The sequence below is a fragment of the Canis lupus genome, chromosome 10 (assembly GCF_011100685.1).
Source record: "Canis lupus familiaris isolate Mischka breed German Shepherd chromosome 10, alternate assembly UU_Cfam_GSD_1.0, whole genome shotgun sequence".
NCBI lineage: Eukaryota > Metazoa > Chordata > Mammalia > Carnivora > Canidae > Canis > Canis lupus.
In genome coordinates this window covers 10,372,706-10,516,884 of record NC_049231.1, presented here as the reverse complement: position 1 = coordinate 10,516,884, position 144,179 = coordinate 10,372,706, and the positions used below count along the sequence as shown (strand labels likewise).

The window sequence follows — 144,179 nt, the reverse complement described above, 5'->3', positions numbered from 1 at the left end:
TTAATCAAAATTATTCTTACCTGCAGGACTTCTCAGAGCCTTTAATACATTAGTGTGCATTGAAAGGATATAGTATGAAGAACTTATTTCACACTACAATTCTGTGTGTGTGTGAACAAAATTCCTTGAAGTACATTTTGAGAAATGCTACCCTAGTGATTTGAAGACCTTCTAGGCAAAATATGTGATCCAGGAAATGCTTCTGTTTCATTATCATCTTTAGGGCAAAGGCCAGGGCATACAGAATGGGAGATTCAATCTATTTGAGCTTGGATTTTTATTATTAGGACTGGGTCAGGATCATAAATCCCATTTAGTGCAAGGGTAGCCCGAGGTGAAAGAGTACTTTAAGGCCGACAAATGTATTAAACTCTGTATTTCATTTGTAGCTCACGTTGTGCCCTTAACATCTCTTCTCCACCGTTGTTAACTATTTGTGTGTATATGTGTGTGTGATTCTACGTGACAACTGCCCATGGAGGTTTCAAACTACTGCGTGGCTTGAATTACGTCCTGTTTTTACTTTGCCAGTTTGTTGACTATATTGCTTCTCTGCCCAGAAGAAGCATGCGTGTATTTAATTGCCTAATTTGAGCCAGACATTTCTTAAATTTTTAAAATAAATGATCCAGTAGAATTATAAAGCTGCTTCAACTGACAACCTATTAGGGTTTTATGGTGATCGAATAAGATAACGCATGCAAATACTTATTATTATTATCCCATAAAAATGGTAATGTGAATTCTTGTTACTTCAAACTTGTAAGAGTTTCTACCATCAACCAGAAGTCAGAAGTTGGATTTAAAAATTGCCCCATTCCTTGACAGCTCTTTGGCCTTCAAGCCCTGTTGGCATGCTCAACAACAACGAGCAACGGGTCCGATATTTGAAAGTGGCTTCTCCATACCAGTTTGAAAACCTGAGTCCATCTATTCCCATATTTAGCTCATTGCTAGCCTTTTTGGTCTGCCTCTTACCTTCCCCTCTTTTGTTCTCCTTATATTTGTATTTGGTCTTCCTGCCTGGATTTCCAGCTCCTGGAAGCCCAGGGACCGTGAACTATCATCTTTGTATCTCTCTGTTCCAGTGTCTATTCCTGTGTAGCCATTTCATCCCCACACTTAGTGGCTTAAGACAACCATTTCATTATGCTTCGTGCTCTCTGTGAGTCTGGAATTTGGGGAGCGCTCAGTGGGGCAACTCTTACTCTGGGTGTGGCACGCAGCTATAGTCAGATGGCAGCTACCAAGACAGAGAACTTGCATACTACAGCAGCTGGGGGTGGGGGGGCTGGCTGGGCTTCACATCGTGGTCTCCCCACATGACTAGTGGAGTTTCCTCCCAGCATGACAACCCCAGGCCAGAAGCCAGGGCAGCTAAGAGTTTTAAGAGAGAGAATTCCGGTGAGAAAGGTAGAAGTCATCTCCTCTGTTACCACCTAGTTTTAGAAGGTTGATTGTGTTACTTCCACCATTGTCTGTTGGTCACAAAGGCCCACGTGATATTGTGGTGGAGGAAATAGAGACCACATTTCCCAATAGGAGTGTTAAAGTCATTTTAAGAAGGGCGTGTGGGATGGAAGTTAATTTTGTGGTCAAGTTGGAAAACACATCTCCCACACCATCAGAATTTTTGACATGGTGCTGTGCAAAAGGTGAGTGCTCAGCAAATGCTGGAAAAAATTGATAACATAAAAGCATCCTGCCTAAAAATGTGGTTTAAGTGGAAGACCAACCCAACAATTTTAGTTTAAAAGGCTCTACTACATACCCCGCCCGCTCTGTGAGACAGGTACTCATGCAATTTCAAGAGCTTTAAGATAGCACTAGCTCCGATCGGCCATGTTCACAACTGTCTCTGCAGGCTGGCTCTGGGTAGTAGTGTTTACATTATTTGTGGAAGAGTCTGTGTCCTTTTCTGCTTGATCTGTTTATAATAGAAGTTGAGAATTAGCTGATCTCCACTCTTCAGCCTGCCCCATGTCTCGAGATATTTTTCAGAGTCCTACAGACCATGTTAATAAAGAGTTCACATGTGTTAATTGTAACTCTCATTGGTTCTGGACAAAAGGAGAGTCAAATAGCTCTGCAGAGATGGTGAGATGATTTATTACTCCAGTGCATTCCCCCTTTGGGATAGAGATAGGCGAGAGTGGTGTTTGTCCAACTAATTGGAAGATGGCACTCAAAAAGATATCATTAAATAGACAAAACACCTCTACTTAGAAGAGAGTCACAGGACTTTCTGCAATGGAAGGAGTCTTGGAAATTCTCAGTGAACAATCTCACTTAAAGAAGAGGAAATGGAGTTATTTGATGTGACTGAATTTGCAAAGTGGTCAGTGCTGCTCTAATGTCGTCTGTAAGTTCTCCTGATGGTGAGCAAAACAACTTAAGGCTAAAAAATCTTTTAAAAAATCAAAAAAGAAGACTTGAATTGTGGAAACTGTGATTCCAATGGTATTTCAAAATGATTTACAAAAGTGAGCATTATGCAAGAAAGGGGGCACTATGAGCTTATGTAGAGACAAAAAATGTCGCAGGTATCTTCATGAGACCTTTGAGTGCCTTTAATAAAATATTCATTTACTGTAAATATTTTAGGGATCGTCAAGGAGGTATCTCCCAACTGCACCCTTTGTTCAAAAGAATTTCTCAGGTCTTGTACATTATAGAAAAATCTTTGAGAAACACTGAAATATCTTCCCCAAAAGGCTAGGATAGATGAAGATTTCAGTATCTGGGGGTGCAACAGCCAATATACAGGCTAAGAGCTGTGCGAAGGTCTCCCAAAGTTCAAAAGAACACCTGAGCAGCTACCTTAGTTGACATCCCTTTCAAATAATATTTTGCCCATTTTTTCCCTTATGAATATAATGAATAGGATACTCAACTAAACCCATAGAAGCACACCATCTATCCTGAATTAGATGAGCTATTTGGTAAAAATACATGTGTTCTAGAGCTTAGTGTTAAGAAACCACTTAGAGAAATTCTGACCCTGCAGTTAAATTCCTCCTGTGTTTGCTGAGTTGTAGAACATACTACAACTACTCAAGTAAAATCAGACTCTTTCCAGCAGAGGACTGAACATTCAAAAGTGACCACAAAGATGAACCACGTGAAGAAATTCACCATTTTGCTGTAACACAAATTTGAACCTCATGTGCTATCAGGCTGCAGATATGAGCAGATGATTTAAGTAGAGGACGAGCCCCATAACCACCAGACCCCTGCAACTCAACACACACTTTTTACGGTTAATAACTTTACATATAGTTGATTATGTATTTTATAGGGGTAGATCAATCAGCTAGGAGCATGTTCAATTGTGAGCAGCAGGAAACCTTTATAATTATGGATTAAATAAAATAATTACTTTTGCTGACATAACAAGAAGTCCAGAGGCAGCATCCTGGTGCCAATAGAGTAGCGTAAAGATTTTATCGGGAATCTGGTTTCTTCTCTTGACTTGTCTCATTACCCTTTGCAAGTAGATTCTTCCTATGGTCACAAAATGGCCCCTGCATCTGCAGTCACTGTACCTGCATTACAGGTGAGCAAAAAGAGAAAGGGGAGAAGGTGAAGAAGCCAATGCCATTTAAGTTTATTCCTGATTCAATTATATTTTTCTGAAAAGCTCTACCATCGATTTCATCTTCCGTGTCATTGGTCATCACTTTGTCATGTAGCCATCAATGTCTGGAGAGTGACCTAAAAGAAGTAGATAAAATCAAGGTTTTCTTGTTTTGTTTTCAACTGGAAATATGACTGCCACCAAACCATGTTGGTGCTTGGTAGAGAGTCCCTTTCTGGTGTTGACAGAAGGTTGTGGCTGTTCAGACCCTTCTTTGATGGTCACAGTAGGTCTCTGGTGCCCATTAGACCAGTGAGATGCCTGAGCTCTGCTGAGTGCCTCCGCCAGCATCTCTCACTCGGTCCTAACGGGACAGTCCTGGTGGCCTATGGGTTTTCAGCTCTCTGACCACTTAGGCCCCTTCTAGCAATGCGTGTTCCCATAGGGTTGAGAGCCAGAGCTCACAGAGATGCAACTTTGGTTGTGTCTCCCTGGTAATTCTAGTCCTTCCGAGTGCTTCTAGGAGCCTGAGTGATTAGCTCTTCATCGTTTACGAGGTGCCTAGCTCGAGGTGCTGTGCTAAGGACTATATTGATGCAGAAATAGAAATAAAAGACAGCACTTCTGTTCTTCTGCCCTCACCTCACCCCTCCCGGCGCCTCCTCTGCCCTCCCTCCACGTCTGCTTCTGCAGCTGTCTCTGCACAGATGACAACCCCCGGGGAGAATGTCAGAGGTGTGACATGGAGAAAGAAGGGGGGAGCAGTGGGGAAAATTTGTGCTCTCTTCTTCAATCAGCACTGAAAATCTCTAAAGCTATTGCAGATCTTTCTCGATCCTGAAGTTGCAGCAAGATGGCCATCACTGTTGAATGGGACCCACGCGTTCTCTTTAATGGCCTTGTAAAAGGGAGAGAGGGTAAGAGAGCATCCGTTCCAATGGTTCTTTCCTACTTTTGCTGCTTTGCTTCTTTCTCCATTCCCTTCACCAGGGAGATAACTGTGTGGGAAATCGTGGAAGTAAGCAATGTGAATTCTAGATACAGCTCATCACCACCTTCCCGTAAGCTCGGGGCAGTTGCGCACGAACTCTCTGGGTCTCTGTATTGGTTAGCCACTGCTGATTAACAAAATGAGCCCCAATCTTAGAGGCCAGACACGACAAATACTTACTGTCTCATAGTCTCGGTGGCTCAAGAATGAGGGTGAGGCCTAACTGGGTGGCTCTGGCTTAAGATCTGTAGTGAGGTTCCATCTGGTTATGGGGCAGAGCTGTACTCTCACTGGAGGAGGCTTGACTGGGGACTTCTCTGCTTCCAAACTCACTCACGTGGTTGATGGCAGGCTTCAGATCTTTGGGCTGGTAGACTGAGGGTCCAAGTCACCCCGCCACCCACCCCGGCTTCACTCCCTCAGGTCCTTGCCTGGTGGCCCTCTCTATGGGGCAGTTCACAACGTGGCAGCTTGCTTCCCCTCAGAGCAAAGGCTCTGAGAGAGACAGCGAGTGAAAGAGAGTGAGCAAGAGAGAAGTCACGGTCTTTCTGTAGCCTAATCTTGGAAGCGACATCCCATCGTTCCTATCGTGTTCTATTGTTAGAAGCCAGTCACTGGGTCAAGCTCCTACTCAACAGCAGGGAATTTCACAGGAACATGAATAGAAGGGGCAGGGATCATGGGGACCATCTTAGAAGTTGCTTCCCTCTGTCTCTCTCCCCTTTGTGGAGCGTCCTACAAGCTATGCAAGCCCGTAATTTCGTGGTTCTAAGAATACTTTGAGGCTTTGAGTCAGCCCCTGGACTGAGTGTTGTGCAATCCGGGAGTGTTTCTTTTACCCTGACATCTTCGGGCCCATCACGGGGCCTGGCCCAGAGTGGGTGTTCAGTTGACAAATATTTATCAGCCATCTACTATGTGCCATGCCCAGTAGCAGGTGCGAGGAATAGAGCAACGACCAAGATCAATGAAGGCTTTCCTTTCATCATGGAACCTACATTCCAGTGGGAGAAGACAGACAAGTCAACCAATAAATGAGTAAGATACCATCACACAGATAGAGATTACTAATGCATCAAACTGGAAAAAAAAAAGTCTTTGCTGTCTATACTACAGACATCATTTAAATGACCTTTAATTACTCTATGAGGAGCTATATACAAGTCTGTAAGAAGGAGCTGAACATTCCAGAAAAACTGTTTTCAATAAAAAGTGGAGAGGAAAAAAATAGATTCATTATTGCTCGTTGTCTAAGATCCAGAGATTGAAACAAAACCACAATTTATTAGCGACTCTCTTCAAATTGCTGTTGTTGTTACCATTTTTAATAATAATAGCCAGTGTGGTTGACCTTTTGGGGGAACCGGGCCCTCTCACAGATTCTTGGAGGAAGTGAGTATTGGTTTTATTTTCCTGGAGGGCTTTGTGGCGGGATGTGTCCAAATCCTACATGAATGCGTAGCTTTTTTGAGTTGGTAAAATGAGAACAAAAGGCTGCGAGCGCGGCCTGCGGAATCAGCTTGTGCGGGTGGGGTGGGGGTGGGGGCTGCAGCATGGCTTGGTAGGGGGATGATTTCTGAACGGAGTAGGAGCTGACATAACCATACGGGGTCCGGCAGGAACCGGTGGGAGGGGGGGTGGTGGTGAAGAAGTGGTCTCCTCCGGGACAAGAAGGCAGTGTGCCTATGAGGGAATATGAGGAAGGCTGGCATCAGAAAGGAGATTGTGGGATTCCCAGGCTTCTCTCTCGGGCAGCTGGTTGATGACAGTTGTCATGAAGACAACAAAACAGGAAAAAATTCTGTAGGATAATCAGGGGTTCCCGAGCCCCTTTGCTTATGGCTCACTTAGGTGAGTAAAATACCTGGAGCCCATCTCCTCCAGCCACTAGGCCCTGGTTTTCTCCTTTATTATGTTTTTTTTTTTTTTTTTAAGCTCTATTTAAAAAATGACTTAATGCCAAAATCGGGCCATGAAAATGTTAGTACTTCTTATATGTTAACATTTTGCAAATTAGCACTTTCGGCACACAAATGCCCACACAAGTATCCGCACTCATTTGGACAGAACACCCAAAGTCTAAACCTGAGGTCATTTGTGACCGGGAGACCCCAGCCAATGGCTCTCCTGCCTGCCTCCTGGGGGGGGGGGGGGCACCCACCCACCACCTCCAGGCCAGGATCTGCCCTCAAACACAGGGGTTCTTTCATTTTCCATTCCACAAAGGTGTTCCTCTGATAGAGTCAAGTCCAAAGCAGCAAGTTCCCTCTTTGCCCCCAACCGCCCCCTACCCCCCTACCCCCTTACCCCCCACCCCCCACACTCCCCAAGGGACTGGGCTCTCAGGGGGCATATGAGGAAACCTGATGACGTCTTTTCAAGGCATAAACTTAGAGCAGCCACCTGGTGGCTAGAGTCCCTTATCTTGACTGTCTTAGCCCTTGGACAGTTTTGGGACCTTTCAGAGCACGGTTTACGTTCCTCGAAGCTGCCTAGCCGACGGTCTTGATCACAGTGCTTCTGTTCATTGGTTGGTTTGGTTTTAATTGGTAAAGTTAACTAGCCCTGGGAGTTATCTTCATGGGGAGTTTTCGAATTGCTGACTATTTAATAGTAACAGGAGTATTGGGGTGTTCTAATTATTCTTGTGCTAGTTTGGGTAAGTTGTGCCTTTCAAGAAAGATGTCCAAGTTTTATCCAAATTGTCAACTTTTTGGCATTGTATTATTTACAATACCCTTGTTACCTTTTCAACGACTGCAGGTTCTGGAGCAATATTCAATGTGTCATTCTTGATATCAGTTACTCATTCTTTTAGTCTTTTTCCTTGGATTGATTTTGCCGAAAAGCCAGCTTCTTGCCTTCTTGCTTCTATTATATGTTTATTTTCTATTTATTTCATTTACTCCCGTCTTACCTGCTTTGGATTTATTTTGTTGTTCTTTTTTCTGACTGCCTGAGAAGGATGGTTAGCCCCTTTCTTGCTGGGCTTTGTTTTTTATTCCCATTTTAGGCCATTTACTTTTGTGAATTACTGTTTTAACTGCAGTGTGCATGGCGTAGTGTGTAATGTTTCGTTATCACTTGGTCCCAAATATTTTTTGATTTTATTATAATTTATTCTCTGACTCATAGACTGTTTATAAATGCATTTTTAAATCTCCAAATAATATGAAACTTTTATATTTATCTTTTGTTACTGCTTTTTCAGTATAACTTTATAGAGGTCCTAGCACTAACTACAATTTCAATCTTCCGGTGCCAAGTATATAATCAATTTTGCATGATGCTCTATGAAGAAAGTGTTCTACACGGTTTTGAGACCAGTGTTTTAAATATGTCCAGTAGGTTGACTTTTTGTCGGTCATGTTTTGGAATTCTGAATATTTTACCGATTTTGTCTGCTTATTCTAGGTATTATGGAGAAAATGTGTTTAAAAAATTCTCCCTGTGGTTGTGAATTGGCCCATTTTTTTCTATCGTTGTGTTCATTTTAGACGTGTTATAAATGTATACAAATAGAAATCCTCGTATCTTTCTGGCAAGTTAAACTTTTAATCATTTTAAAGTGACTACCTTTTATTAAGTAATCTGTTCTTTCTTTTTAAATGTGGCTATACCAGCTTTCTTTTACCTAATGCTTCCATGGTAGGTCTTTTTCCTCTGTTACTTTCAGCTCTTCAATATCCTCATGTTTTCAGTGTGTTTTTATAGGCTGCCTCTATTTGAGTATGATGTTGTTCATAATTCCTTCTGAGAATCCATTTCTTTTGACTGGAGCATTTGCTCTGTTTATGCTTAATGCAATTATTGGATTTGAAGTTACGCACTTTTTAATTCAATCAATTTTATCATTTTTCTTCTGCCTCCCAAAATAACTTTAAAATGTGCTTTAGTTTAGATGGGTGTGTGGTACATTCTCTGAGTTTCTGCTTGCCTGAAAATAACTTTCTTTTACCTTCTTCCTTTTTTTTTTTTTTTTTTAGATTTTATTTATTGATAAATAAATAAAAGTCCCAGAGAGAGAGGCAGAGACACAGGCAGAGGGAGAAGCAGGCTCCATGTGGGGAGCCCCATGTGGGGCTCGATCCTGGGACTCCAGGATCAGACCCTGGGCCAAAGGCAGATGCTCAAATGCTGAGCCCCCCAGGCGCCCCTATTTTATCTTCTTTTCGTAGGATATTTTCAAGGGACAGAAGTTCTGAGTTGGTAACTGTGTTCTGCAATACTGCACTTATTTTTCTTCCTTCTGGCTTCCATGTTTGCTGTTTGGACACCAGCTGTTAATCTGGTTGTTGCTCCTCTGAAGAGGATCTCCCTTTCTCTCGCTGACTGTTGTTTAGCTTTGGCTTTCTGCAATTTCACTGTCTAGATTTGGGTTTCTTTTTATTTTTCCTACTTGGCATTCATTAGACTCCTTATTGTGAATTGGTATCTTTCATCAGTCGTGGGCTATTCTAACTCATTATCCCTAAATTGCCTCTGCCAGGTTTCTGTCTTTTCTCTTCCAATTAAAAATATGTTAAAAACACCATCTCATGTGTCCTTTGTCTCTCACTTTCCTTTCTATATTTTCCTTTTTTTTTTTTTTTTTTTTGTCACTCATGGGTAATTTCTTCTTACCTGTCATCTCTTCAGCTGTTTAATTTGCTTCTAAACCTGTCCACTAAGTTTAAAATTTTTATGGTTGTATTTTTTTAATTCTAGAATTTCTTTTTCTGTCTTGTCAAAATTTATAGTTTCTGTTCCCCCCCCCCCAAGTTTTATGCCCATCCTTCATCTCTTTGAATATACCGAACATTGGTTTATAGTCTATGTCTGGTAATTTCAATATCTGGGGTCCCTGAGTCTGTTTCTGTTTTTTGTTATTTTTGCCTGGCTCTTGCTTGTGCTAGCTTTTCTACCATTATTTCTTCCCATGTATGTGAGAAATTACTTGTAGAAAAAATTGGGGCCATAGAGTGGACTAATAGGATGGTGTATATCAATTACACTCAGATGAAAATATAAATTTTTATATATATAACAAAATAAAATGATTGTTAAGATTAAGCAAGCTTCCTTCCAAACAACTCAGCAACATAATCCACTAATTTGCTGATTGTCGATTAATGTAGACCAACTGCTGTATTACTGGCAACACAAATACTGTGCCTATTACTCATTAACAATCTTTTAAGATGCCATGTTCTTGGCTTGCTTAATGCCAGCCAGAAATAAATTTCCAGAAATAGCATTTTAATCCATGATATTCTTTCACTCTCAGCCAGGAGGATGTAACACGGAAAGAAAGTATAGCCTGAGATAAAATACAAGCCTATAAGGGCACTGATGTGATACAATAGGTATATCCCAGTTCTTTTCCCCACTAATCGTATTTGAACACAACCATTTAAACACTTGCTGAGCATAAGAATCAAGAAAGACCCATCTTCCATCTAGGTTGCAGCTATGAATAAAGCAACGCCAAATCCTAAGGACTCTAAAGTTACCCTTGTCGGGCTGGGAACTTCCACAATGAAAACTGGGAAAATAAAAGCAGTTGTTAAAGCTATATAAAAAAGTATGAGGGTGCAACAGCAAAGGCGGCAGGAAGAAGGGAGACCTCTGAGGGAATCGGACGTGCTGAGTCGGCCAGCAGCTGAAGCTGTGACTTGGGTGTCCTAACACAGAAGCATGAGTGTCCTAACACAGTGGCTTCTCAGCTCTGTGGCTCTGCAAGACAAGGAACCACAGGCCAGGCAACTCAGATGGATCCAGGGAGAATATGAAGAGAGAAATAAAGTGAAGGGAAGCATGTGAAAAAGGCAAGGAAGGCCAACAGACCTGTAAAAAGAAAAACAACCAAATAAGGTTCTCACCCACATATTCACCTATGAAAGCACTTGAAGCATCATTAGTCTCTCACATGCTGTTATTGTGTGGCCATTTTAATACACTTTATAGTACAATGTTTAATATGCCAGTACACACAGAAGTGAGTTTACATTGCCGCCGGAACTTTGGTTTGGATGTTTCCTATTTTGAGAATGTAGCTTCTCTCTAATTGAGGCCCTGAGGATATTTATGCATCTTATTTTGTGAGAAAATGATATGACTTCTTTGCCTGGGCTTTTGTGTCACTTTGGATTTTCTTTTGAAGTGTAGAGGAACTGCCAAGTGGAGTCACCACCGCATGACCTTGGAAGGAAAGGATGTTTTTGAGAACAGAATTCGCCATGTAACCGTCTTTGGCCAAAGAAATCCCCTTAAATGTATATTGTGCAAGAACTTTTCTGGGCTCTGCTTCAAACTAAATTGGCTTGGATTTTCATGGGGTGCACTGACAAGTGTTTAAGGCTAGACAATAAATCAGACCCTTGTGTCACTAGAGGAGCTATCCAGCACCACGAAAATAGTCTCTCCTACCCCACCCCGGAGGGAGCTGTTTTTCCAAACACATGGTGCTCACTGTTAAAAGAGGTCACTTGGGGCGCCCGGGTGGCTCAGTGGTTGAGCGTCTGCCTTCAGCTCAGGTCGTGACCCTGGGGTCCTGAGATTGAGTCCTACATCGGGCTCCCCACAGGGAGCCTGCTTCTCCCTCTGTGTCTCTGCCTCTCTCTCTCTGTTTCTCATGAATAAATAATTAAAATCTTTTAAAAAATTAAAAAATAAGTACAAGATGTCACATATTGAAACGGGAAGTCAATAATATGAAAACTGACCCATTCCCTTTGGCATTAACTTTTCCCGCATCCCAACCTGTACAACATTGTAAAACACAACCATACCACAATCAAATGTAACGTTTCTTCCTTTTGAATGAGTCTCCCTTTGTTCTTTGCTTCCATAGCACAAGTTCCTTCTTAAGACATTATGCCTCATGTACCCCAAACGTTTGCAGGCTATGCCAAAAAGTGAATACAAATCAGGTCATTTTAGTATTTATGAAATAAGTTTCCTGGTCCTGCCCACAGCTACTGGTATATGCTCATCAACTTCCTCTCTGCCTTTTCCCCTCCCATCGCCACACATTCTTTGAGTTCCCAACTTTCTCATATGCTCCCTGAGCAAGTTGGCCCTTCTGATCCCTACGTGGCATGGTTTTCTTTCCTTCCCCCCATCCCAATCCCTCTTGTCCTCTCCCCTTAAAGCCTTTTAAGAACTTTTTATTTATTATTATTATTATTTATATTATTTTTACCAATGTTAATGGAGCCTATTGTGACCAGCAACATCCAGGCCAAGGGCATGAGTTCCTGCAGCTCCTGAAAGGCAACAATCCAAATATTCCAGGGTTGGCTTGTTCACCAGGTATTTGCCAAGCACCCACGGTTTTCCAGACACCATGCAGGCTCTCTGGCACCCTCCACATATCTATGCCCTACACAGCCACCCAGACCTCTAAGTGTCATTACGTGGGCCAAGACTTCTGGAAAGGTCTTTACAAAACCAGTTTATTTCATTTTTACTTACCTCACTAAGAAGAGATTCAAAACCAGCTCAGTAGCCAAGGCAGAGAAGAAAAGCATTCTACTCAACTGGTCTTATCCCTTTCTTCTTTATCAGGAGCTCTTTTATGCAGGCTAATAAGGAAACACAAACATTTTTCTTTCTCTTTCCTAGAAATTGTAAGTCCATGCACATTCACTCATGCTGTCAGAGAGGTCATAAACCCACCAGTTTCATGAATAGCTGAGCTCTCAAGCCTCCTGAGTTAGCTATGACATTCTACTCTGATACTCTGTTAACATACTTAAATGTATTTCTTAGGTTCCCTAGTACGTTAACAATAGCTTAAGAACTTGTCAACATTATAGTCTTTTTCACACGTTACCTAAAATAGTGATACCTTAGATAGCTAACAATGATACTTGTTAGAATTGAATTGATAATTTTTAAAAAATATCTTATTTATTTATTCTTGAGAGACACAGAGAGAGAAAGAGAGAGAGAGGCAGAGACACGGGCAGAGGGAGAAGCAGGCTCCATGCAGGGAGCCTGATGTGGGACTCGATCCCAGGACCCCAGGATCACACCCGGCTGAAGGAGGTGCTCAACTGCTGAGCCACCTGGGCTGCCCTAGAATTGATTTGACAATGACCTTTCATGCATGATCCTAGTAAATCCCAAGGGATATGACGGTCACATTTACAAAGTCACATTTAAAGAAGACACAAGTCAGTCTGCATAACTCGAGAAAATGTATATCTTCACTATTGGTAAAATATTAGAGTTTTGTATCACGTATTCACTGCCCAGAAATTTCTCAGAAGTGCTATCTTGGTGATCATTCCTTCTCATCAAAGTTGCACAGCCATAACAATTACAAAAACTCAACAAGCAAACAGAACAAAACCTCCCCTACTCTCTTTGTGTATTTCTTTTCCCATCTAGCCCTTGGGTACCACATTCCTGACTTGTGATACTTCACTCTTTGCAATCACTTTTCCCATCTTTCACTGGGACTATATAGTGGAAGTATGATTCAAATGAGAATCACTTTTTAAATGAGACTCATCAACCCAGAAAAAAAAAAAGGATAGTTCAAGAGCTGACTTGGAAATAAGTCAATGTTAATGATACAGTAATAATTTTTCCATGTTAAACATACAACTTCCTTGTTTTTATCTATTTATTATTTTTAAAACTTAATAGCAAATTTGGAACCAAAAGATCTATTTTTAGATATCGTTAACAATTTTCTCCAAAGAAGAAAATTTCTGACACAAAATACGAATGGTCGGAAAATATTTTTCTGCAGTATTCTGATAAGTTATTTTTGTGATATTTTTGCCTTTTTAAGCTCTTGTGAATTCAATCAGCGGAGAATTAACAGAGGGAAACTAAGAACAAATTTCAAACACCACATTCAACTAGTGTTTAGAAAAACAAAATGAAATGAGGGGCATTCCACTTGCTCTGATCATCTATTACTGTGTAAAAAACCACTGCAAAATTTACTGGCTTCGAATAGTAACCATTTTATTCTCCCTCATGATTTTGTGGTTTGCCTGGGCTCAGCTTGGCAGTTCTTTTGCTCCAGGTGATTTAGGTTGTGGTTACAGTCATTGGGGGCCTCAATTATCTGCAGTGTCCAAGCTTGCTCACACACGTCTGGTGCCTCAGCAGGCCTGGGGTAAAGGATGATGCTTTCCATCTATCTTTTCCTCTGAGTTGGGATGTAACATTTGGTGCCATGGGTTAAACATGTTATCCTGTGGGACAAGGAGTTTGGAGGAAATGCTTTGGTTAAACAAATTTAAGGAGATTTGTTAAAAGCCAAACCTCATTAGACCTTTAACATGCAAAGTGGGATTGAATGTGTTTTGTTTCCTTAACTTATTTGAACATCAAACTTTTTGTCTTAAAACCACCCCCAGGGCCTAAAGTTCCACCAAACACTCAATGGGAAAATGATTTTCTAAAGAATAGTGTGCTGTGAAGATCATATGACTACCCAGCGCCTTTATGCTCCATGATTTTGAAAAATATTTATGAGTGTAAAATAGACCCTTAAAGCATAGTCGTTACAGGAATCATGATCATGGCCAATAGCATTTATTGAGCATTTACTACATGCTGGATATTGTGCTAGTACTTTATATTCATTTGCTTATGCTCTGAGTGGTTTGCACCCCATCTAATCCTACTAATAATCACACAAAATAGATATTATTATGATCTCCATTTTACAGATGAGGAAACTGAGTCAGGGTTAGACACACAATTTGGAGGTACAACTCTGACTTGAGCCTCTTTGTATGACTCTGTAGTCTGGGTGCTTAACGACTGTTCTAGTCTGCCTTCTCTTCTGCATCTCAAGTCAAGTTTTCAGTTTTGAAAATTAGTGATTCACTTTAGTCTGAGATTCTGTACCTCTAGAGAAAACTAATGTTTATCAAGCACTTACAACTAGCCTTTGTGCTTTTAAATATATTTATTAGGTGATTTATACTGACCATAACCATAGGAAAGAAGTATTGAACATTTTGTGAGAAAACAGAAAAAGAAGCCCTCTTTTTGCTCTGATAGTAAATATTTTGCCAACAGAGGATAAGCATCTCATAAACCACTTCAAATGATTTCTCAGGAACCCACTCAGTTCTGAAATACAAACTATCATCCTTCATCTCCCTCTAAAGAGTTGCTTCCCTGAATCACCCAGAGCATTCAGAAACGATTTTAGCTTAAATAAATCCTTTCTCCAACCTATCGAATATCTACTTGAGTCCTAGGGAAAATTATATGGAATAACATGTTTGGAATCCACACTTGTTAAATTCTATATCCAAGTGATAATGTATATCTTTATAATGTAAATATAAATTATATATAGATGTGGAGATTAATAGTACAGCTTGAATCTCTACTTTTTCACACAATGTCATTTCAATAGAGCAAAATTGCAAAAATACCCGCAGAAACCTACTTTTGAAGTCGTTTCAAGATGGCAGCCTGAGCACAAATTTACAACCCAGGCCTGTGAGAGTCCACTGAAATAGAAATACAGACACACAAAGAAGGAGAAAGAGCAACAGCAAAGTACTCTGGATGAGGATGTGGAGAACAGTGGTCATTAGTGAATGAGAAATCTAAACAAATGTCGGGCTGACGTTAAGCAGATGGAAGCCTCTAAGCAAATGAAAGAGCACAGAGCTCCCTACAGAAGCCCCAGCAGTGAGGTGAGGCAGGAGCTCTTCCACCGGCAGCAAAGTTGGAACAACCTCAAGGTGGGAGCTGGTAGGGATGAGGCAAATACGGGGCTGATGACAAGGCCTGTGGTCTTTCCATGGTAAGGTCTCTGTAGGAAAAACTATTTTACCTCCCCCCTCAGTCTCCACCCAGAGAGGGCAATCAGCCCAGAAACAGAACCTAGAAATTTTTTTAAAAAATGGACTGTGAACTAAGGTCACCTTGGTTCAACGTCTGCTTCTGCCGCTGACTGACTGGGTGACGTTAAGCAGGTTGTGTGAGCTCTCTGTGCCTCCATTTCCTTGTACGAATGGGGCATAGTCGCGGTGCCTAACTTAGAGGAGACGGTGAGTGAGTAGTAAAGGAAATTGCTCTACGTGATGTTCTTGAAACAGGGCTGGCCCATGACCAATTAGCTATCATCGTTATCATCATTACCTCAGAACAGATCTCTTGAATAAACCATGGGAGAACATCTGGGGCTTATGGTTTGGGAATTAGAGTCCTAAAGTAGAGCCCTCCTGCATCCGGAATTTGGGGGGACCAGCCCCGGCTTCTGGCTCCAGAACAGTGCTGTTAGTGAACCGCTCTACCCCCACTACACAGGGCTTCTAGCTGGACTTGCCACATGGGAGAGGGAAAGCCTTTCAGGAAACAGACCTATTGATATAATAAAGATTAAAGCAAACCTACCCCAACTACCCCATCCTTTGTTTTACATAGAGGTAGAAAACCAAGGATCACTACACAGACTGTACCAGCATCTTTATTTTTATTCATTCATTCTTCTATTCATTTGCCCATTGATTGACTGATAGGAATCAAAATAATTTATTTTATTTTTATTTTTTCCAGCCCTAGTGGCATATAATTGACATATAACATCATGTACATTTAAGGTGTACAACACGGTGGCTTGGTATATGCGTGTATTATGAAATCATTATCACAATAAGGTTAGTTAACACATCCATCACCTCACATACACATAGCAGAAACTGATTCCAGAGGAATTAGAGAGAATTCAGGGAGCAGAAGAGAAGTCAAAAATGGCAAGAACATACTCCCATTAGAGTTCTCAGAGAGACTTGAGATGATTTTGCACTACTGAATGTGTGTGTGTGTGTCTGTATGTGTGTTTGTATGCCACTTAAAAAAAGAAATCAGAGCAACAATTAAAAAAAAAGCTCTTTGGTATTAAAAACATAATTTCTAAAAAAAAAATACAGGGACAAAAACCATAATTTCTGAAAATAAATTCCAAAGAATTTTGGAATTCTTGGAAAAAAAATTTCCAAAGAAAGTGCTAAGGTAAAATCATGGAGACTTCCCAGGATTTAAAGCATCATGACAACATGGAAAACTAAAAGGGGAACAAACGAAAAGCCTTAGAGAGCGAATTCATGAGGGTTCCCCATAAAACTAATGGATTCTCAGAAAAAAGAAGTCAAAATGGTTGGTACATGCGTTACCAAGGATTATATTGGACACTATGTCCCATGGCTAAGGAAGGATTTAATGATTCGGATTGAAATGCTGTGTGAACGCCAAACAAGGGGAATGAAGTCCACGCTGTTCACATCATTAGGGAATTTCGGGATACTAAGGCCTAAGAGAAGATCCTAAAATAAAAACCCATCGAGAATAATTATGTTAACAGCAAGGAGTGACGCTGGATGCTAAAAGACAATGAGGCCAGGGACCATCGGTCACTTTCTTGTAATAGGTAGGGATGCTGATTGCATGGCCTTTGTTCCCAAGCCACACCAGCCCAGGCACAAAAGTAAGATCATAAGGGTAACAACAAAATTATAATTTTCTTCTAGTTTGGCCCTCTTAAGTAAGGACTAGCAGGCCTCCAAGTCCCTCTCTAAGATCTTAGGATTTCCTCAGTGGGGCATACAAACCAGTCACATTGGCTCCAAGAGGCAGCCACGCGTTCCTCACCACCACCACCCCCTCCATGCACCCCTTTGGTGAGGTGTCCTGTTAATGCCAACACCGATGTCTGCCGCAAGTCTGTCGCTGAGAAGTGACTCAGTGAGGCAAGCTGTCGTGGCACTTTGCTCACAGTCTGCATCAACAGTCTCCCTGGACTTGAATCCCAACTCACCCCGGACCGAAAGGATAACCTTGACCTCACTAGGCCTCAGGTTTAACATCTGTAAATTGGGAATAATAACAGTATTTATCCCACAGTGCTTTTGATGATGCAATGAGACAATCCCATTTGGGAACTTAGCACAGTGCCTGGCCCATAGTTGGCATTTGATGAAGCTTCAGGAGAGAGCAAAAACCAAGAAATCACACTCATTGTGCCACTGAGGCCTGCCAGTGTGCCTCCCCAAAGTGCTGGCTGCCTGCGCATGGCACCATCTCCTATTTGAACAGAAGCTGCTGTTGCCTTGGGTAACATCTGACTCAGGAGAGCAGTCAACATAATTCCCTTGATTTGTGACTTTCGCCTCCTTTCTACTTTAGGCACCCATTCTGAGCAGTAATAGAAATTCAGTGAATTTAGAGCCCCACTCTCACTCCCCAGGTGGTGTGTATGTTTCCAGGGGATTACGTGTCACCTCTGTGTTGTCTGGGGGTAAGAGGAGTTAGCACCCAGTCCTTGCTTCTTCTGCTGTAATGTACTTTGGCTCCTCTGGAATCCTCCTCAACGTCAATGACATTAGCTGCTTTGTCTCCCCTGACTCAAATCCTAAGGCCTTTCCGACCTAGCTCTCTGACAGCTTCTTGTGTGCCGCGCTAAAGCCTCAGAGATCTTCTGGGGTTGTCTCTGGCCCTTCATCATCACTGGCTTCACCCACCATGAGTTCAGAGGAAATCGGTCTACGGATGGCCTGGCCACCCAGGCAGGTCTCGTGACTCAAGCTCTGAGAATGGGCACAGAGGCCTGGGCTTGGTTCCAGATTCCCTTGACTTGTCTGGATTGTTCTGTCTACTTTCTCCTCTTTTGAGGACTCTGCCTGGGAGTTAAGAGGAAAAAGATGCAGTCCCCTTTGAGTAACAACCAACATCTGCTTCCACTGCTTCCTTCCAGGTATCCTCCTCACCCAAGCTGGGAGGATGGTCATCTTGTTGGAGAGAAAGAAGAGACAGGAAAAGCCAAGGTCATGCATTATGCACTCTTTGCTCAGAGGCCCTTGAGGGCCCACTGCTTTCAGCTCTTCAGCTATGACAATCCCTGATGACAGTGCAGACAAGGGCAAGGAAATGCAAAGATACAGAGAGATATTTAGGAGAGCCAAAACGTTATCTGCCATCATCCTGATAACTCCTAGAAGAGCCCCAGGGAACATCTATTGAGAACCTGCTAGATGCCAGTCATTCTCTAAGCACTCCATACATACTAACTCGCTTAATCCTCATAACTGAGGAGGCAGGTATGGTTTTATTCCCACTTTCCAGATGGAAAAAAAATGAAGGATGGGTGAATTAAATAATTTTCCCAAGGTCAGTGAGGCTGCCCATGAAAAAAGTGGAATTCCAACCCCAGATACTGTGGTTCCAGGGCTGCAGCCTCCACCCACTTCCATCTTCCTCTCCTAGACTGTGAACCAAACAGCCCCTGTGGTTGTCTCGGTTCCTTATTGCAGCATAGGGATGACTCCAGGCCTCTGGGCGATGATAGTGGGGAGATGATAGTGGGGGCAGCATCATACAGAGTTGCTCCCCATGCAAGTTCACTGTCTCCGAAGCCAGGGGGCCTCCTGCGCCCCTCTCGCTTTGGCTGGAGTTACTACCTGAATCCCTCTTAAATGGCAAGTCACTGTTCCCCTGTGGGTCACCACAGTCCTCTAGACTTCTTCATCAGGGTAGGTGGAGATGTCTATTTAGAAAAGCAAAACAGGGCCTGACTGAAAATACAAGCTCAGCTTAAACCACCACTCCACTGTTACAGCTGTGAGACTTGGAGAAATCTCTTCATCGCCTCTGAGCCTTAGTGACTTCATGTCTAAAATGGAGATAATACTTACGGTACAGTCATTAAATACATGAAGAGCTTAGCACGATGTCTAGCATGTAGAAGCCACAAAGTAGATATTTATTTGGTTCCTTCGATTTGCAATAAGCATGTAGATGCATTCTTTAAGTTTTTATTTAAATTCAATTAGTTTATATACAGTGTAATGTTGGTTGCAGGTGTACAATATAGTGATTCAACATTTGCACACAACACCCAGTGCTCATCACAGGTGCACTTCTTAAATCTCATCACCTATTAACCCTTCCCCCCCCCCCCCCCCCGCCGCCTCCCCTCTGGTGACCATTGGTTTGTTCTCTGTAATTAAGAAACTGTTTCGTGGTTTGCCTCTCCGTTTTTTCCCTTTTGCTCGTTTGTTTTGTTTCTTAAATCTTACATATGAGTGAAATCATATGGTGTTTGTCTTTCTGTGATTTGTTCCAATTTGCATTATACTCTTTAAATCCATCCACGTTGTTACAAATGGTGAGATTTCATCCTTTTGTATGGCGCAGTAATATTCCGTTATATATACCACATCTTCTTTATCCATTCTAACCTATGGAGGCATAAACCTACTTCAGTTGCTCTGTGTGAAACTCTCCTTGAGGTCCTCTATCCTAGGGTCAAAACCATCATCTGATTTTGTGCATCACAATCAGTGTACTGAAGGATCCACTCTTACCAAAGGTTTTCTTCCTCAACAAATGACCACTCTATATGACCGCTCTATATCTCTTGGATTATAACCAGTGTTAAGTCAATTAATTTTTTTCCCTGAAGGTACTAAACATATAATCTTAAGCAAATGTGCTTAATACTAATGTTAATTGCCACCATTTGAAAATTACTCACTAGGTGCCAAGTACTGTGCTAAAGTTGATCTAATCTTTATGGTCTTTTGAGGAAGGGATACTTGTCCCCATCTAATAGAACAGATGGTTGAGATTTGGAGAGGTTAAGTAACTTGTCCAAGGTCACAGAGCACATGGCGGGGCTGACCTCTAAACAGTGTTATCTCTGTCTGAATCCAAAGCCCATGCTCTTCACTACTATTTTAAAATGATAATAGTAATAACCATAGAACATAATGAGAAACTGAGCTCCTATATTCCTTTTGCTTTCCAACAAATTGTATATTCATCTAAGTCACATGTTCCATTAAGCCTTGTAACATAATGGCAATGGCAATAAAATAGAGCTTGTCTTCGTAGAACTGCTAATAAGAGCAAGGAAAAGAAAGCCCCATGAGAATATTCTATTATCTAAACATGTACAAAATCTTCTGGAGGACATTGAAGGCAAATTATTAAAGTCTGGTGTGCTGGTTTTATTTAAATCTTCCACGAGTACATTCACAGGGCCTCTCTCCTGTAGTTAAAAGGGATAGTCCCCGGGTGACATCTAAGTTAAAAAGTCAAATTTTTCAATTTGAGTATTAGGTGCCGATTTATTTCTCCATCCGTGTTTGCTGTAATCCTTTTGGCCAATTTCCCTTGGGACTTCGGTTAGCAAACTTACTGGAGGCGGGGTGTCCTTTGGAAATTAAAAAAATAACAAACAAACTAGATTCAACAGATAAGTGACACATCACTGTTCAGAAACCTTTATGGCTCTGACAGAGAATCCAACACCCACATCCTTTCATAGACCTGATTAACGAGAAATTTTCTCCAAGCAGATGGAGCATGAAAATTGCTGCCCCTTGGAATCAGTTGTCTAACCGAGTTTAATATTTTCATTTGGTTTTCCACTGTTATTATTATTATTGCCATTTTAACTTCTGCATTATAGCCACAGCATATGCCTCTGGGTACAAGAGGAAGGAAAAATTCAATTTTAGTGTTTGTCTTATTTGTGCTTTACTTGAAGCAATTTGGTTTGCCACATGGAGTGAATAAAGCTGTCATGTTATTTTTTTTCAAAAAGAACACAATAACTATAATGGACTATGCATTCATTACTGAGTAGATTAATTTTTTTCTTCCAGTGAATGGCATTTAAAAAAAAGGGGGGGATAATTTCCAATTGAATTGTGTCTGGTGAATCACGATGCACATTTCAAACCTAGGCACATACCAGGTCCCAGCTTTTCTGCTAGTGTTTTCCCAACACACAATCTTTTTTTGAAGAGTATTCCACAGAATGTAATAAAAACATATTTTCTGGCTTCCGTGTAGTAATTTTCTGCAGGAAAATGTAGATTAAAATATAACCTTCGGCTCCCAGAAAGTACTGTCTCTGTTGAATATCTGGCTTTCTTTTTTTGGGAGGGGGGACTTGAATTCTCTCTTCCTTTCTTCTCTTTTTACGTTGTCTCCTTTACATGCTCAGCTAGCATCCAAACATTGCCAAAGCCCTCCTTGCGTGTGAGAGATGCTAGCTGGGTGCATAGGCCTTCAGACATGCCCGGCCCTGGCCGGAGGCTCACAGTGGTGGGCCCTGCGGAGCCCTGTTGCACGATGGGTGGAAGATCTCCCTAGGAAGCAGTTCTTTGCCAGGCAGCAGAGTTGAGGGGGATGTAGGCTTGTTTCAAGACAATGAGAAGGGGTCGGAGGAGAGGGTCACATGGGCAAGACATGACGATTGAGTTCATTCCCTCCCCATTGAGTCCCCTTGGGAGTGAGAACTATGAACAAAGACTTTAAGAGCTATTTACCAGAAATATCTTTAGACATCGGAAGCCCAAAGAACCACTCTTGGTAACCTAGGTAACAGATGCGGATGCTAATAATTAGCATTTATTGAGCTCTTCCTAATTATGACACACCTAACGTGCATCCTCTCAACCACACGTTGTCGTCATCCTCACAGTGGCCCTCTGATACGGCCTTAATTGTCTCCATTTTACAGATGAGGAAGCTGAGGCCAAGGGGGGGGGGACATGTAACTGGCCTGTGGCCATGGGGCTATAAAGTGACACCTTCAGGATTTGAAACCCAAGCTCTCTAATCTCACCATCTCCCGTCTGGACCATATGGCCAGTGCTGTTTGCCACCAAGTGCAACTGGAGGACACTAGGGCATGGAACAGAAGCTGTGGGCCTCCATGTGCCCCGGAAGGTGGGAGGTCGCTGGGCACTAAGTCACCCTCACTCAAGGTGGGAGGCCGGTGCCTTGCTACTCCCACCAGAAGCTTCTTGTTGGCTTTCTGACAACCTCTTAGCTGCTGAGTAAGGGGAGGAGACCGGTTCCCTGCAGACGCTGCCCTTGATGACCGCTTGGGGGACACGCATGAAATAACTGCTGGGTTTCCCAGAATAATTAGGGGGAGAGGCAGAGGCGCTGGAAGTTCCTGTAGAGTGAACTGGTGACAGGCTACAATGTTTGATGCCCCTTGGGCTGGTGAGGACTAGGGAAACGGCTCATGCAAAGAACCCCCCAAATCAGGATTGGGCTGGTAATGAAACAAGGGACACGGCCTCTTGTTTTTGTCTTTGGATGCCCTTTCATTCCAGTTTGCGGCTTCTGGGAGAGTGAGAACAAGTCTGGAGGGCTGTTCTCCTCCCTCTGAGCTTGCTCAGGAATGGACTCCTTCTGCCTCTCCCCCCAACCCCCACCAAACCTCAATTATTATCCAGAAAGTATTGCCGAGCACAGGCCCTTTAGCGAATGAGAAAGCACTTGGTCACCAGTCGTATTTGTCATATCTGGAACACCTGCTCTCTACAAGAGGCACCGCACAGGGACTGGGGATCCAGAGATGACTAAGCTGGGATTCCCTGCTCTCAGTCAGTTTCACTGTCCTAGAGACAGAGGACCGGCCTATAACTGGTCACGCAGGGGACACAAGAAAACAGCATGAAATGGAGACGAAGTAGCAAACGTTGAGGAGGCTTTAGGCATGGAACACCATTCTTGTGGGGGTGGGGGCTTTGCCCATCTCGTCAATCCCGTCAAGGTTAAGTGCATGTTTTGGGTAGGTGCTATTTTACATGATTCTTCCTGGCTTCCCCACTCTGTTCCTCCACTTATTCATCTTTCTTGGGCTCTCTACAGTCGCTTCCTCTCTCCCCTTCCAAATCCCTTCTCAGACACCCACTGAAATTGCTGAGCTCCTACTCAGAACCACCTTCACATCAAGCTACTAACGACATGTTCTTGCCAATCATTACTCTTTAGTCCATCTGTCTTCTTGTCTGCTCAGAAGAGTCCAAAAGTATTTCTAGATCCTTAACAGTCTCTAAGCCACATGGGGGAAATGCATTTAAACTGGTTAATAAGACCACAGACTAAGGGCAAAGCGCTAAGATTGACTTTTATGTACCCAATTACCGCCTTAGATGTCAACTGTACACCAGGGGGTTTTTAATGAGTTATGTAAGGGAGAACGTCTTTGAAATGGTTTGGCCTTTCCTCTTTCCTTTATAACCCGGCATCTATCCTACTCTGCTGGATGGAACAGCTGAAAAATGCAGAAGAGAGCAACAGCAACAAGGAAAAACTTCACGAGAGTGGGGAATTGGCTGTGTTGCTCACTGCTCCATTTCCACCACCTATCACGCAGTGGTACTAGATAAATATTTGCTGAGAGGGGAAGGAGAGGGGGATATTGAGATAAACATTGGACTTGGCTTCTCCTAGATGAACTCTAAGATCCCTCCTGAACTGAGATTTTATGACCCAATAAGAGTGAGAACTTAAATCTGAAAACCTATGTAAACTCATTATGTTGCATTGTTTCCTACCCCACCCTCTCTGTATTTGCAAGTCATTACAGTGGTATGGCCCAATATTGAGATCAAGGAAGGGAGAAGAGAGTCAAGGCAATGGAAAGAATTTCAAAAGCCTATTTATTTTATCCCCAGTTGGCAACTAAATCATCCCATAAAAGGACGTACAATGACATAATGGAAAGTATGCAGGCTTTGGAGTCAAACAGAGCTGGGTTTGAATTCCTGTTCTGCTGCTCACAGACTGCGTGACCTTGGACGACGTAACATCTTTGGGCCTGGTTCTTCTTTTATAAAAGACACACCGTAAGAAAATATTTTAGGGGGTTTTGCCCCTTGCACAGACTGACACATAGAAGGACCTCAAAAATGCTAGTTTTCTCTTCAGGAATCTATATGCACGTGATTATTTTTTAAAATATATGACTTAGGGCGCCTGAGTGGCTCAGTCAGTGAAGCATCTGCCTTCAGCTCAGGTCATGATCCTGGAGTCCAGGGATCAACCCTACATTGGGCTCTTCACTCAGTGGGAAGCCTGCTTCTCCCTCTGCTGCTGCCCCTCCTCACTCATGCTCTCTTGCTCTCAAATAAGTAAAATCTTAAAAAAAAGATGCATCTCAATTTCCTTTAGGATACCAGCATCTTACAGGCTTCCTAGCCACTTAAGTCTACAGATTTTGTAACTGTGCTGACATGAAAGGCCTTTTACTCACTTAAAAAAAAAATGTTTAACCTATGGTTGGACTATCAGTTGAAAAATATCACTACTGCCAAGTCCCCGTTTATACAGTAACTCTTCATAACCCTAAAGACCATTGTCAAGTCCTTTGTGTGTCTATTATAAGACCCAACCCGTGCATTGCCTCTTTGTCAGGAGTTTTCAAAGAAGAATTCTTTTAAACACTTAGTATATGACTAGGTCTTAACCTGCGTTAAGACAGGACTTGTTTTCACTCTGACAAGGTAAAACCCACAACATTAATGACAATTCTAACTCTGGAAGATGTAGATCAAAGCTAGAGGAAAAGAAAACCTATATTATCTCCTTCCACTAAATGAAGGTTAATCTCTCTTCAAAGACCTTTAAATTTAAAACAGTTGCTATACAGCCAATGGGCTTGCAAGGTGACTGAAGACAAACGAAACTTGACCTCTGATAGGAAGTGTTTAAAAATGAAAAGAAGGTTCTGGAGCAAACTCTCTTAGGCCAGAGACTGAGTCTTAATCCTTCATGATTCTCAGGGATCGGGATCATGTGTGGTACCAGGTTATGACTTGAAGTAATCTCAAGCTGAATTGAAGTAAGAGTTGTTACCTCCATAAAAATGGTAACAGAAATACTTTAAGTAGAAAAACAGAAAATATAAAAATTGAAACCTAATAATATTAATATTATAATAATTATTTTTAAAGTGGCCCTATTTCCTTAAGATGCCTGTTGTCCTTGTAAGGCAAAGAATAGCATTTTATATATTTTTTAAGCGACTGAAAAATATTTCAAAGGCCATTAGTTCTTGGTCATAAATTACTATCTTTTCCTGGGATCCAATTAAAAATATTCAGTAAGGAGACGTCTGGGGGGCTCAATCCATTAAGCGTCATTCTTGGTTCCCACTCAGGTCATATCTCAGGGTTGTGAGGTCGAGCCCCACATCGGGCTCCATGCTCAGTGTGGAGTCTGCTGAGATTTTCTCTTTCTCTCTCCCTCCCCCTGCTCACGCACGTGCTCTCTCTCACAAATGAATGAATGAATGAATGAATGAATGAATAAATGAATAAAATCTTTACAAAAATACTCAGTAAGGAGATTTATATAAACATTGATTTATCTACATGGGACAGATTCATTCCCGGACCCTACTGCCACCAGCCAACAGGGCCATTCCACCACATTGACTCCAGGCTGCCATTTGCCTTCATGGCTGACAGTCATTCCTACACATGCAGCAATGCACAGGTTTCCTGAATGTGTGAAGGAAACTTATCTAAGGCATGCGATAATCCAAATACATCAAAGTCTTCTGTCTTGCAACTTAAGAATGCTAAGAACTGCTGCATGGGGCTGTGGTATAGAGTAAATAAAATAATGAATGTGTCCCTCAACATATGCTTGGGACTATGACATTGGGCACCAAATTAATATTCTTAGTGGCTATAGGAACAATAGTTGTAAGTGGAATAGGTTCATCAATCAGGCCAGCCTGAGTTCAAATCCCAGCTCAGCCACTTGACAGCTATGTAATTTGGTGCAAGTTGCTAAATGTCTCTGAGCTTCAGCTTTTCCATTGACAAAACCTGGACACGTATGGCATCTACCTCAAAGCACTTTGAGAGGATTGAACTTAATAATCCACTTAAAGAATTTGGCACAATGTATGTTTCTTCTCACGTGTTCAACAAATGTCTATTATCATTGCCATCATTATTATTAATGATAATTCATCAATTAATTTTCTCTGTACTTTTATCTAGGGAAAAATGGTAAATTAATTAAATACCTAGAAAATGAATCTCAAGCCTTGAATCCAAAGAAATATTGAATATAGCAACTGCAAATGGAGAAAGGGGTTTGTATATTGGGGACCAGTAGGAGCTTTCTTAGGATACTGATCCTTCTTTTTTCCTAAGACCTTGATATATCTTAGAGAGGTGGTGGAAATAAACCTAAGAACTTAAAAAAAATACCCACTTTTGGTCAGGATATGCTCTCTTTTTCATTTTGAGGATCACTTACCTAGTTATAAGAATAATAATTAGTTTATTTTTAGGAATTTCACTTATTATTTATTTTAATTTTTTGTTTTTAAGAATTTTAACTAAGCACAAAAAATTGGAAAAGTTGTTTAAAATGCTAATTAAAATAGACCAAAACAAAAACATTTGGTTTTAGAGGAAATATATTTACTGTGTCATTTTGAAGATGAGGGCACTGAAATGAAGACGTGCCTGGGGTTGTCCAGGTGAGTAGGCATGGGGCTCAGGCTAGGTTTCATTATTACTCTTCAAAGCACTCTGTTACAACTCGACAAAAATAAGTCAAGGTGCTGATTAACCAAGCCTGGGCTCTCTATCAGCCAGGGAAATTGAAGTATTTTGCTGCAATCCACCACTGACTTCTTCAGTATGTGAAAATCTTATCATGTTCTGCTTGGAATGATCCATCTTTGGCGTATGTCATAGCCATGCATTGATTTTGTCAACTTAATGTGAAGAAAATTAGTTTAATTAATTATTGAATGAACCAGAGTTTCCTTGTAACCCCATGAAACCTGCCCTAGAACATGCATCTACTTTTCCTTCTACTGTAACTCATTTGTATGACTAGTGATGAGACTTGGCTCCACAGCCCTCAAGAGTTCTTTAGGTTTTCCCATCATATATTTCATCTCTAGAGCTGTCAGACATTTTACAAAATCATTCATATTACTCCTCAGAGATTGAGAACTGATTAATATAGGGCATTAATGACATTTTAGGGTCCCAGGCTCCACTTTATCCTATGGTTGTGAAAGGCTACTATTTAATTGCACTTGTGCCATTCTCAGAGAGATTTCCTCTTTGTGGGGGCAAGATGGCTGCAACAACCCCAGAACACACATTTCCTCTTAAAAATGCAGACCAAAATAGCATGCCAATCTCTTCCAAAAGTCATGAGAAATATTTCAATAGTAAATTAATGGCATTGGTTTGGTCACATGTCTATCTCTAAGCCAGTCACTATGGACAGAGAAATATGAGCCTTTGTGTGGCCAAGCTTAGCTCAGACACCATTCCTGGGGTGAGGTCAAAAGCAACTTCACCAGGACCATATATAGTGAGAGTGGCTGGATCCTCAGGTAACCACTGGGGATAAACTGGATTCTGATCTAACAAATGTCTGCTATTCAGGGGAAATTCTCTGAGCTATGGGATGATAGGATAGTAAGACTGGAACCCTTTAGTTGGGAAAGATGGAACCTAATGGAACTTCTTAAAACTGTCATGCATTTATGCAAATGGACAACAAACCCTTAATTATTGTAATAAGAATACCACCTTTGAAATTCTGAAAGTTATTTTAGTAGTGCAAAGTGCTACTTTATGTCATAGGCAGTATCTTTGTGGGATTCTTTATCACCAAGAGGCTGTACTTATTAAAATATTAACTCAAAAGATTCGGGGTTGGGGGTGGGGTAGTCTAAGTTAGTAATGTAGAAAAGGGCTAAGACATCCCCAATTTCTATAACTCCTTTTGAAAACTGACCTTAATGATCCTCTAGAGCAATCCATATATTCTCCTGAGGCCTAGATAGTTGACCAAGCTCAATAATCTAGTTCAACTCAACAAGCAAAATGGAAATGGTTTCACACGCAGTTTGAAGTCCCGGAAAAAGTTTAAGGAGTAAGCAAAGCAGAAAGCTGCAACCAGGCTATGAAGAAAAAGAACATGTGTTCCACTGCTTCATTTCTGTATCCAACAGAGAGAAGAAAACGCAGCTGTAATCCACATAAGTGAATCCAGAGAGTAAGAAAAAACAGGTTTTAAAATTCAAAGATATTTTGCTTGAGACCAAAAGCAAACCAAGTAAACACATGATAGTAGGTTAGAGCTAAAAACATTTGACTTCAAATGTTTTGTTTTCTATTTCTAAATGTGTTCTCAATTTATAACTCACATATAAAATATATTATTAAATTATATTATTACATATAAAATATTATATATCTTCGCACATAGTCTCATAGTTGATCATTGAGTACTCGGCAAGCAAGGGCACTTTTGCTTTCTTCTCCTCTTGCTTCCTGAAAACAAAGGTCTGAGAAGTTGCTGATTCTTACGATGAAGCTTATTTCATCAAAAAAAGGTCGAAATTCTTAAGAATGTAAATGTGTCCTTTGAGCAGGCTTTCATTCCCTTTTCTTTTTTTTCCTGGGGTATTATTGTGCTTTCCTGGTGATTTAGCCACTGAGGAATGATGAAAAGAATTATCTGTTTCAGTGATTTGTGGCTTATTATAGGCACTGGGGACAAAGTTGAAATAAAGGATCACGATGAGATTTGATTGTTCTTCATGTTTTGTCACAGATAGGAATAAAGGCATGCCTTGGGAAAGAAACTGTGTAGAAACAGAACGTCTTGCTGTAGGTTATGCAAAACCATAGACAATGTGCTTTATAGAAAAGAAACGTCTTTAGAGATATCAGGTATGCTTCCTAATTATGGCAATATAATTTGAAATAAAATCTTTTAAAAAAACGTGAACCTTACATTTCTAGAAGTTTGGGATCTGTGAACCCAAGATAATTTTTTTTTTTTAATGGGCTTGGGGTCAGAGTGGGCAGTTGCCTAATTTATTCCTTAGCTATGCCCATTGATAAGATCAAAGGCGTGACCATATGAGTAAAATCTTATAATATTTGCTCAGTCACTGAATAACTCATTCTATGGGACTCATTCTATGTGTCAGAAATACAACACTGAATAGGACAAAGACTTTGTCTGGTGGGAAGACTCCTGGGAAGACAGAAATTACATAAAGATATTTAAATTATGATTGTAGTAAGTGACACAGAAGGAACGCATGATGGAAATGCCCAATACCAAAGTGGTCCAGGACCCAAGGAGTGATATCTGGTCACATCTTGAAGGGAGAGTGGAGGCAGTAGGTGGAGGCAGTCAGGGATAGGACTAGTGGCAAGAAGAGACAGAGGACACTACATCTCTGGAGTTTCTGAGATGGGAAGAAATATGAGGTGTTCAGTGAGCTAAAAGAAGACCCACAGGAAGAAGGCAGGTGTGGATGAGGGTTCAAACTGGAGAAGAAAATGGAGTCAGAGACCATAGAGTCATGAAGGCCTATCTGGAACTTTATAAACAATGGAAATTCATGGGAGAAGGTTTGTTTGTATTGTTTGTTTTGTTTGTTTTTTTTTAATTCATGTCCCTGTCCTATTTTTAAAAATTTTGAACGATCTCCTTTTCCACAGTTTAGGGAACCAAGCAGAGAGGTACAACCACAGAGATAGGGAGACTACTCGCATCTGTTGTTGTGATCCAGAAAGCCGGTGATAGTGACTTTGCCCACCAGGGATGGCAAAGCTGGTAGAGAGAAATAGAAGGATTTGAAAAGTATGTAGGAGCCAGAACCAATAATATAATGGGTAAAGTGAGTGAACACGACTCTCGCGTTTCTGGACTGCTTAGAAGTAGGGAGGATGGACCTTGATATGGGTACCTCCCAAGGCAGAGAATGTTTTAGGAGAGATTAACTTCAGTTCTGGAAATGTCTGTGTCACATCCAAGCAGAGACATGGAGTTGACAGTTAGGTACTTGGGCCTGAAATATAGCAGAAATGTCTAAACTAGATCTATTTGCAAGTTTCTGTAATAAATACTTTCAGATGTTTCCTAGTTACCGGTCACTATCTAAGCACTTTATAGACACTAAACTGTCTTACACTTCCTTACAACTCTCCAAGGTGAGTGCCACTGTTAAACCTCTTTTACCAGGATTATTCAAGCCACCCAGCTTGAAGATGCAGAGTCAGGATTTGAACCCAGGGTATCTGGCTCCAGAGTCCACACATCTAACCATGAGGCTGAGGGGCTGAGCCCAGAAATCGAATGGGCGAGTGAGACTGTAGAGTACTAAGAGGGGAGAAGGGAGCCCTGTGGAGCTCACACCATTAAAGGTCAGAGGAGGAGAGTGAATTGGCAAAGGTGACAGGTGACTTGTACAAATCCATTAGACCCATTTGTCCCAAAGTGTTCTCCCAGCAAGGCCTCACACGCTGTCAGCAGAACCGAGATGACACTTATCTCCATTAGCCCGGACACCCTCACCACCGGATACAAGGTCTCAGGGATTTATCCTCCTCGAAAATCCAGGCCAGAACTACCACGCCGGGCTCTGCACAACTGGTGTTCCTCCAAGGCGGACTCTTTTGCCAATAACTTGACTTGTATTATTTTTAGTGAAATATCATGTAGCAAGCTGCTCCTAAAATATTTCCAGTCTGGAGTGCTGGCAAGGAAAAAAAAAATCAAAAAAGAAGAAAGCCGGGAGCGGAGGGCAAGAGTGGGAAAAGAATCGGAATAATGAAAGGTGGAGTGTGGATCACACACCCAAAACTATAGCAGACAGGACGTAATCTTGTAAGTGAGAAGGCTGGAAAGTCCTCACTGGTTGATCTTAATCAATGAACTGCCACCCACTCCTGCCTGCGTCTTCCCGAACTAAGCAATTAGCCAGTTCCTCCTTAGTGATCCTGTTAGGTGGTTTTCACCGGTTGTACGATTACACACGGCCTCGGCACCAGGAAGCCTTGGAAAGTCCTATCTGAAGGCACAGGCTTTGGATTTGAACCAGTTCAGGGGGTGTGAGCTCAGGCTCTGGTAAATACAGGACTTGAGGGAGTGAACTAAGCTGTGGTCTCAGTTTCCTCATCTGAGAAAGGGGGGTGATGCGAAAGCCTACTTCACAGAGTTCTTAGGACACATGTGAAATGGTCCCTGACCAGTAGGATAGGAAATACTCGAGAAGCGTCCATTAATCTTATTTTAATTACTATTAGAGGGGTTGGTGCTCTTCAGATACTTTCAGTAACAGAAAACTATGGTCTTTCCAAGGGCGCCCATGCACCTTATTAACAGTAAGTCATGGTCATAGCCAGTCAAGGAGGATTTTTAGCTGAATTTGAGGATTACTGATGGAAGGACTCTCAACTACTGTTTGCATGTAGCAGCATTCAGAGAAGCAGATATGGTGTGTGTGTGTGTGTGTGTGTGTGTGTGTGTGTGTAGAGAGAGAGAGAGAGAGCCATGTGTCATAGAGATTAGACTTCACACAATTGCGAGATGTGGTTCAGCAGTCTGTGGGCATCCATTGCCCCCCTGTCTGGCCCTGGAGCTTGAAGCCACAGTCAGGTGAGTGAGCAAGAGAAGACAGACATAGAACCAGGGAGAATCAGGACAGGTGGAAACCCAACAGTAGGACCTGGAGGCCGCAGGGAGGGACTGAGACTCCCTCTAGTTTCCGTTATCTCTGGCCTTAATGATTTGGCCATCCTGCAGAAATGGGGATCCTTAGTCCAGGAAGGAAACACACAATGGCTCAGGGAAGCTGAAGAAGGTTCTGGAAGAAGGAGGGAAGTAGTGGGCTCATCCGCTATCTCATGCCAACAAGATGAGCGACTCAACAACAATGTGTGTGAACGACAGGATGGTAGCTGCTTCATTTTGCCCACTAAGTAATAGCCCGCTGGACTCTCCTTTGTAGGCCACCCCAGGGGGAAGTGCCCAGGAAAGGGAATTCTGGGGAATGCATTTCAGCCCCGCCAAGTGCTGACCACATTACAAAACCTCTCACCTCTCGCCATGGATATTTTACTAACCAGATACGTGCTCAGCACTCTGCTGACTACTTTCTTTTCCTTCATTCATCTCTTTTTACCCCAAACCCTGCAAGTCTAGCTATCATGGTTGAGGAAACGGAGGAAAAAATTCTTTTTGAGTAGTTTGGCCACAGTCAAATGAGATTTATTTATAAGTGAGGAAACATACAGTTAAGTTTGGGAGTTGGTGTCTGCACTAACCAGATTTTCTGTATCATTAGAATTCCTCTCCAAAACAGCTTAGCTAATGACTGCGACAGATAATCATCATGCAGTTCCTGTCCTGGCTCTTGTTAAAAATAAGAAAGCAAGACAGGCCCAAGGCACTGATGTACCTAGTGATCAGATGACACTCTTGGAATCTCAATGAAAGCGAAATAATTTTCAGGTACTGTTTATATATAAATATTATTCTCTTTAAAATTAAGTGGGTATCAACACCAAATGGAATTATTCCTTAGGCTCAATTTATTTCCTTTCAAAAGCTTTACCTTAATTTTAGTTACATTCTAAATGTAAGTCATAGCTAGTCTACCATTTCTTGTATGCGGCATGCAGTCTGCATCAATTTGCACTGAATTTAATAAGAATTAAAATGGAAATCTTCATTGTCATTTAGCTAAGAGTAATCAGTATCTGAAGTTGAAATTCTTGCAGGCAATCATGGGATCACATCCACATAGGCAAAATCCCAATTTACCAGTTACAAGCTGGTTATAGAGAAAACATAGGGTAACTGCTGAGTAAGCACAGATCCTCCTATAGAGAGCTATAAACTCTGGGCACAGGTAAAAAAGTAGCTGGCTGAAATCACTAGGGACTGCAACGAGGCCAACAGATTCTTTTTTTTTTTAAGATTTATTTGAGAAGGAGCTGGGGGAGGGGCAGAGGGAGAAGGAAAGAGAGACTCTCCAGCAGACTCTCCGCTGAACGAGGAGCCCATGCAGGGCCAGATCTCATGACCCTGAGCTCATGACCTGAGCCAAAATCAAGAGTCAGATGCTTAACCGAGTCACTCAAGTGCCCCAAGGCAACTGGATTCTTACAGGAACTCCATGCTCAAAGGAATGGAGTAAATAGAGTGGTTTCCATTATTGTCTTCAGCCTGGGACCAGGTATAGTCAGCAGCGATTTAGCGACAGTAGGGGCATGGGTGGAAAAACCACAGTCTTTTTGTCCTGGAGACTCAAGAGAACAAATATGAGGAAACTCACCACCAAAGGGCCCGGGGAAGCCCTGTAAGGAAAATGGTCAGAGAGGGCTCACCAAATTCTGTCTGCTGTTACCTCAGTCACTCTTGAACCATTCATGTACAGAACAGACTCAAAACAGCTCTGCTAAGACAAAAGGTATGAACTGGATTTAGACCTGCTAGCCTGAGTTTTAAGATCTAGTACAACCCAAGATACTGTGTGGCTAAAATAATATGAACATTATTTATTGATACATATTGTAGGGCTAGATAACTCTAGTAGCTTAGCTCAAGATAGAGAATGACCAGCGACTTCCATATGACAAACTATGGTAGAGGAAATCAAGTGCGAGGAAGATGGAAGAAACACTCTTGAGTTGGCCTTGAAGCCAAGCTTTGGAAATGTCATCTAAATGTGGAATTCAAAGAAATCCTGCATCTCATGGGCTCCCTCATGTGCTTCCTCCTGCAAAAAGTCTTTTTCTGATTACTGCATACAGATTAATACATCACCTCTGAAATCCATGCTATTTCTTTTTTTTTAAGATTTATTTATTTATATTAGAGAGAGAGAGAGAGAGAGAGAGCTGAGGGAGAGGGTGAGGAAGAGAATCTCAAGCACACTCCTCACTGAGCAAGAGCTGGATGTGGGGTTCAGTGTCATGACCAGAAGATCACGACCTGAGTAGAAACCAAGAGTCAGATGTTTAACCAGCTGGGCCACCCAGGCGCCCCAAATCCTTGCTATTCCTGATCATTCATGAGGCATGACTCTGATACTGTCCTATAACAAAATTACTTTCATGTAAGTATCACCCCAAGTTGTGTGTGGGCTCAGCGGGAAATTGTGCCATGAGCGATTAGTGGTGTCTGCCACAGGCAAGGAGATCATGTCACGTATACTCCACGTCCCCCCTTTTGAGCCCTCTGAAGTGTTTTACAGATATTATCGAACACTCACAGTAACACTCTGAAGTAGATATTATTTTCCCCATTAGAGAAAACTGGAAAATAATAACTCAGATGAGTTTCTGAGAGGTTGCCTAAGGTTACTCAGAGTCCCTCCCGCCCTGTGATAAATGATGGAATTAGGCTTCAGCACCTGAACTTTTCCCACCATAGTGCTACGATTCTCTTTGTAACACTATCTCCCACCTACTCAGTTCCTGGCAAGTGCTTAGCACAAAATAGGTTCTTGGTAAGCATTTTTACAGACTTAATAAATGGATGACATGTCAACTTGGCACGCAGCAGCCTAAAATAAGGAGGTTATTTTTTAGACAGCTGTGAAACTGAGGGCAAGTCTGAATCACAATAACAGAATGTTTTAACTGGAAGCCATATTTGAAAATAAAGTGTTATCATGTCTGCAGTGCACAGAGGGTTGTGGCCAGATAAGCACGTCCTCGAGCGATTAACAGAAGTATCCTTTCCAGTAAACACAGGACAACGACATTAAAATCCATATGATAATTCATCTATAATCTTTTCATGGCAAAAGTTGTCATCAAATGAAATTTTAACCATATCACTTTGTGCTTAAAACTCTTAATTAGGCTGCCATGCATATCAAAGACCACAGCTGAGCCCTAAATGTTCTTCATGATCCATCAATCTTTATCTTTAGCCCCATCTCTACATTTGCTCACCTGACTAGCCTCACCTCAGTCGTACCAGGTTACTTAAACCATTCATATGACATGTACTTTTACATCTTCTCTCTCTTCTTATACAACATTCTTTCGGGATCCCTGGGTGGCGCAGCAGTTTGGCGCCTGCCTTTGGCCCAGGGCGCGATCCTGGAGACCCGGGATCGAATCCCACGTCGGGCTCCCGGTGCATGGAGCCTGCTTCTCCCTCTGCCTGTGTCTCTGCTGCTTCTCTCTGTGTCTCTCATGAATAAATAAATAAAATCTTAAAAAAAACAAAAAAAACAAAAAACAAAACATTCTTTCTCCCTGAACTGCCCATTACTCTTCTTTGTTCTGAAAGAACAAATTCCATTAATTCCATTAATTTAAAGTGTTACCTCTTTTTGCAACTCCTCTCTGATCCTCGGAACCTAAAGATCCCTTGTTCTTGCTCAGAATGGAAGCCTGGATTCATCACAGCATCTTCTTCACTTTAATTGTTGATTGAACTTTCATTCTCTTCGACCTAACCAAAAGCCTTTGAAGACACAGATCACATCTTATTTTACAACTGTATCATCCAGGATCGTGTCTGGCACACACACAGCAGGAGCTTAATAATTATTTTTTGAAAGAATGGATGTCAGTTCTATTCCTAGATGACATATGGGTATAAAGGAGAAGAGGAAGGAAAAGGTCAACTATTTGTTATGTGAGGGCAGGGAAGGCCAGTTTTTCCAGGAGATACAGTAGTTTATCTCCCAGTTTTTATCAGTCAGTCTGGTAGGGACTGCAGCTAGTAGTCACCTAATTTCATTTCCCAGTCCTACTCACAGTTTAGTTGGTCATGAGATGAATGATGGTGAATGGAATCTATGCAGAAATGACATAAGCCACCTTTCAGCATGGCTGACAAAAATCTCCCATGTGCAGTAATACATTCTCATTGTCTTCCTCCTGTCTCCTGTTGGACGGTGCTGGGGTGACTTTGAAACTTCAATACAGTGGAGTCACAAGATGGAAATGGCCCGGGTCACTGAGTCACCACTTGGGTGAGAGCTAACGCATAGCCATTCAATTAGAAACAGCCACACTGGAAGTGCAATCACTGAGATTTGGCAGTTATTTATTATAGGAGCTTATGCCATTTATCATGACTAATAAAGTCAAATATGAATTCTATTTGTGCCAGCGTTGCTCTTATACAAAATACTACAAACATCTGAAAATGGAGCTTTTAAGGCCTTGAGGGAGACTCATTTAATTAAGTAGCACTTATTAAATCTTCTCACTGCAAAGAGAAACTGGAAGTTGCAGAGGAAAACATTTCAGAATCAAGCAGACCGGATGAACCCCCACAGGGGACCTGAGATGTGGTGTGTGTGGTATCAGAGATGCACCTACAGAGTAGTTTTGAGCTAGCCCCTGTACCTTACTTTTAGGGTCTGTGTATGTATAGAATCTGCAGAAAGGCAGCTGGCTTGGCTCTTTTAGTGACTAGCTAGGGAAAAAGCAAAGTTAAGACTGTAATTAGATGAGTCTTGAGGCTTTTGTAGGCCAAGATAAAGTATGTATGCAAGGGGCTGGGGCCCAGGGGGGCCTTTACTTTCCATCAACATGCCCCTTTCCTGATTCCTCCTTCTCCCAACTCCATCTCTTTCCTGACAAGTGATGATGTTTCTGCCACCAAAGTCATGCTCTGCCTGTTGAAGCGGTAGCCAAAGTGTAACTCTAGAGATGTGGTTGCCTGTAAACAAGAAAGTGGAGCAAACCGGTGCTAAGTGGTAAGTGCACTTATATAAGCAAAACAACCAAGACCGTTCAGGTATCATTACCCAAGGGATGACTTTCCTGTGACACTGTAGAGGACATTCGATTCAACTCTATTTTACTGGCGTAGAACCTTAAAATAGAATGCGACAAAACAGGGTAATGCAAAGCTGAATGGATATAGTAGGAACTGAGGAATTACTGGGTTCGGTGAGATCCATGGCTTGATACCAATAGAGCCCCAACTAGAGGCATCACTAAATTCTCAAGAGTTGATCTCAAAAGGTTAATGCAGAGGACGTCTCTTGGGGTGACCTCCCAGTTCTCTGTGATTCTATTTTATTGAGGAACAGTTCTGTGTCAGCCGTGGAGAGACACAATTCTGATCCCCTGCTGTGAAGGAAGTAACTGATTGGGTGGCCCCAGCTGCTGCTGAGTCACACACAAGACCACTCTTCCTGTGGGCTGCTCCCAGCCAATGACTGAGTACGTCAGGGATAGTAAGTCAGCTGCTTCTTTTTTATATTTTTTGAGATTTTATTTATTTATTTTTGAGAAAGGCAGAGACATAGGCAGAGGGAGAAGTGGGCTCCCTGAGGAGACTTGATCCCAGGACCGGGGGGAACCATGACCAGAACCAAAGGCAGATGCTCAACCCCTGAGCCACCCAGGAGCCCCTAAGTCAGCTGCTTCTTGCAACGTTGCAAGAATTTCCTGATTCTGGACTTTGGCTCAAGGATTCCCATCAGCTTGGCCAAAACTTTCCTAATGTTGTAGTCTTAGATTTTGCAGTTTAACCTTGCTTCCTTCTCTCCTTCACAGGGATTAGACCTGCATTATGATGTCCTCTGCTCCTCCCCTTTATGCTCCACAGGTTTTTCCACAGTAAGTCCCTTGCATCCACTTCTCAGAGGGCCCAAGCCAGTGCAAGATCACTTCTACGGGGGGCTTTCCAAGAACCAAAGCTGTGTTCTAGGATCCTGCCAGAATTGCCATGGGACCAGACAACTGACCAAACTTGGGGCCATGGGATACTCAGCCCCAGGAATTTGGGGGTTAGAGAAAGCTGGGGTACCTCGAACTCAAGCATACTGAAGAGCTTCTTGGAGAAAAGGCTCATGAGCTTAAGTGTTGAGATCCTGAAGATGCCTTCATGCCTTCCTCTCTTATATTTTTATTTTTAATCATTCCTTTATGTCTTTGTGATTTTCCAATTTCATTCCACTGAACTCTTTCTTTTTCCTTTTGCTTGTCTAAGTCAATTTCTGTTACTTTCAAGTGGGCAATGGCTATAGTAAGGCACAGACCAGATTTTTCATGTCTTTTATGGCACTGCAGAGTTCATCCAGAGCCTTTCCTAACCCATTTATGGATTTTTTTGATGTGTTGAAATAGCCATTTTTATTTAATTAATCACTCATTTCTGTCAAACATCTGGTCAATTTAGTGAAGGGGAAAATAGACAAGTAGTTGTTTGCTTTAACTAATTACCAAACCAGTTTAAATGGCTGATTCCTTCATTCTACATAGATCCACTTCCCAGCCATACCATCCTCCCCCACCAAAAAATGAGAAAACAAGGATTCAATTTCATAACAATTTGTTTCTATGTAATGTACTAGTTCAGGTCTACCACAGTGAGAATGGGGATGTGTGGCATCTGCCCATTTTTCAGGACCAGCAGGATAAAATAGAGAAAGGATAATCAAAAAGGAAGGATTTCCAGGGGAAAAAAAGTGCTGCAAGCACAAAGGTCCTAACCCATTTATGCCTCTGATGGCATCTCTATGGTGTTGAGTTTTGTCCTCTGCATGAAGTTGGCTTTATTTTTAAATTGTAAAAATCTTTATTTCTCAGGATGCTAAACATAAATCTAAAACCCCCGAAGTAAAGTTAAAAAAAAAAAAAACTGAAAAAACAAAACATGACTCACAAAAAGGACATTTTGATAGTTAGAAGTTATGGGAAAAGATTTGTCAGGCATCATTTGCTAAATCGCACACATAAAGAGAAGGTGCTCAGAAACTATAAAAAGAAGGAATCTTGTCCTACATTAGGCACATAGGAAGGAAGTTCAAAGAGTAAGATTACCTAAAGCAACATACGATTTTCTGTCTAGATCTTAGAGAGATTTTTACTTTCGGATGTTGAATAGCTATTAAAATGGGAAAGATCTTAGATGAGGGAGGAAACACTGCAAGAAGTCACAAAGTGAAGCAAAAACAGAAGATGCCTACAGATTGCATTCTTCGAAAACACTTTACACCTACCCTCGGCTCTCTGTCTGGCAACATCAGCGTGTTTCTAAATGCCCCCGAGACACACCTAGGAGGACTGCATCAAACCGCAAGTCACAAAATGGCACTAAATCAGATCACTTGTTCATTGTCAACCTAGGAATCCAAATTAGAGCTGAGACTGGAAGCTCAGATTTCTACAAACTCTTTGAGGCCCGTGTGATAAAAACAGGCCACACCACCTCTGAAAGTACAGCTGCTTGATATGTGTTCAGTTTTATGAGAAACGTTTGCATTTCTTTGCTTGACTTTCTGAGTAATTCAGAAACAAATGGCAGAAGTTTTAAGGATTGTTTTTATTTTTTATTTTTTTAGATTTTATTTATTTATTCATGAGAGACAGAGAGGCAGAGGGAGAAGCAGGCTCCATGCAGGGAGCCTGATGTGGGACTCGATCCTGGGACTCCAGGATCATGCCCTGAGCTGAAGGCAGGCGCTAAACAGCTGAGCCACCCAGGGATCCCAGGATTGTTTTTAAAGGCTCCAGAAATCTATCCATCTCCCTCCCTCCCTCCTTCCCTTCCTCCCTCTCTTCCTTCCTGTCAAATACCAGTCCACTGACTGCACTTAATGAGGAAAAGTAAAAAAAAAGTCCTATGTATGATACACATCCAGAGACATGGACGCTTTGTCAAATAAAAGGATGTGGTCTAGATTTTCAATCAAAACAATTAGGCAATAAGCTGAGAATCTGTCTGGCTTCAAGAGTTCCCCCAGGAGTTTACAAATGTGTTTTCAAACACCAGACAAGCTGTTCGTTTCTAGTTTGAGCGGCAAAGTGTAGATATACACATCATCACTTGCGATGGCGGCCCAAGGCTCTTCTAGGTAATCTCAAAAGCTTTTCATTTGGTTCGGAAACAGAGAGGAAGAGATAATTAGTCATCATCTGCTTAATCTCCAGTGACAGAGATTGGCCTGATGTCCCCATTTACTTCTGTCTTAATCCAATTGTGCTGTAGAACATCGAAGCAGAGATCAAAGCCTATCTTCCCCTTGGAGACCCAGGGACACGTTTTCCTCCACAGAGATTTGGAGCAAGGTGAGCTGTGTCCGTGGCATCTACAGGTAGCCAGGAGCCGGCCCTGACTCTGCCGGGACTCTACTCCATAGGGATGGATAAGGTCTGAATCACAAAGCCTCCCTTCCCAACCTGCTGAATACTGGGAAGTCCGAACTGCTCGGTGAACCCTGGTGATTTCCGGGGGATGCTTCTGTGTTCTAAAAATTCAGCGTGGTTTGTATTTGCCACTCACTCACTTTGAGTTCTTTTCTCCTTATAGGGCCTCATCTCCTCCTGCCGGTGGGCCCCAAGGTCTCTGCTCCCAATATTCCTTTACCAATTTCCTGACAAAGACAAAACCAGAAATCTTCCTGGGGATAATCAATAATTTATAATACATTTAGAGGCAGTCTGAGCCAACTTTTAGAGTGCCTATGATCCACGCTCTATGTGATTTAACCTACGTCTTGCTACCACTTTATGAGTCCTGGACTCTTATTAACAAAAGCCTATAGATGAACTAACTGAGGCACAGAGAAGGTTAAAACTTTTTTTTGTTAAAGTCACATTTAGTAAATCCAGAGCTGGGATTTGAGTCCAGGCCATCTGGTTGAAAAAGCTGGGCTCTTCACCACCGTACTGAATATCCTTTCTACCTCCTAACGAAGTAAACAAAATCTACAAAGATGCACCTTTATCCATGTTAAAACAACATGCTGCATTATCTTCTCAAAACCTTGGCCTTATTGGAGCTCAAATTTCTCCATTCCAAAGTCTTTACTCTCCGCTTGCACAACTGACAGAAAACCACAGGGTTGATCTGCCCCAAAGATAACGTCTCCAGCTCTTTGTGAAATGTAAATTATTCTGCTTGAGAATCCTTGCTCTGGTCTAGTTATACTGGTTTTTTAGCTTCTGTCCTCTCCGACTAAAGATCAGTGACCTCTCCCTGCACAAAAGAAAGCTATCGTGTCATAAGGCAACTGTCCCACTCCATTCGAGTGGATTTGGTTTCAGGTTTTTAAGCCCCTTCTTGAGCATCCTTCTTTGGTGGGGATGCTCAAGGTCAGTGCAAGCAGCCACTGATAAGATACATGCTTTCCCTGACTCGGGGAACCCCATCTATTTGAACTCTGACTGGTTTTACCTTCTGTCCCAGGAGTGCATTCTTGCTCTGCCCCTCCTCCCATTCTGACCACTCCCATCCCTTCAGATGGAAACAGTATGCAAATGATTCCCAAGCCTAGGTCTTGAGTTAAACCTCTTCTGTGAATTCCTCTTCTATATATTAATCTGCCTTTTGGATGTCTCTACATAGATGCCCCATGGTCACCTTGAATTTAGCACAACCACCACCTCAGGTCATTGCACTAGCTCTCTGCCCGGAGTGATCTTCTACTAGACATCTCAGGCTCTCTCCCTCACAGCCTTCCCTGACCATCCTCTTTAAAATAGTGGCATCCTTCCACCCACACTCTCTCAGTCTGTATCTGTCCCTCTCCACTAGAATGTAAGTTCCAGCAGAGCATTGCCTTTTGTCTGCTCTGGTCAGTGTTGGAACATTGCTTGGCATGCTGTGGTCACTTGATACATCCTGGAAGGAAGAAGGGAAGGAAGGAAGGAAGGAAGGAAGGTAGGAAGGAAGGAAGGAAGGAAGGGAGAACAAATCATCTCCTTTGTTCCTATCAAAGTTCCTCCCAGTCCCAGCCACTCTGTTTCCAACGTAACAATCTCAAATGCACATCTTGTCATGTGGGTCATCATTTTAAAGGAATCCTTCAAATCTCTCCTATATCCACAAATAGTTAGCATGGTACTGGCTTTACACTTTACCATTCACCATCCTCACCAGGCTCATTTCTGACCACTCTCCCATAAGCATCCTGTGCTCTACCCAGCATTTCCCAAGTAGATGTGCCGTGAACAAATGGCCCTGTGGACAGTGCAATCTGGACAGCTTGTCACACTGTTGAAAGATAAACTGAGGCATAATAAATTTTTTAGGAGTTTATTTGTGCAAAAATCAATTTGATTCAATGCCAAATTAGTAGTTAGGAGTGCTCTACCAACAGGAGCCAGGGGCAAAGTTTTTATCAATAAGATGTGAAACAAAGCAAGGAAGTTATTTGATTGGCTCTGGCTTACATTACTTGGGAAAGCCAAGGTGGTTGGTTGCAATTGATTGTTCTTCTTACCCTAGAGGCATTTATATGGAATTGCCTGAGGCTTTGGATAGGCTACTAGGGCATCAGAGCCACCCCAGGCCACTGCCTCCTTGTTTGATTCCCCTGACAGTGCTATATCTTGACAGTAACAAGGCACAAAGCACACTGGCATATGAAGGAAGTCATGTCATTAATAAACAGATCAATGGAATATTACTCAGCCATTAGAAATGACAAATACCCACCATTTGCTTCAACGTGGATGAAACTGGAGGATATTATGCTGAGTGAAGTAAGTCAATCGTAGAAGGACACACATTATATGGTCTCATTCATTTGGGGAATATAAATAATAGTGAAAGGGAATAGAAGGGAAGAGAGAAGAAATGTTTGGGAAATACCAGAATGGGAGACAGAACATAAAGACTCCCAACTCTGGGAAACGAACTAGGGGTGATGGAAGGGGAGGAGGGTGGGGGGGGTGGGGGTGAATGGGTGACAGGCACTGTGTGGAGCACTTGACGGGATGAGCACTGGGTGTTATTCTGTATGTTGGCAAATTGAACACCAATAATAAATAAATTTTATTATTAAAAAATAAACACATCAAGAATTTATTTATTTATGTATTTATTTATTTAGAAAGATTTTATTTATTTATTCATGAGAGACACACAGAGAGAGGCAGAGACAGAAGCAGAGGGAGCAAGCTCCCTGCAGGGAGCCCAATGTGGGACTTGATCCGGGGACTCCAGGATCACACCCTGGGCCCAAGGTAGACCCTCAACCTCTGAGCCACCTGGGTGTCCCACGAGCATGCACTTAAAAAGGGAAAGCTGTTTAGGAACCCCAAGTTTGTTCAGTCCAAGCTCCTCAAACTTTTTTTGTGCAAGGAACAACGAGGAACCAGGTTCCCTGGAACACAGTTTGGGAAACACTGCAGTCTACACCTGCTTCCAGTTTCCTGTGCAGCCCAGGCTCCCTCATCTTCCCATGCTTTACTTTTATAGTTCCTGTGTCTACGAGGCCCATCCCTCTTCTGATGCTTCCAGAATTCCTATAAGCCCTTCCTCTAAAGCTCAGTGTAGGGTCACTTCCTCTGAAAAGCCCCCGCCGGGAGAATTCATCCTCCTCTTCTGCTTTCCAGCTCTACGGATCACTCCCCTCTGTCCCAGCACTCACCTTATTATTCCGGCTTATATTCTGACTCCTCCATTGGACTGCGATCACCAGGGATCTGGGGTCATTCACCTACGTCCCCTCCGTCCCCAGGGCACAGGACACTGTCAGTGTGATGAAGGAAAAGTCTGTTCAGGGGACGCAACATTGATATCTACGTCCCTGGTATCAAACACGAGGAAGAGGGAAGATGATGAGGAGTGTGCAAAGAAATACCGACTCTGATTCAATAATGTGAAGAGTGCTTTATGTCTTTTTGCGGGAAAGCATCCAGGGAAGAAAAGGCGTAGCCCATCGGGAGGTGGTCTGGTCTGGACCTCCGCACCCTGCCTAAAATGCATTCACCACTCTGAAAGAGACTTAATGGGTCTCAAATTCCTAGAATCAATAACTTTCTTTGTTGCCACTGCCTGCCTCTGCAGATGGGAAATAAACAGCCCATCTCCAGCCCACTTAAAACACAGATGCCTCCCAAACCACAGGTTTGCCCTGGAAACTTGTCACAGTCATGCCAGCTGCCTGGGTTTTTACTTTCCAGATTCCATCCACAGACAGGGTGTAGCTTTCTTGTTGTAGAAAAAAAAAAATAGCCTAAGGACACAAGCAATAAATAAATAAATAAATAAATAAATAAATAAATAAATAAACATGTGATCCTTTCCAATTTAATGATGAAAAATGTGACATTTATTTCTCAGTTCATATAAAAAGAGAAGTCAAGGAGTTTGGGTCATCCGACTTCATGGCATCCAGCATCTGTTACGGTGCATGAAACATAGCAAGTGCTCAGAAATGTATGATAAATTAATTTCTGTAAAATGTGTCAGATTCAAAGATTTCAACAGATGCATAAAGCAAGGATACCAACCAGTGACCTTGCGAGGCTGTCTAAACGAGAACTCGTCCTGGCCCTCAGTCAATGAAGACTGAGTAGATCAGTGCTTCCAACTTTGTGAGTCTCCTATCGGACCGGGAGGACCAAGAAAGGGGTGGAAGCCACGTGGAGGGGGGTGAGGGGTGGGGATCACTAAATCAAGTGTCTTGCCCTTCAGCTGATGGATCAACCAGCTTACCAAACTATCGGCCCGGAAACTATGTGTTTCCACGCACAATGCTTAGCGGGGCCTCCTGCTTCTCTTAGCGATGCCTCTTCCAGGGTTCTCTGCAAGGTGCACACAAAGAGAGTAATTATTTCTAGGTCTTCCAAAGCAGCTTTGTCACTGTGTCATCTAAAGAACGAGCTGGGAGGCAGTGATATCTCATCAGTGGGTTTCTTTTGAAAATTTTTCAATCAATTTCAAATGACTGAGGCTAACTCTGCTCTTCCCTTCCTGGTGTTGCCCAGGAAACAATTCTCTCCTATAATTGTACCCAGATCAATTTTCTGCTCTTCTCTTCCCTGATCTGTGCCCAGGAGGACCCACTCCTATGACTGCATCACCTAGGCTCCTCTGCCTTCTGACTGCCAGTTTTGTTTAGCAGGCGACAGGCACCAGAGGGACATCAAAAAGTGGGAGAGGAAAGCAGTCACACGTTTCTTCCTGCCCCTCCCAGCTGGGGGGCTGTGAGTGTGGCAGTGGTCACAGGCTGTTATGACTGCAACTCTTTGCACAGCTCCAGTGTGTGGCCGGCCCACCATTCCTTGTTGATCCCCTTAAATCTACCCCCCCCCACACACACCTATGCAATAGTTTCTTCCGTAAATTATTTTCAGCTAAACACTGAGTGTGCCTTCTGACTGATACACCATGTTAAAGAGTTCCATTTTTATCCTAAAGTATATCAGGAAACCATTGAAATGTTTTAAGCATTGGGGGAAGAATGTGGGAAAAAAAAGTCATAATTACATTTGAATTTCAAAAAAATCTAACTCTGGCTATGGTTTGGGATGTAGATTGGAAAAAGATGAGAGTGCATATGGGTAGGTCAGTAAGGAGATTATCGTACGGTCCAGAGGAGGAATAGCACTGGGATGGGATGTTGGACTGGGACGTTGGTGAAGGTAAAGAGGGAGAAATCAAGAGATGTTTGAATGCAAAATAATAGAAGCTAGTGGTGGATTCGATAAGGAGAGAGGGAAGGAGGTGAGATATTGAAATGTCAAAAGTAATTCCTTGCTTGGCTGTTGATCATGCTACGTGATAAGAAATGTAAATGGGAGGCCAGGTTTCTAGGATAATGCTCATGATTTTGATCTAAGGCCCGTTCGTTTTGAGTTGTCGTTATGATATCTCAGTAGACAAATAAATGCACAAGTCTAATAACTCAGAGCAGAGATCTAGACTTGAGATTGTATTTGAGAGTTGTCTCTACATAGCTGTGGATTAACCCTGTGAATTATGACCCCTGGGAATGAAAAATGGCTCCATGTTCCGGACAGAAATATTACGGATACTTCTTAAGAGACCCTACAAATGAAGACAAATGAACAGATATGTGAAGTGAAACTACCAGTTGGGTTTTTTTTTTTTTATTGTTCAGATCAGATGCATGCATTTAAATACAAATATTAAAAATTTAAAATAATAAAAAGGGCTATTTTTTTATTAAGTACGTCTTATGTCATTTTTTTATTTCCCGAGTCTGATGCAAAACGTCTTAATGCCTCATGAGAGGATGCATGCTAAGTGAACAAACTGATATACTTATGCTCTCAAAAAACATTTTTTTTTACCCTGAAGTGCTAGTGCTAGTGAAGTGAAGTGCTTATATGGCAGACATTTAAGTTAGGTTGTCATGGTAACTAACTGCAGAGAATTGTGGTCATATTTGCTCTATTATCTGTGCCATGTCCTAGCAGGATGGCCGAGGTTCCTATCTGCCTCACCCATGCTCAGTTCAAGACAGCGTTTTCTTGATCCAGAATCCTTTCTTCAGCAATTCCCAGAGAAACTTTCCTAGATTCTGTGGCCTCTAAGAATATTTACTGAAAAATGATCATACCGTAGGATCTCATCTTCATCCATCTTATAATTAAAAGGCTCAAATGCTCTATCTGTCCATGTAGAACAAAAATATCCATTTTTTTGTCAATGTAAACAAATGGGGCTACCTCTGGCCCAACACAAGACATCGTCTTGTTATAAAGGTACACGCGCTACATACAGAGACATACGTGTACTGAATGAAACCTCACGTAAGACAATGCTGACTTTTGCCACTTGCAGTCTGCCCTAAGGTTTTCTGTTCTATCCTACTTAAGTTCTTAGAATGCTGATTAAGGCCCACCCGCTTGACCTCATAATTCAGTCTGGGGTTGAGCCTCCAGGTTGCAAAGTGTCCTCTCAATCCTGGTCCCTCCATCAATTTTATGGTTCTCCGCCTCACCATTAATGCATCCTTGGCCTCTCACAATGAAAGGAGAATGACTGGCGGCATAAGCAGCTCTACGAGCATGGACTCAGGTATGTGTGTGTGCGTGTGCACACATACGCAGGTCTCTGTCACAGGCCCACGGAACTTGTCGTGCTGTCTGTTTTTTGGCAGTTGGTTTTGTTGTATCAGTCAGGCTCTTTTAAGAGGAATTCTTGCCTGGGCTTAATTACAAGAGAAGCTGTGTTTCTGCTGAGCCAGGGGTGTACGTTTAACTTTAAGGACAGGGGGACACCTGGTTGGCTCAGCGATTGTGCACCTGCCTTCAGCCCAGGGTGTGATCCTGGAGTCCCGGGATCGAGTCCCGCATCGGGCTCCCTGCATGGAGCCTGCTTGTCTGTCTGCCTATGTCTCTGCCTCTTTCTCTCACTGTGTGTCTCTCATGAATTAACAAAAAAAAAAAAAAAAAAAAATTTAACCTTAAGGACAAAGCACATTGTGAGGATGACCAGGTTCCCAGGTTCTTGCTAGCTGCCAGAAACTTTGAAGGTAAACACAAATGTGCAATTCTCTTCCTTCTGGAGCCAAGTTCCATCCTTATCCTCATTTCCCTTCATCCCTACCCCCATGCTATTTTGTATTTTATATATCTTTGAAAGCCACCCAGATTTCTTTTCCCTCGGAAACATCGCCGCAGATCAAGGGACAGGGGGTGCAAAGAAGAACAGGAAGTGAAGCAATGAGGTGGTTGAAAACAAGCTCTGGAGTCAGGTGGCCCGAGGTTAATTCCTGCCTCCTTCCCTCACTAGCAGGGACCTGAAAGAGCACATCACTTGACCCCTCTGTGGGTTGGTTTTCTCATCAACTCAACAAAGGAAATAAGGACATCTCTCTCAGGTGCTTATTGTGAAGATTACAATTATAATGCGTGTGGAACACTTAGCAGAGCTTGTGTACAGTGAGTGTTCAAGTACGTACATAAGGGTAGCGATTGCAAAAACTCAACGTTTCTGGGTCTGTTCATGACTGTTTCTGGACACACACATGTGATCGCGTGCACACATCCCAGTTCCTTTATAGGAACACTGACAGCCTTCTAGGGATCCGAAGCTGGTGGAATGTGGAGGCAGAGTGGTGTTTTCGTGACAACCTAGTTCCCTCAGAAGGTTCACACAAAACTTTTGCTAACTAGCTACATGAGCCTGCTCCGCCCACCTTTGCAGAGTATCACAGGCCGCACAGCTCAAACCACAGACATTTATTTTGTCATCGTTGCAGAGGTTAGAAGTCCCAGATCAAGGTGGCAGCAAAGTGCCCCCCCTGGTGAGACCTCTTTTCCTGCCTGGTAGACAGTGGCCCTCTCACTGTGTCTTCACACGGCCTCTTCACACTGTGGGTGCACAGAGCCAGATCTCTGGAGTCCCTTTCTTTTCTTCTAAGGACACTAGGTCTCTGGAACCTTATGACCTCATTGAACCTGAATGACCTCCTTAAAGGCCCTGTGTCCAAATACAGTCACTTTAGGTCAACACAGGAACCTGGGGGTGGGCAGGGGAGGGGGGGACCCAATTCAGTCCATGGTAGTAGTGTTGGTAAAAGGGAATATGGGACCTCGAGAGCAGAGAGAAAGAAATAACAAATCAAACAAACAACCAGAGAATGAGATTTTTTTTTTTCCAAGCATGGAAAGGGGAGGAGAAAGGAGAGGGGAGTCACCTGGGGGAGGTCCTCCTCCACCAGAAAGAACAATCCTCCACTGTTGACACTGCTGCAGAGGCTCCGGTGGGAAAGCCCTGGCTCTGCTCCACTTGAGAGTCACGGCTTCTGACCATGTGAACAAGGCCAGGCGTCTCATGAGGGGAGGCATTTTCTCAGGCCTTATGTAACTGCTCCGAGGCAGGCCAGAAACACTGGGCAGGACACCTACTTAACGGCGCTGTTGCTTTGGGATCATTGAGGTGTTTGGAACATTCTCGAATGGCCCCTCACCACCTTGTCATCTTCTCTTGATCCCTCAGTCAACAGCACAGGCATTGTTCTCGGATTTCATTTGCAAAGCTCTCTAGGGAATGTCCCTTAGATGAAATGACATTGGGAAAGAGGTGAGGACTCTGAGCTGATCTCTTGCCCACCCTGACACAACTACGGAAGGGGGTGTGAGGGTGTGTGCACAAGTAACAGGGCTTGAAAACCAGTCGTGTTTTATGATAAGACCCTCATACTACTCCGCGTACTTAAAATGAGTCAGGACGAGAGCCGAGATGAAAACTCTGACCTCAAAAGAGTCTTACATCCAAACCCCGGCCAAAGCTAAGATGACCTGGGAGTGACATGGGACAATGGCTGGATCTTTGTTTCCTTCGACCTCACATGGCAATTGAGCTAGTTGTTTCTACCTTCACCAACAATGAAAAACATAGAAAAGATGAAGCTGGAGGAGAACCGACAAGGGGAGGGGGATGAGGAAGGGCAGGAGAGGAAGGAGGAGGAGAGGGTGGAGTGGAAAAGGAGTAACAAAAGGAGGAGTAGGCCGGGGAGGGGCGAGGAGGGGACAAGAAAGGGGGAGGGAGGCGGGCGGGGAGGGCTGGTAAAAGGGCTGTGGACCGGAATCAGGTGTCTGAGCTCTGGGTTCCATTGTCACCCTGAACTTACAGTCTTTGAACTGAAGTGTGAATGTCTGATCCCCAGGGGGCCTGGGTTTCTTTCCCTGCGTACTTAGGGGATCATCCATATCGGTGGTTTTGAAAGTTTTGTTGTTGCTTTTTTTTTTTTTAAGATTTTATTTATTCATGAGAGACACAGAGAGAGAGAGAGAGAGGCAGAGACACAGGCAGAGGGAGAAGCAGGTTCCCTGCAGGGAGCCCAATGGGGGACTCGATTCTGGGTCTCCAGGATCATGCCCTGGGCGGAAGGCAGATGCTCAACGGCTGAGCCCAACTCAGGCACCTGTTGTCGCTGTTTTTGTAGTCATTCTCTTAATCTTTTTTTTTTTTTTTTTTCCCAATGAAGTTCTTTTTACTAAACAAAAGGTTATGGATCCCCGACACGGAGTTTGGACAAAGGCAGAACCGGTGCACCCATGGAAGAGGGTGCAGAGGTCTCTGCTCAGGTGGCTCCTGCTCTGGGCACCCCAGAGAGCACTGGCGGAAATCGGGGAGCAAGGACCTGAGCCCTCTCCAGCTTGACGCTTCCACCCTTGTCCCGCTCCCTTCCCAATTCCATGACCCTGTCGCTGCGATGCCCCCTAGGGCCCCTGGGGATGGCTGAATGAATGAAGTCCTCCTGGTGCTTCGAGGAAGGAGAGCCCTTGACAGGAATTGTCAGCCCACGCTGGACTGACTTTTACTCTCTACACAACGGAAAGTTGTAAATGTTGCCCAAAATTTTCACAGATAAAGATTTGCGTCCTACATGTACGGTGCCCCCAGAAAAGGAGCTGCCTCTGTGTCATCACACTTGGTGGCAGGACGCCCATTTCCGCTCAGGCTCAGGCTGCTCCACGCCAATGTGCTCACCTGGCTCACCACCGTGGAAAAGACTCACATGGAAACATCTGGCCTCGAATTATTGCTGGAACGAACCTGGGAACCATCCCACCACCAGCATCACCGCCACCAGCACCACCACTACCACCGGCCATCGCCAGCACAACTGCCACCAGCACCATCAGCACCACCGCCGCCACCACCACCACTGCCACCAGCACCAGCACCACCACCACCATCTCCACTGCCACCAGTACCACTGCCACCAGCACCACCACCACCACTTTCACCAGCACCAGCACCACCAGCACCACCACCGCCACTGCCACCAGCACCACCACCATGCACATGCACAGCCTCTGCAAAGTCTAATCTGAACTCAGAATGTTGCAAGAGCCCACCTGAGAGTTGTGTGACCAAACCTCAGTCCAAGAGCCAAAGCATTTAACCCGCTGGCATCCAACAGTTCAGAAAATGAACTGAATTTAGAACGCCAAGGAAGCACTGAAGTTCTTTCCTTTCTGTTTGAGGCCCTTCTGGACATCACAGCATTCAACAAAGCAACATAACTGACAAGCAGCAATGGCCAAAGTGAATTCAGTTTTGCAAATGAGCGAGGCTCTTTGCTTCTCCATGGATTTGCCCTGCAGCTGCCACTCACTGACAAGCGACAGAACCAGGCTGTGTCACACATTTGAGGGATGACTTCAGGACTCCCCACATTTGGCTGCTCCTGGTCTCAGACCATCAGAAATAGTCGACTTTGGCCACTTTTTTTTTTTTCTATAAACTACCCCAGATTAAAACCTCTTTTGCCCCCAACAGTTTGTTCCCAGAACAAGGTATTTCCAAGTAAAAGGCAATTATGTGAAATCTACCATCAGGCCACAGAAAACAGAGTAAACATTTAATAAATTTAAACAATCATGCCTGTATTTCTGCTTTGTTAGCTTAAAGCAACTCACGGACTCCAAGTATGTATCCCTTCGGTGCCAACATCAGGCAGCTGCAAATGTGCAGAAAGAGCACCTAGAAGCCAATTCCAAGATTTCAGGAAAGCTCACAGAAAGAGCATGCTTCTCCATGATAAGACTGCAGAGGCTAACTAGCACATCTGGGGTCTGTACTTCAGGCTGGAGTTATATCATCCACACGGAGTAGATATTCTTTTTAAAAATCTTATGCTGATCCACAGTTTTGATTAGCAGTTATCTAAATCTCCAATTAAAAAAAAGATATAACATTTTTTTTTCACACCAAATGTCATTTGGTAGATTTTATATTTCCCAACATGGGATCCAGGAGATGACAATAGCTAAAGGAGTCCTTGAGGGTGAAAATATTGGAAACTACTTAGAAGTTATTCTCAGGAAATAATTGAGAAAAATGTAGCCACAAAACAATTTATCACAGCCCCACCTGTGAGATGGGAAATTCAAAGCCACAGGAAAGACCAGTAACAGAAGATTTATCAATAAATGATGACACACGTACATAGTGCAAATACCAAGCACTCCTTAAAGGTTGCCGCACATGCGAATTTATCAAAATGGGAAAAAATGTTCATAATGTATCACTAAGTGAGAGATAACAGGTTGCAAAGCAGTTTAATGATGAGTGTAAACCGAAGGAAGGGGTTGTCTCTAGATGGTAGGATTGTGTGGGTTTTATAATTTTCATTTGATTATCTATAATTTCTAAGTTTTCTCTGTGCCTTTGTAATAAAAAATGAAGTGAAAGATAAATAAATATATAAATGTTTATATATTTTATATCTTGATATAATATATCATGACCAGGAGAGATGGGGCAAATCATGATGCTAACCAACAGAAAGATACATGGTTATCAAAAATGTAAATAAAATAGAATAAAAGACTGTTGAAATAAATACATAGTGAGCTTGAGAAAATCCAAAGCATGGAATCTGGCTAACCTGTGTCTTTGCTCCTCTCGTCTAGAATTTTCTCCTCACTGCCCACTCCTACTCCCAAGTGCAGGAAGCTTTCTTTGACTTCCCTATGGCCCTGCTTTTGAAAATTCCTTTGCACTAATTTTCAGAATTACATTAACCATTTTGTCACACCTTTCCTAAGGTGGCCACGTTTAGTTTTGTACTAATGTTAGCCTTTTTTCCCTAGTTCTTTCCTTTTTTCCCTCTTATTCTCCAACTGGCTTGAAGACCCTTTAAGTATCCTTATAGTTTTGTTTTGTTTTTCTAGTGTGCCCTATCTCCCTACTTGGATCTCATCACAATATGGACCATAATCAATATGGATGTGCCCTGCACGTCATCAGCATTCGATAAACACCTACATGACCTTTTCCTTTTTTTACCAGACCGTAAATGTCTTGTGGGATGGGCCATGCCCTGTTTATCTTTGCACCTCCTTTAGTGTCTTATGATAACTTATACAAATAATAGAGCTCAATAAATGTTGATGAACAAAATGAATGACCAAATTATGAGGTCTGACTCTGGCTTCTTTTATGTTCACTAGACAATTCCAAGCCATTTCTGTCTCCCTTTGGCTCAGAATTTCTCAAAGGAGGGGCAACTTTGCTCCCCAAGAGACATCTGGCCATGGCTGGAGACTTTTCTGAATGTTCTGACTGCGGGGAGGGGAGATGTTACTGGCATCTCACCACTGACGGCCAAACACGATGCTGAACACTCTACAATGCTGGGGACAAACTCCCTCAACAAAGAGTTATCCAACCCAAAATGTCAATAGTGCCAAGGCTGAGAAGCCTCCCTTTTGCTGTGTGTGTCCCTCTGAAAGTCATCGTTACACCACACTCATTTCCCCCTCCTCTTTCCCTGCCCAAACGCACACATGCATAGCTTTGAGGGAGTCTCCAAGATTAAAACTAGAAATCTGCAAGCCTGGTTTTGTCATCTGTTTACTGAAGGATAAGACCTGCCCCACCTACCTTTCAGCATTATTGTGTGGGTAATAGAATAAATCTTTAAATGCTTTTAGAGGCAGATGGAATATATTAAGAGGCTCTGCCAAGATACATACTGAGGGGGAAATGGGATATTTAGTAGAACATGAAACTCATTCCCTCACCAATAGACACATGTACTTTCTATTCCAAGTCATCCAATAAGTATTAATTAAGCACTATTTATATAGAATAAAAAATGCTACTAGTTTTTTGATAGAAAGAAATCATGTGATTTTATAACATGAAAGTAAAATTGAAATCGTTTCTGGGCTCTAGGCAACTAGAAATATTTTTGTTAAGCTGGAAAATGCTTTTTTTATTTCTCTATATGGGCATGAAGCAGGGTTGCAGAGAGTGTGGCTGAGTTAAACCCAGAACTTCTTACCATGCCCATTTAATCAGACAGTGGTCATTTTTGTTGAAGGTTTTGCTGGTCATATTTATGTGAACTTTGCCTCTTTTGGTTTGGCTACCAATATCTAAAGCTCTTGGATTCTTAATCTTATAGATCATAATGTGTTGAGAGATCAATTCCAAGGAACTGACCAAAGAAAACATCAGAATCTCCTGAATGAAGGGAGTTCTCAGAACTTAAGAACTTAAATCTCAAACAGAATATAGTAACGTTGAAAGGCCTGAGAAATTGTTTTAAAATAAACTACATGCTCTTTGGTCAGTCTCCAAAGTGTTGATTTGCTCTGTCACGATGGTCTAAAACATGCATGATTGTGTCTCAAGAAGCCTACTGCTCACTTGATCCTATAACTACAGAACCGTGATTTAATGCACATGCTTAAGAGATGTGTTAGGCTTTCCAATTTTTCCTATATTTACGGCCACAGGGTTTTACAAATTGGGCCCCTGTGAGAACATGAGCCAGTTGGGAGGTTCTGGAGGAAGAATAGATGTTTTAAAATGACTATGAAAAGATAAAATGCCAAACACACTTAAGATAATTTTGAGTCAAAAAGTGTAGTTGCGTGAATTGATAACTTTGTCATCTGCTCAATGAATATTTATAGAATGACTTTTATGTAAATAGAGAACAAGTAAGGTGTTGTGTTGGAGACAAAGAAGTAAAGAGCTTGGAATCTGTCTCGGAACATACATGCATGAAATTATGTCATCCAAGATATGTCATCAGACAATGAATGGGATATGTCGAGTAAGCAACAAAGTCAATAATTTCTATAGGTAAGAAGAGAGATATCATGAGATATAGAGTGACAAGAAAGGATTCATGAGGAATAAGGGACTTGGCCTTGAGTGACAGGTAGACTGGTCAGGTGAATAGGAAAGAAAGAAAAAACATTTTTGGGAAGAGCACTAAGAGAGGAAAGATACAGAGGTGGAAATTCACTGATGCATTCAAAATAAGCATCATTAATGTCATTTCTATATCCAAGATGCTATGCTAACTTCCATGGATACAAAACTGAGTTAACCACACACTAGACCTTCATAGAGTACCCAGTCTAAGTTGAGGACAACAAATATCACTACTATAATACAGAGATCTCTGAGGTGAGATACAAACCCTCCAGGGAATGTGCAAGATGATCTGTGGGGAGGAAAACAACATATTTTCTAATTATGTTTATTCTTAATGTAATCTTTTTAATTTGCATATATTCTAGATGTATAAAAATGTACCTCTACAGTAGTGTGTTTACATAATTTATAAATAACTACGTATGTATTAGGGATGGGTGCTTAAAAACATTTCCTGATAATAGTGCAAGATCAAAAACTAGTGGAGTCCTGCTGTGGTGGTGTACTTGTCACACCAGAAGTGCAAACAAATCCCATGGGAATCCAAACCCTGGAGGTTGGACAATATCCACAGGGGACTGGAGGTGGTGGTGGGGGGAACGAAGGCAGGGAGACTGGCACAAGATAGGCTAGAGGGGGGCAGATCTGGGACAACATTTGGAAGTCCTGAGTAACCTGATCTCAGAAGAACAGATGGATGTTGTAGATGGGCTGTGGGGGCTAAAATCGGCTATGCAAGGGCAAATTCTCATCTGCAGAAGAGTAATATGTCACCCAAGGACTCTACAGAAATTCTAGCTGGAGAAGAGTTAGTCTATAAAAAGACCAACATCGTCTGTTTTTCACAGGTTTGCTGATCCTGAACCAGGTATAGAAGCCTCAGTCTTTATAGTAAGTGAAACACTCATGGTTCATACCCTTCAGAGGCTTATAATCCACAAACTAATATGTTCTGTTCAAGAGACAAGACTTTCTTTAAGAAACTACATAGGGTTGGGATCCCTGGGTGGCTCAGCAGTTTGGCTCCTGCCTTTGGCCCAGAGTGCAATCCTGGAGTCCCGGGATCGAGTCTCGCGTGGTCCTCCCAGGATGGAGCCTGCTTCTCCCTCTGCCTGTGTCTCTGCCTCTCTCTCTCTCTCTCTCTCTCTCTCTGTGTGTGTGTCTATCATAAATAAATAAATAAATCTTAAAAAAAATAAAAAAGAAACTACATAGGGCTGAACTCTTAGCCTGTTACTTTCCAATTAGCCAGGGTCTGAACAGAAGACACTTCCAAGGTGAAATCATCTCTGCTGTTTACTAATGTCCCCTTGACTTTCCAGAGCAAAGACTACAGACACATCAATCCCCATTCCTTATACTTGAGTTAGGTAAGCTCTCTAATGGAATTTGACATCCCCCCCATATCTGTGGATTAGCCCTAAAGTGTATGTGGATGAAAATCAATTTACAAAATATTGCATGCAAGCCCAGAGGAGACACTGATAAATACCTTTATTCTGTTAGCGTAGAATATGGGAAGTGCTAGCAATTAACCCTGGAGACAGAGACAGAGCCTGCAGTTTGAGATGCCATTGCATGCAGAGTACCACGGTGTTAGAGTAATTAGCTATACTAATATACTTCTGGGTGTTAAGACACAGAAAGAAATCAGTGTCACTTGCATCTGCTGGTTTGCACGGCTACTAATGTATTAAGTGCGCTGTACTCATTATCATTTAATTCCAACCAGAACCTCCAAACCTCATAAGCACAATGAGAATACAGATTATCATCAAGGAGAGAGTTGTTTTACCTGCTACTCTGCAATGAAATTCTTTTGGCTGTTAGTAAGGAAAAGAAATCCCTATTTGGAGAGCTTTCAGCTGGTAAGTACCTGTGGCCTCAGTAAGCAAAAAGTTAACAGAGAGGAAACTCCAAATTCTTCTAGAATGAATCCTTGAATTTCCATGGCCTACGATGTAAAGAAACTATTCCCTAGGAAAAAGGAAATGTTAATAAATCCTTGGTCATCACCATAACATAGGTGAAACTCTTCCACGGGGAAATACAAGAATTCTACTAAGATTCTTCTCTATCGCACAATGGAGAACACTCTGAAAGTCACTAGAGGTTCCTGTAAGAATAGAAGTGGCTCCAACAGACCGACTCCATTCCTCAATGTCAAACTGGAATGAGCTGGTAAAGAAAACATTGGAGAAGATGGAAAAGAGCACAAACTAGACTTCAGAGCTGATTCCATAAAATGGAACCCAATAATTAGAACAAAAAAAAATTACACCATGGAGGATTATTTAACCCCCCCCAAAAAAAAAGATCCATTGTCTTTCAGGTTTAACTCATTAGGACTCTCTGGACAGGAAAGGTATATATTTATGTTTAAAAAAAATTAAAAAAATAAACTTAAATGCTTTTTCTATATTGAAGAGTTGGAAAGAGATATTTATGCTTTCTCTCAATTCAAATATTACTTTTGCTTCATTTATCACCTGTCTGAAATTTCTTGAATGCCTTTCTCTAAATGATAACATAAGAATCCATTAGTGTGTCTCAAAGACAGCTGGACCACCCTAATAACCTACTAAGGGACTTAAAAGTTATATTTAATCAACTGTAATTTCATCTGGAAAAGTTCTAAGTTCTTACTAGAGTACATAATAAAAAACAGGCTAGAATTTGGCACTTTCTTAGTGGGGCTTTGATACTCAAATTTCCTCTTTTATTCTAGCCTCAAAGCAGTTTCTCAGGCTTCAGGATGCTGATCTAGGTTTGGGGCTGCAATTATCTAAGCTAATTGTGCAATTACCAGCTATTTGAGAAGGTTACAGTATTCAATTCAATATATAACATTGTCATAATTTACGCTGTAGATGTGATTTACATTTCACCCATGAGTGGATAGATGAATTGATAGTTGAGCATAGAGATAAATGAATAAATGCCATGAGAAGCACGATAGTTTGTGCACTTCACAAAAAATAAACACCTGTAAACTCATTGTGTACATACCAATGATAGCAATTGTTAATGCGTACTCAGCCACAAATAAACAATCAGCTTCATTTTCTTATTCGGATAAAATTCAATCCTCACTTTAAATGAAACATATCTGAACATAGTGTGGTTTAAAATTTCCAGAAATATATCCCTCAAAAACTATGGTACAGATCATTTTATTATAACGAGTCCATATCTTTTTATTGCCCTATCTTTAGTGAATGAAAATGTCATGTCCTTCAGCTATGGCATGAGACAAAAAATCCAGGGCTGCCTATTAATAGTAAATGTGTACTGTCCATGGAATTTACGAGCTGGAAATATCTGTAGAGATAATCTAGTCAAACGTCCCACCCAAGGGAGAAATGCCCAGTGGAACATCCTGGAGAGGAGAGTGGTGTCAGCAAGATGGTGACATAAGGTTTTCCCTGACTTCCCCAACCCTACCCTCCCCTTCCCCCTCTCCAACCCCCACTCCCAGAAGAACAGCTAACAACTATTCAAAACAAGACACCACGGAGAGAATCCTAGAACAAAGGGGTGAGGCGGAAGCTCCTCCCACAGACCCTATTAGAAGGGTAGGAGAAACAGCTGTATGTTGATCAAATTGCCCAAGCCAGCACAGCACTACGTGGAGATGTCTCCCCTGAGCCTCTGGTCCTTCTGGTGGAAAAGGAGAACCTAGGGGGACCACCAGCCCTTCCCGGTATTGTGGATCATTTTGTAGGAGCCCCTACTCTCATCTCACACCATGAGGCTTGCTGGGGAATCTGCGGGCCTCAACCACTGGGAATCTATGACAGAGAAGGAGGAAGGGCAATTTCAAAATGGGTAAAGAACCTGAATAGACGTTTCGCTAGAGAAGGGATCCAAAAGGCCAACACGTACATGAAAAGATGCTCCATATCACTAGCCATTAGGCGGATGCAAATTCAAACCACAAAGATATAAAAAAAAAAAAACCCACAAAGATATAACCCCTCATGCCAATTAGAATGGACATCATAAAAAAATAGACAATTTTATAATGTTAGTGGGGATGTGGAGAAAAGAGAACCCCGGTGCACAGTTAGTGGGAATGTAAATTGGTGCAGCCACTCCAGAAAACAGTATGGAGAGTCTTCAAAAAACTAAAAATAGGGCCATCCTATGATCCAGCAATTCTGTTTCTGAGAATATATCCAAAGAAAACCAAAATACTAAGTTAAAGGGCTATCGGCACCACTATGGTCATAGCAGCATTGTTTACAGTAGGCAAGACATGGAAACAGCCTAAGTGTCCATCAGTAAATGAAAGGATAAAGAAGTTGTGGTACGTCTACGCAATAGAATATAATTCAGCCACAAAAATACAAGGGAATCCTACCATTTGTGGAAACATGGATGGACCTTGAAGATATTCTGCTAAATGAAATAAATCAGATAAAGAGAGACAAATACACTATGATCTTACTCACATATGGAATTTAAAGGAAAAACAAAACTCATAGGAAAAGAGATCAGACTTGCAGTTACCAGAGGCACAGGGTGGGAAGAGGGGAAGAGGAAGGTGGTCAAAAGGTACCAACTTCCACTTATAAGAAAAATAAGCACTGGGATGTCACGTACAACATGATGACTACGGCTAACACTGCTGTACGATAGGTAGGAAAGGTGTCAAGAGACTAAAGTCTATGAGTTCTCAACATGAAGAGAACATTTTTTTTCCTTTTCTCTTTTTTTTTTCTCTCTTTTCTTTTTGTTCTATCTATATGACAAGATGGATGTTAGCCAGGCCTGTTGTGGTAGTCATTGAAAAATAAATGTAAATCAAACCATCATGCTGTAGTCCTTAAACTTATACAGTGATGTATGTCAATTATTTCTCAAATAATTGGAAAAAAAATAAAAATAAAGGTGATTAGGAAAAATAAACAAACAATCCCAATCATCCTGGACAGTTGATTTTCCTCTCAGTCTAAACCTGCCAGCACCCCGGAAATATGTTAGCAGGGCAGCTCTTGCATTCAGGGCACCTCTGTTTCCTCAGAATTCTCTTTTGGAGGCGATGTGCATTCTTGTAACTTCTTGGTCACCCACCCGGCTACGAGATCAGTGACACTGTTCTTTAAAGGGTTCAGGTTCAATTCTAGTGACTGCCACTTTCAAGTGATGTCCATCCATTAGGTGAGAACCAGAACAAGATGGAAGCATCAAAGAACATCCTGGATATCTAAGTTATTATCCAAATATATTTGAAAAACTCCACAGGCATGTTGCATCTAACACAATGAGCTTTAACAGGGATAAGGCAAGGCTGTAACACGGTTCAATAAACTGGTGACATTAAAAATGGTAGAAGAGACTTGACTTAGCGGAAAAGTATAAAAAACCTTTTTCCGTTCAGACTTCAAATGCTAAGGCTGCACCTAATTAAAAATAATTAATGAGACACTGCATGTGAGTCAGTAGGGTGACATGGCCAAAAAAGCCCGAACAATCTTCGCCTGATATTAATAGAAATATAATTTTCTTGAAGGAGAGAAATGAGATTATTACCTGCTGTTGTTTTTTTTTTTTTTAATCATAGCCAAAATGCCTTCTTGGACTCTGCCTTGTGGGTCTTCTGGAAAAACTGAATGTATCTAGAAGAGAGTGATCGGGGTGGTAAAGGATCTGGAAATCATATCAGATAATGCAAAGAGAACTGTAAGTCAAATATGACTTTATAAATACTTCAGGAGAGAAAAGCTTTTTATAGCATTTGATCATTGATTCAACATCTACTGAGGGCCAAGTATGGGCTGGGTACTGAGGTGCCACATAAGGAACAGCCTACCCGGAAGGAGGTTAAGATCTGTAGCTTTCACACCTTGTCAAGCCCGTTTCCTCCAGTACGTTGGCGGGTTCAGAGCCATAACACCAATATATAAGATGATCATATAATCTCTTTTCCAAATTAGGGCATTTTTGAAAGTGAAAAGGGTGCTATTAATAATTGCATTGAGACAACAGGTGTAAAAAGGACTGTCCAGACGAACTAGGACATCTGGTCGCCCTATTAATAAGCCTCTCGAGCAGAGGGAAGCAGGCCTTCTGACAATAGTAAATCATCTTTGATGCTGAGGATGTAGACTGCGTGCCCATTGGTTTGTCAACCCAGCTCCTCCCTATTTTTTCCATTCCAGAAATGTGATTCTTAGTCACTCTTGATTCATCCACAAGTGGGCACCAGACCCAATCAGAGTCTGTCCCTGAGATATTTTTAGAACTGGCCCTCTTGAATGGTGGCAACTACAAGATATAAAACTTAAGTGCCATTAGTGAGGAAGTGGTCTATGTAGAGAGACTGAAATCAACTCAGAGGAGCAAGCGCAGAAGAGTGCCCGCAGAGCCTGACTCCCTAGCATCTGTTTTCCTCATGCTCTCTCTCCTGCATGTCAGTGCTCCCTGTGATCTGGTTGTTCGGACTTTTCTTTGTGAGAGATACACCGATGTTCTCCTAAAGTCTCTCTCTTTTCACTTTAGCTAGTTTGAGTTGGGTTTAAGGTCCTTTCAACTGAAATCGCAATGATGAATCCAAGTTGCGAAGAAATAATTTAAGTGGAAAAGATGGCTCCCATGAAGCTTGTCATTTGCCTCTCACCTGTAGGTCTGGCCTTGTCATAGTTGCCAGGACAGAAGGTGTTTAAGCAATTCTGAGGCTTAACATCAATTCTCCCTTGCTCTTCACCCAACTCCAGCCTTGAGCATATATTTGAAAAATGTGCTCTCACCTGGCTTGAGACCCCCCGTCGTCTTTGCCACTAACTGATGTTATGGGGTGTCTTTCTTGGTCCTTGTGCCTGAGTCTCCAATCTGGTAACTTGTACCAAACACAGTCTCTCCCATGTCAGGGTGCCTGCCGTGACTTATCCATTTTCTTTGCTGGGGATTAATCCCTTCAGCTATGGATGTGGCCCCGTTATCTGCAAAGGATGCGTATTACTTCTCATTGTCCGTGCCCTCTCTGATGCATTACCATTGCTGACTGTGTACTCTTTCTTGAATTTGTCTTTTCTTTTGACTTCTATGACATCGATTTCTTCCCATTGTTGCCCCACTGTTCTAAGTACTTCTCAATGTTTTCTGAAATCATCTCTATTTTGTCCATTATGGAAATGTTACAGATCTTGGAGGAACCATCTATTCCTTCTTCCTAGACTTCTATTCCTATTCTTCCTAGACAATTGAGTTGAATCTCATGGTATCAACTGCCATCAATTGAGATGACTCTCAATTCGATTCTGCCAGGCTGTGTTTTCCTGAGCTCCTGGTTCATTTGTTTTTCTTTTTTAATACTTTAATTATTCTTTCATGAGAGACACAGACAGAGGCAGACCTAGGTAGAGGGAGAACCAGGCTCCCCGCAGGGAGTCCGATGCAGGATTTGATCCAAGGACCCCGGGATCATGATTTGAGCCAAAGGCAGATGCTCAACCACTCAGTCACCCAGGCATCCCTTGAGCTCCTGATTCATAAGTGCAGCTGTCTGTTGGACATATTCTGTGAGTGACGCATTAGCACCCAAAATTGAATCCATCTTTTCCACAAAACTAATCCATTTCTGATATTCTCAGTTTCTTCAAATAGCATTACTATTTACCTCAGCACCTGAAAAAGAAACTTGAGAGACTATTCTGAGTCCTTCCACTTCCTGGCACCACATTTTAATTCATTATGCTCTATTTATTCTATTCCCACTAGTTCTTGAAGCTGTCCCTTTCTGTGAGTTCTCACTGCCAATGCCTGACGGTTTTATTCCTTTAACTATTACAGTGGTATCCTAAGTGGTTTTTCTTTAACCAGCCCCACCTCCTTCAAATAACCTTCTTTCATGCTGCCTTCCTAATATTTATGAAATATTCTCAAATCCAAAATTTTCCAATGACTATTACCTATAAAACAAAGTACTTGAATAAGGCATATATGTGAAGTCACTCTTGATGTCTCCTAGCCACACTCCTCAGACCCTTATTCCAACACTTCATCAATCATATTTGGAAGGCCAGCCCCCTAAACAGTTTGTCTTTTTCTTAATGTTTTACTCCCTGTTATCCTTCCATGGAGGTCATGAGAAGCCATTCAGCTCTGCCTGTTTTTTTTGGAATGTTGACTCTTAGTTTATTCCCTCTTGAAACCCATGTCATGAGAAGCTCAAGTCACGTAGAGAGGCCACATAAAGACATGCAGTACCAGCTAAGCCCAGCCCAGGTGTCAAACATGTTAACGAAGAACCTTCCACATGATTCTGGCCCCAGGTGTCTAACTCACCCCAGCTGAGGCCCCAGACATCGTGAAGCAGAGATAAATCATCCCTGCTGTGCCCTATCTGAATTTCTGACCCATAGAATCAATGAGCATATTAAGAGTGTTGTCATTTCACATCACTAAGTTTGGGGTAGCTTGTTACATTGCAACAGATAACTTAAATACCCAATTATAATATCATCTAGTTCTCTGGAATATCTAATGCTAGAATAGTTCTCGGTATCCTCCACCATTTGTCCCCTGTTATAGCTGCATAGTGTTGTAATTGTTGTCTTCATGATATGTGTGTTTTATTTTATTTTATTTTTTGCCCAGTGCCTAGCACACAGAAGATTTACAATGGATATTGTTGATGAGGTCCCTGAACCTTCTTCCTATCTAGTTACTCATTACCACATTGTAGGCACCCAGTGAGACCTTTTCCCACTCTATATTTTATTCTCAGTCACTGATAGTTGCTGATTGGATCACCTTTGCCTCTCAAAATAAGTCCTTCAGCAACCATAGCCCCAGAAGTTCACCCAGACCCTTGTCTACTACAGAAATCCGTCTAATTTCAATTCAGTGTCTCCCTAGTGAGCTCTAAGTAATTATGGAAAGCTTGGCAGGGGTCCTAAGAAATGCCATGGATCCATGTCTAATGGCATAAGGAAAAGTGGGGGGAGAAACACATTCATTTCCTGAATACCGACTGTGTGTCAGGATCCTTGCTAGAAGGGCTCCATGTAGCTGACCTAATCCTCTCAGCAACCCTTCAAATAGACATTTCAATTTTCATTTTATAGATGAAGAAGCTGAGTTTCAGTGAAGTTCAGTGATCTACACAGAGCCACTTAGCAGACAGAACGGGAGAGCAACCCCAGCTTGCTTGCTCCGAAGCGGATGTACCTCCTACACGTCATACATAAATTTTGGAAGAATCTCCTCTTCAGAGGAGCTCTTGCCCCGGGAGAGAGCTGATGGATACAATATCACAAGTTGGATTTTCTTTCATTGACTTTAACCAAAAGGGGACTTACCCTCTGATAAAATGCTACTTAGCACAGAAACAACTCAAGAGGTGTAATCAATCAATAATATTTCAGGATGCATATGTTTACTCAAGGGCAGGTCTGAGTGGGAAGGGGGTCAGGGAAGGGAGTGGAAGGAAGTGAGAGTACACAGAAGGTCCGAGGGAGAGGAAGGAGTTGTCTGAAGGTGAAGTCAGGAGGAAACTGCAGGAGGGAAGCCTGGAATCTAAGACAAAAGGCCTTTCCCTCCAGCCTTGGGTGGGGTTGTGTCCTGGGGAAGATCAGAGGATCTAGGACATCCTTTTGTATAATACAGACAGGAAGCTGAAAACTTCTTCTTTTACCTCTAAGCAGAGGAGCTTTAAAACTCTGCTAAACCAAAGAGGGCAAAGAAATGTCCCCAAATGAAAATTGGTTGGTAGGACTCTATTTTTCAATTTTCATTAATGTTAATTTTTTATCATTCTTTTTACTTATGCATAAATTGATTTTTTTTATTTGCATAGTTGTCAAAAGACTCATGCACAGCAAACTTGGGATCAGGATCAATTTCTATTTCTTTTCCATTAAAATCAATCTATTTTAGTGAAGGACAGTTGATTAATATTTTAGAAAAAGAAAAAAAGACTCATTTTCCCAGGCATCATTGATTCGTGTCGGAGCCAAAGAATTACCAAAGGCCAGCCTCTATTTTTCGTGCTGAGTAAGTCCTGGGATTTTGGGTTAAGCGATTACGGTGATGTCATTTAAAAAATCAAACGTAAGTGCATTTCGACAACCTGCAGTGTGAACGTGTCCCCTACCTGCAGACAGAGAAGCAGCCTACGTGCATGTGCACGAGAAACTAGGAAACAAGATCATGTGTTTGAAATCTGGTTTCCTAAGCAAGAAGTTCGGAGGTTGCTTGATAAGACCTGGTTATATAGAATTAGTGGGTTTTCTTCTAAGTGGGGGCTCACCCCTCTCTATGTCCCTTCTGAATTCAAGATACAGTTATGCCGGTGCTCCTGCTGGGGCTTGGAGTGTGAGCGAGTGAAGGTATGCTCCATTTTAAGAAACACGCACAAACCCTAGATTTCCATAGAGGTGTGAGGGGAAAGCATTATGGAAGCAGAGAGGAGAGGGTGTCCACAAACAATACGGAGTGCAATGAAAATAATAACTGAGAGCTTGATGGAGCGCTGTCTATGGTTCTGGGCATTGGTCTCTATGCTATACATGCATTACCCTTTAGTCTTAATAATGGAGGGAGATACTTTAGGACTCCCTACTTGTAGTTAGGAAAATGAGTCCCAAAGATTCTTCATTTTTCCAAAATCTTAAGGATAATGAAGTGGGAAGCTGGGAGAGTAAAGGGATTGCTGAGGTACACTTAACTCTGATTAAATCCAGCTCTGGCTTTTCAGTCTCTGCCGAGGCAACAAAAAAGGTTCTAGGCCTTCTCTGTCCTTATCTTCCTCAGCCTGTTAACAGGTGAGAAAACTAAGGCACAGAGGATACCGTGGGGAATGAAATAATTGAAAAATCCTTGCCTTTTGGAGCTTTCCCTCCAGTGGGAGAGGCAGATCCTAAGATAAAATATATAGGATGGAAGAGAGTGTAGGAAGTGCTAAGGTGAAAGATAAAGCTGGGCAAAGAGAAGGGGCGTGTTGGGGGTGGGGGGAACCCTTAGACAGACTGGTCAGGGAAGACCCAAACAGGAAGGGGACATCTCAGTATGCCCTTTATTTATTTTTTTTCTTTTTAAGATTTTATTTATTTATTCATGAGAGACACACAGAGAGAGGCAGAGACATAGGCAGAGGGAGAAGCAGCTCCCTGCAGGGAGCCCGATGTGGGACTGGATCCTGGGACCCCGGGCACTTGGACACCTATACGAATCCAAATGTCAGGAAAGAGGACAGGGGGTGGTATGAAATCAGGGCACCTGTATGGACTTTAAAACCGTGTGACTGGATGAGACCAGCAAGAGGGAGGGCGCAGGGAAAGAGACCAGACTTACACACAGGTTGATCTCACTCGTCTCCAACATTAGGGCAGTGATGAAGAACCCAGAAGGGGGTGTGACCGGAGGTGCCAGGAGGTAAATGGGAAGTAGACACGCGCGAAGTCCTGGTTTCCAGGTGAAGCAGGTGTTCAGGAGAGATGTGTGCACGAGGCTGATGCACCAAACAAGGGCCTTGACCTGTGGATTTAGCTAGGCAGAGGCTGTTGTTGATCGCATTAGGATGAGTTTTCTTGGGGTAGATCGAGAGATCTCCTGGGTGGTGTGAGAGCCCGACTGGAAAGGACTCCAGGGAGTAGGAGGAGAGAAACAGGGGGTAACAAGCATGGGCTTCCTTGGAAGGAGCAGGCGAGGAGGGAAAAGAGAAGTGGAGTCGCTGCTGGAGGGGAGGGGAGGGGAGGGAAGGGGAGCGGAGGGGAGGGGAGGGGAGGGGGCAAGAGAAACTTGGTGATGCTGTTTCAGCCGGCTGCTGGGAGAAACCTGGTGGAGGGGGGATGCGGGGGATGCGAGAAGACAGGCCGCCTGCCCGACGTGAGTGGGGAGGGGAGAGGAGAGGAGTGCCCCAGAGGAGGGCTCAGCGATGGGCACCTGCCATAAGAGGGCAGGAGGTGGAGCACAGGGACAAGTCGGGGGTTCCTGCTGGGCGCCTCCCTGGGCGTTCTCCTCCGCTGGCTTCAGGCTTCTGAAAATCCGGAAGGTAGTGGGAAGCAAGGTGAGTTAGCGGAGTGCAAATGGGAAGGGACGGGGGTCTGCGGAGAGCGGAGAAGGTATACGGTATTCAATGCTCGGGAGATTAGGGGTGTGGATAGACCAGCAACACCCCAAAGGCAGCGTTAAAGACCCACGTTAAAGACCCATGAGTAGCTTGTGACCACAGATTCCAGGTGAAGCCAGGCAGCAAGAGTGTGTGCTCCCCCCACACCCTGCCAGGCCATCAGGGCAGGTGCAGAGCCACCAAGGGCAGTGTCCCCCGAGTAATGGGAGAAAGAAGCCAAAGTGGGGGGCCTTCCTGGAATGGGAGGTAGGAGCCCAGACCTAACCTGTTCTAGACTCTCACTGTGAAGCAGGGCTCAGAAATGATGCGATGGGGATCCCCGGGGGGCTCAGTGGTTTAGTGCTGCCTTTGGCCCCGGGCCTGGTCTTGGGGTCCTGGGATCAAGTCCTGCATCGGGGTCCCTGCGTGGAGCCTGCTTCTCCTCTGCCTGTGTCTCTGCCTCTCTCTCCTTCTCTGTGTGTGTCTCTCATGAATAAATAAATAAAATCTTTAAAAAAAAGGAAATGATGCGATGTTTGGAGGCACCATAGGCCCGGGAAACTCAAGCTCTGTCTTCACACGTGGGTGATGCTAGCATGTGATTCCACACCAGCGGTCCAAGGCGGGAAAAGAAGATGGGTGCAGAAGAGACAGGGGGTCACGGGAGGGGTCACGTCCTGCAGGCGGTAATGGGGCATCGATCGCAGAGCCCAAGGGCAACACAGAGGGGCACAGGTGTAATAGACCTGGAGGGAAGATTGGAGGGAGGACAGGTCCAATCTGGTTTTCCAAACCATCATAAGATGAAGTCACCAGTTGAGAAGGGGGCACAGGTGGGAAGTCAGAGGAGCCAGGAGAAGGAAGCATCTAGAAGAATAGCTGAGTGTACTTCCTAGGGAAGCAGGGTAGGATTACTAGCCATTGTCAAGTGCCCATTTGAGATTTTTATCCCGCATTTAAAGTTAAAGCAATCAACCTAAAATCACAGGTAAGGGGCGCCTGGGTGGCTCAGTCAGTTGAGCATCTGCCTTTGGCTCCGATCATGATCCCGGGGTGCAGGGATCCAGCCCTGCATGGGGCTCCTCGCTTCTCTCTCCCTCGGCCCCACCCCCTGCCCGTGCTCTCTGTCTCTATCTCTCTGTCAAATAAATAAGTAAATAGGATCTTTAAAAAAATAAATAAATAAAAGTGAAAGGAGTCGGTCTGGTTCTGGGATTTTCTTCAGCAAGCAGTTCTCGGGAGGCAGGGAGAGGGGTTCACCAGGGAAACCTGCTAGTCGACAGCTTCGTCCAGGAGGATCCTATCTCTAGAACCCGGGAGGGCGGCAGAAAGGGTGACCTTCCGTGTGCTATTCTGACTGTGGTTCCCTTTAAATGAGTTTCTATTTGAAGAGCCTGGTTGTCAATAGTGCTTAATTTAATCAGCTTCTGGAAGGTGAAAAGGAAATTGGAAATCTTTGGGAGTCCTGAAACAAGTTTTCATTAGAAACTCAGACTAGTGGGCTCAGGGTGTCGTAGAGCAAAGGTGGATAGCTTACTATCTATTCCAAAAGACAGTTATGACCCTGCAGGACAAATTATTAGACTTGGTTTGTCTGGGTCTGATCAGGATATGCTGGTAGCTCATCTCTGGATCTCTCCTTTACCCCACTCCCCTCCCCCAAGCTATCATTTCTAGGTCTGGCCTGCAGAATCATCCCTGAGACCAGTCCTGATGTTAGTACAAGGAGATTTCAGGAGCTCTGTTTCAGAACTCAATGGACCTTCACCTCCTTTTTGTGGCATGTTAGGCCTTTTATAATATGACTTTCCACCTACTTCCCTAGATTCATTTCCCATCACTCCACCTACCTATACCAGGCTGCTTGTAGATCTCTGATGATTCATATTTCCAAGGAATTGTCCCTTCTCACCTCGACTACACTTCATTGCCTTGTGCCCTGGCAAAGCTGCTCCTATTCCCCCAAGCCTCCTCAGTATCACCTCCTCAGGCTTTCTCTGGTTCCCTTAGCTTTCCCATCAGCACTTAATATCCAGCCCTTTAAGCACCTATACATTGCGCTTGATTTACGTATTTGCCTACCGCAGTACTGAGGGCCTGTGTCACACTGACCCCATAGGCCTAGCGCGTAGCCCAATGCCTTACCTGTCATAAGCCCTTTGTTTAATAAACAGCATCAGGTCTGTCTCGCAGAGAGAAAAAGAACAGTTCTCGAGACAGAACTACTTTTTTCCTGAGATCAAGACCTAAACTAAATGTGTCGAGGTCTGCAGCGTGTGGCAGTGAGTGTGATGGAGCTGCCGCGTCCTGGGGCTCGCGGCAGAGGACTCCGGATTGGAAGCTCAGCTCTACCACTTATTAACCAAGTGCCTCTCTGGGCCTCGGGTTCCTCAGACATTCAGTGATGAGCGAGAGAATCAAGGTCAGGGGGTCACTGTAAAATCAGACGAGACAGAGCTTGCAATGTGCTTAGCTCCGTGTTTCCAGTGCCTGGCACACGGTGGGCAATAAGCGGTCGTTATCATGATCATTATCATGAGCTATAATTATCTGGAAGCTAGATTCTTGCTGATTTGTCTATGCCTGAACGCTCGTCTTGAAGTCCTAAGTATTTTAATTCCTCATTGGATGCACGTCTGCATGGCATTCCCCTCTCGCTCTCCCCACACCCCCACCAAACTACCACCCACCCGACTCCCGGGTGTCTGGTCTTCCAGGGTCAGGTCTCTGGCACCGGGTCGTCAGCCTCTAAACACTGCCATCCCGAGGTTCCCCATCGCCACGCTCCACCTGCAGGCCTCTGCGGACCAGCCATCCCCGGTGGGGTCCTCCTCTCCAGCTCCTTCCCGGTGGGGTCCCCCAATCCAGCTCCTTCCTGATGGGGTCCTCCTCTCCAGCTCCTTCCCGGTGGGGTCCTCCTCTCCAGCTCCTTTCTGGTAGGATCTTCCTCTGCAGCTCCTTCCTGGTGGGGTCCCCCTCTCCAGCTCCTTCCTGGTAGGATCCTCCTCTGCAGCTCCTTCCTGGTGGGGTCCCCCTCTCCAGCTCCTTCCTGGTGGGGTCCCCCTCTCCAGATCCTTCCTGGTAGGATCCTCCTCTGCAGTTCCTTCCTGGTGAGGTCCCCCTCTCCAGCTCCTTCCTGGTAGGATCCTCCTCTGCAGCTCCTTCCTGGTGGGGTCCCCCTCTCCAGCTCCTTCCCGGTGGGGTCCTCCTCTCCAGCTCCTTCCTGGTAGGATCTTCCTCTGCAGCTCCTTCCTGGTGGGGTCCCCCTCTCCAGCTCCTTCCTGGTAGGATCCTCCTCTGCAGCTCCTTCTTGGTGGGGTCCCCCTCTCCAGCTCCTTCCTGGTGGGGTCCTCCTCTCCAGCTCCTTCTTGGTGGGGTCCTCCTCTGCAGCTCCTTCCTTGTGGGGTCCCCCTCTCCAGATCCTTCCCGGTAGGATCCTCCTCTGCAGCTCCTTCCTGGTGGGGTTTTCCTCTCCAGCTCCTTCCTGGTGGGATCCTCCACTCCATCTCCTTCCTGGTGGGGTTTTCCTCTCCAGCTCCTTCCTGGTGGGATCCTCCTCTCCAGCTCCTTCCTGGTGGGGTCCGCTTCTTCAGCTCCTTCCTGATAGGGTCCCTGTCTCCAGCTCCTTCCTGGTGAGGTCCTCTTCTCCAGCTCCTCCTGGTGGGGTCCTCCTCTCCAGCTCCTTCCTGGTGGGGTCCTCTTCTCCAGCTCCTCCTGGTGGGGTCCTCCTCTCCTTCCTGGGCTTCGGTCTCTAGCTATCAGTACACGAGGCTCACCCTTTTGCCTCCTCTTTTGTCCCTGCCACCATCCCGGATACCTGCCCCACCTCAGCTTTTCCGGTTGCCTCTGGGTCTGCACCGAAGAGCCTTCTCTTTTTCCGTATCTGGTCAAAATGTGCATTTTATGTCCTCTGTACATGCTTGTGGTGGATGGTAATGATCAGCCCTACGACAGCACACGAAAGAGGGCGCTGACCTACTTAGGTTCTTTTGCTCTAAGGATCCCCGATACCTCGTGCAGCCTCCGAAAGCGCACAGATTTACCAGGTGGTTGGCAGTTCTAACCAGATCACACATCTTAGGTCCCACTACGGGTTGTGGCTCTCACCCAAAGCCATCGCTGTGGCCCGATCATTGCATCCTACCCGGAACTCTGAGGCTAAAGCCTTCTGGTGACCGTCGACGGTGGTTTAAGAGGCTATGGCTTTGAATTTTATTCAAATGAATTTCCCAACCAGAGGCTTCAGGCCCTATGCAATAGTCTGATTAAAACTCTGTAGCTAACTACCAAATAATCTGAAGAAATTAGTGGATTGGCAGCAGATGTCAGTATTTGGAAACAAGGAGAATCCCATTTCTAAACGTTTCCCAAGGCTCACAGTTAGAAATGACCTTGGCCAATCCGTTTAACCCAGAGTCTCGGTTGATTGAAATGGCAGATTTAGCAGAGAGAGAGAGAGAGAGAGAAAGGGGGAAATAGAGAGAAAGAGAGGGAGAGACATTGAGATGAGGGAGAGAAAGAGAGCAAAAGATGCCCCTGGAACCAAATATTTCTGGATGAACAAATCACCCTTAAAACAGAGCCCCCATCCATTGGCAAAACAAGGCACTTACTTCCGTATCACCAGGTGAGCGAAACTTCATCTACAAGACGGGTTTTCCTGGGTATTGACTCTCCTAGGAAGTTAGCACGTTGCATCCATTTGCATGGACCTCTAAGAACTCAACCCATATGTAATGATTATGTTCTACGTGTACAGTTATGTTTTATGAAAGAAGCCGCATGTTTAGACCCAAGGGCTTCTGAAATGAACCAAAGATACATTTCCCACAAAACCAAAGGGAGGTGCTTCCTTCCATTTATTTCCTAAGTCGAGAAGTCATAAGGCAATAACATTAGCCCACTCATCTTATTAGTGGTTAGTTAATGTGACACCAGAGAGGAGGAGAGGACTGGAGGGAGAAGGGCCACTGTTTATAGCATTTTGAGGGATGGCTCTTGGGATCAGGATTCCTTCCCTCCATGTGAAGACAAAGCAGCAGAGATGAAAGGGACTAGATGTCCTTCCCAGACTTGCCGAAGATGCCATCCAGACACTCTGGATGAGGTGGAGGGAGGAAGAGGCCAGCCTTCTCCCAGGGCTTCGGTGGAAAGCCTCTCCAGGGACTGGAGTGGAGCTTCACTACACATCTGTATCCCAGCCACCCACTCCCACGTGAAGCTGCTATTCCCCAGCGCCTGTTGCTAAATATAGGGCCTGCATTTCAGACTGACAGGAGAGCTCCTGCTGTGTACACCCGAGCTGAATGCTCACTTCACACACTCCTAATATGGTAAAAGCCCTGCAGCCTATGAGCCTGTGAGCCCTGGAGAGAGACCAGCTCTGGGCCCCGCACGCTCCTGAAGCTTAACCCTTCCGTGCAAGGCAGGGTGGAAGGCGGACCGACCGACCGCTGGTCACTGCGAATTCTCCAAGTGCTCACTGTCACACGTCATGTCCACGTGATCTGGAAACCAGGATCCAGTCCCACCTCCAAATAGCAGCGTTTGTGGACAATGAGCATTGAGATCAACGACACAGGGCAAACCCAACTGCCTGAGCTCTGTGGGTCACGGAAATGAAATGGGAAAAGGAAAAGAAAGGAAAAAAGAACCCGTGTTTTCAGGAAGAGGGGAAAGGCAGGCGCCAATAGGGCAGCCCCGAGTCCCCCCACGTTCCCTCAGACTGTGTGTCTGCAGCTGCTGCCCCAGGCGGAGAGGCCGACAGGTGTCCCTGCCAGCTTTTCACAACAGGCCCAAGAAGCGAGCAGAGAATGCAGGGCCCTCGGAGCTTCAGAGGCTTGCAAGAGCCAGAGGGCCACGGCCCCTGCAGGAATAAGGAGGAAGAGGCAGCCAGTGGTTAGACACCTCATGCTCCTAATAACTTGCTAACGTATTAGAGTGTTGGTGTTTTCTCCTTGGGGGAAGGAAAGGGAAACCACAGTAGCAGCTTCCCACTGAGAGGTGGGCTGTGAGGGCTGCCAAGTCCCTTTTCAAGAGGGGATGATGTATAATGAAAGCAAGTCAAGTTGCAAGACATCTTCACCGTGCTAACGGTTGCTGTGCTTCTCGGGGTTCCTCTGGCTTCCATAATTTGGTAGGATTGTGCGTCTCCAAGAGGCTAGGGAGGGTAAGGACTCTTTTGAACAGTACGGAGTATTTACCCCCTCAAGGTCAGATGGGGGCTGGATCTGCTGCTCACATGTCTGCAGTGATGAGGTCAGTAGCTGGCCAACAGCGCATGCTTATTTACCTTTTGGATCCTTACGTTATAAAAACTGCTTAGCCCCTTTTTCTTTCTCAAGACCCGAGTGCTCCAAGAAGCACCTTACATGAGGTCCCCAAATTAGAAGTGAGATCTTTTTTGGGCTTATTTGGGACAAAAGGCATATGGATCAACATTCTGCAAGATCCCATCTTCTCCCAGTGAGCTATGTCTCTGTACAAGGTATGAGTTTCCGGGCTCCCAGCACTACCCAGATATGTGTCGTTTCGTGTATCTCTGCCTCTCCAAGGGGGCCAAGGACCTCACCCTGTGTGTGTGCCCAAAGGTGACTTCCAACCGGGATGGTTAGTTGGGAGCTCTGCAAAGTCTCAGGTCACAGAGGGGTCCTCCTGCTGAGGGGTGAACTCCAGGCAGTTGTGGAGGAAAGTCCCCCCTCCTGACATAGGTAAGACCTCTCCTGACACAGGTGAGGACCCACCTTACTGGCTTTTTGCCAGGGAATGAATAGAGAGAGGTGCTACCGATAGCTTTAGCTTGGCTTCCACGTGGCTGTCTGTCCACTGTCTATCCTTTGCCTCATCTCCCCCTGGGGGATCCCAGTCTGGCCCTTTCAGGTCCTGTCCCACATAAATCTCTCTGTGCTCCATGGAGGAGTAGGGTGGGCCAGAGCTTCTGCTATCCCCACCCCCTGCCCTCAGCAACCCCCACCCTGGTTTTCTTTGCAAGCTTTGTTTTTGCACAAACTCATAAGTGGGGGGGGGGCTGCTCAGTTCCCCTCAGAACCTTTGCTTTTGATCCTAATTAAACCCCATGAGTAACTGGTTCCTGATGCAAAAACCAGTTAGTTGTAGGATGTTTGAAGGACAGAAACAAACCAACCTGCACTTAACTATTTCTTTCCTTTATAGTTTTGGATCTAATAATCCTAATTTTCTTTGTATCAATGTAGACCCTTCAGTGCTAGGAAAAGTGTCAGGAAATATGGAGAAGGAAGAAAAGCATAAAAATTAATATATAAGATCTTACCTCATACCAATTGAAACATCTATAGACTTTATTACTCAAGAAAGAAATGATAGCCATTTGGCAGAAAAGGAACACTGGGAGAAAGCTAACAAAGCATTACTCCATTTTCAATAAAACTTAGGTTAAAAAGTCTTGGTCAGAACTTGTATCATGGCCCATATTTGCAACTGAATTAATAAAAAGAAAGAGAAAGAGCGGAAGGTGGACTTCCTTCTCGAGAATTCTTGCAGTGGTCACAGTTCACTTCATTAATTTGAAACCTGAACTCTAGCCCACGTCCCCCTCCCCACCAAGGATGGGTTGATCCTGCTCTGATGCTTTGTGTCTCAATAGTCATCAGGCCCAAGAAAATGTGGACTGTGAACCTAACTTGCTCATACTCACAAGGGGTTTATTTTGGGCATTAATATTAACCAATAGGATTCACTTGCATCATCCAACAATCATATTTCTGACTTCTGCAGCATGTCATTCTCTGTTCTTGCTAATGGAGATACTGCAGGGATCAAGGCCAAGTTCCTACCTTTGGAACTTTTAGTGGAAGAAACAGACCAAAAGGGGGGGAAAAACCCATCTGATTGTCATCATCATTCTGAAGGAAAGAAACAGTGATTTGGTGAGTATGAAGTGTCAGCAGCAGGAGCACTACTTAGAAAGCGTGGTTCAAAGAGAAAGACCTCTCCACAAAGAGACGTGTTAAGACAGGTCTGGAAGTGCTAAGGTGTTGACAGAAGAACCAGCTTAGGATGTCTGAGGGACAGTAACAAAACCAGTGTGTGGCTGGAACCCAGTAAAACAGAAAGAAAGAGAAGAGAAATGAGATTGGCCAGCAGGGAGGGCTCAGACAAAGCCGTGGAGAAGTTGAGATTTTTACTCTTATTTCAGTGCAAAAGCACAGAAGGGATTTTTGCAGGGAAGGAATGTGATCTGATGTCCAGGGTCAATGTCAACAATTTCTAAATAGTGCTCTAACAATTAATAACCACAGCTTTTATCATCAAAGAGATGACAATGGGGATACCCAGCTACCGGCTGTGTGTCTCTGCACGTCATCTTAGCAACTCAAGAGGCTCTACAGTTTCAGTGCCTTGAAGGTTGAAACTTCTGCATCACCAGGAGCGGAGTCATTTCAGGAGTAGATGCACATCCCAGAACATGCCAGGCAGGAACGCTCTTTTTTTTTTTTTTTTTTTTTACCCCCCTTCTAAGTCAGGAACAGCAGGATCTTCCTCTCTGATTATAGTCAAGAGTGTAAATAGCTCTGCCCCCTACCTAGATAGATGAGCTACCCACCAAATTGTGGAGAAGAACTATCACCCTGACCTTGGTACCAGGTTCTACGTTCTAGGTTTGCACAAAGAGCTAGACAGGGACCGACGAGAACATTTCCTGTTTCAGACAACAGGCCTGGGAGCAGACTGCCAATAAAACAGCACATAAGGAATAGAAGGATTTCAGCAGCTGTGCTTTGCATGGACCTTCTTCCCTCTGCCTTTGGCTACCATGTTGATGACTTTTTATATATATATGGTTTCTGACACCATTGCTCATCAGCACTTAAGTAAAAATATCTACACTCCATTCTTACCTGCCCCCCATCCAACCTGACTTCTGATGACTTGGCAGGTGAAGGGACAGGAGACCAATTATACTTAATATGGAATGCACTGAAGATTTATTTTTGCAAGTGGAGATCCTCTCTTCAAGTTTGACCACCTGAATTTTCCAGAGCTACAAATAGAGGTGACATGATTTCCATGCTACAGTAAGGCCTGCAGGATCCTGATAAAACATAATATTGATGAGAGGTGTTTTTTTGTTTTGTTTTGTTTTTGTTTTTTCCACAGTGCCTTCCTTACTCTCAGGCTACAGAAAGGGATAGTTGGAAGCACTGGGGAAACATATCCAACCAACAGAAGCATCAATCCCAGGTCTAATTAGTAATGCTATTCAGGTTTAAGATGAGCTGACATGCCCTTTGGAGGGCTTTGGGTTGGTAAAGCCTGTGGATCAATGTCAGTTTAAAGGTGGTTTTTCTCTGTTCGCCCATGGAGCACGACAAAGGAAAGGATTCTTCTTCCCAGGAACCAGTGGGGAGATCTGTCTCTTCAATGTGGGTGAAGTTGTAGACAACTATCATTTTTCACAATAAACATTAGCTGAACCATTACATTTTTGAAATACAGATTTATTGGGTAGGTTTGTGTGAATGTATGCCTTTGGCCAAATTCTCAAGGGCTGTCTTTTTTTTCATGAGGGAAAAAAAAAAAAAAAGAAACCCTCTCAGTCGCGGCCAAGGAAACTATTTCAGCTAAGAAAGGAACTGCTATGGCCTGTAATGTAACCCATGAAATAATCGTAGCCAGAGCCAGCAAATGCAGCCAGTGGAAAGGCTTCAGCAAGAACCAGGCCGTGACAAGGGGCCCCAACAGCCCTGCTCTCACCTTAATGGCTTTTACTATGGAAAAGTGGCCTTAGGATGCCTTTCAAGCCTTCCATCTCTTTATGAAAGAAGGTATCGGGAAGGAATAAGAAAATTATAGACGGGCTCTAAACATGGAATCAAAGGGGGGAGGTTCTTATGAGTTTACTTAGAAAAGAAATATGAAGATTATTTTGAAATGCTCTTTTATTTTACCAGACACACGGAGGACTCGGGGGAGGGAAGAGACCATGGCCAGGACGCAGGACCAGAGCAAGTCTTTGCAGACCAATCCCTGGAAATGGATTAAACGAAAAGATGGGATGGAATTAGGTCACCTTAACCCTTTGATTAGGGAGCCCATTTACTGGGGGTGGCACCGCTGCCCATTTGGCTGTTACAGCTGAAGGAAGGAAGAAAGAATGGGTCTCCACAGGCCAAGCATCTAGTAAGCAGGTACGTGGGAGGTAGGGTCGTGGGCGCCAGTTCTGCACCTGCCCTCCTCGGCCCCCGTCTCTGCCCCTCTCTGTCCTGTTCTGCACCCCGGGGACTAACTGTCCCTGCTCCCCGACAGCTGGCCTCTGGGTGGGTTTGCGACCAGACGTGAGAGCGGGCTGCTGGCTGGGGGCCCCTCTGCTCACTCCGTTCCACTCGTGATCGCGGACACGCAGCATCCTGTCGGGGCACGGGCTCCCGGGCTCCGTCCTCAGTGGGCTCTGGGAAGCGACTCCCCTTCTCCTTGCCCTGCAGCCTGGAAGCGATCCTGGCTTTCTGCTGGGCTAATCTCTGGATGCCCGCCATCCACGGTCCGCTCCCTCCCTCTCCCCCACCTCCCCTGGGGGGCTCCTTCTTTACATCCTCTTCACTTAAACCACTTGAGTGGAACTGTATCTCCTGCCAGGACACAGGCCTGCATAGTCCCGAATACGTTTTCTCAAAAAAGAACCACAACTGTATTCTCAGGCAAAGGGTCGCGGGACCCCACCGGTGCCTCATTTAGGTTCAGCCCCTTAATGCCAAAAACCATGGGACGTCACTGCAGGACCCGGCCTGCAGTTCATCATCTTCTTTGGGCATTTTCAGCACGAGGCTCATGTGCTTTAATATACACATTACAGGTCTGGGCTGGAGCCCCCAGAAATCCCCCGTGAGAGCTGCATTACGGGGGAACCCAGCCAGAAGGTGCGGGAAGGCGGAGGTATTACGGCTCAGAAACAGCCCCAATTTATAAAGGAACAGAAACCCTTTGCCTTTGTTTTTTCTTCCTGGCTATGCAGGTAGTCAAGATAAGAGAAAGACGAAAGGGAGAGGTAGGGGAGGACAGAAAAGCAAAGGGGATAAGAGGGAGGGTAGAGGAGGAAAAAAAAGAGAGAGAAAGAGAAAGCTATTAATTCTTTCTTAAATTTCAGCCAGGACTAAATAAAGTTGCTTTTTCAGAAAACCGAACACTTTTTTCTTACAGAATTAATGCCAAGAGTTTTGCTTGGAAAGAAAGGGCCAGCCTACAAGATGCCTGATGCACAACCGTGAGCTTTGGGAGGCTTTTTCCAAACACCCCTGCTAAGGGAGCCGGCTCCCCCCGGCCGCCTAGGCTGCGAGCTGGCCCTCCGGGGCACCTGCCACCCCGGCAGAGGACTCCTGGGCTCCTCTGAGGGCGCCCCTGCCCCCAGCCCATGGGCTCCCCTTGGGCCGGCCGTGCCCAATGCCAGCCCCGGTGCCAGATGGACAGGCCATGCCAGGACCAATGTGAACGTGGGAATCCAGCGAGTCTGGAAACCAGGGTGGCCGTGGCTCCTGGCAGCCGGTGACCGGGTGGTGGGCACCCAGCGAACACCGGCGATTTCCTCTTGTCTCCGCAGGCCTGAATTGGGGACACTGACTTATTCAGAGGTGATCCTCTCCAAAAGTGACTTTTTCTTTTCTTTTTTTTTTTGTGAAAACCCGATTCAGGGCTTGATTCACATGTTGTTAGCGGCAGAGAATGCAGTGTCTCTCTTTTCTTCCTTGGGGCTGTGTCTTCCTATGAAAATAAGGAAGAAAAACCTCCAGATGGAGAGCCGCACATTGCCAGCAGATTTAGAAAACCCCCCTGGAATCTGTGTTGGCGATGCAGTTTGGTGCACACTGACGAGTTAAAGCCACAATCTTCCATCTTACTGCTTTACTTAAGTTTTTAAAGATTTTATTTATTCATGAGAGACACAGACAGAGAGAGAGAGGCAGAGACACAGGCCGAGGGAGAAGCAGGCTCCATGCAGGGAGCCCGACGTGGGACTCAATCCCAGGACCCCGGGGTCACGGCCTGGGCCAAAGACAGATGCCCAACCACTGAGCCACCCAGGTGTCCCCATCTTACTGCTTTAATTTCAGGTTTCGGAGATGCCTCGCTCTGCTGTTCAAAGAGTTTGATTAAAAATTTGGGAGGAGGGGGGCACCTGGGTGGCTCAGTGATGGAGCCTATGCCTTTGGCTCAGGTCCTGACCCCACGGTCCTGGGATCGAGTCCCACATCGGGTTCCCTGCACAGAGCCTGCTTTTCCCTCTGCCTCTCTCTGTGTACCTCTCATAAATTAATAAATAAAATCTTTTAAAAAAATTTGGGGGAGGCCCATGGGCCTGATTCCATCATCTCTGACAGAGCACTCAGATGGAGCAGAGCCACGGAAGGCTGACAGTGGCCATCCATGGCGCTGCGGTGAAGCAAAGGCCTCTGGAGCCTCCTGGCACTGACCATGAATGTTCTAGTCTGCTGGCATGTCTCACGTCGTCGTGAATCTCAATCATTAACCTAGAGGCTAAGTCTCAGTCATTAAAGCACCAGCATTCTGGTCAGAAGACACACCCCACCCCCACCCCCCCGCCCAGATCCCCAACCTTTACTTTTGCTCTTGCTTCCCTGGGTAGCCAGCTCCAGTCTCTGGTAATTCTCTCTCTAAGTCCAGATTGAGCAAACAACTCTCAGCAGTTCCTCGATGGCAGTTCCTCTGAGGCAGAATGTGAATCCAGCATTTTATAACGAGGAGGGGCTGTCCTTCGGATCATCATCCGAACATTAGGATCCTCTAAGTCTAGGTGCAGGCCTCCCAACATCCTTAGGAGGCAGAGAGGGGCCTGATGGTACTGAATAAGATGGAAAAGACTGAAAAAAAAACAAAAAAAATAATGGAAAGAAAGAAAGAAAGAAGAAAGAAAGAAAGAGAGAAAGAAAGAAAGAAAGAAAGAAAGAAAGAAAGAAAGAAAGAAAGAAAGAAAGAAAAGAAAGAAAGATGGAAAAGACTGACCTGTGTGTCCCATAGGAAGGAGCATGGGTCACATGAGGGCAGTCAGCACACCAAACAAGCCGCCTTCTCCATACATATTTCTCTGGTTGCCAAGAGGGGTTTCCAGCCTGGACAGTGGCCCTGTGGAGGGTCGCCCGGTGGGGTTTCGGGAAGCTTAGGGATGAATAAAGAGGTGGGGCGAAGTGCACCACAACGTGGGATGGGGCCGCGGCAGGTAGAGAGCCCTGAACGGGCCGTCTGGACCCCAACCCCAGCTCACGCACCAGCCCCATCACAGCCTTACTCAACCCTAGATAAGTGTTGGGATCAACCGAGAGCCTTTTAAAAATACAGATCCCTGGGCACAACCCCCAGAATCATTATAGAGTCAAATGGGAACCTCCGTTTATAAAAAGTGGGGGAGAACCTACAATTTAGGACAGTCAAAAAAAGTTGGGGAGAACCTTAAAGTGCAAGGCTAATGCAGAGAAACCAGGGGGTTCTGAGCCAAAGAGGTAGAGGTAGGTGGCGGAGGAGAGCCAAGCGCCCCCCTGCTCGGGCTCCGGTGCTCTAATTTGCTCCAGGGCAGACTGGGGTGTCATTCCACAGCTGCTTTGAGAGCCTGGTCAGCAGCTAGGCTGGAGAAACCACCTCACTAAGGCCCCAGGCATCTCCCTTCGATCCTTTTGTTAAGTCCGTACCCACAAGCAAAGATGAAAAGATTCCTCCCAAATCCCTCCCCTCTTGTCTACTTGTCTATGAACTTTGTCTCTACTTATTTCTCCTCCTCACGGGAGAAAGGAGGGCAGCTCTTTGCTTATGTGTCAGTGGCCTGTATTAGACTTGGCAATGGTCATGGTTTTTCCGCACAGCATCGCTGCCTCATCCAGTGGGGTTGTGCAGTGCAATACCTGGACGGCTGTAGATGAGGACGTTGAGGAGGCCATGACTAGACAAGCATGCCACTGAGATGGAAGTGCAAATGACTGAACACACACACACACACACACACACACACACAGGGTCAGTAAGCCACCAGCATGGCACAGAATGGAAAATAGCAGCAACAACGAAACCAAGAGAATGACCCGTTTTAACCTAGACAGTGATCAAATGGTTCCATGTACACTGTGATTTTAGTAGCTGCTTCTTCAGCCCTAGAAATTATGCTTCCCTTTGAAGAGCTGATGTAGCACTCCAAATGATACATTCAGTACTGAATTCGGTGTTCTGTGTCTCTGTCGGATGGTAATAGAGACTGGATACATGTCCTAGTGTCTAATTCTCCAGTTACATAATTAGTAACTGTACATCATGGGGAAGAAAAAAAAGAAAGAAAGAAAAAGTCCTGCTACAAGATAGGATCTCCCAGGAGGCAAAGCTGAAGGTGTTAATGCTTATTAATGTTTTTTTTTAATAATACGTAGGCCTCTTTCGCCCCATGTCATTATTAATTCTCTTTCTTGCTCTGTTACATAACCATTGTTATTATTATCGTTGTTAAGAGAAGGTTGTTCCAGAAATTTGAGAATGAGAGAATGGGAGGGAGGAGGGACGTGATACTGGCATCATCTCCAAACTCCCACCCTCTGCCTCCCCTGAGAAGCTTCCAGAGGCTTGTGTCCTATCTCTAATTTTCATGAGACACCCCCACCCCCACCCCATGCATGTCACATTTCACTTTTGGGTGCCTAACCCTGCGCGGGGCAGGACGGGACAGGGCAGGGCAGGTGAGGGAAGAAAGCAGATCTGGTTAGCTGAAAGGCACGAAATCTGTAACGGGATGCACGGGCCAAGTTCCTTTCCTTTTCCTTTTGGTTCTTCAGTTCGATGATTATTATTTCTCATCCACACACCCAATAGGGCTTTTTCCAGAACGTGTAATCTTACGGTTTCCCTAGTGGCCCATCCTTTAGGTCCGTCCTCATTCTCGGAGTTCGTCTTCAGCTCGCTGAGCCCTTCAGGAGACCAGCAGGCCTCTGCTCACAGTCCTGGTTTGGACCACAAGTGGGGCCTCCTGCAAATGTGATCCCCCTGAAACAAAGAGAAGCTCCTCCTTTGGAGAAATGCATCTCTGCAGAGCTAATGGTCGAGCTAATGATCAGTTGTTTTCCGAGGGGGGCATGTCATCTGCTCTCTGGAAGGTTCCAGAGCTGCCCTCTCCTCTGAGTGGTGGCGTCACCCCCTCCTTTCGGTCTCCCCTCACTCCAGACACACGTACTCTTGCTTCCCAGCCTTTTCCCTGCCGGGGATGTCCTTTTTCTTTAGCATGCACAGAAGATGAGAATAGTATCATCTACTGACATGTCTCTTAAAGTTTGAGAAGCAGTGTTGGCAACTGCAACCACAACAAACAGTCCACATCCAGGGCGCGCACTTCTGCCTCGAACACAGGAATTCAGGCCAATTCAAATATTTCCGAAACACCTCTCAGAGCCAAATGCTCAGCTCCGTGCACCGAAGGGGCAAACACTCCAGTCCTCTTCTCGAGGAGCTGTTTTTAAACAGCCCTCCCCATTAGTGTTTTGGGTAGGTTTACATAAGATCAACACTTCACAGATGCTTAGTTACTTCTAGGTCTAGTCTAGGAGATTTTTGGCTACTCACAAAGGTTAACACTCAATCCTGTAGTTCTGTTGTTGGGTGCAGCCGGTATCGATGATAATGACTATTTAATAGAACCAAACAATGCACAGGTAGCTTTTATGACTGTGGTGTCCAATGCAACACAACAAGTGGATAAATGTAAAATTACACGATTTCAAAGAGATTAAAACATCCTGTCATTGCTAAGGAAAAGATCGTTTAGAACTCTCCCTGGGTGTCATAGAGTGAGCTGCACTTTGCCGAAGAAATTTCCAAACATCTCTACTATGATAACATTCCTTCCAGATTTTCTAAGACAGTTCCAATTTCTATTAATTCGCCCTCTTGTTGCCAGCCATAAATATCCCCATGCTAGTCATGTGGGTACCACGTATTTTTGGCTTATAATCAGCGTAATTAAAGCTCACTGCTAATGTTAGTGCACATCCAGGCTTCTGAGACATAAAAAGAGGTCCTAGGTCACTCTCAAACTTTGAGGCTAAATGTATATTATACTAAAAAAAAAAAAAAAAAAAAAAGCCAAATCAGGATTACAAAAGCTGTAGTTTGATTTAAATAAGGGCATTTGATTTTTCTTAAAGATTTTATTTATTTATTCATGAGAACACAGAGAAAGAGAGAGAGAGAGAGGCAGAGACACAGGCAGAGGGAGAAGCAGGCTCCCTGCAGGGAGCCCGATGCGGAACTCGATCCCGGGTGTCCAGGGTCACGCCCTGGGCTGAAGGCGGCGCTAAACCACTGAGCCACCTGGGTTTCCCAAGGGCTCCTTTAACCACCCCCCCCCCAAGTATAATGTAATATAATTGTGCTATTCATAAGATATAAATATAATTCTGTGCACACACATACCCTACGTATGGTGTGGATACCCGTCTTGAACTTGAATCCCTTTATCTCTGGCTAGCGGTTTATTTGGAGATGATGGTAAACACCCAAATGGCAGGTGCTTCATGATGTTGATACTCTTGGAGAAGGAAAAATAATCTTTCCTCTATCCTTCTAAGTTTTGACTGGGACCCATATAACAAAAGACAGATGAATAAGAGAAAAAATAAACTGGGGTTTATTCACAGTGTATCTCATATGTCCACGGGAGAAGCCTAAGAACTAGAATAGCTTAAGGAGGTGGCTTAGAATTTAGGTTTATTCAATCTTCAGCTAAACCAAAGAAAGGACAGTGTGGGGGAGATAAGGTGTGGAAAGGTGACCAGCTACGTAAACATGGTACGCCTGGGTAAGGGTCATTGTGCAGATGCCTGCTGGTGACTTCTCCACTGATAAGCCTTTTATGATTTAGAGTCATCCTTCTCTTCCTAGTACAAAAGGGAGACACCCTTACAAATGGACATTTCCTTTGTAAGTATACGTTTGCCTTCAGAAAGGGCAACTCTTGTTCTGTTTTCAAAGCTTTTCCTATGTCTGCTGTTTCCTAAAATAAACAGCTCAAAATAATCCCTATGCCAAGAGGCATATTTGGGGGTGGCCTATTCCGGTGTCCTACGATACTAAATACACTTCTGGCCTCCTGGTGCTGGGCCATAGGGTGAGTGCTAATTAAGCAGCCCTGAAAATAAGCCCAGGGCCCAACCCAGGTAAACCGATCCTGAGCCAAAGTGAAGAAAGCAAGCGAATCCACAGAGTTGGGGGTGCGAGCACTGCATGAGCTCCGTCCTCCTCCCTGCCTGGCTTGGGTGCTCACAGTATGGGAAGAGAAGGGAAAAGCCTTGAGGCCCGGGAATCATTTCACAGGCCGATACGTTTTTGAAACTAACTGTGGGGTTGTTGGAGCCTCCAACTCTGGGCTCTCTTTCCCACAAAGGCCTTCAGGGGAGCAGCATGGAAAGCTCCAAACAGGATCAGCTTTCCAAAGCGGTCTAAGCTTCCCACCTGCGGTCCAGGGGTAAACGAGGAGCTGCTTCCTGCCGACCCCACGGGAGACACACTGTTGATGGGCAAAATGAAACCTTCCCATGGAACAATTACTCACCAAGCCCAGCTGTGGGCAAGACACCGGAGGTGAATTTTGGGGAAGATTTAAAACAGGGGAATGGGGAGTTTTTACATATATGCATATCTGTATTTGAAATTTCTGTCCTCACAGGTCCTGTTCCTGAGGCATCAGCACTAAAGTTGTGATCAAAGGCTCCGTACTAAATTAAGGAAAGGAAATGTACGTAGCCAACAGCTATAAATAAGACATTGGAATCCCCGCAGGGTCCTTCTCTTGCATCACCTTGTCCTTGTGAACAGGGATTGGCGCTGGTTTCCTGAAACATCCTTCCTAGAGGTTGGAAGCAGCCCCTCCCCTACACTCTGTCCTCCCAGCAGCTGTCCAGGGGCTCGGGCACTTCATGAGGCCAAGCGCTGGGTGGGCTCTACATGTGATCCCTAACCCGACATTTATTTTAGGGACTAAAGAGTGGAGAGGGTAGGAAGCAAGGATACTCAGACTTTAAATATTATCTCCGATCCATTGCACCAGGCAGCACTGAAAAACCCATTGCAGTGCAGAGCAAATACAATTGCTAGGTGTTTAACAATTAAAACAGCTTGCATGGAGCTCTCATTATGTGCCAGCCAAGCTTAAATACTCCCTATCCATGATATTATTTTATCTGCTCCACGGCTGACAGGTTTATACTATTTTTCCCCCTTTTTGCAAAAGAAGCAGCCGGGGCTTAGAAAGGACAGGTGATTCATCCAAGGTCACACAGTCAGACTGCTGGATCTAGAAGCCCTAACTCTGAACACCAAGATGACAGACAGGGAAACCCGAGCTTCTAAACTTTTCAGAGCATGTACCACTCATTCCAGTCATCGGAGATTTAATATAATCTAAAATATTGCACCAATTTTCATGTCAGCTTTTCTAATCCCACTAGGACCACAAATTCCTTGAAGTCAATGTCTGGGATTTTCTACTTCTTTGTGTTCAAAGCTCCTACCATAGCATTTTGCACAAAACAGGCAATTAAAAAAATGTGCACATTAATAAATCGAAAATCTGAGAGTTAAATTACTAATTTTCCAATGAGTTGAAGGGGAAAAGAAAAAAAAAACGAGCCCACTAATTTAAAGAATGCTTGAGGATTTGCCTTCCCTGTTTCCCAGGATGTGGGTCATTTTTAAAAGGCGAATTCCAGATCTGTCTTGAGTTCCTAAGGAGGGGAGTATCACAGGGAGGTTAACTTTCTGAAATGGCTACAAGAGGAGTGAAGGAGGCAGTGGGAGCCTCCGCTGGCGCTCCAGGGTGTCAGCAGCAGGCCGCACACCTGCAGAGAGGCCTCCCCTGAGCGGTGCGCTCCTCTGGAGGCCTTAGAGCCTACAGCGGCCCAACGGCAGGAGTCACAGCTCAGCGCCCCGTGCACATCCTTTAAGCAGAGCCCCTGGGGGTGGATGCACCAGAGGACTGAGGTGCCCGAATGCTTCTAGACCCCCATATGCAAGGAGAGAGAAGCGCTCCGACAGCACAGCCTGACAGAGTCAGGCCAAGGGGCCACGCTGCCTCCCTCCCGAAGAGGGCCGGGTTGTCTATACCACCGAGCCCTGATGAGCGGGGCCCCCCCAAGTGTGCAGGCCTGTGCACAATCACACCCACTCCCCTAAGCGCACCCCACTGCCTCTCGGTTCTCCTCCCCCCAAGTGCACAGCCCGCTGCTCCTACCCAGTGCTGGGCGCCAGGCCACATCTCCCTCAACAGCGAGAAGTTAACAGCAAGATGTTAAAGAGAGTGACATCCCCTCTCCCCCTGGTCCTCTGATCACGCAGTATCTGTCGCCTGCCTGGATGTCCTTCTTTCTCCTTCAGATGCACAAGGAGGAGGCATCCTTTAGGGATGGGAGGGTCTTTCTTTTCAACCTTTGTCTGGCGCCACTTTTGGGCTGTGATCTGGGGCCAAAGGCAGAGCCCAGCCTTTGCAGCCGGTTCCCTCCCAGACATGGGTCTCAGCCAGCAGGGGCCCGGCCAGCGGCGGCGCACATCTGTGCTCTGGCCCTGGGAGGGGAGGGGAAGGCTGCCTTCCCAAAGGCTCCCCCCAGGGGCTCCCTGCCCCTCTCCTGTGATGCCAAAGCCTGCCACCGAGCTCCAGTTTCTCCCACAGTAACCAGATATGCTGCCTTGAGGGGCCTGGTGCTGGCTCTGCTGTTTTAAAAATGAAAATATTTGCTTCCAACTGCAGTTACCATCTGTTTGCAACCTTTCCTCCTGTCCACATGCCAGCTTGAAACCGCCGCTGTGGCCTTTGGGTCTCATGGACTTTCCCGACAGACTAACCTCTGGCTTCCTCCTGGAATTTCTGGAATAACCAAGACGGATCATCATGAGCCGTCTGTCACTACAAGCCCCCGTCCACTTTTTTACAGGGCTGCCCGTTGCATGTGACATCCAGGCCTCCGCGGTGAGGGCCAAGCACAAGAGAAAATAAGGATCAGAAATTAAAACGTGGAAATTTTTGCAAACCCACAGAGTTCATTATACCTTCCAGAATGCAAGAGGATGGATCGAAAAAAGAAATTGTTCATGTTATCAAAGAAAACAAATTTAAAAAAAATAAAACAGGACTTCAAAGATATTTTGGGATAATGATAGCATGCTGGAAGAGAAAGAACCTGACTTAAAAAAGGGTAAAACCCACGGGAATTTTAAAACATCTGAGGATGTGTAATATTTAACAACACTATCGTGAAGAATAAATGAGATACTAAGAAACGGCAATTATATTGGTTGGGTTATTAACAAAGCAGGTTAGCTTAAAAGCAGGAATCAGGGCACCTGGGTTGGCTTAGCCGGTTAAACATCTGCCTTTGGCTCAGGTCATGTTCTCAGGGTCCTGGGATCGAGTCCCTCATCGGGCTCCCTGCTCAGCAAGGAGTCTGCTTCTCCCCCTCCCTCTCCCTCTGCCTCTTCCAGCTTGTTCTCTCCTTCTCTCTCAGTTCTGGGTAAAAGGTATCTTAGCAATCAGAACTGTAGGAGACACTTTTTTAATCCAGTGCTGGGGTTAGATAGAAGCCCATGCTTGCCCAACCAGTTGTCTATACTTGTTATTCATCATTTCCTGGTTACCGAGAAATGTATCAAAATATGGGTGGGCTCTGGAAAACACAGCAAGCTGGGATCTCTATCCTATGTCACCAGGGAGGACTTAGAAATCTAGATTGGATGAGATAGGGATGGGAGAGAGTGAAGGAAGAGACGAATCCAGCCAACCCCTCAGTTGCAGCTGAACTGTCAGATGTCTGGTATGAAGCATTCGGATGTGATCACGCATCCCAGCGCAGAGGGGTCTGTGGTGAGGAATCAGGAATCAGACAACAATCAAGTCTTGCAGGAAGTGGCACCACATTTCTATGCATACAGAGTTACAATAACATCTAGGAGTTGCAGGTATTCCTGTTAATAACAATAACACATCTGCCAGTCTCTGTGCTGAGAGTTTCACGTTTTATTTCGCTGAATCCTTAAAACCAGCCAGTAAGACAAGTACTATTTTTATCTCCTATTTTTAGAGGGAGAAGTTGAAGTTCAAGAATGGTAACCCCACTGGTAACTGCCAGAGTAGGGATATGATCCGCAGTTCAGGGTGTTTTGTCCTGCGAGTCTGATTCTCCAATATTCACTGGACTCTGTCCTCACCAGATACCTCCCCTAAAGCAGGAATGGCCCTTATAGGCCTTTGTCAATGGTGGTAATTCATTGACCAGTGATGGTTCAGGAACTCAGACCAGTCAGCCTCTAACATTTCCCTTCAGTAATTATTGATCCAAAAAAAAAAAAAGCATACAACTGTAACTGGTCTAAGCAAACAAATGGGAAGGACTTGGATTCCAAAGAGTAAGGAGAAATGCTCTCTCTCTCTCTCTCTCGCTTTCACTCTTTCTCCCACCCCTCCTTTTCCTACTTTCCCAAAGAGAATAGAAAAGCATATGGCACCAACTGTGACATGAAGCCACCAAACTACCAAGCAGAGAATTCACCTTAGGATGAGGTCTTCTTCATAGATGGCTGTATGGACGAGTAGAAGGAATCCGGGTTGTTGATGACATAATTAAATGGTAGGAATCAACAAATCTTGAAGCTGCCCTACCTCTGGATTTCATTTTATAGGCCAATAAATGTCCTTACTGTTTAAATAACTTGGGGTTGAGTAACCATTCTCTACAACTGAAAACATCCTAACTAATCCCTACCCTATGAGTCTTTCTCAGAGAAGAAGGGGAAGGGTCCACTCATGGGTGATCTCACTCATGTGAGGGAATTTCTAATGTACCCTGTTCATACACAAAGAGGGTGAAGCCTGACATGGAGGGCGAAGCCTGACATGTTGGACCTCATAGCCATTAAGTGTCAAGGCTGAAATATGCACCTAGGAGGGTCTGACACCAAAACGTGCTTTCCAATAAGCACAGTGAGAATCTTGGCCAATGATGAAAGGTGCAACCAGAGTCCAGTCCCGTGCGGAAGTTAGGCAAGGACACACTGAGGATAAAGCCTAACAAGAAATTTGGTTTTTCCTGCAGAATGCCAGTCTCAGCAAGGAACGGGTGTGCTGGCGTCGGAAGCCCCCTGCATGGGCCACTCACTGTGGCAGGAGAAGGGAGAGGCTGTAGTGAGTATAGAGAGGCTAATCCCTGATACACTGAATGCCGGGTGGAAGACCAAAGCATCACTTTTAGGCTCTATTGGGTGGTGTGTGTGAAGCTACTGATATGCCTTCCTGCCCTAGTCAGGACTGGCTTGACCACCAAGTAGAAACACTTAGAAGAGACAGAAGCTGCTAAAGAAGAAGAAGATGAAGAAAGAAGAAGAAGAAGAAGAAGAAGAAGAAGAAGAAGAAGAAGAAGAAGAAGAAGAAGAAGAAGAAGAAAAGAGAGAAAGAAAGAAAGAAAGAAAGAAAGAGAAAGAAAAAGAAAAAGAAAAAGAAAAGAAAAAGAAAAAGAAAAAAAGAAAAAAGAAAAGAAAGACAAAAGGGAAGGGGAAGGAATCCACGGATATTAGGAACATGGTCATTATGTAATTGACAAAGTGGATTCCCCGCCAGATTGGTGGTTTATCTGGATGTCTCTGCTCATTCTGGTCAGTGCTGCACGATATGCAAGTTTCTCCTATCTGTTTGTAGTGTATTTTCATGTTATTATTTCCCTAAAATTGGTAACTATTCTGTCCTAAGTTCTTGCTCAGACGTTTGCATCTGAAAACTCTAAGCACAGTGGTGCCTGGCGGCCTTTCCTGATCTCTACCCGTTCCAGAGCTGGCATATATATATCTGCTGACCTTGAATACGACAATGTTTTAGGGAGTGCCATTCACGTGGTTCTTCTCAGATGGTAGAGTGCACAACTTGAACAACCATACCCAGTGTCCTGCGTGGTCCTCTAACTCCTTGTCCACCATTTGTCTAAGAGTTTCTTAATTGTATCTGGGCCCGTTTTCACTATAGGAGATAGGTCAACTGATTTTGCCACCGTTGTTCAAGTAGCCATCATAAGGCAAAATGCTCTGGTTTGGGTTTCAAACAAGATGTGGGTTAGAATTTTGGGTCTGCTACTTACTAGCTAGTTGGCCGTGGCCAAGTCAATCAACTGAACCATCTATAAAATGAAGTGAATAGTAGCTACTTCATGGTATCAATGGAGGAGTATGTATTAAATAAAACATTTCAATGTGTATTTTTGTTGTTATAATTATGCTTATTGTTTATATTGTCAGAGTCCCGAGCATGGTGTTTGCAACAGGGCAGATTCTCAATAAATGTTAATTTTCTTCTCAAATTTCTATCTCAACCTGTGTCCCTTCTCCTCAGGGGATGAACCCAGCCCAGCGGACACCTAAATTCTCAGTGAAGAGTACCCTCTCCTGACTATTTTCCAAATTGGGTGGGGAGTATTGTGCAGAGGATGTCCCTTGAGTAGTTCTGGGTTGAAGGAAGAGGGAGATAGATAAATTCTTCGGTCCAACATCTGCGAAGTACTGTATATTCTCTCTGCTTTTGAAGATCCTCATTATTTGCTGGCATGTTAAAGGCTTTGAAAAATCTCACTGCGAAGACCTTATTTCATTGTTTTACCAAGTATTTTTCAAATCAGTTAGACTATGGATTCTCTTTTACATCAGACAAGTTAATATCTCACTTTTGTGCTCCACAGGACATGTGTTGGGACACACTCATTTAGGGGCAGAAGCTAAAAAAGCTGGAGAGCACCAGGAAGAAGGTAGGTGTGACCCGAAAGATGACACTCACCAAGGGATCCTGGGGCAAAATTCTCCTGCAAAGTTCTAGAAGGGTCTAGACTTGTGACTTGATAGATGTAGATTATTCCCTCTGGGCAGAGAGGGAGGAGTATATGGGAGCAGAAGAATGAAAGGCAGCAAAAGCACATTCATGAGAGTGTAAGAACTTAGCACTACTGGTTCAAGCCCTTACTGAACAGCTACTATGTGAGCATCGTGTGATGCAAAGGTGAAAAATGTTGTCCCTTGTTGAAGAAAGAAAGGAAAAGGGAGGAAACAGGAAAAGTAGGAAAAGGAATAAAATAGATTAGAAAGGGAAAGAAGACACGTGTGAGAAAAACCTCATCAAGATTTCCGGATGGCAAACATTCCAGTCTTCTCGCTTCACACAAGCTGCCCAAGTAGCCTCTCTTTTAGTACGTGACGATGCCAAGCAAAAGGATTGATTGTCTTTTTTTTTTTTTTTAAGTGAATTCTGCAAAAGGTTAAAATTCTGTTGAGGGGGAAGAAATCAACAACAAATGCACGCATTAGGACAATTCAGTCATTAAAGTGGGCAGCAAATTAGCTAAGGGCAACAATGAAATGCGACCATCTCGATTAATATTTATGAAGCATCTCTGCAGCAAATATGAAGGCTGAGGCTCTGAAACGGCGTAAGAATAAACCTAAAACCAGAGAGAAGGCAGTTTTTTCAAGTGTGCCTTCAGAATATGCATCTTATTCTATCATTTCATTTGCCAAAAAAAAAAAATTGTCAACAAATTGTCTTCGGTGAAGGAAGATGGGAAAACAAAAGTGGAAAATTAAAAGCTTCATTCAGAGGCAAGCTCAGCATCTGGGAGGCAAATTTCAGAAACTCTGAAATACAAATGTTGTTCTTGGAATATCGGAGCTCATTATTGCTTCCTGCTTGTCCTGCCTCCCCCCCACCACTCTGTCCTGCATGTCATCTCCGGCCCCCCCCCCACCCCAGCCTCCCTCAACCCTTAAAAAACCCAGGTCCCAGATGTAGAGACTCACCCCCTAAATATTCTCTTCCCTTATGAGGCCTTTTGTCAGGGGTTAGCCCCTTCTTTCTGCACGCACTCACGTACTCATTCATTCTTTTACTCATTCTTTGCCAGCCCTGCAGTGCAGCAAGGGCTGTGTAGGTGTGGGGCACTCAGAGGATCTGCTACTCCTTCCAGCTTCAACGAAATGAGGTTTATTTTCTCTTCCCAGTAACCACAGATTTTGTAGGTTTTCATTTTGCATCTTGAGAGAACTTCTCTGATGGTTTTACTACCTCAGGAAAAATGCAAACACACTGGTGAACCATGTTTAACAACTACTCTAGCTGATTTCATTTACTCTCCTGTTTCACGCCGGGGTGGCTCAGGGGTTGAGCATCTACTCTCAGCTCATGGCCTGATCCTGGAGTCTTGGGATCGAGTCCCACGTCGGGCTCCCTGCATGGAGCCTGCTTCTCCCTCGGCCTAGGTCTCTGCCTCTCTCTCTGTGTCTCTCATGAATAAATAAATAAAATCTTAAAAAAAAAAAAACAGCAAAGAAAGAGATGAACAAGATTTTTTCAGATAGTAGAAAAGATAATGGAAAAAATGTTTTCAAAGGGTGTGTGTTAGAAGTCCTTAAAGATGGGGGAAGAATGAAAGCTAACCTAGGGCAGCAGACCAGGAAGGGCTTCATGAGGAAAGGCCACTCAATAGGACCTGAAGAACGGGAAGGGGTTAGCCGTGTGTAGTCACTCCAAGCAGAGGATGGCAAGTACCAGGTTACACACAGGGAAGCAAAGATGGGTGGAACTGACTCTAACTGACTCTGACCAGGGGGTGAGATGTCGCATTGACTTCCTAGAGCTTTGCCGCAACAAAGCATCACAAAGTGAGTGGCTTAAAATAACAGATTTATTGCCTCACAGGTCCTAGAGGCTAACAGCCCAAAATTAAGATGTCACCAGGGCTGGTTCCTTCTGGGGACTATGAAGGGGGATCTGTTTCATGCCCCTCTCGTGGCTTCTGGTGGCTTGCTGTCAATATTGGGCATTCCTTGTCTTGTAGATTTATCACTCCAGTCCTCTACCTTCACATGACCTCGTCCTTGCCTCTGTTCACCCAATCCCCCTTGTTATGAGGACACCCGTCTTCCTGGATTAGGACTTACCTAGTGACCTCCTTTAACTTGATGACTTCTGTAGAGACGCTATTTCCAAATAAGATCACAGTTGGAGGTAGGGCGGGCTTGGGAAGTCAACAGACCTTTTGGGAGCTACACAATTCAACCCATAACAGCAGGACACAGAAAGTTTAGATTTTATTTTTAAGCACCAATGTGAAATGCTGGGTACATGGCAAACAATAAAGGTTGGCAAGTATCATTGTTATGCAGAGAAGTTCTTAAAAATGCAAAAAGTTAACAGAATGAGGTTTTTAAAAAGGGAATTGGATTGTGTCACTATACTGGCTGAAATCCCTCCAATGCCCCCACCTCCTTCAAACTCTGAGGAATTCCAAGTCTTTACAAGGCCCACAAATCCCATAGGATCTGGGTCTGCTGTGATCTCCAGCCCTGTCTCCCACCAGAGACTACTAGCCCCTATCTTTTCCTCCCACTCTATCTACACTGGTCTTTCTGTGTGTCCCCAATCGCCCAGGCAGGCTCCCCTACCCACAACTCAGAGCCTCTTTGTGTTTATTGCCTCAGCATGGAATGCTTGCCCACCAGATATGGTCCCTGATGTCAGACAGGCCTCCCTTCTAATACCTCTCTTAGAATAATGCCCTCATCAATTCAATGTCTGTCTCCTACTTCACTGAACTTTTCCTCTTAGCTTTTTTTCTTTTTAAAAGATTTTTATTTATTTATTTGAGAGAGAGAGAGAGAGAGAGAGAGAGAGAGAACATGATCGGGGTGGGGTGGGGGGGAGGAGCAGAGGGAGGAGGGAGAAGCAGACTCCTGCTGAACAGGGAGCCTGACGCCAGGGGCGATCCCAGGACCCTTAGATCATGACCTGAGCCGAAGGCAGATGCTTAACTGACAGGTGCCCCTCCTCTTAGCTTTTATAACTTTTTAGACTTATTACACACACATGTGTCTGTCCTTGTCACCAGAATGTGAGCTCTGTTGGGAAAGGGAAATGTATATTCTAGTATGTTCGCTACTAGAGTCACAGCCCCCAGAACAGCACCTGCCACCTAGTAGACGTTCAATATGTTTACTGAATAAATGAATCAAGGGTGCTGATAAAACCAGGTGTCCCTATCCTATTCAAGTACGATCTTCTCTCTCTTTTGGATTGTGTCTGCAATCCACAAATGTCCCACTACTTCTTTGTTTCACCAATGAACCATCTTGGTCCCCAATAAATTTGTCTGTGTTCATTGTTGAACACTCAGCAATGCGTATTTAAAGGACAGATTTTTATCTTGGGGACATGGAGTTAACAGCTATGTTTCCATCTCATTTTATATTCTTCATTTACTTGCGGTTACATAAATCTGGGTTCTGTAGGGATGGGAGGTGAGATGCCTTTAAAATGAACCCCGGAATGCCTGCAGATGCCCCCTTCTCTATCCTGCAGTGGTGGTGGGGGGCTTCCTAAGTTCCATCGAGCAATTAAGTCAAACGATTATCAAGGATCTGAAACATTTCCCTCTGAAGAGTAGGAGTAAATTAGACAGAAGCCAAATTAGAAACCAGAATATTTATCGTACTACAAAATGTGACTTCAGATGCACTGAACCACACAAGAAAATCAATCAGTTTGCTCTGGAATCCTATCTTCTCGTGTTGCTTTGTTTCCTAATCGCAAAGAGTATAACACAAGTTGATCATGTACCTTACAAAACTGATTTGAAAAGAAAAGACTTTTGTCTATTTCCAAAATTTGCATCAGTCTTTAGTAGAAGAAAATCTGCCACTGCTAACGATATTCAAAAGAATGTGCTGTAAGTCCTTAAATTAATTCCAAAGAGACAGTCCAAACATATTTTAGACAAGGCGTCATCCCTGAAATAAATGAATAGCTTCCCAATCTGACCACTCAATTAAATGCACAAATTTTGCTGAGATAATTTTAAATTCAGGCATACTTTGTAACAAATGTATAACATATCGGGGTGCCTGGGTGGCTCAGTAGGTTGAGTGTCCGAGTCTTGATTTTGGCTCAGGTCAGCATCTCAAGGTCATGAGATGGAGTCCTGTGTCCAGCTCTACATTCAGTGGGGAGTCTGCTTGACATTCTCTCTCCTCTCTCTGCCTCTATCCCTCCCCTCCCCCAAACCCCCACCCCCTGTGCTTGAGAAGTCTCTCTCTCTCTCTAAAACAAATGAAGAAATAAAATCTTTAAAAAAAATGTAAACACACTCAGTTTGTGGTATATCAAGTTTTCTAGTGTGCATCTCGGTTAATTAAAAAATGGTTCACTACATTTTTTACAAATTATTTATGATTATAAATATCTATGAATATAAATTTATGATTATAAATTATTATTTATATATTATTTATACATTCTTCAGGGGAAAAAAATTACCTAATTTGAAAATTCATGGTGCTGGTCACATCTTTTAAATTATACAAATAGTTAAAAGTTACTGTACTATTCTTTTAGTCCATTAATTTCATTGAGGCTCCTACTTTAAAGAGAAGCCTTCCTTACAAGGATTCTTATTCAAAAGACATTCCTGATCAAATGCCATAAGTAATAAAACTATTATCAAGAAGGAGGGGTAACAGAGAGGGAAGAGAGGAGGAGGAAGAAAGGGGAAAAAAAAACCCAAACATTTCTGGGTGACAAGGAGATTTCCAAATTCCAGCAAAAAGCCCAGTAATTTCAATGAATTAACACTCAATGCAAAAATTTTAATAGTATTTAGTAGTATTTAGTAGTATCATGCCCTTAGAGTTTCATGCCCAGCCTTGATTGACAGTAAATAAAGATGTGCCTGTCTTTGGAGCTGTTACTATATTTGTGGTTTAAAATTAGTGGCCAATTTACCCAGACTGGCCGGGGGCTTCCATCGATCAGTGCTTTTTTTCACGTAGCCTCAATGGACAACTTCAAATAACCTATCAGCTAATTCAGTCAGAAGAAGGGCATTGGTAATGCCTCCAGGCTCATTCCCTGTAATCTGAGTAAAAGTCACGAGGGGATATTATAACTAATAGCACCCCGGGAGAGTAATGGAGAAGGACTGGCTTGGAAGGTTCTCGGCTACATGGAATGTGTTCCTTCGTTACTTGGCTGAGGCCTGTTTGGTCTTCATTCCGTGCAACACAGACTTTTCATCATGGACCGAGGCATGTTCCAAGGGAAGATGATAATTAGTAATAGTGGGAGAGCTTCATGCTGAGGTCAGAGGCACTTTGGTGAAGGCAAACAACACAGAGGTTTCCACTTACTAGAGAACAAGTCAGAGGGCTTGGTTCTAGTTAAAACAGAGAATGATTCTCATTCCGAATCATTTTCAGAAACATAAATTTTTCCAGAAACCTAGAGGTAGTTATGGAATGAAAGTGCCTCTAGGGAAAATGCAAACAGAAAAGCTTGAATGTATTCTCTGGAAGTTCCCCAGAGCTTTTCTTTATACCCCAGACGTTTCTGGTGAACGGGCCTTATGAGACGAGGGTGTTGCTTTGAAAATTAACCTTGTCTCTTTTGGAACATTGAGAAAAATACTTAACGTATTTCCCCCTCTTCCACTCCTGCCTACTTTCCAAGCAAAATTTACTCTTGAAATATCTTTTAATTTTGTTCATCTCAAAACTATTTAAATGAATGATTCAAGATTTCAGAAATTTCAAAACTTCACAGCCAAGTTTATTTATTAATCGTTTATACCCCCATGTATTTATTGAGCCCCTGCTGGGCACTGGAGATGCAGCAATGCAAGGACCAACCAGCTCCTTTCTCTTACGAAGCTTACTTTGAAGTTGGGAATGTAGAAGTGTTTCCAAAAATGAATAAAAGAATAATAAATAAACAAACAAACAAACAAAAAATATATATATCAGATGGGTTTTGTGCTTCCTGAGAATCAATATAGGGCATTCTGAGAGAGAGAAAGGGACATGTGGTGATTCTAGATTGAGTGGTCAAGGAAGTCCTCTCTGAAAAGGCAGGAGTAGATCTGAGTATCAAATGACAGGAAGGAACCAGCTATGCAAAACTCAGGAAGGAAGAACATTTTGGGCAGAGAGAAGAGCCAATCAATGCACAGGCCCTAGAGCAGAATGAGTGTGGTCTGTTCTAGGAACAGGAGGACGGCCAGGGCGGGTAAGTGGGTTGGCATGGAGTAACCCCAGCCCAGAAATGAGCTCTCGCTGTACCCTTGATTAAATTGGTAAACACCAAGGTAGGTAGTAAATTCTGATCTGAGTTCTGTCCCCTTCCAATATAATCTGCATGTCACTGCAAAGTAACCTAAAATATCATGTTAAGTAATTGAACTATCATGTCCAAAAATCATCTTATAGATCATCTGCCTACAAGAAAAAAAAAAAAAGTCCAAATTCTTTAGCTTGACATTCACAAACCTCCAAAAACTTATGCTAATCACTCTATACAACTTCATGTCCCTCTGCTCACTTTTTTTTTTCCCCCTCTGCTCCTCTAATAAAAACTCTCTCTTCTTCAGCCAGGCCTTCCCCTCCAACACTCCTTGTATTTTAATCTCAATTTTTTTCTCCTGCCATTCCCCCTGGTCCAGCATGACCAGCTACCTCCTCCCAACAAAGTTCCATCAATTTCTGTCAGTTAGAAGTCTTTTGGTAACTACCATAAGGAAATCCAACACAAAGTGGCTGACATAAAAAGAGGAAGTTTCTGGCTCAAGTAAATTAAATGAACAAAGTGAAACAAACTTGAGGCAGAGTTTTATCCAGAGGCCAATGTTACTACTTTGAGATGATCTCGACTCTGTGTGGCCCCATGTGCTGGCTTCATTCTCAGGCTGGCTTCCTTCAGATGCCAAAACTGGCTGTCACAGTTCTAGGGTTGAATAAGGTTTCCCCCAAAGTCATGTATGTCTACCTGGAACCTGTGAATGTGGCCTTCTTTGGAAATATGGTCTTTGCAGATGCAATCAAGTTAACGTGAGGTCGTACTGGGTGTACGGTGGGCCCGAAACCAATGACCTTCTAGGAAGCAAAAAATTCGGACCCACAGAGAAGCAGAGCAGACTCTCTGTGAAGACAGCAGCAGAGATTGGATTGATGAGGCTACAAGCCAGGGAATGCCAGGGACTGTACCAACCACTGGAAGCTAAGAACATACAAGGAAGGACTCTTCTCTAGAGCCTTCAGAAGGAGCACTGCCCTGCCAACACCTTGATTTTGGACTTCTGGCCTAGATTTCTGTTGTTTTAAGCCACTCAATTTGTGGTGATTTATAGGAGCAGCCCAAGAAAACTAACACAGGCCCCTTCTCCATCCCTGCCTTGCAGGGGAGGAGGGAAAGATATACCTGGTAGTCCCCATGGAAAAGAGAAGCTTCTTTTCAGAAGCCTCGGCAACTTTTCCTCATGCTTCCCATGTCCAGGTTGGAGTCAATCACTGCAACCAGTCCTGCTTGGAACTAAGAGATCGTCTCTCCCATTTAAAACACGAGGCAAAATGGTGGGACTTATTTCCTTTGTCATGAAAAGAGGGAAATAAATCCTAGAAAAGGAACCAACTCTACTATTGGTAGCAATTTAGATGGTTTTGGCTGCAAGTTACAGAAAAGCTGCCTCTAGCTGGCTTAAACGTTGAAGAAATGTACTCTCTTGTAGAATAAGAGAACTAGAGGCAGATCAAGCTGTGGGCAGTACAAATAGGGCTCCCACTCTGGATCCTCTTACTCTCCAGACTTCACCTCCTTCTATGTGCCAGCCTTGTCTTCATGCCAGGGTCACTCATGATCTCAAAATGACTGCCCGAAGCAACTAGGGCAACCAACATCCTTTTTCTGTGCAGTGAGAGAGAATAAAAATCGTATTCCCAATTATGAAACAGAAATCCTTCCTTTTAGACTGAGTGGACCCACTTAGCTCTCATGCTTACTCCTAGGCCAGCATTAATGGCTACAGAAATGCCATCCACTGGTTGGCTTAAGCCTGGTTCTTTGAACAAATCAATGGGAGAGGGGAGGAAAGCGAGGGTGAGATTACCAAAATGGTTTAGCATTAGACTAATCAGAATTCTCCCTTGGAGCTAAAGATAGAATTTACTTACCCTGATGCTACGGTGGAGGGGATTCTGAAAAATATGAGAAGGATGAACGGATGCTGGTTAGGCAACCAAGGTTGCCCACCCCAGCATCCTCTCAAGTGTAAATCAGATCTTCCTACCTCCGTGAAGCCTCCCCTCCCGCATCACTCTAACCAGAAGCAAACTTCCTCTCTGATTTCTTCAGCATTATGGCTCACACTGACATTGCCCACTTAGCATAGAGTTTTAATTGTATTTTTGCATACACATTTCTATTCTCCCGAATTCTTAAAATTAGAGTATGTGTATATCGCAGTATGTCTAGTATATCACCTTACCCAGAGTAGTTTATCCTCACAAAAATCTGTCACTTATTTGAGTGACTGCTGATATAAACATGGAGAACCAGGCAGCCTTTAAATTTAGCAATAGGGGTCTAGGCCCGGCTCACAAATTCAATCCTTCCTCCTTCTTAATAGAAATTTACCCTGGCTCATTATCGCAAGAGTCTTTTATGCAGACATCTTGGTGATTTTCAGCCTTGGAATTCATCTGCATTTAATAAAATGGTGAGACTTTGAACCTAATTAAATAGTGAGAAGCCCTGGTAATACATGACTTGGCTAATATTTTGAGTAACAATCTGAGTGAGGTACAAATGCTAGAGTGATAATACAAGCTTCCTTACAGAAGCTGAGTAAGATAAAGGAAGGAAGATCTCTTCAGTTGTGCAAAAATGTTTTAGTCCCTTTTCCCATTTCAATAACGTAAATCACAATTGTGTTTATCCATTCAAACTATAAGTTTTTCAGCATCCTCTGAGTCTAATCCAGTAACCATACGTACAAGTTTTCAGAATTCTGTTGCTTCACACTATGTCACTAAATCTCTATTACCTTTAAAAACAATCGTACCATGTTCAGTAGCCACATTTTTCCTAGAAGGGTTTCTTATCTAAAATCTCAACGATCTAGCATGGATTTGGATTATTGATTCATTAAGGGGAATGTGACCACTTTGAAGATGTCTTGAAGACATCTGAAATTCTCTCTACAAGTGAATTCTAGTATTTCTGATGGTTGTTATTGTTACCTTAGTGAATAATGTAATGTCCTGGTCCCGTTCCATAACCAGTAGTAATAAAAGTGGTCAATAATGTGTTTCAAGGTGAATTCCTCTTTCAAAGAATGAGAGTAAATCATTAAATCTTTTCCTTAAAAATAGAGTTGGGTGGCTCTGTCGGTTGGGCATCTATCTGCCTTTGGCTCTGGTTGTGGTCCTGGAGTCCTGGGGTTGAGCCCAGCGTCAGGCTCCTCACTCAGTGTGGAAACTGCTTCTCCCTCTCCCTCTGCCTGCCACTCCCCCTGCTTGTTCTCTCTTTCCCTCTCTCTCTTTCAAATAAATAAATAAGATACTTAAAAAAAATAGAAAGAGTTGAGAGTAGAATATCTATAGACAAAACACCTGATTTTCCCCCTCAGAGGGAAATGGGAGCAAGAAAATTAGATATATACACTCCCAGCGACCTTCCTGTAGGTTGCTGGGGATAACAAAGCCTGCCTGACCTGAGTGCTAAAGATGCATCACCGTTAATTTACCACCTTGAGCAAGCTTTGGTCTCATTTTTATAAAGAACTAAGGAGAAGGTGAGCTTTAACAGTGATTCAAATCTCCAGAAACATTTAATGTCCGCTGACTATTGTTCAAGCCACTAGACAGAGTAAGGAAAAACACTACTGGACAGTTCAACACCCAAATTTTAGTTCTGTGTGCTTCCAGGCCTACCCTCTATACTCTCTCACTTTCTAATGAGATATGCATTTAACTCTTCTACAGACCCATTTTGAGAACTATGGATGGGCTGGAGGTGAGAGCAGGAAGGCAGGTGGAGAGAGGGCATTTCAAACATAACAGCATAAAAATGGTTTTGATGTGGCTTGATGGAAAGCATTTCCAAGGCATAAAAATTCTTTTACAGCTTTATTTATTGATTTATTTTAGAGAGGGAGAGGGAGGGACAGGGAGGGAGAAAGCACGTTGCGCATGAGAGGCAGAAGGAGAGGGAGAGGCAGAGAACCTCAAGCCAACTCCCTACTGAGCACAGAGCCCAGAGGCTGGGGCTCAATCTCACAACTCTAAGGTCATGACCTGAGCTGAAACCAAGGGTCGCACACTCAATCGACTGCGCACCCAGGCCCCCCCATAACATTTTTTTCAATTCCCAATTTCCCAATTTGGGCCTGAGCACCAGGCACTGGCGAGTTACTTAGCTCACAGACACCAGGAAACCAGCGAGTGATGAACCAGGGGGGCATCAGCCCCTCTGAGCCCAGGTGCAGCTCCACTCCATATCGTGTGACCTTGAGAAGTTACCTAACTTTTCCCTAAGCTCCAATTTTCACATCTGTAAAATGACAGTGATCATAGCCCTTCCTCACTCTGTGGGGTGGTGGCGAAGATTAAACCATCTACTCCTATGAAGCAGCTAGCACAGGGTCTGGGACACGTGAAGCCTTCGTGAGTGTGAGCTGCTGTCACAATTACTGGGGGCAGCCAGCCTGTTGGAGGCTCCCTCTCAACGCTCTGGCCCAGAGCTGTCAGCCCCCCGTGCAATTACCCGGACAGAAGCATCTGCTCCCCTCATTTCTTATCTCTTCATTCCCCTATGCTGCTTCTAGAATAATTTATGTCACAAGAGGTGAAAACAATCATGTCTCTATTTACATAACATTAACCTTATTTTCCTTCTTCCCTCAGAAATGCTCCCTGTTATCAAATTAGTCCAGTTTGAAGATGACATCCACTAGAGCTAATCAAACCGAACAGTTTCTGTTCCTTGGTATTATCCTCGATTCTCATCCATTAGGGTAACAGCTTGCATGACTTTCACAGGAGCTGGGCACACTCACGCTGGAGATTGTCAGCCCTTGGTGGCTGCAGTCGAGCCGGTTTACCGAATGCTAATAGTTGTGTGTGTGACGTGGCCTGGTTTTCTCACGCCTGCCACTCCTTCGCTGCAGAGAATCACACTGCAGAGAGGCCCCTCTTGCTCAATCCAAAATCTAGTTCTATCTCAGTTGTCTGCTGGGCTCTCTAGTGCTAACCTCCAACACACTACATTTCTGAATACAGATAGCAAAGGATGACCATTTACTGTCTTAGCCCTCGAGTACCAACCTAGTGCTCACGCACGGCATCCTCAACCGGTGGAGTGCCCTTTGAGATTTGTCGATGTGTCTGAAACATTGTCTGAAACATACGCTTGGTGTGTCTCGTACGTCTAGATGTCCTTTGTGTTTGTGACGTTACTCATGCTCTTGTTTCTCTTGCATACAAATGTCCCCTAGGAGGCAGGTGTAGAAGCAAATGCCCTTGCTTCCTCCCCTGCTTTCGAGGCTGCATCCCAATAATTCTAAGAATGCCTGCATGACAAATGATAACTGCATTATTAACATACCTCCAGCCAACGATAGAAAACAGCCATGATACCAAATAGACATTTGGTATTTTGGACTAAAGTTTCAGATGTTCCAAATCACATCTTCAGATCTCACTTTTTATGTCTCTTGGGTTCTGGTCAGAGCATGTAATTTGTACATACCACTCAAGTGGTAGAAAAATGATTGATGACACGCAGCCCTACCGAGTTGTGGGGCCTTTAAAAATGTGTTTATATTCTGTTGAATTTTATATTCTGCTGAGAAAAAAAATGTTTATAAATTTTTAAAACCAATTGCTGATTCCTGCTACTTAATGATTATTACTCTTAGAAAAAAGATGTTTCCCCACTTTCCTTCTTTCTTGAGTGTGAATATGATACATACTCGTTAAAAGAATTCAAACGAGTACAAAAATGTACAAATGTGATAGTAGAGACCACTTGAAACTCCTCTCTCTGAAGATAGCCACCATTTACATTTTGCTGAATATCCTTAGCGGTATCTCTCTATGAATATGTACATGAAGATGTAATTCTCCATAATGTCCTAGAACCTGGCTTTTCCAGTCAGCAATATGTTTGGACATTTTCCCATGCCCATAAATATAGCTCTGCATTTGTGTTTCTCATTATGTCCTCCCTTCCCTTCCAGATAAGAATGTAAGTGTATGTAAGTGGGATGGTGTGGAAACAGGTAAAGGGTGGAGGGGGAGACATTAGTCTCCATCATCATAGTTCATGATGACATAGTATCCACTGTACTGACAGGTCATAGCTTTTTACCTCATCCCCTCGTGATTGATGTTCGTTCCCAATATTTCACAATTATAAATTTTTTGAGCTCTTTTCTCCCAACAACTTTATTTTTTTAAAACCTATTTGTAGATACCGCTTTATCTTAAGCCTGACTCTTGTCTGAAACACCTTGCAGTCAAGAAAAATTAGGACAGTGTTAGTTCTGTTCAATTCTGAATGTTTCGTTGGATGCCTGTGATTTACTTTTCTCAAAGTGAGTCTCCTGTTTCTTGATAACATGTAAAGTATCCTATACACAAGAAAATCTTAATTGACTATGAAGAATTGGTTTCAACTGGTTTTCTTACTTAGCAAACAATTCAAGATTTACTTGCTAATAGAAAATTGCTGGTTTATGTGCCAGTTTTTGTTCATGGTAGTTCTGACAAGTCACCCAAGAACATGCAGTTTCATCCCCATAAAAAGTCTCCTTTTCACAAGTCATTGGGCTCAAGCTGTCTCAGTGCACGTGGTCATTCACCTTGTATGACAGTCCTCAAAAGTAAACTGGGAAAGGTTGAGAAGCTTACCTATGTTATAGGGCCATTCTAACTAGATCAAAATTCATTTCCAGAAAGTAAGACAAAAAGATCCAAATCAGAATATTAGCATTTCAACTTCTTATGCTTGGGAAGATTCATTCTTCTGGAAAATACTATGCTTGCACAATCATTCATTCATTTATTCAACCAATAAACTGTGATGTGCATAGTGCCCTGCAGGCACATGGTCCCAATATCCATTGATGGCTCAGGGCTGGGCAAGTATCAGGACTTTGCTGGTATCTCGACCTGCACTTGAGCCAAGTATATTCCCCTTTTACAGCCCAGCTCCTTCCAGCTAAGTCTAGAAGCTGAGTAGCCACTCTGCACACACCTAAGTTGGAGTTAGGAGGCCAGACTCTGACACTTGACCCCTAAACTCGAGGCCCATGTATACCTCAGGGTGGCCACCTTCACATCCAACATGAGCAATACTGGATCAATCTCACAATTTTTGCAAATGCCAAATCATGTGTCTGAAAGACTCTGGCACACCGTAGGCCTTTATTTATTTTTTTAAAGTTTTTTTTTAATTTATTCATAAGAGACACACAGAGAGGCAGAGACACAGGCAGAGGGAGAAGCAGGCTCCCCTGCGAAAGAGCCCAAGACCCCGGCCAGGATCATGACCTGAGCCACAAGCAGAGACACTCAACCACTGAGCCACCCAGGCGCCCCGACAGTAGGCCTTTAAAAAGCGTTATATAGAGCTACCATCTTCAGTGTCAAAGTAGGAAAAGAATATTTTCTATTTGCTCCCTCTCATGACTCAAGTTAAAATAAGAAAAACCAAAACATGTTAGTAAATCCATCCTCATCTGTGGAAGCTAACAGAGAATTTTTTTTAATATTTTTTTTATTTATTTATGACAGTCACACAGAGAGAGAGAGAGAGAGAGAGGCAGAGACACAGGCAGACGGAGAAGCAGGCTCCATGCACCGGGAGCCTGACGTGGGATTCGATCCCGGGTCTCCAGGATCGCGCCCTGGGCCAAAGGTAGGCGCCAAACCGCTGCGCCACCCAGGGATCCCGCTAACAGAGAATTAAAAATTACTTTTTTAGTTAAAAGCCAGGCTCCTCTTTTCCTTTTCCCAACCTATTAAACATCTTGAAAAAAAAAAAATATATATATATGTTGAAAAACAAAAGCCAGTCACCTTTACTTAGAAGCTGCAGGTAGTGGCTGCCTTTGGTTCCTGATCCTTATCTCTACCCTGGTTCCCACTCGGGTTTCAAGCTCTAAGTCTACTAATTGCTGGTCCTTTGTTCTGAAGGACCACCTTACAGATCAATGGAAGAGAAACTGTAATAGGAGACTTGATTTTATCTTGTCCCCACAGATAATCAGAAAATCGGTTCACCTAGAGGTTAGTATGACTATCTCAGGCAGAAGCAGATATTAAAGCTGCGAGGACAGTTGGCTAATGATTGTGTCACTGTGTGTCTCATTCCACAGCCCCAGGGAACGCGAGAAGCAGCAGCAAGTTTGTTTTGACTCGGAGTCCTCTTATTATCCACCCACCGAAGACCTCTCCTTAGTTCCCTGTTTCTGTTTCTCCAGTTATTTCTGACTATTTAAGTTTATTTATTTCTCCCCCATCTGTGGATGAAGTCCTTTCCTAACCATAGCCCCTCTCATTCCAACAGAACGTGGTCTAGAGGGGAAATTGTTCTCATCTGTAGAAGCACACAGTCTTAAAAAGAGGGGAAAAAAATCTTTGTAAATCTTTGGGATTTTTACTCCTAACCTCTCATTCTTCAGATGAGCGAAGAGCATTAGAATAAGAATGAAAATCAGGTCCTGGGACCTCTGCAACACTTAAAAAGAAAAAGATTATATTTATTTATTTGAGAGAGAAAGTGAGAGAGGGTGTGCACATGTGCAGTGAGGGAGGCACAGAGGGAGAAGCAGACTCCCCGCTGAGCAGCCCAGACCCCCCCCGCTCCCCTGGTCTCCATCTCAAGACCTTGGCATCAGGACTGGAGCTGAAGGCACCCATTTAACCCACCGAACCACCCAGGTTCCCCTCCAGAACACTTTCCAAATTTGCTACAGCTACGAAATAACTAAGTTACCCTTAGTCAGTTTTTAGATTAGGTGAGCTCAAAAAAAAAAAAAAAAAAAAAAAAATAGGCGGGCTCAATATTTTTCTTTTCTCCAGGGAAGAAAAGAAGGAAGAGCTCCTCTGTGTCTCCCGTGGTCTGTCCCACATGGTTCTAGACAGTCTGTCCAGGCTGGAGGAGTCGCGCCCCTCGAGCAGCTGGACCCTTTTATTGATGGCTGTGTCCACAGCTGATTAAAAAGTAGAAAAATTCAATCAAGTGGCTGATTGTCCTGAGCCCCTTTCCCCCTCCCACGCAAAAAAGTCTAAAGCTACCATCTTCACTTTCAAAGCAAGAAAGATCTGTGTGGTTCTTGCCCTTCATGACCAGTAATAGGAGAACATATGTGGCAATAAAAGTCTCCCCTGCAGTGTTTTGACAACGAGCATCTTTGTCCAATATATTCCCTTCACCAGACATTAGAATCTATTCAATCTGAATTCTCAAGACAGTTTTTTTTGCCTCTATTAGAGTATTGTATATTTAAGAAACACATTATTTTAAAATGATGGTTTTCATTAAAAATTATCATTTATCTTTTCCTGTATTTACTTTTGTTGCAGTAAATTGTGACATTTTTTTCTCTTCCTATCATAGCAAGACAAATTCACTTTGGGAAGATAAATGTCACATTTTAATGAAAACCAGCGTACAGCGTGGATGGGGATAGTGAGCCTAAAAGGGGAACAGGCAGGCGTACACTTTGACATTTCTCATTCTTCTTGGCCACCGCATAAGATTTACCTTTATTTTTTTAATATTGGAAAAATTACCCTGCAAATCCCATCAGGAAGATAAACTAGATATCTTGGGAGTTCATCAACCGTCACAAACCTAACCCAGAAAAGAAATTCCCCACACAAGACAAACTTGCAGTTAAATGAGAAGTGAAAGAAAGCCAATGAGAATTGGAATGTGGAATGTTTCGTACTCCAAATAAGACAGGGGCTGTAGGAGCATGGCATGGGATGCAGGAGAGCCCGTTGCTGGTCTTCGAGGCTGGGAGAAGAGCGCTGGGCCCAAGGCTAAATCACGAGACTCCCGGGAATTTCAGCCTTGAATCATGTAAACGTGAGCTGCAGAATGAAGTAGTTTTTTTGTGTGTATAAACTCATCTAGTTCATGGGGGATATTTATCTTTTCTTTCTTTCTTTCTTTCTTTCCTTCTTTCTTTCTTTCTTTCTTTCTTCTTTCTTTCTTTCTTTTTCTTTTTTTTTTTTTTGGCTGCCCAGCATCTGAACCTCTTTCCCAGGTTTGGAGAATTTCTTTTGCAGTGAGTCCTGGTGGGAAGCATGGCCTGCCTGTCACTGCAGAGGCAGAAAGGAGCAGATAGCAGTTTTTCCCCTCCGAGGAATCGAGGCAGGTGTGCTACCCAAGCTTGGCTGCTCAGGTGCTCCCACTCAGATGGTGGAGACCAAAGCAGTTTCCGCAAACAGGAATTTGTTCAAGTTGCAGGGACTCTGGCACCCTGTGTCCAGTGCTGATGGGAGAAGCTGAGGGTATGCAGTTGCTAGTGCTGGTGGCAGCAATGCTACCAGAGACCTGGCCACAGGCCTGCAGCAGCAAGTGGCCTCCCCACGCTCATCCTTCAGTGGGATTGGGCTGGGTATTGTAAGGAGTCTCCATACATGTCTCCTGGTTCCTGTCTAATTTCCCAACCTAATTTTCTAGAAACCCTTGCTACTCAAAATGTAGTCAAGAAACACGCTGGAAATGCAGAATCTGAGCCTCCCCCCAGACCTACGAGTCCAAGTATTAAAGTGCAGTACAGTGCCTGGCACAGAGGAGGACCTTGATGAATATTTCTTGAATGTACGGATGCATAAAAATGTGTCCAAATTTGGTTTCGCTGAAGTTATCTGAATATATTTCTTCAAAATATATGTATGGGGATCCCTGGGCGGCGCAGCGGTTTGGTGCCTGCCTTTGGCCCAGGGCGCGATCCTGGAGACCCGGGATCGAATCCCACATCAGGCTCGCGGTGCGTGGAGCCTGCTTCTCCCTCTGCCTGTGTCTCTGCCTCTCTCTCTTTCTCTCTCTGTGACTATCATAAATAAATAAAAAATTAAAAAAAAAACAAAATATATGTATGCAAAAAGCCCTTAACCCGATGGTTATAGTCTTGAAAAAAAACTGAAGTATTATGTATAAGGAATTGCATTTCAAATGCGTTTCATTGATGTTTAAGGGACTCTTACAGTGAATCCTTCTCTAAACTCATTATGCCTTTTCAAGTGGGTAATCACTCTTTCATTTATCTGTGTTGTTAATATTTATTCTTTAAAGCAAGGCACACCCACAGTAGAGATTACCGTAATCAAATGATGTGTCGCTGAGATGACCATTGAAATTCTCTCCGTGGCCCTCGTTATTTTGATCCTTTCCATTGGTTCCCTACAATGCCAGATCCACATGACCTTGGTGCCTATCAGCAATAGCTAAGCAACCAAAATGGATACACAAAGCAGCTCCCTTTACAAAGTCAACCGAATGCTACAGTCCCAAAGCGCTGCTCTCTATTGTATTTGGCTACCTGCAATGACTGAATTAAGGGCGACTTGCCCTCTCAGTCGGCATCGTGCCAGCCTCGAGAGCCTTCAACAGGCATGCCAGCCAATGTTGGTAGAGTGTCACTAAAAAGTGCCTAAGCAAACATAGCTCTCTGGTTCTCACCTAGTAGAGAAGCAAACCTATTTTTAAGAAGCTTTGCTGAAGAAAGCTGGAAAAGAGATAGTCATAGTAAGAATTTGAGGAGGAGGAAATGCTACAGCTTTGCAAATCAGTCACTGAATTACTTGTTGTGTTCTCAAGAAAGTTTCTTAACCCTCTCCATCTGTAGTGTCCTCCTACATAACCTGGAGGTAGTAAGATGCTTATCTAATAGGGTGTTATGCGCATCAAGTGTAAGAATGGATATAAAACACACTGCCAGGTACATACTTATTGCTCTGGAAATACTAGCTACTGTGATTGTTGTATTTCTACTACAAGATGCCCAGCACATCGACAATTTATCAGATGATCCAAAACTAGTTACGGCAATACATACTTCACAGATAACAGGATGATTTTTCAGCGGCATTGACTTTGATCCCCACCTCCCAACCCCAAACAACAACTTTTAAAAACTGGCCACCACATATTTTAAGAGTTGTGGGGCAGACAAAGCACAGGTTTTGGCAACACATGTATCAGGGGTAGAACTGCACAATCATAGATATCATTCTCCTTTACCCTTCCTAAGAATGAACAGATTTTTATTTAGGTATTAGCCCCACTTCCCCATAACCCATGGGTGGAGAGCAAGCTCATGTTGACAGTGGATTTAAGGGGCCTTTGGGAAATCTCATTCCCCTGGTCAGAGTGACTAGTTAAAGAATTCAGGCCTTAGCCAATCAGGACATTTAATCTTGTCACAAAGACTGATTTAATTATTGACCAATGAGATATGAGGAGAGATACAGCAGCCATGAGAAGGCACCTCAGGGGTGCCTGGGTTGCTCAGTCAGTTGAGCATCATCACACTCTTGATTTTAGCTCAAGTCATGATCTTTGTGTTGTGAGATCTAGCCCTGCATGGGGCTCTGCACTCAGCCAGGGATCTGCTTGAGATTTTCTCTCTTCCTCTCCCTCTGCCCCACACCCCACCCAGCTTAGGGGCACACAGGTGTACTCTCTCTCAAATAAATTAATAAATAAATACATGAATAGCAAGCCTTAAAAAAAAAGAATGCACCTCAAATACTTCCTATCATAGGATCATCATTGACCAGGGGCCCCAGGTACTGTACTTTGATTCATCCCCAAGTTAGCAGGTCCAAATGGTCCCTGCTTATTTCCTTTCACATGTGCATTTTCCCTTAAGAAAGCCCAATACATATAATCCTACCTTGATGTCAGCTCTTGGAAGATCCTGACTCACACAGGGGGTTTGCTGGAGGCTCCTAGAAAATAAGTCTCTTTGTTCTTTTTTAAGGCACTGGAGGTCATGTTCTTTCTTCCTCTAGATTTCATGAATGCCATGTAAAGCCTGGAACTGCCCCAGTCATTTTCCAACAAGAGTTCTCTTCTCTGGGTTAAATATCCTTAGGTTTTTTTCAACATTTCTTTATATTAAATGGCTTTCAGATCCTGTAACTCTCTTAAGTGTACCTAGAAATGAAAACATTGACAAAGTGAAAATAGAAAATACAGCAAGAATACAGCCTCCCTTGTTTCTCATTATATGGCTTCAGCTTTTGGAGGAATTGTATATATATTTTTAGGAATTTGGTAGCCACCTTTCCTTTACCTATTGAGAGGCTGACACTTAGAATGCAGCTATGAAATGGTTACTTTTTCATGTTTCAATAAATGGAAGCAAAGAACCCAGACCCCAGGGGCAGACTAAGTTCCAATCCCAACTTTGGCTCTTGGGAAGCGATGTGTCCTTGGAAAATTTAATTAACCTTCCTGTACCTCAGTATCCTCTTCTGTAAAGATAATTACAGCATCTACCCCATAGTGTCCTATGAATTACTTGTATTTTGAACAATGCCGTCACATAGAAAGTGCTAAGTAATTATTGAATAATTGAATATTTCAAAGCACCTATTACATTCTAACCCCTGGCCAAGCTCAGAGAGTAGAAGTAAGAAAAATAAATGAACATGAGAATTCCCTTTCAAGTAGCTATGCCTAAGAATGGAATAACTGCACCAAAAATAAGACTGTTGACTTTGGCTAGGGATGTGTCATGGATGTTGATGAGAGGCTTTCTAAATACCCTTTCAGCTCTAGAATTCTATGATTCTGCTTCTGAATTCTAAAACTAAGATGTCACATTGTGCTAGGTCTGAGCTCAGTGAACTTTCTCTGTAAAGGGCCTGATACTTTGCAGGCCATGTGGGTTATGGTGCAACTTTTAACTCTACCATTATAATGTGAAAACAGCTACAGACAACATGCAAATGAACAAGTATGGCTGCATTCAAATAAAACCTTGACTTACAGACACCAAAATGTAAGTTTCATATAATTTTCTTGTCATAAAATATTATTCTTCTTTTCATTTTTTGAACCATTTAGAAATATAAAAACCATTGTTAGCCTGTGGACTAAAACTGGGCCTATGAGCCATAGTTTGCCAACCCCTATGTTCGATCAAGTGAAGTGTAAGGCAGGGTCCCAATCGAGGATGAGATGTCCAACTGGGGCTAAGTGTTCTAATGACAAGTAAACATCTCAAAAGAAGAACTAAGACAGAACCAGGCCTATTGAAACATCATACTATTGTGAGCATAAAAGAAGTTCTAGGGCACAAGAATATGCAAAAAATTACAATTTTGCAAAACTGTGATCTTGTCATAATTGCGACAATTATGGTTGAGTTTATCTAAACAAGATGTATACCCTTCCCATTCCCTCTCTATAAATTTTGGATAATAATTTTTTAATTCTCATGAAAGAATCTTGAACGCTTGCATGTGTTCCCTAACACCAGTTGAGGAGCTACCATTTGGAAAAGTTGTTTAACTCTCAATTCACTTCTCTCTTCTTGGAAATAACTATCCCAAAGAGCATAATCCATTATGTTTTTTACCTACTTCTCCTTAATTAAAAAAAAAAAAAAAATGCAGGACACCTGAGTGGCTCATCGGTTGAGCATCTGCCTTGGGCTCAGGCCGTCATCCCAGGATCCAGGATCTGGGATTGAGTCCCACCTTGGGCTCCTTGCAAGGAGTCTGTTTCTCCTTCTGCCTGTGTCTCTGCCTCTCTCTTTCTGTATCACTCAGAATAAAAAAATATTTTTTAAAATAAATAAATAAATAAATAAATAAATAAATAAATAAAGACATTTATGTCAGACATGCTGACGTGCCACTCTTCATTATAAATTCTTAACATTTACCAGGATTAGCTTGGCCCTACAGAAGATTCATGAGTGGCCCCAGATTCCCCACTGACATGGATCAGGAGAGTCTTCCAGAATCCCAGGAAGAGCCTACAACAGAACTCTGTGCTCTTCTCAAGTGCCTGTATAGCAGGCTCATAGAAGACTATGAGACTTCAAGAATTCAGATGTCTTTGGTTTCTCTCTGTGACATCATCACAAGTCTGGGGGTCATCCACACGGTTCATCTTCCCGTCCCAAATAGAAGGGGCAAAGGAGTGGAGACCTCAAGGGTACATGATCATTATCTTTCAGAGAAGGCGCTCAAAAGCCCCAAACTTTTTGCTAGCATCTCTTTGGTTAGAATTTAGAGACAAGATCATACCTAGACACAGGGAGGGAAAACTTAGTCTCCCTGAAGACAAAAAAAAAAAAAGTTTTCTGGGAGATGATAATGCATATCTGCCAGGCTTGAAATACAAGAGTTCTTCTATCAGGCTGGGGCTCATGCTCTGGGAGCTGCTCCAACTTCTTTTCTTCAGAAAAATGCTTCAGCCAGACCAGAGAGAAGCCTCTGTACCCGAGGACTGTGGCCATCAGACACTATTAACCATAAGGAGAGGCAACAATTGCCATCAGAACTAGAATGTGTAAGGGTGAATGCCCCATGGAACTCTCATCTGATTTGACCATCTTAACACCTTCTGCCTCATGAATCCCAGGAAGAGTCTTACTCTGTGTGACTTTCTACTTTCCCAAACTCACATTTATAACTCATGCTGGAATGTATTAGGCTCATGTTCTTGTTTTGAGAGGAAATATTTGAAATTTCTTGTAGGTAAGCTGCATAAGTCCTATGAATAAATATTCTTTTCTCTATTTCTTCAACTTCCAAAATGTTTCTAAAAGACTCCTGGGATCCCATGTTTAATCTAATGTAATATACATTCATTGTCTTGCTGTATACTTTGGAAGTGTGTTTGAACTTATGAGGTAATCAATTTTGGGTTTAAAAAATAAAAAAGAACTATCAGGCCTTATCTTTACTCTAAGTGTAAGGCACTGTGAAGCGAGCAAATGCATCCGAGACATTTGGATGTAATTAAATTCTTACTGCTCTAGCAAGGAAAGGTGAAGAGGTGAGAGGATTACTTATATACTCAGATAAATGAAACTGCGAGTGAGACAATGATTTTTGAGATTTTAATTATTTGATGTCTTGTTGCGAAGGGTAAACAAAGGGGTTAATTCTCCATCGTTCCTTCCTACTTTTTTGCTTAAGCAATTTATAGTCCCTACTATAAAGTAGGGACAGTGCACACTCCTACACTGGGTGAGCAATGGGCTTTCTTTCTGCTGTTTTCCTCTAAGATGTCTGCAAAATGAGAAGTATTAGGAATAGTTCTAGAACAGGACAATTTTTTGGGAAATTATCTTTTTGAGCTTTACATGATCACACACTAGAAGAGTAACTGCAAATAGTGACTGATGCATGTATCTCACCTTAATCATCCCTGAAAATATTCCTTTAGGTCATATTTCTTACATCTAATAAATAAGTAAGTAATATCTGAACTCACCTTCTGTAATACTCTAATATGGTATACACATTTCTGTTGATAAAAACTAAAGCTACGTCATAGCATAAACTATATATCTTTTTACTACCTGTAGTGTAAGCCAAAATATCTAAAATATACAGACATAATTAAAAAGTCATTTTGAGACTAATTCCCCATCCTTCTTCCTCAGGAAGCTTGTAATTTTCTTTGCTATCTTTACAATCCATTTTTATAAAAAAGAAGAAGAAAAAAAAAAGAAAGAAGAAGAAAAGAAGAAAAGAAAGATGTTCCATTCTACATGCACAGCAAAAGCAAAGGATTCAAGATTCCTTTTGGTTGACTGAACACTCCCCCAACTCCCCCAACACACACACACACACACACACTGTCCTTCAAGGCAAGGTCCTCAGAGCTCTCAAAAGCTGAGCTGTCCCTGTCTCCCAAAGCTTTAATCTCTTGGACCTTTCTCCTAAGGGTTGAGCCTCTTTCCTCCCTCCACGTTGGCACTCCTCTAAGGAAAGTCTTGGTATCGCTTCTGTAAGTTGGTCTTCCAATGATAATTGTAGAGAAGTTGATGAATAACAGCATGGGGAGACTTTAATTAATTTGCTTTCTTCCACCAGGCAAGAAACATATGCAGATTGTGCTTCAGCTAAACTCTAACCAGGAAATGTCACAAGCGAGGTCTAGCATCCACATTCCCAAAATGGCAGGGGACAAGAGAAAGCATTTGGCTGGGTTCTAGGAAGCCTGTGCTGCATTCTCCCTTCTTCTGCCACTAACACAGTGATAACTTGAGGCGGAACCCTGATGTTAATGTGCCCAGCACGTGTTCTTTACAAACTACCTTCAAACTACTGAAGATTCAGTCTTCCATCCTACCTTTGGTTTGCTCCTGTCCATACCCTCCAACACACCATCATTGTCCCCATGCTCCTCCTGCATCTCACCATCACTCTAAGCAGAAGATGATAACATTTTTAACCTCTCCTGGTTCTCTGTGTGTGTGTGTGTTTCTAACTCTGGGAAATATTCATGGCACCTTCCTAATCTAAAGCTGCTTCCCCCCATCACCATGTGCAGTATAACCCAGAATGTATCGTTTTCATTTTTAGGTAAGCACCCTTCCCTCCCTTAGCAGATGTTAACCTAAGAAAGCAGATATGTGACCTTTTTAGCCAAAGCTGACCACAGTTGGAGTAATAAATCACTCACTTTAACAAAAGTAATTACAATTTATATAGCATTTACTATGTGCTACCCTCAGTAGTATTTAATGCTATCTCCTTTACAACAATATTTTAACAAGATAGACATTATTATCCACATTTTTATGGGTGAGATTATGAACTTACAGACATTGCCCTAAGTTGCAAATATCTCCAAGTGAGAAACAGGTCATTCTCATCTCCATATGAGAAACTGCCTTTTAAACTTAATGTGGTTTAAAGCAAGTGCCTCCATTTTGAAATGAGTGATGCAGATCCTTTTTCCTTCTTTCTCCACCAGGTCTCACTTTGGACCTAGTCTCACTTTGAGACCTAGTGTCTCAACAATGGGAGGCAGGGTGGAGATTGTGGACAGCTCTGCCTTAAGAAGCCTTCTAGGATTGTGGCCAGGAAGGAGGAAATTTACCCCATGGCTAAATGCCCATTACAAAGCATCCTCCTTCCGTCCTCTGACTTGGAGTCACCAGCAAGTCTAGTCTGCTTTTCTAGGTCCTAGCTGACCCATCCCTATAGAGATGGAGAGCGTCTTATGAAAATAGTGTGTGCTTTGAATGCAGAAAACTCTAATTTTAAAATCCATTCTGTAGAGAAGTCATTTCTCTCAGTCATTTGGAAGTTAAATAAAATCACATGGAAAGTGCATTCCATATGGTAGGTATCTGATAGAGGTCCATGGGTTTGGTTTCTCCTCAATTAATAGTTCTGCTCTCTTCCATCTTCCTGATATAAAGGGAGAGTGGGACCCTCTGGTCTTCTCCTAAGGGTATAAGCCAGCTTCACTCAAGCCTCTGTAGCTTCGGAACGATCCTCTTGCCCCTTCCCGGCACTGCTCAGGGCTCCCTCCTACCCTCAGGTCCTTTTACCTCTCCATGTTATCTCTTTATTCAGTTCTCAACAAACCTATACTTTAGGTAATCCTTGCATTCTTGCAAACCAGCAGGGAGCCCTAAATTCTGATATTATTTAGCCTGAATTGTACTTTCCATTGCTTGATTATATATCCCACCTTATTTTTTTCTGTTTATCTTTCTTTAAGACAACCTGTGCCCCCAACCTGATGGTACTTAACACAGCACAGAGAATGTAGTAAGTAGGGCCACTGCAAATGGCATCATTTCATGGATACTTGTTCTTCCAAGTTTGTGCAATGCTGCCCTGACTCAGGATCTAATAAAAATGTATTGACTAGACTTGTAAACAAGCCTGAGTCTGGTTTCCCATGCCTTCAGACAGCCGTGCAGGGCTTCTATGAAGCAAGACTTTGTGAATTGCCCCCTCTTTTGGAGCTGAATTCATGTGGAACTCAGGGAAAAGGCTGAGTTGGTTGCTCATGCACCAACTCTGTGGTAGCCAGCCTTCAAGATAGCCCCCAGTGATCCTACATCTGATATTCACACCCTCTCATTGTCCCCTCCTACAATGTATTAGGGTTGGTCTGTGCTATGGTTTGAATGCTTTTGCCTCCACCTCCCCAAATTCATATGTTGAAATCCTAATGCCAATGTGAGGGTGTTAGGAAGTAGGGCCTTTGGGAGGTGGTTAGGTTAGGAGGATGGAACCCTCATGAATGGGATCGATATTCTTATTTAAAAAATAAACAAACAAACCCACAGAGATTTCTCACCCCTTCTACTATGTGAAAACACAGTGAGTACGTGCTGACTCTGAAGCCTGAAGTCAGTCTTCACCAGAATGAGACCATATTGACACCTTGATCTTGGACTTCCCAGCCTCTAGAACTCTGAGAAGTAAATTTATATTGTTTATAAGCCACCCAGTTGGTGGTAGTTTGTTATTGTTGTCCAAACAGACTGCTATAAGACAGTTTGTGTAACCAATAGAACACAGGAGTAGTGATAGTATATCACTCTGGAGGCTAAATTATAAAAGTCTTTGTGGTCTCCATCTTGCTTTCTCTCGGGTCAGTTGCTCTGGTGGAAGTCAGTGGCCATGTCTTAAGGAGCCTCAAGCAGCCCAGTGGAGAGGTCATATAGGGAGAAACTGAAGTCTCTAGCCAATAGCCTTGAGTGTGCCTTGTTAGAAAAAAATCCTCCAGCCCCAGTCAAGCCTTCAGATGACTGCAGCTTCATGAGACCCTGAGCCAGGACAAATTAGTTAAATTGCTTTTAGATTCCTGACTCTCAGAAACTGTGTAAAAAAATAAATGTTGTCTTAGGCTGATGTGTTTCAGAGCAAATTTTTATGCAGCAATAGGTAACTAATACAAACTCTGCATTATTTTTTTTAAGATTTTATTTATTTATTCACGAGAGATGCAGAGAGAGGGGCAGAGACAGAGGCAGAGGGAGAAGCTCCCTCTGGGGAGCCTGATGTGGGACTCGATCCCCAGGACCCCAGGATCACAACCTGAGCCAAAGGCAGACACTCAACCACGGAGTCACTCAGGTGCTCCAAACTCTGCATTCTATTTGCTACTGCTTATCTCCCCTGCAGTGCCCACCACTCTCAAATGTATATCTGAAATCCATGAATATAAACCAGCTTTGTCACTTTAAAATTATCTGACTGACTTTCATTACCATATAACATACCCAGCAAACAACCCAACTTACCTTAACAAAAATATCAGGTTTAGCTCTATTATTACTGGAAATAAAACATTAAGTATATTTGCATTTTTTTCCTAGACAAAGATTTGAATAGGATACGTGAAAAGTATTTGAAGAAAGCTGCAGCAACTGGTGCTTTGAAAGTCAAATATCCTTAGTGACTATAAGCCACAATAAGGAAAATAAAGCCATAAATTACCCTCTGAGGATGCTTTTGTCACCCAAAGATAATGTCTCTCTCACAGTAGACTGTTACAGTATACACAGTACTCATACTTTCTATCTACTAACTTCTATTGAGTATTCTCAATGTGCCAAACACTAGGGCAAAAACATAAAACATATTTCCTCCAGAAATTCAGAATATAAATAGTCTAGAGAGAATTAATCATTGAGTCAGAATTCTGCATTTTTCCTGATCTAGAAAACACACAAACCATATGTTGGTTACAAAGTCTTTTCATCAAAAACAGTAATTTATTAGTACATGCTACAGGGGGATACTCAAAGCAGATGATTAGGAATGAAGCAAATTCCAAGAAATTTGAAAATCAGACATTTTTTTATCACATAGAGAAACATAACAGGCAGCCCTGATCACCTAATTTGTAGTGCGTAGAGTCACTTGCTTGAAAATTAGGATTTGAAGACAACAGCAGAGCGTTAAACTTAGCCTAGGGCCTTTCTGAGCAAGGGGCCTATGACATGAGCCTGGTGAATAAGATGGTGTATAATTTATAGCTGGTTAAAAAGATCTCTCAGGAGTGAGGTGCTCGAGGAAAAAGGGAGGTAAAACCAGAGGGCAACAGTGTGACACAGAGCAGCAATGCCCTGAGATATTGTTATCCTCTTTGTATAGAAAACAAAGGGTCTAGACAGGTCAAGTGACTCCTTCAAAGCCACTCAGCCCATACAGGATCTCGATGTGGGTCATCTGACCTCAAATCTAATTTCCTTTCATAGAATCAACACAGCCTAGTGCTAGGAGCTGTGCATTACAAAGAGCTGCAGAATTTCGTGGGTGCAGGCCAGCAATTCACTAGCGGGGCACTGACACACGGCACCCACCTGTTGTTTTCACATCTGTGGGTCTGACACCACCTAAGGACAAACAGCAGAACAGATTCCATATTCCAAATCCCTACGCACCACCCCTGCCTGCCCTGGCTGTCCTCCCCATCCGCCCATAATAGCTTCAGATTTTAGTGCTCCCATCAGTGTGTGGATTGGAATGCTAGTCAGCCTAGCAATCTCATGCTTCGGTTTGCCTTACTAGGAGCCCTAGGAATTCGAAGCAAATGCCCTATGTTTGACTGCTGAACAAAGCCTTTTTTAATCTACAGCACGCAGCTTTACCTTTAATAGCAGCTTAAAGGACTCTTGAAAATTACAGACATCATCTTAACTGATCTGTCATCTCCCAAAAAGGTAAATGATAACTAGTATGGAATTTGCCAGCGTAAATCCACACCTGAAACAAATTTAATAATCGTTTTTAAGCTCATTTCATTTTCTCCATCTTCCATGAAAAGCATGAAAATGTGTGTTTACATGACAGATTTTCATTAGCAATCAAGAAGCAAATTATCAAACAAAACCATGTTATTCTTTACGAGCACTACTCTTAAATGCCATTACTTATGAAATATTTGCTTTTAATTGGTAAATATATAGAATCTTGATTAAAATACTTTCACAGCCCTAATTTATAACTTTTCCTTCTTATTTCATGTTTCTCTGTACAGGAAATCCAACGTTGAGCGGGACTTATTTCCCTTTAGTTCCAGTTTTATTTCTGACTTGCTGTAAGGCACTGGCTCAAGCTTTTAACTTCTCTGTATTTCGGTTTTCTCTGCTATAAAATTGCAAGTACATTTGCCTGGCTTGCAAGGAAGCCTGGGAAATTCTGGTCCTAGGAGTATACTATTTTAAAAGTACAAAGTATCATTATATTTATGAGTATAACTTGCTTGACAGTCTCATTGTACTATAATGTAGGAAACTGGCATTTGAAAATGATGATAACACAGAAACTGTACAGGTTCAGGATGGTGGTTCTAAGATCTACCAAGAGTTAGAATGTCTCTAAAGATACTATGACCCTTCAAGTGCTAAGATAAAAGTCAAATCCAGAGTCTCTTCATGTCTTATGGTAAAAGACTTTTGAGAATGGTATATGTTTATTCTCAATATTAATATGCATTAACATATATAACATGCAATGGGACATATTCCACAATAAGTCATTTATGATAATACATGTAATATATAGCCATATATATTATCATCTGCCTTTGGTTTTATTACTATTATCCTATTTCCTAGATTTATTCCTTATGGCAATTGGATGAGGAGAGTAAAATATCAGAAGTGACCAGTGGACACATTTCATGAAAGAATGAAGAAGCATGGCAAACAATGAAGGGGAGGACGTGAAGGAGTGAGCATGGAAACCAGAGGATGGAGAGAGAAAGAGAGAGACAGGGATCCTGTTGAGAGACTTCCTGTGGTGGTTTCTCCACTCCTCTTCTCGGCCTTTCTCTGTTCTTTGAGGCTGTGTCTGTTTTGTTTTGTTCTGTCTTTTTTCCCTGGAGCCCAAATCCCAAGAGAGATATTCCCTAATGTTAAATGAAAAAGAGGTCAAGGTCCAAGCCTTTCAGTGAGATGCAGTTCTAATGAAGGCTAACACTCCTCCCCATCCTCCACCAGAGCAATCACAGCATTGTGTGTTTGATTGGCTTTTTTTTTTAAGTTCCTTTTTTTAAAGACTTAATATTTTTTTCAGAGCAGTTTTAGTACACAGCAAAAACTGAGCACAAGATACAGAGATTTTCCATATTCCTCCTGCAGCCCCACCTGCAGAGCCTCCCCCAGTGTCATCATCCCCCACTAGAGTGGGAAGCTCTTTTCTTTTTTTCTTTGTTGTTCGTATTTTTCCTTGGCTTGTCCCCAAGTAGTCACTTCCTTCCAATTCATCCTGTGTTTTATTCCCTCCCTATTTCCCTTCATTTGTTTTTCTTGCAGTTCTCCTACACGTTATTTTGTTTATCTTCTGAGCCATCACATCCTCTATTAGTTGAGGTTATCTCTGGGTGTTGGCTCCCATCTCGACAACATTCATTTTCTTCTGACCCTACTTTAGAAGGGAATTTCAATTACTTATGTATGTATTTTATTCCCAAAGGGGTGATCACTCAGATTTGCTGGTCCCTGCCTGTCCTACACTATACAGACTTTCATCATCTGGAGGCCAGCTGCCAGGCAGAAAGCACATCCTTCTCTTTCTTTACCTAAGGATCATTCCACTCCAATCCACCTTGGATTTGTTTTCGAAGACTTCTCTCTTGACAACTAGATGTTGTCATTTGCAAATTTAAGCTTGAGACAGAAAAAAGGTACCCAGAACTCCATTCCATCCCAGGACTTTATCGAGATAAGCTCAGCTTTTATCATACGATAATATTAACTGATGGCTTCTAATTACAATTCCGACAAATGAGTTCTTCTATAAATCTGTGTTCATATTCCAGCTGCTGGAGTGGACTTGGAAGCAACTATAGAAGAAATTGTGTGAAGAGAAAGTGACATTTGCTTTAGATATCCTTTCTTTAGGGATTGTGTCTCAGTAGCTTCTGGGTGGCAAGTAGCCTTATGGGAATTTCTTTTGCTTCTTCCTCATCTTTAAAAATAAACTACTGTCTCGATTTTCAAGCATACACACACACATCATTTTAAATAAGGGAAAAGACTTTCTGTGGCATCTTTTTTAAAAGGGCCCAAGTTAGTGAGAGGATGCCTTTTGTTCCAAGGGGTTAAAGCACTTAAAAGATAGGATCCTGCTTTTAAGGAAGAAGAAATGCCAGGATCAGGGAAATTGGGATCTTGAGAGGCTAAATTAACTTGTTATCAGGCCAAATGAAGGACTAATGGGGAAAGTGGGCTTAGATGTTAAGCCGCTGACTTCTTTCGCTAATGCACTTTTGAAGTGCTCAAGGCTCAGGTGTGCTTATGAGAAATTATAGCAAGTTCTACAGAAGACAGTGATCAAATTAAAAAGCTCTACACAGCATGGGAAACCATCAAGGAAATTAAAAGGCAACATATGGAATGGAAGAAAAAAATTTGCAAATCATACATCTGATAAGTGGTTAATACCCCAAATCTATAGGAAACTCCTGTAACTCAATAACAAAAAAACAAACCATCCAATTTAAAAATGGGCAGAGGCAGATGTCCATCAACAGATAAATGGATAAAGAAGATGTGGTGTATATATTATATGTGGACTACTACTCAGCCATCAAAAAAGAAAAAGAAAAGAAAACTTGTCATTTGTAAAGACGTGGATGGAACTAGAGGGTATTATGCTGAGTGAAATAAGTTGATCAGAGAAAGACAATTATCATATGAGCTCACTTATATGCGGAATTTAAGAAACAAAACAGAGGATCATACGGAAGGGTGGGAAAAATAAAATAAGGTGAAATCAGAGAGGGAGGGACACCTGGGTGGCTGAGTGGTTGAGCAACTGCCTTCAGCCCAGGGCATGATTCTGGAATCCCTGGATCAAGTCCTGCATCGGGTTCCCTGCATGGAGCCTGCCTCTCTCTCCCCGTGTCTCTCATGAATAAATAAATAAAATCTTAAAAAAAAAAGAAAGAAAGAAAGAAAGAAAGAAAGAAAGAAAGAAAGAAAGAAAGAAAGAAAGAAAGAAAGAAAGAAAGAAAGAAAGAAAGAAGAGAGGGAGACAAACTATAAAGAGACTTTTAATTATAGGAAACAGAGTTGCTGGAGGGGAGGGGGGTACGGGGATGGGGTAACTGGGTGATGGAATGAGCACCGGGTGTCATATAAGACTGATGAATCACTGACCTCTACCTCTGAAACCAATAATATATTATGTGTTAATTAATTGAATTTAAATTTCAAAAAATGGGCAGAGAAAAGTGATTGGACATTTTCCCAAAAAAGACATCTAAATGGCCAACAGGCACACAAAAAGGCGCTCAAGATTACTAATAATCAGAGAAATGCAAGTCAAAATCACGGTAGGCTATTGCCTCACACCTGTTAGAATGGCTTCCATCAAGAAGACAAGAAAAAACAAGTGTTGGCGAGGATGTGGAGGAAGGGGGACCCTGTTGTTGGAATGAGTGTGAACTCGTTCAGCTGCTATGGAAAACAGCATGCAGGTTCCTCAAAAACTTAAAAATAGAATTACCACATGATCCCACAATTCTACACCTGGGTACATCCAAAGGAAATGAAAACAGGACATGGGAGATCTGCAAGGTGTAAAAACAAGTTGGACAAATAACAGTGTCCGTCAGTGAATCAATGGATAAAGAGGAGGAGGGAATGTACAGAGAGATGTAGATGCAGGTGTAGGTGCACATGCATCCCCTGCCCTTCGTGACAACTTGGATGGACCGTGTTAAGTGAGATGAGCCAGAGAAAGACAAACACTATATACTATTACACGTAGAATAAAAACAAAAACAAAAACAAATCCAAAATAGACTCATAGAAACAGGAAAAAAAAAAAAAAAGGAAAGAAAAGAAAAGGGGCCCCTGGGTGGCTCAGTGGTTGAGCATCTGCCTTCGACCCAGGGCGCGACCCCGGGTCCCGGGATCAAGTCCCGTATCCGGCTGCCTGCATGGAGCCTGCTTCTCCCTCTGCCTATGTCTCTTCCTCTCTCTCTCTGTCTCTGTGGGTCTCATGAATAAAATAGATAAAGTCTTTAAAAAAAAAAAAAAAGTCTTAAAAAAAATAAAGTCAGAAAGTCTCTGAAAATCCCGTGGAGGTTTCTGCAGTCTCGCGAGAGGAGCAGAGGCCTGGGGGCGGGGCAGCGGAGGGGCGGGGCCGCGCAGCCCGCGTGGGGTCTGCGCACGCGCCGCCACCACGCCGGAAGTGGAGGTGAGAGGGCTCGAAGCCCGCCTGCCGGGGGGTGAGACAATGCACCTTCTCGGAGGAAACAGGAAAAGATCTTCAATGACCTTGAGGTAAAAAAAAAAAAAAAAAAAATTTCCCCCACCTTAAAAAAAAACAAAACATGATACTCCCCATTTTTGCTTCAAAAACATCTGAGCATTCTGAGGGAAATCAACAACTTTGATATTAAGGGTGAGGGCTGGGGGTTGCCTTTGTGGGGAGACGGGGCGCCGCGACCTGAGGGGAGGCCTGAATGAAGGGAGGGCGCTCCTCCCGCTGCTTTCCGCCCACTGTGCTCAGCTTATGGAAACTTCTAGAGCTCCACGCGGGCTCTCCATGTGCTCTTCTGTGTTCTCTTGTGCTTCCCCGAAGCGTGTACCCAAAAAGAAAGTCCTGGCATTCTAAATATACCCCCTCCTCACCCCACCCCCCCAAACAAACCACCAGAATGTTGCAAATTGTGTGTTTTAAGGTCAGAAAGCTTCTGCACTTTTATTGGAGCGGTGGCTCTTCACATTTTTTTTAAATATTTTTAAATTTATTTATTCATGAGAGACACAGAGAGAGAGGCAGAGAGCCGGATGTGGGACTCGATCCCGGGACCCCCAGGGTCATGACCCGAGCCAAAGGCAGACAGATGCTCAACTGCAGAGCCACCCAGGGGCCCCACCCGCTATTCGCTTTTCTGACAATGAAGAGTTTTACAGTTTGTTTTCAAACTATCAGATTTAAATAAAAAGAACCGGAAGACACCTCGAGCGAGCTGAGACCCCTTTTCCACTGCTGCGAATGTCAGCAGAATGTTATGTCACTACCAGGGAAGATCCAGACAACCTGAAGCATCGACAGGTTTGGCCTTATTCCTGAATCTCCTGCAAAAGGTGCAAACACCCTCCCCACCCTCTCTCCCTCCCACAGTGCAGTACCCAGCAGGGACTGCAAGAGGTTGTCTCTGGTGATGTGCTCTCCTTGCAAACTACAGGTATGTACAGTTCCTAACAGGATCTCTAACGGATGACACTACCTTACAACCAAATTACAAATGTTTTTTCTTAAATTCCAGGAACATTTTCCTGCCCACTCACACAAATCTCAAGGTCATGGAATGAGGACAACAAAAGAGAGTCTTATTTTTAAAATATTTAGTTAGTTTAAAAATTTTTTTTTATTTGAGATAAAGAGAGAGAGCGTGCCTGAGGAGTGGAGGGGCAGAGGGAAAAACAGACCTACTGGTGAGTGTGGAGCCCACTGTGGGGCTTGATCCCAGGACCCTGAGATTGTGACCTGAGCCGAAATCAGGAGTCTGAGGCTTAACCAGCTAAGCCACTCAGGCGTCCCTATTTATTTATTTTTTTAGAGAGAGAGAAAGAGTTCAAGCATGAGGGTGTGCACTCACAGGCACAAGCAAGAGGGGGAGGGGTAGAGAGAGAGGAGAGAATCTTAAGCGGACTCCACAGTTAGCAAAGAGCCCTGCTGGGGACTTGATCTCACCACCCTGAGATCATGACCTGAGTTGAAATCAGGAGCTGAATGCTTAACTGAGCTGCCCAGGGACCCGCAAAATATTTAGAAATACAGACACCTTTGATAGAATTTCTGGGTGCTTGTGACACCCCTAAACACTTCATGGAAACCACTTGCAATTTCTAGAACACGTCAAAAACTACGGTGGAGGGGGATCCCTGGGTGGCTCAGCGGTTTGGCGCCTGCCTTTGGCCCAGGGCGTGATCCTGGAGTCTGGGGATCGAGTCCTGCATCAAGCTCCCGGCATGGAGCCTGCTTCTCCCTCTGCCTGTGTCTCTGCCTCTGTCTGTGTCTATCATAAATAAATAAATAAATAAATCTTTAAAACAAAAAAAAAACCTACAGTGTGACAATTTCCAGTTATGGGATCAAATTCAATGAGAACAAATAAAAGTTGAGTCAATTACAGCGTTTGTTTGGCGTGTAATTCAATGAGAACAAATAAAAAGTGAGTCAATTACTGCATTTGTTCAATGTGTAATTCACATGAAAGCAGATACACAGTTCTATTAATTACTTTCCTCCTCATCCTCTTTACCCCATTCTCCTACTCTTCACCTTCCTCCTCCACTCTTTTCCCTAGGAATGTTAGATGGCTAAAATGCTATTTTGCTTTAGATTATAGTTGGAAACATTGTTGTCCTTCATCTTCTTCAACTTTGTTGTCTCATCATAAGGTGGCTTCTCACTATCAGTCAAATTATTCCCCAAATTATTCTCGCTTAATTTTTCTATCACTGTGGCACAAATTACTACAAACTTTGCAGCTTGAACCAGCACCCATTTATTAGCTCACAGCCATGTAGGTCAGAAGTCCAGTATGTTATGACGGAGTTCTCTGCTCAGGAAATCATAGGGCTGAAGTCAGGTTATCAGCCAGGCTGGATCTTCATCTGCAAGCTTGAGCAGGCATCCCTTCCAGGCTCCCTCAAGTGGTTAGCAGAATTAAGTTCCTTGTGGTTGTAGGACTGAGAACCTTGTTTCTTTGATGGCAACTGGCCAGAACCCTTTCTTACCTCTTTAAAATTTCTGGAATTCCTTTTCATGTGGCCTCCTGCATCTTCGAATCAAATCCCTTTTATTCCTCAAATCTCTCTGACTTCCCTTTCCATCAGCTGGAGAAAGCTCTCTGTGTAGAAAGGTTTTTTTTGGTTAAATCACGTCCATCCAGATAATCTCCTGTTTTAAGGTCAACTCTGCCACAGACAATAATCACAGGACTGAGTGATGTCTCATCACATCCGTAGGTTCCAGGGATTAAGGTGGAATATCTTTGTGGAGAAGTTTTAGGAATTCTGTACACTATATTGGCAGTTTTTTTTTTGGCTGCATATTCAATGAAAATGTGTAGGTGTGTGGATTTGATCTTGGGCAGAGTTCTAAGTAGAAGAGGAAGAAGCCAGATGAAATACGAAAAAATTTGGGGATTTTGTGATCTTTTTTCTTGCCTTTGTTAGCTGGTCACTAGCCTTAATTTCCTGATCATAGTGCCATTTACCATTTCATCAGATTTACATTTCTCTTCCCCACGCACTATAGTGCATCTCCCAGAGCACTTGGAAAAGGCAAAGTTCACAGGGGTCTCTGGATTTGCCTTCCTATGTCCCTCCCAGCGTGTCTTCACAAAGAAGGCATGAATAGGCATCTTGCCCTTTGGTTTCTTGGGGACACCATTAGCTGTCCTGACTGTACTGTTTGCTAGTCCAGGCTACATAGTGCATAACAATTTCCCAGTCTCGCACTAGCAGCCTCCACAAGAACCGCCTCAGGCAAAGATTTCTTAAGACACAGAAAAGCAATAACCATAAAGGGAAAAAGTATTGATCAATTGGATTACATTAAAATTAAGAATTTCAGTCCTTCAATACCATTGAGAGTAAAAAGATAAGCCATACACCGACAGAAGAGACTCTCAATGCATATATCCATGAAAGATCTTTTACCATCTGGAATCTATAAAGCACCCCTTCAAATCACTAAGAAAAAGGAAGAGAACTCAACAGAAAAATGGGCAAATGTCAAAGTAGATGCTTCACAAGAGAAGTTACCCAAACAGAAAATAAACATGAAAAGGCATTTGACTGCATTCATCACTAGGGAAAGGCCGATTAACATCATAAAGCAGATGCCACAACATACCCTCCAAAATGGCTAAAGTGAAAGAGATAGACAATGTGGAGCAATCAGACGCCTCATACTCTGTAGACCAGAGTGCAAATTGTTACCGCTTTGGAGAGCTGTTTGAGAGTGTGTACTAAAACCGATCACACCCAGACCTTATACTCAGCAATTTCACTCCTAAGTATATACATAACAGACATGCATGCATATATTCAACAAATGGCACATATAAGAATGTCAACTGCAGTATTATTTATAATATTCCCAAACTGGAAACAGCCCAAATCCCCAACAGTAGAGTGGATACACAAATAATGGTATATTCATTCATACAGTAGAATAATATGCAGGAATGAGAATAAATTACAACTTAGATGCAAAAAGAATGAATATCAAAACATAACACTGAGTTAAAAAATAGAAAACAGCCAGTCACAAAAGAGTACATGGCATGATAGCTTTTTTATAAAAGTTAAAAAGAGGCTAAAGTAATCTGTGGTTTTAGAAATTCAGAATAATATTTACCTGGGCGGAGGGTGGGTGGTATGTGTGTGCCGTGAATGGAAGTGGGCAGAGGGAGACTTCTGGGATGCCGGTAAGATCTCATTCTTGATCTAGGAATTATGTGTATGTGTGTTGATTTTTTTTTAAAAGATTTATTTATTTATTTATTTATTTATTTATTTATTTATTTATTATTCATGATAGAGAGGCAGAGACACAGGAGGAGGGAGAAGCAGGCTCCATGCTGGGAGCCCAACGCGGGATTCAATCCCGGGTCTCCAGGATCAGGCCCTGGGCCGAAGGCGGTGCCAAACCACTGAGCCACCCAGGGCTCCCCGGTATATGTGTTGATTTTGTGAAAATGAGCTAAGCTGTATGCTTATTATTCCTGCAATTTCTGTATGCACTTTATACTTCAACAAAAAGTTGACATGATGCAAAATGATTTATCTATTTTTTTAATAAATTTATTTTCTGTCGGTGTTCAATTTGCCAACATACAGAATAACACCCAGTGCTCATCCCGTCAAGTGCCCACCTCAGTGCCCGCCAGATTTATCTATTTAGTATCCGTCCCACCCACAAGTACAGGACCATTCCTGGTTTGCTCACTTTAATATCAGCAGATATTTTGCAAGCTATGCAAAAATACAGTGCCTAACACATTGCTTGTTGAATGGCTGATTAATGAATTTTTAAGAGAGTTTCTTTAATACAGTGATGCTTTTTTCCCCTCACCCTTATCAGTGGAGTCACATTTACCTGTGTTTTACCAAATCTCTTTATATAGTGCAGGGCAATTGTTTAGGTAGGTGCAGAGGGGAGAATGGAGAGCATAATGCAGTAAGGAACTGGAATTTTCTATTTCTCATTCACCGTGCCAGGCACTGTTCTGATACCTTTACACGTATAAGTCACTGAATCCTCACAACCACTAACAAGATACCTCACAAATGAGGCAGCAGATGAGGCCACTGAGGTTTAGAAAGGCCTGATAACACAGAGAATAAAACTGCCCGCATTCAAACCCTGAATAGGAGCTGAATCCTGCAGGACACTGTGAACATAGGGGGCACTTGAAAAATATCTGTGGAAGGAGCCCATGGTGGACCTCTCCATAGTCCCTTATTTTCCTCCTCCCTGCTCCCCAGTCATAATTACATACGAAACTTCTGGTCTCAGTGGTGAAGCTGGAGGAGCTGAGGGAAGGAGGGCCAGGGAGCCTTTTCATCCAGACTTCCAGATTTGAGAGAGTCTCAGAGACTTGGCATCATTCCCAAAGGAGCCTATACTATACGTGCAGTAGCATTCACTCCTGTGACTGGAAGGAGTCCTTCATCACACTCTCTTAAGTTTGGGTCACCTTCTCTCTAGCACAGCCTACATCGCTTATAAATGCTATAACCTTTTGAAAAACAAGATAAACGTGTGGCACTTACGTAAATGCATTTGTTTACGGGGCACCTGGGTGGCTCAGGTCGTGATGTCAGGGTCCTGGGATCCAGTCCAGAGTCCAGTGTAGGGCTCCCTGCTCAGCGGGGAGCCTGCTTCTCCCTCTCCCTCTGCCCCTCCCCATGCTTAGGCTCTCTCGTACTGTACTCTGTCAAACAAGTAAAATCTTTTTAAAAAATGCATGGGTTAAAAAATAAAAAATGCATGTGTTAAAAATTACTAATTTTTTTTCTAACTTTAACGTCTGTGTGGAAAATATGCAGCACAATGTTTGCAATTCTGTTTTGGCATTTCACTTTGCAGCATACCAGGAGTATTAAAAGAAGAAAAAAAGTAGAAGTGGCTGGGGCACTTTAGCTTCAGAGAGACCCTGGCTATCGCACAAGCAGTTTTCTGTGTGCACAGCAGCATTTTATCTCCTGCCAACCCCGGGTGTAACCACTGCTACAAGGGGAGAGACAAAAGGGGAGCCCTCAGGCTAATTTCAGTCACTGAAACCCACAGAAAACTGAAAGCTTCATTTAGTTTCAACTTTTTACCCTGCAAGTCTCGTTCCTGGGGTGGCTTTTAAATAGCAACAGAAATGCTTGATTTTACTTTCACTTCCTTCCTTCCCCATCACCAGCTACTGGTGGAGGTTCTGGTGAGGTTTTGCTGACAAAGGCAAACACCACAAAACCTCTCAGTTCATTCAGTTCCCTTCAGTCCTTTGGGAGACCCGTCAACAGCAAAAGTGACTCTTTCTTGACCATCATGGTGACTGAGCCCCCTCCAAAAGTAGAAGTGACTTGTCCTTGGTCTCAGAACTACTAACTGGCAAGCATGGATCTCATCATCCCCCAGGATGGAGAGAGGAAACATGATACAGCCCGTGAACTGAGCTACGTGCTATTGCCTTCAAATTGCTTGGCTTATCAGTGCCTCCACCTTCAATTCCATGAAAAATACAAAAAAAAAAAAATTTAAATTTCAACTTGGCATTTTTACCATTTTCACCTACTGAAAAAATTAATCCATTTAAACTTCTTTTATTGTGCACTTTAAGCCTGTAGAACTGTCTTGTGTGAACCAGGTGAAGGAATTAATTTTCATTTGATGCAGAAATCAAAAGGAAGGAAAACATTTGGTAGAAGATGAAACCGTGTTATTTCAAAGAGGAAAAAATGAATGTAATACAAAAGAGAAATTATTTCAAATTTGTAAGAAAGAATACTTTTTCACTAGAAAAATTGCCTCACACTCTCCTTTCTGTTTGGCTTCACTCATTGGCATTCCAAGCAGTTGGTCGGTCTCTTGGCACCACAGCTGCAAAATATATGCGCTTGAGGAGATTCAGGGAGTTGTGACCCCTCCCCCCATTTTCCTAGCCACCTCATTTTCACTGGGCAGCGTGGGCTCCCATTGTGGGCAGTGTCTTGCCATTGGCCTTCACACTGTGCTATCTAGACTGTTCAGTAATTCTATTTTACAGAATAACATTTTCATCTGATAGAATTTAATAAAATCAGGGAAATGGTAACAATTAATATACAGACACAACCACATTGCTATTTTTGAAGAACAATTTATTATATACTAGTATCCAAGCTACCCTAGAAGAATGGGCTAGTTTAAGAGTGAAGTTAATCATAGACTTTATATCAGAAATTTGTATCTACTAGATTAGGAATCCCAAACCCATTTTTTTGCAAAGAGCCAGATAGCAAATATCTTAAGCTTTGCAAGCTATGCTGTCTCTATCTTGACTACTCAACTCTGCCATTCTCAAGAAAGCAGCCATAGATAATGGACAATATATAAATTGTCGTGTTTTAACAAAATACCATTTACAAAAACAGAGGCAGTTAGGTTTGTGACATGGAGCTATAGTGTGCTGACCCCTAATTGAGATGATGGGTATGTTTGCAACTACCATTCAAAGGCTGATCCTAGATAGCAGGATTTAAACATTTGTTTGACAACTTACCTAAAAAATTGTGTGTGTGTGTAGATGGGAAAGGTTTAAGTTAAAATGAATTTTCTCATGAGAAAGTTTTTAAGAGTAGGTATTTTCCTAGTGTGTTGAAGGACACATCAGTTATTTCCCTACATACCAATAACATTGATATAAAATCGGTTATTGGATGAACGGAATTTTCTTAAAGTGCTTATACACTGAATAAACAATACCCAACTAACCCTTGAGCCTTCAGCCTTCAGCCTTGCCCATCTCCAGAGTCTCCCTTGTAGGAATGCTAGCACACAAAGTCAGTGTCATGTGTTTCTGGATTTAGCTCCTCCTTTAATCTTGGTAGCATTGTGCATTATCCGGACTGTGCTTTTATTAAGGCAAAGCATAAGGCTTGTAGGAAGTTCAATATGATTTTTTTCATGGCATCTCTTTCCAACTTCTGTCCGTGGTGATGGTCCTTTCCTTTTTTTTGAGATTTTTCCTGAGATTTTGACAGTAACTTCCCAATAAGGGTTTTATTTAAATTTCAAGCAAACAAATGAATTAAAAAACGTCGTGTGCCACGTGGCACACTGTGGAGCGTCAGAAGAGAACAGTGCCATTCCCTTTGCCAGCAAACCTTCCTCCTGAACAGAGCTGCCAGCCTCAGACATAAATGATTGTATTCCAAAATTAGTGCTCACATATTAACAGGATTTGCTCCCAAATATGCAAGTAAATTTCATATGAAATGAGAGATAATATACTGTTTGGTATGTAAGTTTTCTGTAGGCTGCCCTGCTGACTCCCAGGATAAGAGGGGGAGGCCTGCCTTCTTATTACTCAGATAACAGGAGGCAAAGTCTTGGGGGTGGAGCAGAGGGGAAGGGTTCCGTCTCTGGAATTCCTTGCCTGTCTTTCCCTGGCTGAACCTGGCTCAAAAATCTTTCCTGTCTCCAGCTGAGCTTTTCCAGTGGTGTAGCAATCATGGCAGTTATTTATACTGCTCTTTCATACTCTATTCCTGCCTCTGATATTATTTTCATATTTGGCATTGGGCTTTTATTGTCTCTCCTCCTCGAGGTGTTTGTGCAAAGGGAGGTTTGGGGAGGCTTCTCCTTTTTGTGGTCAGTGTTTCCTGAAAAAAATGAATGAAGATCTTTGTCTACTCATTCATCAGTTCCATAATGCCTGCTGTATATTAGTCACTGTTCCTGTTCCTGTTCCCCCCTGTGCTGGAGGGTAAGCAGTAAGCAAAACAGGCAAAATTCTTGCCTTCATGGAGTGTACATTCTAGTGGAGGGAGTCAGAAAACTAAAAATTGTAATACTAGTTTAACAAGCACTTAGTTCTTTGGAGACTAGCAAAATAGGAAAGGAGGAAAAGGAATCCAGAAGGAAGGGGAATGAAATTTTAAATATGTAGCCAGGGAAGACCTCACTATGAGGCAGACATATGAGTGGAGAGCTGAAGGAGGTGAGGGAGAGAGCCACATCCATTTCTGGAGGTTTCAGGTGGAGCAAAGGGAAAAGACCTGGCATAATGAGGGCCTACTAGAGGAACAGGCTGAGGCTCTGGGCCTGAACCCGATGAAGAAGAGAAAAGAGAAGAGGATTAAACCATGAAAAGAATATGGGCATTTACTCTAAATGAAACAGACCAGTTTCTTTTCTGGATTTTCGAAAGTCTGAATATGATCTATTCCACGGCATTTCCACTTCTTTGCCACAGAGTTGACACCCTAGATCTCTGCTTATCTCTCTTTTTCTATATTTAATTCCCTTATACTTTAAATGGGAAAAATAACACTTGCCTTTCCTTACAGGGAATGTTGATGGGATCAAATGGCCATCACTATGAGAGCATGAGTTTAGACTGTTCAGTGAGCTGGTAACACAACTATGTACTCAACAGTTGTTTATTAAGTGCCTGCTATCAGGAAGTCAAATGCGATCTTTGTAAGAGAGGAGGGTAGAAAGATCGAAGAATTAGAGCAGGCAGGAAGATGGAAAGCAAATTCAGTAAGGTGGAGAATGAGGAATAAGAAAATGGAAATAAAGGTGATAGCCCCAATGTGTCCAACCACAGGGAAAAGAGGATAGTCTTGGTGGTTGCACTGATAGTTCTAAATCTTACATACTGTACTTACTGGCAATATGATCTTGGGCAAGTCACCACTCTGAGATTGTTTTCCTCTGTGTAAAATAGAGACCTGACATCTGCCTCATGGCATGTTGTCTGGTTCAAAGGAGATAAGCATATAAGATAAGTACAACACCATCATCAATTTACTCAATACATATTAGTCACTTTACTGTTACTATTATCGTCACTCCAAGAGGACAGGAAAGTCGAAGCAGCTTTGCATCTTCTGACAGGGAAGATAAAAGCAAGAAAGGTCTCATAGAGAAAACTTGTCATAAGGATCCATTTTAGAAGCAGCTAGCAGTATGATTATGCACTGAAATTCAACTTATTATTTGAATTGGAATAAGCCTAAAGGGACACATTTTCAGTAATTCAGATCCCTAGGAATTTGGTTCATCTGGGAAACAGGATTTATTCTAGAGAATATTTATGTATAGGACAGAGGATAGAATTTTGGAAAAACTTGGTAATGCTTCCACATTAAAAACAAATATAAGAGACCTTGGATGGCTTGGATAAAGACTGTAATGTATTAGCAGTTCCAGGAAAAGCAGAAGACAGATTTGTAACTGAGCAATACAAAAATGAAATAGTGCTATGCCAAGGAAGAAGGGATTGACTTAAGCATTTGCCAAGTGCTTTTACATTTGGGACAAAGTTTATAGCAGGCAGCAGGAACAGCCAAGACTTGATATACATGAATCTCATAAAATTATCTGAATATATTCTGTACTGTAGTGGGCATGTGCCACTTTTTTGTTTGTCTAGCATTTCTTACTGGAGAAAATTCCCCCTCTCCAATTGCAGGTGATTCCTTTGAGTCTATCAATCAAGAGATCCCAACAGCCATGCCAGAGGGATAGACTTGTGATCCACAGTGTTCACTCAGAATACCCTATTTCCTGGCCACAATAATTGGTCTAGAGGAAGACACATGACCCAGGTGTGGCCAGTCAGGATTTTCTGAAGGAATGATATGGATGCTGACAAAGAGTCTCTCCTTTTGAGATTGTTAGCTGTCAGTACTGTATAAGCCTGGAGCTGGGGGCATCTGGGTGGCTCAGTGGTTGAGCGTCTGCCTCTGGCTTGGGTTGTGAACCTGGGATCCTGGGATCGAATCCCGCATCAGGCTCCCTGCAGGGAGCCTGCATCTCCCTCTGCCTGTGTCTCTGCCTCTCTGTCTCTCATGAATAAATAAATAAAATCTTAAAAAAGAAAAAAAAAAAGCCTGGAGCTGCCTGGAACCTTGTTATTATCATGTAGAGCAAGATGCAGAATAAGCCCAAATCTAGACAAGAAGAATCAAAATAGAGGGAAGGAGGAAGTGACAGATGGACAGTGATATTCCTGTTGCTCTTATTTTATTGTTTTAACCTCTTGATTCATACATACCTGAATTTGCCACTTTTCAGTATGCGATCTAACAGTTTGGAATTTTTCAAATTTACAACCAAAAAAGTCGATGAAGAAAAGCTTGAAAGAAATGAAGAATCTAACTGATGAAGGCAATTTATGGCAACCTAAACAAGAGTACATAATTTACCCCAAAAAAAGATAAGAAATGTGTTAAAATATGTTAAGATATTACAAAAGATTTGGTTAAATGTGTAATTTAGTGTTAAAGTGGCCAAGGGACACAGTCTGCCAAATCAATCCCAACAAAAGGACAGGAGCTTAGCTCCCACAAGGACATGACAGATAGAACAGTCCTCAGTGTGTCTTTGTGGCTTGGGCAAAATCATCCTGGAAATTTGTAGTCCTATGACCCATGTCCTGCTCTTGAACATCTGATACATATGTAACTGTATCAGAGTCCAAGTCTTTCAACCCAGTAAACTCAATGCACCTGAATGGTAAAACAGCTCCTCTCTTTTGGCATATGATTGTACAAGTACAAGAGGCTTAGAATAAAAAATAAAGATAATGGAGTAAGTTAGACCCATAATATTAATACATTAATGTTTAGTAATAAAAGGTATCACTTGTGTGTTTAAAGTGTTAGTAAAACATCTGATGTATGAAGAGAATCTAAAATTTACCTTCATGATACTTTCTTATTATCTTAAGTTGCAAAGTTCTAATAATCTGATACTGTATAAACAGTCTTTGAATGTTTTGATTGGTTATGTTTTTAAGGGTGAATTTTTAGACTTACAAGTACTTTGGTTTTGATTGTTGAGGTTTAAGTCAGCCTTGTCAGGCATCTAAATTGCTTTATTGACTTATAAACATTTTGAAAAGTTTGGGAGAATTTAATTGATGACTTATTGATATAACTAATTGTATAGAGGATTTTAATCTGCTAGAATTATATAAATCAAGTAACTGGAGGGATTGTTTTAAATTTTATTAAAATTACTTGGTTTACAAGTAAAATCAGAATTGCAAAGCAAATATAAAGGCCTAAGAAAATGATAGTTTCACATTTACAACTTAAGTTAATTAAGTATTATTTCATTACTCAAATATCTATATTCCTCTCTGTGTACAAAAGCACTCGCTTCCCAAACATTGGGGAAAAAACCCACACCAACACACATGGTAAGGAAAATCATTATAGATGCAAAAGCCCAAGATGCAACAGTGCTTCATGTAGAGAATGAAAAATGTGTGGCTTGCATGGGGCATGAGGTCAGGCAAACTGTAAAAATATTCATAATGAACAATGATGAATTAACTGGACCAGGTACCAGGAACTAAAATAAAAGCAAGAATACCAAATGTTCTTCCATTCATTTATTTATTCTTTCATTCAACAAATGTTTAGTGAATATGTACTATGCATCAGGCTCTGTTCTACAGTTCTAATACATAGAAGAAAGGAAAATAAGGATTGTAGTTTGAATGTGAAAAAGGCAAAAAAAAAAGAGAGTAAAGCAGTTGGAAATGAAGGAGAGATGCCAGCAGCAGATTGCTTTGATAAAGCAAAGCCCAAGTTGTCTTGTCTCAGATTCTTTAGCTTTGCCTGATGTCAGCAAGCTGGGAAAATAAGGGGTGAGAACATCTCAAGATATCCATAGAAGAAAAAAGAAAAAGAAAATGAAATAATGTATTCAGTAATAATAGACTCTAGACGCAAAAGAAGAAAGGGTGGAGGGAAAAGTAATAGAGCCTGAGAGAAGTAGAGGAGGCAGCCAGCACAGCCATCAATGGTAAGAAAGGGGGTTGATGTTCAAATGAAGCCTTACAGGACTAATTAAAATGACACAAATATGGTAAAGTACAGTATAAAGTAGGAATAGGAAGAAAAAAAAAAAAGAAAGAAGGGGTAAGTAAATCCGTAGGGTTCTGAGAAAAAAATCTGCATATGAGTTGAGGCAAAGGAAATAAGATTGAATACCAGTACACCTTGTTCCAAAGGACTGGGGTTGACTTCTCCTATTCATCCAGAGAATAAAGGAGACACTTGGTACAGTGACAGCTCAAGAAGTGAGGCAGTTAATCATACTGGAGAGAAAGGAAGGCCTTACCACCCACTACAGTACAAGTCTTTGCAAGTCCTGTTGACTACCTTTCTGACCACGCCTTCCAGTTGACCCAGAGGCAGACAGCCAGAGAAGTGGAACAAGTAATATAAATGGTGATTTTGGGAGATAAAATTTTATTCTGATTATTTTAAAGATACCACTGATAAATAAATATATTCATTCTTAGACAAATTAGAAAATATATAACCGAGTCAAATATAGAAGAGAAAAATCACTGCCACAAGCAGTGATATTTCTGAGGGAGAAAGGGCCATTGACTTTTTAAATTAGTCAAAATTTCTTGCAGGATTTGACAACCATCCTTACCCCATCCTGAAAGTTGATAGTGATGACCCATATATAGGAAAAATACAAAACACAATTGCCAAGGAAAAATAGTAAACACAATTGCCAGATCCCAATTAAGAAAAAAGCTTTTAATCAGCTAATCTAAGATACTCTCTTCAAATGAATGCAAAGATATGGTGGCAAGATTTATAAAGCATTCCTCTCAAGTGTTCATCACACTACTGATTAGCACGTGCTCATGAAGAAACAACACAAGCCCAAGGAAAGAACCGACCTAGAGGATTAGAAAGTATCAAATGTTCACATATGGCTGGGCATAATGCCTATTCCCACCAGCCAGACTGGAAAAATCTCATAATTCATGGATCATTGGGTAGAGTGCTCAGAACGGTCTTGCCTCAGAAATGGGACAAAATTTGCCCTAGACTAAACACTGCTGTGGCCTAACAAATCTTAAGGGTATGACCTTAAAGAATCAAAGTGTTTCCAAGTAATTTACTGCATCCCAAAGCCCAGCTCAAGAATATTTATAGGAATAAAAAAAATCCAACACTCAACAGGGAAAAACATCCAATGTCTGGCATACGATAAGACAAAACAAAACAAAAAACACAAAAAAAATAGGAATGCCAAGCACCATAATGAGGAAACAGAAATCAACTAGAACTGAGGTAGATGTTGTTAGAATTAACAGAGAAATACATTAAAAGTTATTATAGCTTTATAGCATATGTTTAAAAAGTTAAGAAGAGACATGGAAGATGTTAAAAAGATACAAATCAAACTTCTAGGAATGAAAAAAATGTTTGAGATGAAAATTGTATTGAGTGGGATAAACAGCAGATTAAACATTGCAAAAGAAAAGATTAATGAACCTGAAGACATAGCAATAGAAACTATCCAAAATGAAATATATAAAAAATATTATAAAATGTATCTCTTGGAGATAGAGTATGAGAAGTTAAAAATGTATACTAGAAACACTAAAGCAACTAATATATACATTTTTTAAAAAGTTATAGCTAATAAACCAACAAAAGGAGATAAAATGGAACCATAAAAATAATTCCGCTAATCCAAAAGAAGGCAGAAACAAGAAAAAGGGGAACAAATAATAGATGGAGTAAATAGAATATAGATAGCTGTTGTTGAAGTATTTTATAAATGCCAATTAGGTCATACTGGTAGATAATTTTGTTTAGGTCTTCTATATCTTTACTGATTTTTCTATTCTATTGATTGTTGAGAGACAAACATTGATATTTTCATCTCTGTAGATTTTTCTACTTTTCTAGTTCTATGAGTTTTTAACTTTATGTATTTTGAATTACTTCTGTTAAGAGTATAAACATTTAGGAAAAATTTTTTTTAAAAAATAAACATTTAGGATTGCCATATATTCTTCTTGACAGACTGACCTCTTAATCATTACAAAATGACCTTTTTTATTCCTGGTGAGGTTATTTGCTTTGATGTCTACTTGATATTAATGTACCACTTCAGTTTCCTTTTGATTAATCTTAGCATATGTATTAGTCTGTTTGGGCTTTGGGCTATCAAACAAAATATCACAGACTGGATGTCCTAAACAAAATTGGTGCCTGATGAGATCTCTCTTCTGGTTTATTGATGGCTGCCTTTTTGCTGTGTCTTCACTGGGCTTTTTCTCTGTATGCTCTTATAAAGTGTGAGAGATCTCTGGTCTTTCTTCCTCTTCTTATAAGAACACCAGTCCTGTCTGCTTTTATGACTTCATTTAACCTTAATTACCTCCTTAAAGGTCCTATATCTGAATACAGTCACATTGGGAGGTAGAACTTCAATATAGAAATTTGTAGGGGTGAGGACGCGATTCAGTTCGTAACAGCATGATAGCTTTTTATGTGTAACTTACACATTACTTTATATGCAAAAAGTACATGTCTTGTAGTAAGAATATAGTTGAATTTTGCTTTTTTCCCCCAATCCTGATAATCTCATTAAGGGTGTCCAAATAATAACATTTAATGTGCTTACTGATATGTTAGAGTTTAAATTTTTTTAAAGATTTATTTATTTTAGCGAGAAAGGGAGGAAGAGCAGAGAGGAAGGGGAAAGGCAAGGGAAAGGAAAAGAATCTCAAGCAGACACTATGGTTAGTGTGGAGCCTGATGCAGGTCTGGGTCTTATGACCCTGAGATCATGAACTGAGCTGAAACCAAGAGTCAGACACTCAACTGACTAAACCACCCAGGTGCCCCATTAGAGTTTAAATTTACCACCTTGCTGTCTGCTTTCTATTTATTCCATCTATTCTTTGTTCTCCTTTTTCTCGGTTTCTGTCTTCTTTTGGTTTAATAGAAAGTAGAATGGTGGTTGCCAAGGGTTTAGGGAAAAGGAAATGGGGAGTCACTATTCAATGGTAGAAAGTTTCAGTTAGTGAGATAAGTGAGTTCTAGAGATCTGCTGCACAACACTGTACCTGTAGGTAACAAAACCATATTATGCACTTAAAATTTTGTTAAAAGAGAGTAGCTCTCATATTGTGTTCTTACCACAAAAATCGTTTTAAAAAAAAGGGGAAAAGATGAAAGATATAACCCGAGTAGCCCTATATCTATTATAAAGAAATTGAATTGATAGACAAAAATCTTTCTACAAAGAATATTGCAGACTCAGCTTCAGTGGGGAATTTTGTCAAATCTACACAGACTCTTCCAAAAATAATAATAAAGACGATAATTCTCAACTCATTCTATGTGGGCAGCATTATCTTGATACCCAAACTAGACAAAGACATTAAAGAAAAAGAAACTACAGGTCAATATATTTCATTATCATAGAGGCAGCAATTTAAAAGTGTTTTAAGAAATCAAATCCAACAATACATAAAAAGGTTAATACATAGTGACTAAAATTGGTTTATCATAAGAATGCAATATTTGCTTAACATTCAAAAACCAATGTAATTCATCCTATTAGCAAGTTAAAAAAGAAAAACCACCTATCAGTAATTTCAGGAAAAAAGCATTTGACCTCATTTAACATCTATTCCGAAGGAAGCTGTTAACAAATTAGGACTACAAGGGAAACTCCTCAACTTGATAATGAGCATATATACAATACGGTAGCTAATACCATGTAATGGTGAAAGACCAAACGCTTTCCTCTTAAGAAATAGGAATAAGACAAGGATGTGCCCTCTATTCAACCACTTCTATTCAGTGCTGCAGTTGAAGCTCTCTACCCAGTGCAGTCAGAAAAGAAAAAGAAATAAGAGGTACCTAAATTGAATAAGAAAAAGGAAAACTCTTTATATGCTAACAGCATGATTGTCTATTTAGAAAAACTGATGGAACCTATGAAAAAGCTAGTAGAACTAATAAAGGAGTTTAGCAAGGTTACAGAATACATGATCAATAGGCAGAAATCAATTTTATCTCTTATATACTAGCTACAAACAATTGGAAATGTAATATGACTTACAATAAGATTAAAAATATGAAACATGTTGGGGTGAATCTAACAAATACATGCAAGATGTATTCACTGAAAATTACAAATTGCTGAGGAAAATTAAAGAAGACAAATAAATGGGAGTGATATGCAGATATAGTTTGTTCTGGGTGGGGGTGTGGAGGGTGTGGGGGGTGGTGGGATCAAAAGACTCCATAGTGTTCAGATGTCACTTCTTCCTGAATTAATCTGCAGATCTAATGCAACTCCAAACAAAATCCCAGGAGAGCTTTTGATAGAAATTGACCAGCCAGTCCTACAATTTACATGGAAATGCAAAGCACCTATGCTAGCCGAAACAACGTTGAAAAACAAGAACAAAATTAGGGGACCAACACTACCGTTTTCAAGTGTTAGAGAGTGAATTATCTCCCCTCCCTAAATTAATGTGTTAATGCCCTAAGCCCCAGATAGTATTTGGAAATGTGGTCTTTGGGAGGTAATTAGGGTTAAATGAGATCTTGAGGGTACAAACCAGGAAGAGAACTCTTAACAAACCCTGAACATATTGGCACCCTGATATCAGACTTTCAGCCACTGGAACTGTGAGAAAATAATTTCTGATGTTTAAGCCACCAGTCTATGGCTATTTGTTATGAGTCCAAACAGGCTAATACATCAAAACTTATAAGAGTAACCAAGATAGTGTGCTATTGGAATCAAGATAAGATAAATAGGTCAGTGGAACAGAATAGAGACTCCATAAAGAGACACACGTATTTGGACAATTTGTATCTGATGAAAGTACAAAAGTATTTAAAAGAAGAAAGTGTAGTCTTTTCAACAAATGGTGTTGAAACAATTGAATACATATATGCAAAAAATTAAAAAAATGTTCCATACTTGTCACCATATAGTCACCATAAGGATTAAATGAAATTTGATCACAGACCTAAATATAAAGCCTGAAACTATAAACATGGGAAAATTACAAAGATTCTGTAAACAACACCAAAAGCATGATCCATAAAATGAAAAAAGGTAAAGATTGGGCTTCCTCAAAATTAAAAATATGTATTCTTCAGAAGACACTGTTAAGAGAATGAAAAGCCAGAGACTGGGAGAAAATGTTTATAAATCACATATTTGATTAAGGGTTTATAACCAGAATAGGTAAAAAAACTCACAAATCTCAATAATAAGGAAACAATATTTTTTAAATGGCCAAAAAATTTGTATACGTTTCTGATGAAGATACAGACAGAAAATAAAAAGTGAGAAGATGCTCAATATTTCAGTCACCAGGGAAGTGCAAATTAAAACCCCAATATGATATCACTACCCTTATATTGGGGTGGCTGTAAAAAGATGGTCCCGCTAAGACAGAAAGGTAGTGGAACTGGAAGTCTCAGACACTGCTGATGGGAATGTTGAACACTTTAGAAAACAGTTTGGCAGTTTCTTAAAAATGTAAACATATGCCTATGATGTGAACCACCCATTCCTCCTTTATGTATCCATCCAAGAGAAATGAAATCGCCAGTCCATACAAAGACTTGTGTGTTGAATATTCACAGCAGCTCTCTTTGTAATAGTCAAACACTAGGAGTTAAAAAGCAACATACTTCCATCAACGGGTGAGTTTGTTCATTGTGGTTTATCCACATAAGGAATGAGAACTATTGATACACACTTTAAAGTGGATGAATCTCAAAATAATGATGCTGAATGAAAGAAATCAGACAAATGAGCATATAGTGTATGATTTCACTTATATAAAATTCTAAAAAGTGCAAGCTCTGCTATTCTCACAGAAAGCAGGACAGCAGCTGCCTGAGATCAGGGGAGTGGGGAGGAACTGGGAGAGGGGATTACCAAGAGGCATGAGGACACTCCTAGGCATGATGAATATGTTCCTTATCTTGATTACAGTGATAGTTTCAAGGGTGTGCACATATGTCCCCAAATTATCAAATTATAGTCTCTGAATATGTGTAGTTTATGTTATGTCATTATACCTCAATAAAGTTGGTAAAAACTAAGTAAAATTAATACCTGCATCTGGTAAAAAGAAATTACTAAAAACAAAAAACAAAAAACCTCCTCAGATAGGAAAAAATAGAAAAGCCAGTCTCCCTCATGCAGTGTTCCACTCACCAATGATAACTACTTTTAACTATGTCTCTTTTTTTTTTTAATTTCTTCTGAGGATTGGCTCCATAACTCTGAATATGGTTATGCCTCTTCTTCTAGATTTGTCAACTTTAAATATCTATTGACCTCTCTTTTTAAAAATATAAGAAAATAAGCTCTCTCAAACTACTACTTTGCCTTTCTGATCTATGCACATTGAAATGTTAATTTTTAGTTCTTTTGTGGTTTTTCCATCATCATCACCATTATCCTCAAAAACACTTTCAATGTCCCAGACTAGTATAAGCACTTGAAAAATAGGTAAGTAGGTAGGTAGGGGGAGAGAGAGAGAAAGAGAGAGGGAGAAAGAGATAGGCAGGCATAGCTAAGCAATTTCCCAAGTTGAAGTGGGGAAGAAGAACTCAAACCCAGCTATGCTCTTCTGCATCAGTATAATAAATTTTTTAAAATATGCTTAAAACTGTATTTGACTCCTCAAACATAGATATGTTATCTCTTAACTCCCTTTACGTTTGATGAAGAAATCCAACTTCACTACATTTTCCTCTACCTCTGTACCCCTTTCTAAACCTCCATTCTAGCATACTATGGTTTTTGCATTTGTTCTGCAATTACAGTTAATTTTTGACACATTGTCTATAAATTGATTCTTTTAGTTGAAAATGAAAAGGTAGTATTCACAATATTTCTATGGAAAGCTGCTGCAGAGCCAAGGAGTCCAATTAAGCCTATAAAGGAGGTGTAACTCTTATCAATCAAGCTTCGCTATTGGAAGGAACTTTAAAGTTTGGAGAGGATTAGGACAGCACTATGTCATAATGACCCAATATGCCTTTGCCTTGTCACAAGATTACCCAGCTGCTTAATTTTTCTATTTGTTAGAAGAAGAAATCCATATTCTTCTGAAAGAGGCTCTCCACAGAGCTTCTAATTAGGACTGAAGGCTCTCCAGGCTAGCCTCAAAGTTCTCATCCTGGAATTACTTTTCACCACAATCCTGGTTAGAGCCACTCTTCCTTAGTGTGACTTTCTCTTACTTGGATTCTCTTATGTCTTGCTTGAATAATTCTTTCAGAAATAGTCTGTAGCTGGTAAATGGTCTGAACTCTTGCATGTTTGAAAATGCCTCAGTCTTCATTGATAGTTTGGCTAGGTAGAAAATTTTAGGTTCAAAAACATTTTTTCCCTCAACATCTTAGAGCCATGCTTCTTATTTATTTATTTATTTATTTATTTATTTATTTATTTATTTATTTATTTTGTAGCATCTAGAGTTGCTGATGATCTAGCTAATGTCAGTTGGGTTCTCATTTATTTTTGAATGATCTGCTCTTTTAGCTTTTAGAATCTTCCCTCTCAGTGTCTAAAATGTCACAAGAACATGTCTTGGGATAGGTTTGTTTACTCACCCTGTTCTGCATTCTCTAGGTCCTTACAATCTGAAGTCCTAGTTCTTCATCTCTAGAAAATTCTCATGTTTTCTCTTTTGTCTGTTTACCTATTCTAAACATCCTTTCAGTTATTAGATCTTTTGGACTGTTCTCTAATCTTTTAATTTTTCTCCCATATTTTCCATCCATTTAACTTTCTACTCTATATTTAGAGAGATATCTTCCATCTTTTTCCATTGAATTTTTAAGTTTGGCAGGGTTTTTTTTTTTTTTTTTCATTTTAAGGGGCCTTTTTGGTTTTGATTGTTCTTTTTGTTAACAGCCTATTTTCACTTTACAATTGCTTTATCTTGAAAATTTCTCTGTGAAGAAACTAAATAGAATAACTTTAAAGATAATTTCTACTTCCTGAATTTCCATTTCCTCCAGGGTCAGTTTATTTCAGCCTACATTTTGGTTCCTACATCTCCTCAGATTTTTATGATCCTTGGCTATCAATTTATATTTATGACTGCAGACCAACTTGTTTAATAGAGAGCCCTCCTTGCCTAGGTCTCATCTTCTATCCACATGGGTGGGCCTTTTGACTAGCAGGCTTCACTTTAGACCTTTACTTTAGACCTTCACTTTAGACTAGATGAAAGAGGAGGAAGCAGGATGCCCAAGACACCCGCCCCCCCTCCCCCAACCGCCTCTCCCATTTGCCAGCCCAAATGAGAATTTTCTTTAGAGTGGGCATCACCCCTTTTAGGGCTCCTCCTCATGCAGGCTCTTCTCAATTATTTTAAAGATTAGTCCTCTGGTTTTAGCCTGAGCATGTGATGCAGGGAAGGGGAATGTGGGCTATGACTCACAGTTATTCCACAGTTGGTTTACTTCCAACTTCCCTCTCGCACTCCACAGAGCCTCTGTGGGTCTGCTGCCAGGAAAAATAGCTCCAGCCCCTACTGCAGCCTTCTCCTGTGAATGTGATTTAATCTGTTAATATAATTCCAAGTATTTTTTACTTTCAAGAGATTTGTCTGTATCTCTAGTTTCCAGATGCTGTTTCTCCCGTGCCCAGGCTGTCTTTAATTTATTATTCTCTGTTCCTCTTTACTGCTATTTCTATGGGGTTTTGGAGCAGAAAAG

General features: G+C 42.6%; 1 protein-coding gene and 3 long non-coding RNA genes across 9 annotated transcripts; 2 read left to right on the top strand and 2 right to left on the bottom strand.

The window, feature by feature from the left end:
* Nucleotides 1–10,579: 10,579 nt before the first annotated feature.
* Nucleotides 10,580–11,817, bottom strand: LOC119873747. The gene is made up of 3 exons (XR_005365145.1): nucleotides 11,752–11,817; nucleotides 11,339–11,452; nucleotides 10,580–10,748 (listed from the first exon to the last, which is right to left on the bottom strand). It is a non-coding gene; the product is annotated as an uncharacterized LOC119873747 (long non-coding RNA).
* An 18,858-nt stretch (nucleotides 11,818–30,675) lies between these two features.
* Nucleotides 30,676–52,715, top strand: LOC111097589. The gene is made up of 5 exons (XM_038549566.1): nucleotides 30,676–30,894; nucleotides 37,676–37,738; nucleotides 40,113–40,192; nucleotides 46,747–46,901; nucleotides 50,202–52,715. The coding sequence occupies exons 1-5, from the start codon at nucleotides 30,676–30,678 to the stop codon at nucleotides 50,669–50,671; spliced, it is 987 nt and encodes a 328-aa protein (XP_038405494.1). The 3' UTR covers nucleotides 50,672–52,715.
* A 7,338-nt stretch (nucleotides 52,716–60,053) lies between these two features.
* On the bottom strand, nucleotides 60,054–111,502 carry LOC111097588. Of its 3 annotated transcripts, none has more exons than XR_005365362.1 (4): nucleotides 111,339–111,502; nucleotides 109,338–109,600; nucleotides 79,166–79,424; nucleotides 78,213–78,306 (listed from the first exon to the last, which is right to left on the bottom strand). It is a non-coding gene; the product is annotated as an uncharacterized LOC111097588 (long non-coding RNA). The 3 variants fall into 3 exon arrangements; XR_005365363.1 differs by lacking the exons at nucleotides 78,213–78,306; nucleotides 79,166–79,424 and adding exons at nucleotides 97,951–98,326; nucleotides 98,593–98,616 and having other exon boundaries at nucleotides 111,339–111,496; XR_005365364.1 differs by lacking the exons at nucleotides 78,213–78,306; nucleotides 79,166–79,424 and adding an exon at nucleotides 60,054–60,139 and having other exon boundaries at nucleotides 111,339–111,494.
* Nucleotides 110,277–129,365, top strand: LOC111097587. Of its 4 annotated transcripts, none has more exons than XR_005365360.1 (5): nucleotides 110,277–110,450; nucleotides 117,958–118,109; nucleotides 118,427–118,486; nucleotides 119,007–119,121; nucleotides 126,967–129,365. It is a non-coding gene; the product is annotated as an uncharacterized LOC111097587 (long non-coding RNA). The 4 variants fall into 4 exon arrangements; XR_005365359.1 differs by lacking the exon at nucleotides 126,967–129,365 and adding an exon at nucleotides 119,866–120,972; XR_005365361.1 differs by lacking the exon at nucleotides 126,967–129,365 and having other exon boundaries at nucleotides 118,025–118,109; nucleotides 119,007–120,972.
* Nucleotides 129,366–144,179: the final 14,814 nt, after the last annotated feature.

Coding starts and splice junctions, on each gene's coding strand:
- LOC111097589 (XM_038549566.1), top strand. CDS start 30,676: ATGACACTTATCTCCATTAGCCCGGACACCCTCACCACCGGATACAAG. Junction 37,739..40,112: donor GCTCCACAGGTTTTTCCACA/GTAAGTCCCTTG, acceptor ATTGTGCTGTAG/AACATCGAAGCAGAGATCAA. Junction 46,902..50,201: donor CTCTACGAGCATGGACTCAG/GTATGTGTGTGT, acceptor AAATTTTCACAG/ATAAAGATTTGCGTCCTACA.